Raw genomic sequence first — 144179 nt, forward strand, 5'->3', positions numbered from 1 at the left:
CCTTAAATAGCTCAATTGAGGTGAAAGAGTCACTATCTCTATCTGAAACATTTTCAACTGGTGTAGCTGAGAATTGTAGTCTATACATTAGTAATTTACACATTATATCAGTACTTATATATTGGGTCAAAAATGAGATGTCCTATTTTGGCATCTGCATCAAATTAAATATACAAAAGTAATACATAAAAAGCATGCATAAAAAGAATTGTAAATGCAAGTAAAGTGTCTACTTTAATATTTTTAATATCTTTTGTAAAAATAAATTGTTATAATACCGGTTAAATAATTTTCCATTGTCCATTTTTGCAGCAAAAAAGCAAATGATTATCTAGCATATTGTTTAAAAAAATGAGTTAGGTCTGAACATATTTATTGGATGGAAATCCTGCCCTCAGTTAAACTGAATGTGTCCAATGAGGTTTTTATTTTATTTTATTTTTGTATTTATTTTATTTCCTTTTCTGTGTATAACAAAGATTGGTACAAATTTAAATTAATTAGTATTTTGGGGCTGCATTGTGATCCTTAAATTGAGTCTTTTGCATTGTCCCAAATATGCCAGACAAGACTTTTTTGGTATATAAAATATTGTTACACTGAATGAAATTTTTGGGAATGTCTTCTGTAAATCATGGTAAATGTATATCTATATATACAGTTGAGGTCAAAAGTTTACATACACTTTGCAGAATCTGCAAAATGCATGTCCTTTTTTATTTAGTTCTGACCTGAATAAGATATTTCTGATAAAACATGTTTACATATAGTCCACAAGAGAAAATAATAGTTGAATTTATAAAAATGACCCCGTTCAAAATTTACATACACTTGATTCTTAATACTGTGTTGTTACCTGAATGATCCACAGCTGGGTTTTATTGTTTAGTGATAGTTGTTCACGAGTCCCTTGTTTGTCCTGAACAGTTAAACTGCCTGCTGTTTTTCAGAAAATTCTTTGGTTTTTCAGCATTTTTGTGTAATTAAACCCTTTCCAACAATGACTGTATGATTCTGAGATCCATCTTTTCATACTGAGGACAACTGAGGGATTCATATGCAACTATTACAGAAGGTTTAAAAGCTCTCTGATGCTTCAGAAAGAAAGGGTGAAAACTTTTGAAATTTGAAGATCAGGGTAAATTGAACTTATTTTGTCTTCTGGGGAACATTCAAGTACCTTCTGTAGCTTTTGAAGGGCAGTACGAAATGAAAAAAACATGATATTTAGGCAAAATTAGAAAAATTCTGTTCAAGAGTTTACACCCCTGGCTCTTAATGCACAGTTTTTCCTTCTGAAGCATAACTGAGCACTTAAACCTTCTGTAATAGTTGCATATGAGTCCCTCAGTTGTCCTCAGTGTGAAAAGATGGATCTCAAAATCATACAGTCATTGTTGAAAAGGGTTCAAATACACAAAAATGCTAAAAAAAAAAAAAACAAAGAATTTGTTGGACGGAAGGAAGGATTTTTCTGAAGAACAGCTGGCAGTTTAACTGTTCAGGACAAACAAGGGACTCATGAACAACTATCACTAAAAAAAAAGAAAAGAAAATTCAACTATTATTTTCTCTTGTGGAATATATGTAAACGTCTTTTAGGTGAAACATCTTATTCAGATCAGTACTACTTTTTTTGGAGAAAAGGATTAATTCTTAATGTTTTGTTGTTTTGATGCTTGAAATCCCTTTTCGTCTTTGGCCCTATTACATAAACAGATCACATATCTGCTGTAACACTTGTTCTGTTTTTGTATTGCCAACTATTTGCCTCTTCAAAGAAAATGCTCCCAGACATACAAACATACATACATTCTTGCATACTCAAGCTGCATCTATCTAGGCCTGTTGTCGTTATACGGGTGTTTGTTGTGAAGGATTCGAGTGGCTCAACATTTGCCGTTATGGCTATTAAAACTTAAGTTTAACTGACACAGATGACAAAAAATGTTACATATACACGCACATTCCCTGTGGTGCTGTATAATATCCATGCATCTGCCTGCTCCGATAGATTGCTCTCTCTTGATTTTCTGTGAGACAGTTGTGCGCGGCCTAAGGCCTGATTGGCAATGGCTTAAGATGAGAGAACGGTCCCCAAGGGGCACAGATTGGCTACAATGGTCAGAAAGCTTGGTGTCAGCTAAAATGCCATTTAGAAAGACTTATTGATCTCAAAAGCAGTCGATGATCAAAACTAGACCCAAACCAACACGATCACTGCAATCCAGAACAAAGCAAACAAGACTTACTAAAACTGACACAATTAAACTGAGGAAGGATATAGACTACACAACACATGTGACAGGTGATTCAAAGGATTCAAAGGATATCCTGACCCTGTGCACGTTTTAGAGGTCGAGAGAAGATGTGAAATGAATCAAAACAAGTGTGTACATTCGTGCGCTGTAATACATCTGTGTTTCTTTCATTGCTTTGGGAAACACAGATAAGGCGTTTTTTCAACGCCGTCCTCCATCTCAGTTCTTCCTGGAGAAGTAATAAATTATGTATTCAACAAAATGTTTGTACAAAAGCCCATCACAGACTCCCTCCCATCTCAAACGAGCTCTGTTTCAGAGCGGGAGGGAAAGCTTTGATAACAACCAGAAACTGAATTAACATTCATTGATGCAGTTCTACGGAATGAATTCCGATAAACCCGAGACAGTTGATTCAATTCCGAAACACACAAAAAACGTTATTTAATTCAGCATAAAGATATGACAGAGGTTTGTAACAGCAAGAACATACGCACACATGCATTGACGCACTCACACACTTAAAGTAAGAGATTAGGCTTGTCTAGTAATCCAGTTCAACACTACGGAGGTATGCGGCCTGCCTTTTTACGTCAAATAATCTCTAGGGTACATGTACCACACACACACACACACACACACACACACACACACACACACACACACACTAACATACACACACACACTAACATACACGTAAATAACACTATCACAGGGAAACGTCTTGGTATTTACCGCTAACTAAGCTCATTTTCATACTTAGACATTTAGCCAGCACTTCTCTCTTGGATTCCTCGCAAGCCTACGTTCTCAAACACACACCTCGCACACGCTCCGGTCTCTAAGGTATATCTGTCATAGCTGTGCGAGCGCGCTTCCATTAAGCAGTGTTTATGAACTACTGCCTCTGAGCTGTAACCTTTACTGAAGTCCTCTCTCCTCATAATGACGCTTAAACAACAGCCAGCAGCGCTTTGCTCTGATTGCAACTGAGGCACAGATGCTAAAATCAAGATTGCTGGTATTAAAGCAGATTTTTAGGGGAATCATTTTGTTTATTGTGAATGTCTTGATGGATTGGGTGTGCTTAGACACGTTACACGAGTAAAATCAAGGTAGTTAGACATGACTGTCTTACTTTCCTTTTTGTACACAAAACTAAATTTTTGTGTACAAAAAGGAAATGCATATGAAATGACAGAATATGAAAAATATGACAGCTGGTGTCATCTAAATCAGAAGACTTCCCTGTTTAATTTGATGTGCACTACCATCAAAACGTTTAACATCAGACATAATAATGAATAAAATTAATAAAAGGATGTAATAAATTGATCAAAAGTGACAGTAAAAAAAATAAAAACAAATAAATGCTGTTCTTTTAAACTTGTATTCATCAAAAACCCTGACCCTGATTTTGTTTCATTTCTGTGTACAAAAAAAAAAGAAAGTAGAAAAAATGACAGAATATGAAAACTATGACAGAACTGGTGTTATTTAAATTAAAGATGTTTCATTTGATGTGCACTACCATTACAAAGTCTAAAGTCTAGGGCAAAAAAATCTAATACTTTTATTCAGTATGAATAAAAGGATGTAATAAATTGATCAAAAGTGACAGTATAAAAAATTAAATCAAATAAATGCTGTTCTTTTAAACTTATATTCATAAAAAAAATCCTGAAAAAAACTTGACCCTGATTTTGTTAAATTTGTGAGTAAAAAAAAAAAGTTTGTCAAGAAGCAAAAATATGACAGAATATGAAATATATGACAGAACTGGTGTCATCTAAATCAGAAAACTCCCGTTTAATTTGATTTAATTTAATTTTAATTATGACCACCATTAAAACCTTTGAGGTCAGAGAATAAGAAAAAAATCAAATACTTTTATTCAGGATAAATAAAAGTATGTAAAAAATTAATCAAAAGTGACCGTCAAAATATTAAACGCAAACAAATGCTGTTCTTTTAAATTTATATTCATTAAAAAAAAATCCAGATTTTTTATGTGTACAAAAAGGTTCATTAAGAAGCAAAAAGCATTCTGAAGTAGAAAAAAACGTTTAAGGTCAGACATTAACAAAAAAATCTAATATTTTCATTCAGTATGAATAAAAGGATGTAATAAATTGATAAAAGTGACATTAAAAAAAATAAAAGCAAATAAATGCTGTTCTTTTTAAACTTGTATTCATTAAAAATAAAACCTGACCCTGATTTTGTTTAATTTCTGTGGACAAAAAGGTTTGTTAAGAAGCAAAAATAATTTTGAAATAGAAAAAATGAAAGAATATGAAAAAATATGACAGAAATGTTGTCATCTGAATCAAAATGACAGAATATGAAAAATATGACAGAACTGGTGTCTTCTAAATCTGACAACTCCCCTGTTTAACTTGATAAAATTTCATTTTAATTATGACCACCATTGAAACATTCAAGGTCAGAGATTTAATTAAAAATCTAATACTTTTATTCAGGATAAAAATTAAAAGCAAATAAATGCTGTTCTTTTAGAATTACATTCATCAAAATAAATCCTGAAAAAAACCTGACCCTGATATTGTTAATTATTTCTGTATACAAAAAGTTTTATCAAGAAGCAAAAATTTTGAAATAGAAAAAAATGACAGAATATAAAAAATATGACAGAACTGGTGTCATAAAAAAATAATGATTTCATTTAGTATTAATAAATGTAATAAATTGATCAAGTGAGAAATAAAAAAATAAAAGCAAATAAATGCTGTTCTTTTAAATTTAGATTTCATCAAAAAAAACTGACCCTGATATTGTTATATTGTATATATATACTGTACATATAATACTTTCATTCAGGATGAATAAAAGGATGTAATATATTGAATACTGTGACTGTAATTGACAGTAAAAAAAAATGACAGCAAATAAATAAATTTAAATTTATATTCATCGAAAAATTCCTAAAAAAATGCACCATTTATTTTTACCAAAAAAAAAGTAAAAAAAAAAAAAGATGTGTAACTTTACAACATTTATAATAATAGGAAATGTTACACCACGAAATCAGCATATTAAAATATTTCTGATGGAAATTATCAGAAAAATAAACTACATTTTAAAATATTCTAGAATAAAAAAAAAAGTTACTTTAAACTGTAAAAATTTCACAATATTGCTATATTTACTGTATTTTTGATCAAATAAATGCAGCATTGATGAGCGTAAGAGACTTGTCAAAACATTTTTTTAAATCTTACCTTGTTTCAGTGCATTTATTCAATTACTTTTTCACTTTTTTATTTATATACTCAAAATTAAATAGAAAATGAACATTTGAAACAAATCTGATTAACGAATAAAAAAACGATTGTACAAACTCTAAGAAGTTGTCTGTGTATTATAATGATGTCACAATCCAAATGTACTTGCAAATGTATTTACACCGTTGTAGATTTCAAAGCAGCTTTAAATTATAACAGATGAATGCGTGTAAAAATCAAAGTCTGAGATGCGTTTAAAATCCAAAAAGCGTTCTTTCCTATCAGGAAATCATGCATTACGTAAAAACACACTGCCACTAGCATATACACACAGAGACATATGTTCACACAAGCATATGACACATACATACATGCACAAACACAACACACAGCCCTAAACATATGCAAATCCATATGGGCCCACAAACTGAACTTACATACCCACACTTATACAAACACACAGAATGTGTGAGATTGTACGTGGAAAGTTTTTTGTCTAGCAGATGCAGAGGAAAAGCAGCGCTACCTACTGTAAATATGCCAAACACTGTAGATGTTATGAATGGCTGCGATCATAACATCTGTATCAGAGCATGCACACTCTGACAGACACCAACACACTGCTGAGCAGGTTTTCGGGTGAGAGATCACTTCCTCCCCTGAGGGCTTGGTGATGGCCTGCTTCTGTTTTGACCAATCACACGCGAGCATTGGCTCACCCCCCCTGCCCATTGGTCATGGGTAATTAATTACCAAGCTGTTCCTTGTTTAGGCCAAATGAATATCAGCACATGGTTACCATGAAACAATGAGCCCCATCCCAAATCACTCAATCGTCCAATCCTCAGTGCTTTGTAGTGTAGTGTTCGCTAATGGACATCGAAGGGAGGTGGAAGCAGATTGAGATCCGAACCTGACCTGCGATGTGATGTGCATCCTTTACTAGGGCACAGATTGCGTTTTAAACACTCATAAAATCATGGATTCGTGGATTCCAACTACTGGTATGAGCAGGTCGCTTAGTCAAAAACAGCACTTTAAACGTCAAAAACATTAAGGCTACAGATGGTCGTTTAATTTTCAGTGTCATTAATAGTTTGGTCTGCCCTTTGAGCTGATATATAAATCTAAAATGATTCCTGTGCCCGATTTGAAGGCCTACAATTATAATCCTACAAAATCATTTTAGCTAACTTTGTTATTATGACCATTGAAGTCTTTATGATAGACATTACACATTTTGGTCATAAGAGATCGTTCAACAATAAAAATATTTGACGACTTTTTAGTGATGACAATGTTGACTAATTGAAACTAGGGCTATAACAATGTCGCTAGGGCCTAAAATTAACACTCACCAAGCGCCAAATGCAAGTAAAAATCAGCGTTGGCGAGTATATGTAACAGTGTTAGTCGCCAGTTGGTGGGTAAAAAACTTTTCCGAAATATAACAATGCAATGTATTAAAACTAACAGCCAGAACGGGCTGATAAGGTCAGAGTAGTGTGAAGATTAACTTTTCCCTTCTTTATTCTTAATAACCCGAGAATGTGGCGACATACTTAGGGTTACGCCGGCAAAACGATGAAGTATAGTTTAAAAGGTTGCACGTTCGGCTGTATGCATACGCTGAGCCGCTTGAGACAGCGCACAAGTAGCTCTTCTACGGACACACACAATTATGTCAAAATGCACGGTTTTGGCGAGTTACCTTGTGAACATGGTCTTAAATGAGTTATAAAGTCTTAAATGAGTGTAAAGAGTTGGGAGAAAATCAGATGTATCAGATCCGCGTCATGTGCATGAGGTTTTAAAGAGACCGCGCTGCTTTTAAAAGTGAAACCTGCTGAAGTCATTCAAATCAAAAAAACAAAAGAAAAAGAGAAATCATCACTCGACTGGCTCTAGTCACTTATTGACTTTTGTAGCTTGACTAAAGATGAATCTGTATAGTTTATGCATATACAATTTATAGTTTAGGTGAAAACTGTTTTAAAATCACTTAAATTAAGTCTTGTTATATATTTTAGAGCCTAGAAATAAGAAATAATAGCTTTCATTTATACTGTAATGTTAATTGGCTATAATTAATAGGTAAAACTGAGGAAAAATGCATTTAATAAAGACACCAGTAGCAGGACAAAGTAAAAAACATTGTAAGTATGTTTAGTCATTGCAGTAGTAATAACTGCCTGTTTTTGCAAAAAAAAGAGTTTCATGGCCACTAAAAAACATTTGGCCGGTAAATTTTATCACGCCACCGGCTATTGGCAAGTGTGGCAATAAGTTAGTTTTAGGCCCTGGATTCCTCGATTCTATTCGAGTATTCGGTTTTAAAAAATCCTCCATTGCATTTTGCCTGTGTTGAGTAATTGGCAAAATACCGGAAGTGGCACATTCAACATGTTAAACCCATTTAAAAATCATAATCAAGCATAAGCTATTATTAATTCACAAAAGCTACGATTTAAATAAATATATGCGATGCAGGTTTAATGCATGTGCTTTGATTAATTACAAGTATGTAGGTTACGTACGTGGATCTCTGTTGTGTTCACAGTAAATGCAGTTTCACGCAAAATGTTATCATTAACATGTGGAGCATCTCAAACTCTATCTCTGCACGTTGTTGTGCGTTTGTTTTTATTATAACGTTTGCCTGACGTGCACTGGTTCATCAGATTTGTAAGGTAAATACGCTAACACAAAATAATACTTTGTTATATTTCTCAATTATGCTAACTGTTTGTCGCGATTTTCGAACTAAAAGTTTAAACCCTCACACGTTTAAACCTTTACACGTTTTGATGTCCACATATTCAAAAAATGACAGTGGCTGTAGCTTTACTATCATAAAGAAATGGACAAATAGTAAACATTAAGTGGACATTTGAATTAAATGTTGTTGAGTCAATCGTCAGGTCTATTGTTATGACTGCAAAAAAATGTATTATTATTATCCAATTACGTGATTAATCATAAGAATAATCAACAGATTACTCAATTACCAAAATAATCGTTAGTGACAGCCCTAGTGGAAACGAAAGATTCTTTGTATGTTTTTTAGTAAGCTCATGCTCTGCGAATTCGAATTCATACAAATTAGCCATCTCATAAAATATGTACCAATTGCCGTAAGATCGGGATGGGCCACTAGTTAAAACTACTTACTTATCTATAATAAAATATATAACACTGTTCTAGTGGTTTTTGGATATTTTAATAAAAAAAAAGATCATACATATAGTGCCTTTAAGAGGCCATATTTGCCCCCTGGAATTGATTTTTAGTGGGGATTTTTTCCTTTGTGGAAAAGCAATTAATAGACTGCTTTAAATAAATGTTTGTTTGTTTTTTAATATCAAGAAAAGGCATTGTTACACCTCAAAATTGAAACAGAAGATGCATCTAACATGGCATTTATGTTTATTTCAAATGGACTGCTCATGTACATGAATTTATAATGTTAATAAACTATAAATTTTAAAAAGTTGAAATATTATGACAAAATCATTATTGTTGATTGTTGTTCTCGATATTGCAATGATTATAAATGTCGATGAGGGAACTATAAAATTGCCCCTACAAAAGGAATCAATGCACCAGGAAATTCATTTAGTTCACTTCCAGAATACATTTTTTATGATAATTTTCTCACTCTCATGTCATGGCTTTTGTGGTTAAAAATTATTTTAAAAAATGTATTTTTTTTTGTAGAAAATGACTGATTTTTTCACTAGACAAGACTTTTATTCCTCAGCTGGGATCAAGTTAAGCCTTTTGAAGCTCCACTGAAACTCCAATTTGGACCTTCAACCCGTTGGTCGACATTGAAGTACACTATATGGAGAAAAATCCTGGAATGTTTTCCTCAAAAACCTTAATTTCTTTTCAGCTGAAGAAAGAAAGACCTGCACATCTTGAATGACATGGGGGTGAGTAAATTATCATGAAATTTTAATTCTGAAGTGAACTAATCCTTTAATTTCTGACCCTGATATGAAATTTTATAATACAGACATATATACATGTGCATAAAAATGTCAAATCTAGCAGAAAAATTAAGTCAATTCAGTAGGAAACAGCACGTCACATTCTGGCTAGCTACAGGCAACACAAGCTAAGTACATAAATGGAAGCGCCTAAATTTGTTAATTGATTTTTAAGGATTAGAAAATCACAACTTCAGATTAGTTATTTTAGGAGCATGAAAAATAAAATGCTTCTTCAAATAATAAATTATGCGAATAAATTATATGTTAAATAAAGACAGCAAACAAAGAACACTGAAGTGGTTTTGCAAAAAATACTGTTATAATGACTGAAGCTGTCTACACTGCAAAATCAATCTCTTACTCACATCTTTTCAGCTCTTTGTTGTTTATGATGAGAAAATTCATAAATGCAGACTGAGAATTCAGTCAGTTAGCATGCACTCTGAACAACAGCATTCTCTGCAGTGTCGAATCAAAGCGTCTCTGATTGGATACTGCATTCATAAGCTTAACGGAAAGTGTGGGACTGGATATAATACTAAACGCTGCAAACTGTGCACAAAAAGAAAGCTGAGGCAAAGATGACACTTCACTGTAATTGTGATTACATATTACATCTAGCTTAATTGTGCAAGGGTATTTTTTTCCCTCTTATCTTGATTTTGGGGGGCATTTCTGTTGTTTTGGTGGCATTTTTGCCCTAAGGCTTTGTCAGGGTTTCTGCAGGATTTTTAAGCTCAAATTGAGAACTTTTTAAAACCTTTTTTACGGCCTGCACAAATAAAATTAATACCATATGAGCGGGGCAGGAGAATGTCTATAGTAACATATTAAACTGTAAAATGGCTGTAAAATGCATGACTTATGGTTTAGATACAGGTTTTTACAAAAAAATAAGTTTAATAAAATGATAAACTTCACATTTTGGCCTTCAAAACATTTTTAAGAAAATGAATGAGTCGAAAGTATTAATTATTATATTAATTTAAACAATTATTATCACTAAATTATTACAGTAATTAAATAACCTTTATTGAATCTGATTGCCTGATGAACGTTCTAAGGTGTGCATTATTTTTTAGGAAAAACTTAATTTTCAACTGCATTAGTCTGCTATCAACGGCTCAAGCGTCATTATCAGGTTTAAAATGATGTTTTGGAATTAGCAATGGAGGTATTAACTGCAGTATAAGCGGAATAATTTACTTCTGTCCGTTTAATTCTTCAAAAATAATGCACATGCTCGAGGTGTAACGGCATTATTTTCTACGAATTCAACAGTCCGTCATCAATTATTCCTTACATAATTACATTTTACTGTTTAGATTTTTATAATGCATTAGCTTCTTATTGGTCTACCAGTTCCCACTTACAGCTCTGCGTGTTTGCAGGGTAAAAACATGGGTTGATTTTTGCATTGGTCTGAACAAAAACAGGCTTAGTGAAAATGCACATTCATTCTCCACCAGCGGGTGGCAGATTTGGAACAGCAGAAATACAGCGTTTTCCCAGGTAACAGCAATACACAAAGCAGCACAGCACCTGATTTTGAAACGTGCAGTGCTCATATTCACTAAAATCATAGCCTTTTGAAGTTTAATCATCACATTAAGCCATTTCGCAACTCTGGTCTTTCCGTCCCCAAATTTAAAGGGATAGTTCACCCAAAAATGAAAATTGGATGTTTATCTGCTTACCCCCTGGACATTCAAGATGTAGGTGACTTTGTTCTTCAGTAGAACACAAACTAGTGTTGGGCGATATGCACAATTTTCATATTGTCCTATCGTCAGCCTGAGAGATTGCGATACACGATACTATTGTGCTAATTTATTTAATTATCTATGTACTAAATTCCTTATTCCTTTTGTAAGGGTATTCTTGTAATTGGGCATGTGCCTTAGTTGTGCGTGTACAGAGCGCTGACAGAGAGGTTCAAGTTTACTTTCGGTTTCATTCTCTGCTATCCGCTATCTTCAGTGAGTGGTAAATGTGCGTTATATATGTGCCATTATATGACTGACAGACTGCAACAGTTTGAGTTAAAAATCTTTGTTTGTGTTCTACTGAAGAAACAAAGTCACCTACATCTTGGATGCCCTGGGGATAAGCAGATAAACATCCAATTTTTATTTTTGGGTGAACTATCCCTTTAAGACCTATCCCATAATTAAGACTTTTTTTAACAATTTAAGACTTTTTATGACCTTAAATTTGAATCAACTAAATTTAAGGAAACCCTGCTCTGTTCACTTTGGACCCTGATATATACAAAAACATATAAAAATACTTATTACATTTATATAACATGAGTCGTTACACAATCTTTCCAGATCTTTTCTCTTTCCTAAGTGACTATTCTAAGATGTGACATGAATTGCAGAAGACAGGGAAAAATTGAAGTACATTTAAAACTTTTAAGAGTTCTCTTCTTGCAAAAGCATTTACTAACATGTAATAAAATGCAATTTTTATGAGGCTTATGTCCTAAGATTATGGTATCTACCAGTAGGGGTTATCTAGGCCATACTAACCAGTCAAATCTTGACGTTTTGGCATAAAGACCTTTGCTATCTATTACTATGTGTTTGATTAGAGTTTTATATTAAACGTTAGAGCATGGTAAATCTCCAGAAATAGGATTGAGCACCCCTGCAGTACAGGCAGACAGCTGGAAAATGCAGACCAAACGTTTTTCAGGTGACAGCTAATCTGATATATCCAGTATTTCACACTTCACAAAAAATAACAGCAAAGCAAAATATGGTATTGAACTGCAGTGTTTGGTGTAATGATATTTTGACTGTTATCTGCAGCACAGATCCGCTTACTGGCAACTTTCTCATCCATGCCCTCCATTCGGAAAGAGCAGAATGTAATTAAGTGACATAATGAAAGACATAATGAAATTACACCATTAAATATGCACATCACTCATCTTAGAGACTTACGACACTGTGCATGACTGGACAAGAGCTCATTAAGTCACTGTAACTCTATCCGTAATGAAGTCATGCGCTGCGATTAAGGCTAAGCTTCAACCATCTTAGCGAACGAGGGACGAGAGCCAAAATCACTCCTATGGTGATGGAGGTGTGAATTACAACAGGTGCACATTGATAAACTGGTAAATCTTCGCCACGGGGGGGGAAATTAAAACACACACAGACGTAACAGGCCTGGTTGCAAACCGACCTGTGCTATTTGATATTACCTTTGACCCCATTACACAGGTGAGCTCTGTTAAATGTGCCCGCAAATACACACGCTGGAACCAAATCCCCTTAATTTGTTAGTCAATACTGTTAAAGCCGATGAGAAAAGACCAGTGCAGGATAATGACCTCCATGTCATGTCAATCCATCTCTCTCGCCGCCACAAACACTTTCAAAGAGACGCGTTTGCGCACTTCAGCAGACAACAGTTTGAACTCTGCAACCTGCTTTCATTTTTCAGTTGTATGTGACAATATGCTGCTGTACCCAAGTAAAAAAACTAGAAAAATCTAAATACACTTTCAATTTTATTCAGTTTAGCTGAGTTAAGAGCTCTTTTTCTTTAGAAGTCAGTTGTTTCTCAGTGTCATAGGTTTTTGCCACTGAATAAAAAATTTATCTCACAATTCAAGACTTTTTTTGCAATTCTGATTTATTTCTCAGAACTGAGTGATACAAACTTGCAATTGTGAGTTATAAAGTTAGAATTGCAGGATATAAACTCAAAACTGCGAAAAATAAAATCAGAATTGAGAGATATAAACTCTTAATTCAGTGGCGGAAACGGGATTCCATAATTATCTTTAAAAAATGTAAAATAAAAATACTTTTTATAAATAATAAAGTGAAATTAGACTGTCCTATTGGTAAGTATATTGGCCTATTAAGATATTGATATTAAAATATTAAGATATATCCTAGGAACTATTGATTTTACAATTTTACATTATAAAATACATGTAATTAATAATAATGATTATTATTCCATTATTAATACATTTCAATATTATTATTATTGCTTCTTTGAAAAATACATTATAAAATGAGTAAATTATTATTACTAATAAAAAAATCTTCTTAATATTTTATTATTATGTTATTAATAATAATGGTAATTATTGCATTATTAATACATTTAATTAATATTATTATTGCTTATATGAAAAATACATAAGAGTATATTATTATTAAATATTTTTTTATTAAAATTATTGCTTCTCTAAAAAATACATAATAAAACGAGTACATTATTATTAATTTTAAATATATACTTTTAATATTTCATTACATTATTAATGCATGTTATTAATAATGATTATTATTGCATTAATACATTTCATTACTATTATTATTTTTTTATTATTATTGCTTCTATGTGAAATACATAATTAAAGAGTGAAATTTTATTAAATATTATTAATATTTTATTACTTTATTAATACATTTTATTAGTAATAATGATTATTATTGCATTAACACATTTTATTATTATTATTTATGATTATTATTATTTCTATGAAAATACAAAATAAAATGAGTAAATTATTATTATTATTAAATATTCTTCCTATTAATATTTTATTACATTATTAATACATTTTATTAATAATAATGATTATTAGTGCATTAACATTTTATTATTTATATTATTATTTATTCTATGAAAAATATATAATAAAATGAGTAAATTATTATTATTATTCAATATTTTGTATTAATATTGTATTACATTATTAATGAATGTTATTAATAATAATGATTATAACTGCATTAATACATTTCATTTCACTACTATTATTATTATTGCTTCTATGAAAATAGATGAGTAAATTGTTATTAATATTATTTGTATTAGTATTTTATTACATTAACAATACATGTTATTAATAATAATTATTATTTCATTATTAATGCATTTTATTATTATTATTGCTTTTATAAAATATACATAATTTATAAAAAAATACATAATAAAATGTGTAAATTGTTGTTGTTATTAAATATTATTTGTATTAGTATTTTACTACATTATTAATGTTAAAAATAAAAATTATTATTTCATTAATAATACATTTCATTATTATTATTTATATTATTATTATTGCTTTTATGAAAAATAATAAAATTAGTAATTATTAATAGTATTATTATTAAATGTTTGTATTCATATTTTATTACATTAATAATAATAATAATAATTATTACTGCATTAATACATTTCATTATTATCATTATTATTATTATTATTACTACTGCTTCTATGAAAAATACATAATAAAATGCGTAAATTGTTATTATTCAATATTATATGAATTAATATTTTATTGCATTATTAATATGCCATTAATAAAAATTATTATTATTTAATTTTTATTATTATTAAAACCTTTTATAATAACAACTATAATAAGTGGACCTTTACTGAAATGTACACAACATTCTAGCCCTCTATATTCACTCCTATTGTGTCTCCACTCAAAAACTCCAACACTACACATCTACCATGTTTCATCATCCATCCCTGCATCCCTGAGAGCCTTTTATTGACTATTATCCTTGTTGTTCGAAAACTAACATTTATACAAGTCAAATTTCCCCAGTTTTCAGGGTGATAGATTAGGGCTCGTTGTTTGCTCATTCAGTACACACACTTAGCGCGATGTGGAGCGGTACATTGTCAGACAATTTGTGTACACGAGCAAGGTGTCTACAGCGTAAGCATCATTATTTATGAAACAACGGCTGACACGAAATCAGATCGCACCATCTCTGTGTAGCAGTTATATCACTGAAAGTCTAGAATGCCCTCGTGTCCCTATGTTCCGTTGCCATGCCAACAGAGGCTCCGTTACCACACCAACAGAATCTCTGAGTGATGCTTCACTCTGAAAGACATTCCACACTGTCCTCATCCCTCTGGTCCCCGTCAATCAACGTCAAGCTTGATTGACAGCTGCTTCGACCCCACTGACGTGGGTAAAAAACGCTGTCACCTCACGTTAATCAGAAGCGGCGCATCTTAAGAGCGCGATACGAGGGGGAAGCGTCATCAGATATTTTCAGATCCGCTAACTACTTTCGTGTTTTCCCAGGAAGAGTCTAACAGCTATCAGGGGCGTCTCGGGAGCAGCTCGAGAAAAGAGAGCAGGAGAGTGAAAGGCAGCTCGACCTCTCCATCAGCTTCTCACCCTATTTTCTTACCCCCTCTCCTTCTCAGTATTTATCGCTCCTACTCTCTCTTTCATTAACCCACTTAGCTACAATGTCTGACCCAGACCACAGGCACATTACTCAAACTGGATAGAAGGCAGCACGACCAAGAGCAATTTGGGCGAGCGCCTGCACGAAAATAAGACAATGGCGCACTGAGTATCACAAACACACACATTCATTGAGACAACAGAAAATTACAGCCCTGGAAGAAAAAACAGACTTGTCGTTAAGGCCTACGAGCAAGTGACAGAAGATAAAATGGCGATGAGAGAGAGAGAGAAAGAAAGAACGTGCAGGCTTAAAAGTGCACATCAAAGATTGAAAATGCAAGCAATATTCAGAATATTACTACCATTACTACTTTTAATATTGTTGCAGAACATAGTATGTATTCTATGCAAATTTTATGTGTACACTGACTGATCTACTACATTTACCAAAATGGGCAGTGTGCTCAACTTCCATTTCCACTCTGATAAATGAACAAAAAATTAGATATGATTTTATCTCTTTCATGTCTCATCATTTGATTGAACTGCCAATTTTGGTCAAAATTTTTGCACCATATTGATTTTAAAAAAGCAATTTACCAAGATATTAAATTGATGCCAGTTGATAAATTAAACCAAGCAGTTTGGCCGGATTAGCACGGTCCGTTTAGGACCATTATTACTGTGAGCAAAAAGCATCTTTCTCTATTGATGGCCATTTAATGGAACTGAAAGCTACATTTATTTAATTAAAAATACAGTAAAAACACACTTAAAAAAATGGTATTTTTTTTTTAGAATTAGTTCATTCCTGAATAAAAATGTCCTTAGAATTTACTCACCCCTATGTCATCCAGGATGTTAATGTCTTACTTTCTTCAGTCGAAAAGAAATAAAGGTTTTTGAGGAAACCATTCCAGGATTTTTCTCCATATAGTGGACTTCAATGGAAGCCAACAAACTGAAGGTCCAAATTGCAGTTTCAATGCATCTTCAAAGAGCTCTACACGATCCCAGCCGAGGAATAAGGGTGGTATCTAGTGAAACAATCTGCCATTTTCTAAATAAATAAGAATATATATATATTTTAACCACAAATGCTTGTCACGTGTAGTGTAGGCGGAAGTACCAACCCAGTGTTTAGAAAGCAAACATACAAAGAAAGTCAAGAACACTTTACATAAAAAGATAAAACAACGATTTCAAACGATTTAAAGTATTGCAAGTTGGAGTAGAAAATGAAATGGAGTTTTTCGCCCTACTCTACCTTTTTGAACCTAAGTACACAGATGAGCTAACCATCCGTGACCTTTGCAACATGATTGCATAATGCTAAAGTCGTTCACGCTAGGGGTGTGCGATATATATCATCTGCGGTTATATCGTAATTGTTGTTTTAACGATGTGCGATTTGACATTATCGAGTATATTGCAAAAAAACAAACAAAACACTTACAGAGTGCACGCATAAGGTTACATTACCTGATGAAGTCTAGTAACTACGCATTTAGGGTGCGTTCTTTCATTCTATGATTCAATCTATTAAAATGCAACACAAAATTCAAGATATGGGGGCAGAAAATGTATATATTTATATAATTTCATATAGTTAACCAACATCACATGAAGAGTGCCGTTTTATCCTTCAAAATCAGCATGGTAACAAATGTGATATTGATTTTATACAAGTTCAATAAACAAGATGTTAATATTAAAAGACTTAGGTTTTAGCCAGCATATTTCCTGTTTTTGCTCAATTTCGCCAACAAAATTCATTCCAATCACAGTCACAGTACTGTTTTGCGTCTCTGAGCAACATGGCGGTGTTTTGTTTCTGAATGAATTAACCGTTTAAAATGATTCGGTTCAATCGCAATGACTCACTTATTAACAGGGACTTGATGCCACCTACTGGCGGATCTTTTCACTTTTTAAAAATAATTTCAAATATAGCTGCATTAACATGTGTAAATAGATCTAAATGCAACTTCATATGCAACTTCTGCAAAGATGAATTTTGTTTATAGTGATTTAATTTGTTTGGTAACCGCCTAAATGTATTATTATTATAACTGACTGATTAAATGTAAGAATTTGACTAAAAACATGATGCATGCACACTGCCAGAAAAAAAAGTGGCTTTATAAAGGTAAAAATGCCCATAAAAGGTAAAAATCAATTTAAATTTATTGGAAGAGAATCACTTCTATCACTGCTATGAACTGACCACACAGAATATGAAGAATATCAAAAACTTCAGGAGTCAGCACAGTAGCCCACACACAGCAAAATATTGTCTAATTATCATTATCGATAAAATCCCAGAAAATACTGAGATATTATTTTTGTCAATATCGCACACCCCTAGTAGACGTGCATCGCAGAGCTAGTGCAAGGTTTGTGGTTAAAAAGTATGTCAATTAAAACATTTTTTAGAAAATGACCTATCGTTTCGCTAGATAAGACCTTCTTCCTCGCATGAGATCGTGTAGAGGTCTTTGAAGCTGTGTTGAAACTGCAATTTGGACTTCCAACCCACTGGCTCAAAATTGAGGTCCACTTTATGGAGAAAAATCCTGGAATGTTTTTCTCAAAAGCCTTTTTTTTTTTTCGACTGAGGACAGAGAGACATGAACATCTTGGATGTAAATGTAAATTATCAGGAAATTTTTATTCTGGAAGTGAACTTGTCCTTTAACTTAACAGACATTTCCATTAACCCTAAAACGCAATGCAATGAAGCACAAACTTTTAAACAGAGGTAAAACACCTGTAAAAATCAATATGGACAATTCCTTAAAATGAATACAGTGCATTGTGCTCTGTTTTACATGTTTTTATGCTGTGAAGTAATACTGTGAAATATTATTACAATTTTAAATAATCTTTAAAGTGTAGTTTATTCCTGTGATGGCAAAGCTGAATTTTCAGCTGCAGTCCTCAGTGTCAGAATGATGGCTGATTTGGTGCTCAAGAAAACATTTCTCATTATTACCTATGTTGAAAACAATTGTGCTGCTTAATATTTTTGTGGAACCATGATACATATTTTTTCCTTCCAAAAAAAGAAAAGAATCTTCCAGATCCCAACTTTTGAATGATAGTGTACATTATTAATGAAGTACTAAGCAAACATAACCAGGGCTATAGGATAAAAACAACAGAGGAAAGGAAAACAAAGTTGATTCCTTACCTTGAACATTGCCAGCCCAACTCCCATTCTCTCTCCTCAACTCCTGCATGTTGATGTGAGCTGGTTTTTGTCTCTTCCTCTCATAGCCCTGGATGGAGGAGCGACTGACCGTTGAAGTAGTTTGAGGGATTGATGAGAAAAAGCAGTACTGGTGTAGAGACCGTGGATGAAAGTGTTGGTCCCTACTATAAATCCAGGCTGGATGACTGAGCACAGGTATAGTCTATTGAATCAAAACTATTAAGAAAAGTCACTCAAGAAAAGTAAGAAAGTCTCTGGCTCGCAAATGAAGACAAAATAAAAGACAAGTAAGAATGTTTGAGAAAAGTTAAAAGTCTTATATCAAATCTAAGAAATGCATTTAAAATTGAAAATGAACCAGGACAAAGTCTAGGACAAAGCCTACATTGGCTACAAAATGTGATATAAAGAGAAAAAAAGGTGAAAAGAAGAAGATGTTTCTTGAGTAGTCTAAAAGTCCATTTTCATCTATGGAAGTCCACAAATTTTGGAGCTGCTCGATGCCCAGTGATGAAAGAGCTGAGGAAATGACGTCTGGTCTCAAATTGTCATTGGTTCAGGTATCCATGTACATCCTTTGCTGGGTCCTTCTCATGACACTGTTGGGAAAAAAAGAAGAGAACAATATCTTCAGCACATGTTTTCTAGCAAACGATGTTGAAATAAATCAAATTTGACGATGGCTTTGAGAAACTGAGTGGGATTTCCGTTTTTTCCACTCTTTTTTCCATCAAACCTTTATTTGATATGTAAAAGATTAAGTTTTGTCTGTTTAGAGCCATAGAAGAGACAAGCATGTTTCACAAACACACAGTAACACACTTACAAATGCATACAAATACATTTATGTCTGATATTTGTATTGTGTTACTCACCAGTCTAACTGTCCTGTGGCATTTCATCATTAATATTTGGATAATGTTTACAAAAATGTGAAACACAAGACAGAGGGCGAGTGCAAGCATTCAAAAACATAAGACAAGATGGTCGCCTTCCTTTGATATGTCCATTTCGCCCAATAACAGTCAAGTGAGATGCTCTTTTTCCTTGTTTTCGATAAAGTCCATATATAAGAAAAAATTGTGATGGAGATGATGAGTTCGGGATGTCTAAAGAAAATTGTATTTTAAAAAACTGCTAAAAATGCCACCAAGAGGGAACCATAAACACATATACTAAATGCAATGCATAGAAAATAAAATATCAGTATGAATGGAAAAAGATGTTCAGGTTTTCTTCCATCTTGAGTTACGACACAACGTCACTTCTAGGATCACCATCCCTTTCTTAGATTGATTGCATTGAAAACCAAGGAAAAACCTGTTTGACTTGTTAATATTCAGAGGTAAACATACACTATATTGTACAAAATCAAAGTACTAATAGAGAATATCAAATCAAAGGTCATTCTGGATGTATAAAATGAAGTCCAAAAGTATAAGCAAGAAGGATAAATTAGTGGATATAAATAACTTACAGTGGGGAGTGAAAAGTTTTCATTCTGTAATGACCTGACGGTCATACAGTGGTCATGCACGACATCTGAAAACAGGGACCCTCAATGAGTACAAAGAAAATCAAAAGGTTTTGATAAGAAGAGAAGATGACAGCCTGTCTGAAAGGTGTCAGATGGATGGATAATATGAAAGAAAAAGCTGGCGAGCGCCAGGAGAAAATTAAACACTCAATAAAACGAAGGAGTGACCATAACAGCTCAAATGGACTCGAGCTCGCAAGCAGGTGAGACGAGAGAGGGAGGGAAAAAACGACTGATGCACTGAATCCTAATCAATATCTTGAGCAAATACCAATCGGTTATTCACGATTCAGGTTTCATCCTTCACCAGCTCTAAGGAAGCTGCCAACAACACAAATCACAAGTTCAAAATGTGTCCAAGAACCGCAAAGAAGCAGTCACGCCAACCTCACCCATCTCAGTCAAAGAACGGAAGCAGAGCCTCATCTGAAACGGGTCTGCAATGATTTCTCAAACAAAATATGACACTGATGCTTGCACTGGACACTGGAGATGAATGGAGGATATTTCAGACTGGGCAGTTCAAGACCAGATGTGTGCATGTGTTACAAAAGAAACAATGAATCAAGAAAGGAATCAAATGTCTTGCTGTTCATAAGTCAAAATGGAAGATGGACAGAGTTGGAGAAGGGTAAAAATGGGCATGGAGAAATCATATGTGATTCTTGACACCTGGCTGTCCATTAGTTTAATGCATGTGTGTGTGTGTGTGTGTGTATGTGTGTGTCGATGTGTGTTTTATGTACATGTAAAAAAAGGAACACACAAGTACACACACACAGACAAACAGAACGGACAGACACTAAACGAGCCGTTAAACCTACCTAGAAGAATATTAAAGCATCCAGGGAAAAAAAGAGTGATACGTGAGGGTAGATGGTGGAGGACTAAAAGAACTGTTTAAAAAAAAAAGAGAGAAAGAAAAGGAATTAAAAACGGATAAGGAGGAGTGGAGATGGTTTTTGAGTCTCTTTCACAATTCTAAGCAACTTTCATTCAGGGAGCATCAGACTTTTGGGATGAGGGGAGGGATGGGAGGAAGAGGGGATGATCAGAGGAGAGTGATGGGAAGGAGGGACAGGTGAAGGAATGAAGGGGGTCATAAATAGTAAAAATTGAGCGAAAGAGTACAAATCAAAAACCAAAACTTGCCCCTTCTTTCTCTTCTCTCCTGTCTCGTCATAAATAGACAAAATTATACACCATATAGATGGAGAAATAGATCAGGAGGCAAATGATGGAGAGAGCGAACAACTGAAAAGATGATGTGCCTCCCAGCACCACGATGAGAAAGAAGAAAAAAACAAAACGAAAGAAAAAAACAAATACTCCAGTGCCTTCCGTCTTTCTTCTTTTCTTTTAAACAGGGAGGGCAGTCAGTTTGATTCCTGCTGTCCAGTTGTTGCTTTAGTTCTTCTCTTTCTTTTTCTCTCTCGCTCTTTTTTCCTGTCTTTCTCTTTGCTTCTGTTGAAGGCGTCCTCCGTTTGCAATAAGTAATAGCCCTTTTCCACAGACAGTGACTGAGGCAGAACAGTAGGAAGAGGTGTAATGGTTGCAATGTCTGCCTAAGAATTCCACACATCGAGACTGTGCTCGCTCTCTCTCTCTCTCTCTCTCTCTCTCTCTCTCGCTCTGGCTTGTTCTCTCTCACCCCTCCCTTACCAAGCGCTGTGGAGTAGGAGTGAGGCAGAGAAAGGAGAATGAGAGGGGGCCCTCTACAGGATCACTGCACAACTGAGAAAGAGAGGAAAAAGTAAGAGTGAGAATAAGAGGAAGAGCTGAAAATGTCTTCTCAGTTCCCGTTTAATCAAACTAAATATGAATGAGGCAACAAACAGGACGTAAAGTTGTATTTAAATGTTTTAGAATGTATAGCTGTACCTCTCTTTTAAATTTCACATAACTTATACATGTAGTTTTGTAGTAATGCACTACTATACAAAATGTTATATTTAACCAAATAAAATTTATAGACTAGATGATATAAATAATGAAAGTTTGAAATATATTTACTCAAATTCACTCATCAGTCATTAAGATTTTAAATGTGTTTTAAAGAAGTCTCTTTTGCTCACCAAATTTGATCCAATGCACAGCAAAAACAGTCAAATTTTTAACTATATCTACTATTTAAAATAATTGTTTTCTATTTGAATATATTTTAAAATGTAATTTATTCCTCTGGTCAAAACAACATGTTTAGCATCATTACTCTAGTTTTCAGTGTCACATGATCCTTCAAGAATCATTCTAATATGCTGATATGCTGTTTAAGAAATTTTTTTATTATGATTATAAATATTTAAAACAGTTGAGTAAATTTTTTAGGATTCTTTGATGAATAGAAAGATTCAACGATCAACATTTATCTGAAATAAAAGGCATTATACACTATATACCAATCAAACGCTTGGAGTCAGTATAGATGTTTTATAAAGTATAAAGAAATTATAGAAATTAATTCTTTTATTTAGCAAGGATGCTTTAAATTGATCAAAAGTGATTATAAAGACATTTATAATGTTACAAAACATTACTATTTCAGATAACTAAATGCTGTTCTTCTGAACTTTCTATTCATCAAAAAAAACTGAAAATTCTATTCAGCAGTTTTTAAAATAATAAAAAAAGTTTTTTGAGCAGTAAATCAGAATATTAGTATGATTTCTAAAGGATCATGTGACTGGAGTAATGATGCTAAAAATTCAGCTTAGAAATCACAGGAATAAATTACATTTTAAAATATATTCAAATAAGAAACAGTTTTTAAATAGTAAATATATTTAGTTAATTTAATACTTCATTAAATTGTACCGTTTTTACCATTTTTGCTGTACTTTGGATCAAATAAATGCAGGCTTGGTGAACAGAAGAGACTTCTGAAAAAAAAACATTAAAAATCTTACTGTTCAAAAACCTTTGACTAGTAGTGTATGTAGATTTTATACAATTTTTAATAAAATATGTATTTTAAAAATTCACAAAATACACATTGTCTATCTATATAGATGTTTGTTTTGTTCGTTTTTTTGAAAAAAGTCTATTATGCTTGACAAGGCAGCATTTTTTTAAATAAAAAAACGGTAATATTGTTAAATATTATTTCAATTTAAATAACTCTTTTCTATTTTAAAATTGCACTTATTCCCGCAACTACAAATCTGAATGTTCAGCATTCATTAATTTAGTCTTTAGTACCATGTGATTAGAAATGATTTTAATATGCTGATGCTCAAGAAATATTTCTTATTATAATCAAAAACAGTTGTCTAACATTTTTGTTAAAACCATGATAAATTTGTCTCATTAAGCTAAATTAGTATAACATTTTACCACTAATATTTATTAAACTACATAATTATGCTAAATATACTATTTAGGATCCAAATTATTTAAATTATATAACTGTTTGTTTTGTTCAAAATGGAAATTAAATCTCTTTAAAGTCTGTGTAAAGCAACATTAAATATGTCACACCAAAGGAAAATGTGCTAATAACAACCCAGCCAAAATAAAAAATGCCAAGTAAATAAGAAAAGTTGTTAAAATCTTGAAAAAATAAAAAGTATTCTATCCTCTAAAAATGCTGGGGGCATGTCCGCGTCTGCGCTGAAGCCACGCCCACTCACAGGAAAGCCGCCACCTCTCTCAACTGTCAAATACAGCTACAACCTGAATAGCTGACTGTGCTATTTCGTAAATTATCGCAACTAGGTAATATGCATTTGTGTGACGAAGGCATAGCTAGCTAGCAAACTGATGACTGTAGTAATTAAAGATTGAGCTCAGTGGCTCCAGTGTCAGAGACTTGATTTCAGCCCTGCCCAAAAAATCCTGAACACAAAAATGGTGAAAGACTACAGTACAGTCCAAACTTTTGGTCTGTACTGTATATTTTTCTGTTTATTAAAGTTTTTTGCTCTACATTTGTGCAGTTTTCAGTGGGTTAGTGATATTTTTTAAATATATATAAATTAATAAATAAATATTTTTTAAATGGGTTTTTATACAAAAACTGCTTTTTTATGTAAAATTCACTTTATAAAAGACCCACATTTCTAACTTTAATTCATGGGGATAACATGAATAATTTCACATGGTTTAGTGTAAGATTTTTGCCCATCTTTTGGATAATTTTGGACACAGAGAAGGTGTTTCCAAACTTTTGGTCTGTACCGTACATAACAGTCTAACTCCACAAATCATTACTACATAGTTCACAGTCTTTGTAACATGTTTTCAGCAATATGTTTCTAACAATTATAATGTGAACTGCCTGTACACAAATTTTAACATCCTGTGGTTTGTGTGCAACTCAATTAAAATTCCAACTCATTAATTGAAATCGAGCCAGTTCTTAATTCCGAATATTGCCCAGCCCTGCTCAGATACAGATTTTGTACCTGTGCACCAGCACCCCATCTGTCAACAGTCTGAGTTTTCTGTGTAGATGTGAATGTCTGGTTCTCAGATGTCTGCTCTCTCAAGGGCTCACTCTCTCTTTCTCTGGATTCTTGGCTTGAGCTACTGATCACTTGTGCTTTTGATCCTCCGTTTCTTGGCACCTGTCTTCCACTCCTTTTTTAAAACTCACACAGTCTGTCTGCCTGTTGCTGTCTGTTGATCATTTCGAAATAGACAAAAATAAAAGGAGAGTTACAGAAGGATTATGGAAATGGTGCAATTCGTGTCTAAAGATTTTAGGATTGTTTGTCATTTCAATTGAAAAGGTTAAGAAATACATTTTACCACCTCAGCTTTAAAGTACCAGGGTCATAACTATAAACAGACATTTGAGGACTATATTAGAGGGTTGCGCATCATTGACAGATTCCTAAATTATCCTATAAATACAAACCAATGGTCGTAAACACTAAGCCTAAAGCACTATAAAAAGCTAAATTAACCCTGTTTGGAATTCATGTAGCCTACTTACAATTTGAAACTAACTGAATCAATACTGGCAGCATCATCGGCATTACATTACATTGGGGATGGCAAGGACATGTCCCCACCACTTTTTGTCATGGGTAATTTCATCCACACTGTTTGCAGCAGCAATAACAGTGATAAATTAAGCCAATCTGGTATCACTATTTACCCCTATATTTCAACACACAAAACCTCACAGACTTACTGTATAAACCAAATTGATTTATTGTATCTTCTGAACAAATATAAAACTGTCAATTACATTGCAAATTAACAAAGATAAATAAATACTGGAAAAATGGATCATTGTTAATTCATGTTAACCAGGGTCGGAAATAAACAAGGCCTTGTGGCAAAAATGAACAAAAATGGCCCATAAATTCAAAACGAAGAAGCAAAAAATGCCCCTCCACAGTTAAACAATGTATTATGGCTGTCACAATTGAAATGAAAGGTGAAAATAAAATATTAAATTCACGTACACTGTATAATATTGCTTTTATGCACTGTTTTCTGCCGTGTTGAGGCTTATAAATAATCAAACGTGTTTCTGTTGAACTTAGGAATGCATTGGACAATCAGAGATGCTTAGATTAATCAGCATTGAAAACAGGCCAATCAGAGGCACTCAGATTAGTCAACGCTGAAAATGGGCCAATCAGAGGCACTTAGATTAGTCAACACTGAAAATGGGCCAATCAGAGACGCTTAGATTAGTGAGCACTGAAAACCGTCCAATAAGAGACGCTTATATTAGTCAGTGCTGAAAACTGCATCATATTTCTTTTACATGCTGTTTTGTGTAGCATTGAATCTTTTAAATAATCAAACATGTTTCTGTTGAATTTAGGAATGCATTGGCCAATCAGAGGATCTTAGATTACTCAGTGCTGAAAACGGACCAAACAGAGGTGCTTAGATTAGTCAGTGCTGAAAACGGGCCAATCAGAGGTGCTTAGATTACTCAGTGCTGAATACGGGCCAATCAGAGGTGCTTAGATTACTCAGTGCTGAAAACGGACCAAACAGAGGTGCTTAGATTACTCAGTGCTGAAAACGGGCCAATCAGAGGTGCTTAGATTACTCTGTGCTGAAAACGGGCCAAACAGAGGTGCTTAGATTACTCAGTGCTGAAAACGGGCCAATCAGAGGTGCTTAGATTACTCAGTGCTGAAAACGGGCCAATCAGAGGTGCTTAGATTACTCAGTGCTGAAAACGGACCAAACAGAGGTGCTTAGATTACTCAGTGCTGAAAACGGACCAAACAGAGGTGCTTAGATTACTCAGTGCTGAAAACGAACCAAACAGAGGTGCTTAGATTACTCAGTGCTGAAAACGGACCAAACAGAGGTGCTTAGATTACTCAGTGCTGAAAACGAACCAAACAGAGGTGCTTAGATTACTCAGTGCTGAAAACGGACCAAACAGAGGTGCTTAGATTAGTCAGTGCTGAAAACGGACCAAACAGAGGTGCTTAGATTACTCAGTGCTGAAAACGAACCAAACAGAGGTGCTTAGATTACTCAGTGCTGAAAACGGGCCAATCAGAGGATCTTAGATTACTCAGTGCTGAAAACGGGCCAATCAGAGGATCTTAGATTACTCAGTGCTGAAAACGGACCAAACAGAGGTGCTTAGATTACTCAGTGCTGAAAACGGACCAAACAGAGGTGCTTAGATTACTCAGTGCTGAAAAGGACCAAACAGAGGTGCTTAGATTAGTCAGTGCTGAAAACGGGCCAATCAGAGGATCTTAGATTACTCAGTGCTGAAAACGGACCAAACAGAGGTGCTTAGATTACTCAGTGCTGAAAACGGGCCAATCAGAGGATCTTAGATTACTCAGTGCTGAAAACGGGCCAATCAGAGGATCTTAGATTACTCAGTGCTGAAAACGGACCAAACAGAGGTGCTTAGATTAGTCAATGCTGAAAACGGGCCAATCAGAGGAGCTTAGATTAGCCAGTGCTGAAAACGGGCCAATCAGAGGATCTTAGATTACTCAGTGCTGAAAACGGACCAAACAGAGGTTCTAAGATTACTCAGTGCTGAAAACGGACCAAACAGAGGTGCTTAGATTACTCAGTGCTGAAAACGAACCAAACAGAGGTGCTTAGATTACTCAGTGCTGAAAACGGACCAAACAGAGGTGCTTAGATTAGTCAGTGCTGAAAACGGACCAAACAGAGGTGCTTAGATTACTCAGTGCTAAAAACGAACCAAACAGAGGTGCTTAGATTACTCAGTGCTGAAAACGGGCCAATCAGAGGATCTTAGATTACTCAGTGCTGAAAACGGGCCAATCAGAGGATCTTAGATTACTCAGTGCTGAAAACGGACCAAACAGAGGTGCTTAGATTACTCAGTGCTGAAAACGGACCAAACAGAGGTGCTTAGATTACTCAGTGCTGAAAAGGACCAAACAGAGGTGCTTAGATTAGTCAGTGCTGAAAACGGGCCAATCAGAGGATCTTAGATTACTCAGTGCTGAAAACGGACCAAACAGAGGTGCTTAGATTACTCAGTGCTGAAAACGGGCCAATCAGAGGATCTTAGATTACTCAGTGCTGAAAACGGGCCAATCAGAGGATCTTAGATTACTCAGTGCTGAAAACGGACCAAACAGAGGTGCTTAGATTAGTCAATGCTGAAAACGGGCCAATCAGAGGAGCTTAGATTAGCCAGTGCTGAAAACGGGCCAATCAGAGGATCTTAGATTACTCAGTGCTGAAAACGGACCAAACAGAGGTTCTTAGATTACTCAGTGCTGAAAACGGACCAAACAGAGGTGCTTAGATTACTCAGTGCTGAAAACGGGCCAATCAGAGGATCTTAGATTACTCAGTGCTGAAAACGGGCCAATCAGAGGATCTTAGATTACTCAGTGCTGAAAACGGACCAAACAGAGGTGCTTAGATTAGTCAATGCTGAAAACGGACCAAACTGTGCTGAAACGGCTAATCTAAGCACCTCTGAACCAAACAGAGGTGCTTAGATTACTCAGTGCTGAAAACGGACCAAACAGAGGTGCTTAGATTACTCAGTGCTGAAAACGGGCCAATCAGAGGTGCTTAGATTACTCAGTGCTGAAAACGGACCAAACAGAGGTGCTTAGATTACTCAGTGCTGAAAACGGACCAAACAGAGGATCTTAGATTACTCAGTGCTGAAAACGGGCCAATCAGAGGATCTTAGATTACTCAGTGCTGAAAACGGACCAAACAGAGGTTCTTAGATTACTCAGTGCTGAAAACGGACCAAACAGAGGTGCTTAGATTACTCAGTGCTGAAAACGGGCCAATCAGAGGATCTTAGATTACTCAGTGCTGAAAACGGGCCAATCAGAGGATCTTAGATTACTCAGTGCTGAAAACGGACCAAACAGTGGTGCTTAGATTAGTCAATGCTGAAAACGGACCAAACTGTGCTGAAACGGCTAATCTAAGCACCTCTGAACCAAACAGAGGTGCTTAGATTACTCAGTGCTGAAAACGGACCAAACAGAGGTGCTTAGATTACTCAGTGCTGAAAACGGGCCAATCAGAGGTGCTTAGATTACTCAGTGCTGAAAACGGACCAAACAGAGGTGCTTAGATTACTCAGTGCTGAAAACGAACCAAACAGAGGTGCTTAGATTACTCAGTGCTGAAAACGGACCAAACAGAGGTGCTTAGATTACTCAGTGCTGAAAACGAACCAAACAGAGGTGCTTAGATTACTCTGTGCTGAAAACGGGCCAATCAGAGGATCTTAGATTACTCAGTGCTGAAAACGGACCAAACAGAGGTGCTTAGATTACTCAGTGCTGAAAACGAACCAAACAGAGGTGCTTAGATTACTCTGTGCTGAAAACGGGCCAATCAGAGGATCTTAGATTACTCAGTGCTGAAAACGGACCAAACAGAGGTGCTTAGATTAGTCAGTGCTGAAAACGGGCCAATCAGAGGATCTTAGATTACTCAGTGCTGAAAACGGACCAAACAGAGGTGCTTAGATTAGTCAGTGCTGAAAACGGGCCAATCAGAGGATCTTAGATTACTCAGTGCTGAAAACGGACCAAACAGAGGTGCTTAGATTACTCAGTGCTGAAAACGGACCAAACAGAGGTGCTTAGATTACTCAGTGCTGAAAAGGACCAAACAGAGGTGCTTAGATTAGTCAGTGCTGAAAACGGGCCAATCAGAGGTGCTTAGATTACTCAGTGCTGAAAACGGACCAAACAGAGGTGCTTAGATTACTCAGTGCTGAAAACGAACCAAACAGAGGTGCTTAGATTACTCAGTGCTGAAAACGGACCAAACAGAGGTGCTTAGATTACTCAGTGCTGAAAACGAACCAAACAGAGGTGCTTAGATTACTCTGTGCTGAAAACGGGCCAATCAGAGGATCTTAGATTACTCAGTGCTGAAAACGGACCAAACAGAGGTGCTTAGATTACTCAGTGCTGAAAACGAACCAAACAGAGGTGCTTAGATTACTCTGTGCTGAAAACGGGCCAATCAGAGGATCTTAGATTACTCAGTGCTGAAAACGGACCAAACAGAGGTGCTTAGATTACTCAGTGCTAAAAAACGAACCAAACAGAGGTGCTTAGATTACTCTGTGCTGAAAACGGGCCAATCAGAGGATCTTAGATTACTCAGTGCTGAAAACGGACCAAACAGAGGTGCTTAGATTAGTCAGTGCTGAAAACGGGCCAATCAGAGGATCTTAGATTACTCAGTGCTGAAAACGGACCAAACAGAGGTGCTTAGATTAGTCAGTGCTGAAAACGGGCCAATCAGAGGATCTTAGATTACTCAGTGCTGAAAACGGACCAAACAGAGGTGCTTAGATTACTCAGTGCTGAAAACGGACCAAACAGAGGTGCTTAGATTACTCAGTGCTGAAAAGGACCAAACAGAGGTGCTTAGATTAGTCAGTGCTGAAAACGGACCAAACAGAGGTGCTTAGATTACTCAGTGCTGAAAACGGGCCAATCAGAGGATCTTAGATTACTCAGTGCTGAAAACGGGCCAATCAGAGGATCTTAGATTCCTCAGTGCTGAAAACGGGCCAATCAGAGGATCTTAGATTACTCAGTGCTGAAAACGGACCAAACAGAGGTGCTTAGATTAGTCAGCGCTAAAAATGGGCCAATCAGAGATGCTTATGCATAATATTGCAGCCCTATGAGCTTCTGTTTTTTACATGTATAATTTAGATACAATTTGAAACAGTCTATTGTTATTAACAACAGTTTTAAATATTGATTAAAGTAAATGGGTAAATTTAGGTATTTTACATTAAATACAGCATAGTATGATGATTATAATAAGGTGATTCTAAAAATTGCCCTCACAAATGTAAAAAAATGCCTCTGGAAATCAATTCAAGGGGGCAAATATTGCATTACAAAATATTTTTGACACCCTACCACTGTACTGTTTTGACTAGGTAGGCTTTGTGAGATCAGCCAAGTTAGCAGCTGTATTCTCTATGAGTTAGACAGCGATTTTGGCACATATAGTCATAATGTTGCCAAACAGATGGAGAACAGAGAGATATGAGCATTAATTGAATGTTTTATTTGACGGTGAGTGATGGGAAATAGATGGCTGTTGCTTACCAATGGGACTTGTGCAATTCCCATGAGAGGAAAGGTAATGTGAGAGAACAAGATCACCAGCCATAGAGCAGACTGTGAATAATGTGCTGTGCTAGTCATTTTGGTATCTCCTCTCCCATGACCAGTTTAAATGCTAGAAGCACAAAACATAATGGGGAGATTTGCTATAAGCAACAATATCAGAGAAAATTTAGCCTTATATTTGTTCAACATAAACTTGAACAGCCATAAATAATTGATGTACGGTGAATGTACTACTGAATACATTGTTCTGCTAATTTATGCTGTCTAATCCATGGGGGAAAAAAAATGTGTGGAAGCTGCTAAATCATATAAAGGACTTAGTAACCAGGAAAGGGCAATATTTTGACAAACTAAAGTTAATATATGGTAAAGATACATCTGAGCAGTATTAATTAAGATATTAGCCTAACACTTCACCTACCTGACTGAAAATGATAAGAACAAACACGTCTGTTGTCAAGATTCTTGCCCTGGAAATCCTGGCTCAGTTTGGCCAACCACAAATGCCTTTTGTTCCTCGGTTTTTTGGCACTCTTCTCCTTGATTTGTTATAGCTTCTGGCAGTCTATAGTAGTCAGCATTTGAAGTGGATCAAAAAAAGTCATCAAAGTACGGGTATTGCTTTGGTTTTAACTTGAAAAGGTTTTGATCCGTCGTGAAAACACTTTATAGTCTCAGACATTTTTACTCCTCTGAATATCTGTGGTTTGAAATTATTTAATAACAGCAACTACTGTCAAAGTGACTAAATACTTGCAATTACATGAATAATGTGCATAAATATCCTAATTTGGAGAAGCTGTTATATATGTTAAATATGTTCAGTTAAACGATAGTTTATGCTTGAGGTAGCTGCCTGGTACACTCTTAAAAATAAAGGTGCTTGAAAAGGTTCTTCAAGTAATGCCATAGAAAAAAAAAACATTTTTGGTTCCACAAAAAACCATTCACTCAAAGGTTCTTTAAAGAAGCACAAAGAACCTTTTTGCCACAAAGAACCTTTTGTGAAACAGAAAGGTTCTTCAGACGTTAAATGTTCTTTATGGAACCATTTAGACAAAAATGTTCCTCCATGGCATCGTGAAGCACCTTTATTTTTAAGAGTGTAGATGACATATGGCCAGAAAAAAACTTATATAAATATTACATACACGGTCACCCCCGGTTTCACAGACATGGCCTAAGCTTAGTCTCAGACTAAAATGTAAGTCTGAGCTGTTTCAACTGAAAGAAACTTGCACTGACTGATCTTAAAATATATCAGTGCCTTGTTTTGTCTCAAGACGCACACCATGTTTTTTCTAAGGCACATTTATAAAAAATGACTTAAATGTCTTAATTGAACTATGACCTAATCCTTTTTAGGCTAAGCCCTGTCTATTAAACCAGGCCATGAAGTTATATTATAAACATACTCCGTTTGTATATGACAGCGGTTCAAGAAGGAATTGACACTTACCGTGGTTTTGTGCAGAAAATGCTCTCAACGTCATTTCCAACTCACCTTTTGAAAGCTGTGGCAGCCATTTGATGAAATTATTCATTCCTTCTCATGAATAATGTGGAATTGTGCCCAAAAGCTTATAACGTATTTCTGTTCTTCGCGGTTCTTTCTGCCAATCACAATTCAGACTTGAATTTAACGTCAATACGTCATCTTCTCTGACGCTGCTTCAACTTTAATTTAGAACGAAAATAAAGTTTGTTTAGAACTAAACAAAACTTTAAGTTTTAGAAAGAGAAAACTAGAGACTTTGAAATTCAAAACAAACATTCAAATGCTACAACTTTTACTACAACTACTATCATTACATAAAATGATACCATTGTTTCAAGACTGACCCATGCTTATGCATTAACATTGCAAAAAATATTTTTCAGGTCTAATTTCTAACTGATAAGACTCTTAGCAAAATTGGACCATCTATTTATATCGTCTCTAAAACGCTTGTCAGATATCAAATTAAGAATGTAATTTTGATGAGATGTATCAAATACAGACCTGCTACAATTTTGAGAATGTGACTGAAAGAATCTAAAGTCTCCGCTGCATTTTGTACAGAAATGACTCGTCTTTGTCTGCCCTCTTGTGGACAGTCTAGGAAGAACATGTACAATGACATTGATGTCCACACAAACTTCACGGGGGCTGTTCTGCTTATTCTCGTTGTATAGCTATTGCATAATTGTTTAATTTAAGTTTTATTCATTTTAATTCCACTTTTTTAGAATGCATATTGTTCTAAGGGACATTTACACAGAGCCTTAGACAACAACAACAGCCTTTTCTGGTTGGAATAATTTAATATTGATAAATTAACATTATGGTAAATAAAAAGCACTGATGAATTATTTAGAAAAGCAGTTAATCTTATTACTATTATTATTATTATTATTATTATTATTATTATTATTAGCCCTGGTTGAACTAAACAATCTGTAATGTGTTACTGAACATTAACAGTTATGAACTAACATTCCTGCATCATGAATAGAGAATATTCTGCAGTCTTTCTTAGCCTCCAATGTTTCTGTTGTGGATACCAGAAATGTAGTCTTGAATATCCAGACTTTTGGCTAATGGCATGAAGTCTGGTCCACACTGAATCTCTCAGACAGGAACAGACCATCAAACATACAAAAAGTTCCTCTCTGTATCAGTAAATGATTTGAAGCTTCTCCTGGATGTCATGACAAGGAGCTGACTGAGCTGATTGCGCATTTCCAAGTTTCTTTCTAATGTTTTGTATTTGTGTGTGAGAGAGAGATAGAGAGAGAGGGGATTCCTTGAGGGCTGTGTTGCCAAGTCCGCGGTTTCCACGCGAAATTGTGATACTTTTATACTGTTACCGCGGGATGTTTTTCATGTCCGCGGCTTGAAGCGACCCCAATGCTGTAATATTTAGCCACTATGCTAATTTACCAACAACCCCACCACAAAACGTGTATTTTACGCGATTGGGCTACTTGTTAGGCTAGTTTTGAGTAGCAATTGGGCGGGTTTTGTTGTGAAAACCCGGCAACCCTGCTTGAGGGCCACTGACCTGCAAAGTTTAGCTCCAACCCTAATCAAGCACACCTGCCTCTAGTTTTCTAATGGTTTTAAAGACGGTTTCCGAAATCCCCCTATATCCTCATTCACAGTTCCCTAGTATACTAATTTCCACTTAAAGGAGTGAATGAAAACGAGTGAGTAAATTCGGACACTGAGCACAAGCGATCGACTGCCGCGTTTGCATTTGTGCTGTTTAATAATCCTTTTAAACTGGCAACTCCAGTAGTGAGATTAAAGGATTGATCTTGAACTCTCGTGGAAATTACGTATAAACCCTAGTTAAACAATTTCATAATTAATTCACAATGAATCCAACCTGTGCTGTATTATGCTTGCACACCGTGGACGAGCGCGTTGTAAATATGAATGGACAGATAATCCAGCTGCGGGCGCCATCTTGTGGCGAGACGCGGGAATTCATTCGTTGAGTGTACATCTGGTGTACACTCGTTTTTGTGATGCATTGTGGAATTGAAAGAGTGCACTCGACAACGTCCACTATGGTTTCAGGCACAACTGCAAATGGCTGTACCCTCAAACAGTGCCCTATTTAAGGATAGGGAGGCGATTTCAGATAAAGCCTTTGATTAGCTTGCTTGTATGTGATTGATTAGGGTTGAAGCTAACCTCTCCAGGACTAAAGTTGCCCAGCCCTGTACTACACAATAATAGTAGGCTACATATCGAGTTTCATCAGATTTTGTTTTCTTGTTAACAAGTCATAGCACCAAACAAAGACCTCTAATTAATCTGTTTGTTTGTTCTTACTGGGTTTGCTAAGGTATGCTGACTTTGCAACCTTTAAGATGTGATTAAGCTTTTTTCTCCATTCCAGGCAGCTCTCCTGACCTATTCATCATCAAAATGTACCGATTTAAATACTGAGAAAAAAAATCTTATATACAAAATCAGCATATTAGAATGATTTCTGAAGGATCATGTGACACTGAAGACTGGAGTAATGATGCTGATAATTTTGAGATAAATTACATTTTAAAATATATTCAAATTGAACAGTTATTTTAAATAGTAAAAATAATTCATAATATTACTGCTTTTGCTGTATTTTGAATCAAATAAATGCAGGCTTGGCGAGCGGAAGAGACTTCTTTTAAAAAAAGTGGGGGAAAAAAAACTATTTTTTCTGTATGTTGCCTTCCACATCACATCTCAGGACAGTCGCTAATAAAGGTCTTGGGACTGTCACATTGTTGTGGTACTAACAGCTTTCTAAATTTTTCTAACCAGCTTACCATTCTGTTATTGCACTTTGACTATACATTACATTAATGCATAAACATAAATATTTCAATAGGGTCTTCTATAGGTCATTCAATAAAAATAAAAAAACAGATCTTCTTAAATATATCAATACTTTTATTGAGTGTCATTTTGGAGTGTCTGGGTACCAGACAAAAAACATTACAAAACCCTTTAACACCTCAGCTTTCCTGTCCTGTAGCTAATGACCGGGACCTATATTGGAACAACTGTGCAATGTATTGAATATCGTTTTATTAAAAAAAAAAATAAAAAAAGAAAGAAAGAAATTCAAAAACAATACTTAACTCTGAACATTCTGCACAAGGAAAATACAATTTCAAGCACAATGTAAGTCCGATAGTTCCCTCCTTATTGTAAAATAAAGTTGAAACAAATAGTGTATGTGTCTGTATGCACTGATGATTATTTGTATTTCCATTTGCATTAGACAACCTATTTGAATACCCTACAATTCCTAACACAAAGGGCAAGACTAAACCAGTGGTCTGCGCACAGTTAACAATTTTGTAACAATTACAAATCTCCCGTTTTACTTCCGTCGGCCACATCCTTGTGTACCATCCCACCCTCATTTGGAATCATCTTAGGATTGCGCAGGGGATGCTGGGTTAATGACATCAGTGCACTGCGGTTCACAGAAAGGACCGAAGCGGCCGTACACATCTTTGGCCCTGACGGCAAAATAATATGTCGACCCTGACACAAACTGGGTCAAGGTGCACGCCATGGGCAGCGGCAGTGCCTTCACCTCTCCGATCTTCTTCCACAGAGACTGAGCCGAGGCACCGGTGCCCGATGCTGCCCCCTGGTGGTCCTGGTGATAGGCGTAAAGGTGATAGGTATCTACAGCAGCGCAGTTGCGGTCCGTTTCTGCAACGCACCAGGACAGGACGATCCCGTTTTGGCTCTGGACACGGGCCAGTTTAAGCTGGGGCTGCTGCGGAGGAGACGTGTGGGCGGCTTCGGGCGGGAGACGTGCCGGTGGCGATGGCGCCAGTGGTAATGGTGGAAGAGTGGTGGAGGAAGAAGAGCTTGGACGGGATAGAGATGGAGAATCCTGCGAGAACAAAAGAGCGCAGGTAAGAACGATTATACGAGGGACTGTGTGCTCAAATTTAAATTATAGCCTTTGTATCTTTTGTAATTTTATTTGAAAGGCAACACACTCACCACAGAGGAGCGTTGTGCTGATCGAGCTCCTGAACCGGGAAAATATAAAATAGTATGTCAGTATACAGCTTTGAATTTTATAAATTCATGCAAGAAGTAGTAGGGCTGTCATGATTCCTCGATTTAATTCGTGTGTTAAGAAACCGGCAGAATACAGAAAATGTAGATTCCACAGACGAAAATCCATTAAACGCATTATTAGACCGCTTTCTAAGGCTGCATGATATATTAAACGCATGTTTAAAAAAAAAAAAAAAAAGCAAAGCGTAATGTTACTGTGAATTCACAAATAATACTATTCAATGAAATAAATGAATTATGATTTGATTAATCATCAGAATAATCAACAGACTACTCGATTAATAAAATAATTGTTAGTGCCATAATAGAATAAAAGGAGAGGATTAGGTTTATTTTTATTCCCACTCAAGAATAACTATGATTCGATTACTCAATTAATTGCCAGAATAATCAACAGATTACTTGATTACCAAAATAATCATTAATGACCGCTGTAAAAAGTAGAATAAAATTAGCGAGGATTAGGTCTATTTTTATTACCACAAAAATGTATAATGATTTGATTACTCAATTAATCATCAGAATAATCGACAGATTACTCAATTACCAAAATAATAGTGACAGCCGTAAAAAGCAGAATAAAACGAAAGACGATTGTCTATTTTTATTGCTACAAAAAAAATTATTCGATTAATCTTCAGAATACAATCAACCGATTACTCGATTACCGAAATAATCGTTAGTGACAGCCCTAAAAAGTAAAATAAAAGGAGAGAGGCTCAGTTGTATTTTTATTACCATTATTAAAAAAAGAGGGGAAAAAAAAAGTCTACTTTTCACTCACCAGCATTAGTGGTAGAACTGACTAAAGGAGGTGGCCCAGATGCACGCTGGGTAGACATGGGTGGCACGGTGGCTTTCTGGACTCCTGTCACTGGATAGCAACCACAAACAGAGAAAAGCATGAGGAAACAGAACTAACCAGTAGATTTAAAAACAGGTGAGAAAATTCATTATTTAGCCAATTTGACGAAAATCTAGTCAATTTTAATTCTATAAGTGTGAGCGTGAAAACATTCAATATTCAAGCTCACCAACAAAAAGCTGCTTGGCTTTAAAATGAGCTGTGCTTCTTCATACAATGCTACACTAATAAATAACAGGACATGGCCTCTTTTTTTAACCCATGAAATTTCAGAGTAACTGGCTTATAAAGATGGAATTATAAAGAGCAGTTGTGTTTTACCTTGAACATCATCATCATCTTCAGTCAGATCGATCACAGAACCTTTAGGACGCCCAGTCTGTACAGAAAAACAAAAACAAAACAATTGTATAAAACTGCACTTTTTTTAACAAGTGGTAATTGCAATGACATTTTAAACATCACATTGTTAAAAATGAGACACTGTTTACCTGAGAGGGTATTTTCGGTGTTGAGGCCTGATTATCTGTTAAAAATGAGAGATTAATGAGATTACATTACATTAAACTGTCAATGTTATATTTGGTTATAAAAAGTGGCTGGATGATTGACGTTCTCTCATACCCGTTTTTGAGGCCAACGCAGAAGCCGATGGTGGACCAGCTGCAGCTGCCGCTGATCCTGTCGCCGCAGGTCCCGTGGTTCCCGGAGAAGAGGCCGCTGTGGACACTCCCACAACAGCAGCACACTGAGTAGGTGTTCGGGCTGTTGTCACAGATATCCCCGTGCTGGGTGAACTAACAGTCCCTGTGCCACCCGGATACACGGCTCTCGCTAGCGACACGGCCGGAGCTGCCGATGTCGAGGAAGACGAAACAACGCTGCATGCTGTCTTTTGAAGGATGAAGGTGGTAGCAGGTGTAGTCGTCTTTGCCTTATTGTTGCTGCTAACCGTAGATAATGACGACACCGGTATTAAACCGACACCACTGGCAGTATTAACCAATGCCCCACTCTGCCCATTTGCCATCGCTAAAGGCAGCTGAATCAAAAGAGGCTGAATAGCCATTGACTGACCCCCGGAAGTTGCTGGGGTGTTAGTCATGACCCCTGTACTAGGTCCAGTCTTTAGTAGTAGGGTGCCTGTCTGAGACTGGCCAGGCAAAGAAGTGGATGAGGGAGTAGAGCTTGTAGTTGTGGAGATGATCTGCAGAATGGGTGCAGGAGAAGCTAGTGCAGAGGAAGTTGGCGTAGTTGGGGTGGACAAAGGTTTGGGTTGGGCTGGGATTGCTGAGGGGCGAAGAAAGAAAGTGTTACTTCAAGAGTTAGAACAAGAACTACAATAATATAAATTAAAAACAAAACAATGAATAGCTCACCAGTTGAATTGGAACCAGTGGCTGGACTGGTCAGTTTGGGATCCATTGTTTTAACAGTACTGTAAAAGAACACAAATGGTACATAAGCATTAAAATTATGGCAGTAACTAAGCATTTCAAATATTATTTACTAAAGATTTTTACTAACATGTGCAGTTTTTCCAAATTAGCTTGTGAGTGTGTCTAGAAAATTTGTGTGGCTAGCTAGCTAGCTCTTTGTTCAACCAACGTGGAAAAAGAATGGTAAACCATCTAGATGTTGACAAGTTTTAAGTGCCATTCTCACACAATGCATTTTTGCATTCAATTATGTTGCTTTTCTATTGTTTTTCTATGTAAACTTACACTATAGGCACATCTTTGCCCACTGAATTTGCATCTTTTTCAACACCTTGCGGACAAAACGTTTTTCCCCCATCCACTGGCTGCTTTTTCAATTTGGAAAAAAAGTGGAAGACTTAGACCCGTAACAGCATTATAAGCCAGATTTACACTAGCTGTCAAAGGTTTGTGAGATTTTTAATGTTTTGTAAAGAAGACACTTCTGCTCACCAAGCCTCCATTTATTTGATCCAAAGTACAGCAAAAACTAATTCTAAAATCTTTTTACTTAAAATAACTTTTTCTGATTTGCTGCTCAAAAAAACATTATGTTGAAAACAGCTGAGAATTTTTTTTTTTAGGTTTCTTTGATAAATAGAAAGTTCAGAAGAACAGCATTTGTCTGAAACAGAAATCTTTTGTAACATTATAAATGCTACGGTTCAAAAACTTTTGACTGGTAGTGTAATTAAGAAAAACAACACACGATTATCTTAAATATCTTAGAATGGTGGAAGGGGAGTATGATCTTGTGAAGATGAATAGAGGTTGATGTTATATGTTTACCGTTGCGGTGTATTCATGTTGGATGCATTGTTGGCCTGAGCAGCAGCGGCGGCAGCATGAGCCTGATTTACACGAAACAAAAGACATTTTACCTTAGAAGTGAACTAAACATTCAAAAGCACATTTTACTTGAATCCATCAATCCATGAATCTATAACTTCTGTTTTTCACCAAACTACTTTGACCAAATCACACAAAAACTCTTCAGACTTTTACCTCTTGAGTTCTCTTTGAGTTCTCCGAGGCCTGATTAGCAGCACCAAACTTTTTGGCCAACCGGGAAATCTTGGCCTAAAAATGTAAACAGTTTTATTGATATTTATTGTCAGGTTTCACAGTCCCAGGTTTCCCATTTGGTGTATAATAGCAGTAATTCTTGTATTTTTCTGACAAACATTGATGCTTTCTTTTTGAAGGTGAAAACTTCCAAACTCACCTGTAGTGTGTTAATATGCTGCATTGTATTCTGTTGTTTGGTTGCATTGTCGATCTTATCCACTCTCTCTTTCAGCTCTTTTATGCTTTGGTCAAATATAGTCAACTGCAGCACCCGTAACCGTTCCTCGACTAACTGCTGTACCATCTAATTGAAAGAAAGGCAGGAAATGAATAAATCTGATAGCTTGGAAAGTTCAGGAAATTTTACAACATTTTCTCTTTTCTCATAGAAGACTTTTGGGGGTTTATCATGGATGTTATCAACTGATATCCAGAAAATACAGACAATTTAGAAAGAATTTCCAAAATTTTCCCCAAAACTCAAGGGTTAGTTTACCCAAAAATGAAAATTCGACAATTGAGAAACAATGTCTTCTCGCATGAAACGAGTACAGTTGAGTTTTTGCTTATGATATTTCATGGACTGTATATACACCAGATTTCTATTAAAATTACTAGACTTTTGTAAAAAAAATTGTTAAACAATGACTTGAGCGTCGATTTCAATCCCGTATTCCAGTCTCACTACTAAATTTTCTCATCCTAATTATAAGATTTTTGATCTTTTTACGCTACTGGAAAAACACCATTTTCATTTATGTTTCAAAGATAAACATTCTTCAGAATATATTCTTCTACGTTTCACAGAAAGAAAGAATGCCATGCAGGTTCGGAACTATCCCTTTAAGATTAATTTACTCTGAACATACAACTCTGTATCCCATTCAATTTCAACGAAAATGAGCTGTTGAATTTGGTAAGCGACTAAATGCCATACATAGATATGAGGATTCAGTCAAATAAACAAATAAATAAACAAACCTTCTCTAGTTTATGCCGGTTCCCGCCATTGGCTGTGATTTTCAGCTCTAGCTGAGCCTCCAGCTCCTCACCCTCCAGCCTTGCTCGTTTTCCATCTCTCTCCTCCTTGATTTCTTTCTCATCTTCATCTTTCTCCTCAGACAGTGATCTCTTTGTACCAGAAGGGGGACTGTTGTCCACTGTTGAGTACAAGCAGAGGAAGGGTTTAGGCATTAAGGCAGGGCTACCAGCGTAACGAACATTAGCTCAAATGCTAAAATTCATGTCAATACCAGTGAGCCTATAACAAATCTCAAAGCAATGGAAGTTATATCCGCATAGTTAAACCTTCAAAAAAACTAAATGTCAATTACTCCTCCACATTGTTCCAAAACAGTTTGACTTTTCTACAGTAAAACACAAAAGATATTGAAAAATGTTGCAGCTTTGACATTCATTGTGCAAAACAAATTTAAATGAATAAATAATAATAATAATAATAATAATAATAATAATAATAATAATAATAACGAAATGTTCCTCAAACTTTGTGTTCCACCCAGGGGCGCCGCTCGCAATTTTGGGCCCTATGACAAAATATGAGGTTGGGGCCCCCCCCACCACACAAAAGCAGATCTCTGGGGGGCCCTAAATGGCGTGGGCCCTTAGAATTGTCCTAACTTTCCCCCCCTTAGCGGCGCCCCTGGTTCCACCTAAGAAAGCAAGTCATATAGGTCTGGAACAACATGTGGCAATTTCATTTTTGGGTAAACTATTCTTCTACTTGAGGGATAGTTCACCCAAAAATGGAAAATGTGTCATTAATTTCTCGCCCTCATGTCGTTCCAAACCTGTAAGACCTTCGTTCATCTTCGGAACACAAATTAAGATATTTTTACAGAAATCTGAGAGCTCTCTGACCCTCCATAGTCAGTAAGGGTCCTACAACGTTCAAGGTCCACAAAGGTACCAAGAACATCGACAAAATTGTTCATGTGGTTCAGTGGTTCAACCTTGGATTATCAAAAATACCTTCATTTGTGCTAAGAAGAAGAATGAAGATCTTACGAGTTTGGAATGAAATGTTCCTTTTTTGGGTAAACGACCACAAAATAATAATTCCGAATTCGCTCAAAATCACTAGCTCATCTCTTTAAGCATTTTTACAGTCTCCGCAAACAAACTGTAGAGAAATGCAAAAATGACATTTAATATCTGAACTTCCGAAAATTCGAGATTAAGCAGTAGTTTGCAGGCAGGTTGAGTTTCTATACTTCCTCACCTCCTGCATTCTCAGAAGTGCCTTTTTCATCTTTTTGGTCCACTTTCTCATCATCCACATTCATCTTCTCCTCACTACTGTCTTTCTTTTCGTCTTTGTCTGCTTGGCTTTCATCCTCTTCGCTCAAGCACAGAAATCCTTCTTTAACCTCTGGATCACAGTTCAACCCGGAGGGGGAAGCAGCAAGAGAAGAGGAGGAACTTTTATTGCTGGTCTCCTTTTTCTCTTCTGCAGCCACAAGGGGGTCGTCAATATCCATAGAAGGTGAGGTAGTCTGCGTGTTGGGTGGAGAGGGAGATCGAGAGAGGGTGAAAGATGGAGAAGGGGAACCTTGAGCCGAATCAGGGACAGGTGACATCAAGTCGGCCTCTTTATGATTCACGTCTTTCTCCTTGACTTTCTCTTTCTCTTTTTCCTTTTCGGTGTGGGCGCCATTGACCAGGGGTGTTGGAGGTCGTGGGGAGGACGATGAGTAAGAGGCAGGGCTGGAAGAGGTGGTGGTGGTGGTGGTGCTCAAGGTGTTGTGCAGAGCTTCCAGTTGCTGCCGATCGCTCATCTTCATCGTTTTCCGTGCACGAAAGATTTTCTTCTGAGGTTCCTCTGGTACAGCTACTTCCATTTTCACCTGCGGGAAAACGGTGGGAGGATATGGTCAAACAAATGTTTTGATTCATCCAGTACTCAACACATCTGATTAATCTGACCAAGTACAAGTGAATTTACTGAAGTGACCACAAGGTGTCACTGTCACTCATCTAAAAGCCATTTCCTGCTGTTCTAGAATTTTCTCTTGGCCTCGATCACAAAACCTCTCTTTAACTGTAACAAAACCGTAACCACAACCCTGGACTAAGGCTTTGGCTAAACTTATCTAAAAAAAATGGTCAAAGTACTAAACTGTTCAGATCTGTTTTTCCCACACTATCAGTCTGACCTGAAGCACCTCTCTGATCAACCAGTCCACAAACCACCTGGCATCTGTAGTGAAAGTAGTTGAACTTAACGAAAATCAATAACCTTGCTTTGTTTAACTGACATAACTAGCGAGTTGGTAAGGCCGTAAGAGTCAGCAGTGCATGTGATTTCAGAATACTGAGAGGGAGAGCAGTCTTTGTGTCCTCCCCCTCAAGCTGATTGGTGCAATTCTCAGCCAATAAAAGCAGTACTCTGCAGAATCTGCTAGCGACAAGAGGAGTTCATTATATAATGCAGATTTTCAAAGCTACTATCGTACTTAAACTAAACTAGTACTTCGGTCTCAGTGTTAATCACAGAAAGACATTAGTTTGTCTCACCAGGCTTCTGTGATGTCTCGTACTTCCCTGTTCATGGATTTGGCAGCCAGTTGCTTGAGGATCCTAAAAAAACAAAAATGAATTATTAGCTTTGAAAAGCAATTAAAAATGGTTTTGCATGACCTAGATGCATTTAACTATTAATTTTTCAACTCAAAACCTGATCCAAACAACCCTCAGTTCCTTTTGAGTACAGCACCCTCGTGTTTTAATTAATAAGTTGCTCTCAAAATGTTAATATGTTATGTAATCATAATCCAGTAGTTTTATCGTAACACATGAGCCCAGGCATATTCTTGATTATATAGTTATCTAGTCGACATACTTTCTTAGTTCTATGTATATGGCTTACAATCCATGCTGAATCTGTAGCCAAATGTTATGATAAAGAAGGGATCTGAATAAAAATAACATTTTATATAATCCACAGACTGAACTTGAACAAACAGCTAAAGAATCCTGTAAATACAAGTAGATAACACTTATTTCAGAAACAAATCAGTACATCACACAATGTGTGGTACAGAAGTACACTGCGATTTGTGATTTTGATAAGTGAAGGGAATATTAAAAACGATTTGCAATCTAAAAAGGAGGAAAGGTATTTAAAAATAAATTACGGTACGGTCACGGTGGTGTTCTCTTTCAGGCTCATTAAGAGACTCTCAAAGCTAAAATAGTACACAAAGAATAGCCATCTGGCATAGTTATTAATTACAAACTCATGATGTGACACACGGAAAATATAGTTAAGTCTGAAAATAGTGGTACTTTAGGATCAAACACTTAAGCTAAAACTGTTCTGAAAATGACACCTCACAGCCAAGACCTAACAGAGATAAATTACAGTAAAGCTCAACTCAATTTCCTGTATTCCTCAACATTCCCATAAATAAGATTTGAGCAAGTTGCCAGCATTGAAATGAACTTGCTATTAGCAAAGCACCTTCCTGGATCCAAACAACCGATCTTGATTTGATTCTAACGCCTCACATTAACGTTAGTTACCCTCATCTCAGCTTCTTTGTTTTACTACACATCCCATAAAGATATCTTGCATAGAGCTGCAAGCATAAATCCACAGGACGCCGCATTGCTGCACTGCTACATTAACAATCATCCTGGCAGGTGTGAATGACGTGGCTTCTATATATACACCAAAATCTCGTCCTCATGGACCATTCGCAACACCTTTAATTTCTGTCAACAGCTATTCCTCTGAATTCTGATATCGAAACAACCACTAAAAGACGACTTTATGTATTTAAATTGGAGGGTTTTATAGCTTATTAGACTCATTTTCCATCTTAAACACCACAAACTGCTGAGTCAGGAGCAAGACAGGTGACTAGACTATACAAGACACTAATAAAGGTGTCAAGTTAGTTAAGGAAAGATATAAAACTGAGGTAACATTTTTAGATTTAAACCCGCCATCAATCTGAAAAGAACAGAGAAGTGTGACAAAACCTAAACAGTAATAAAATGCATCTCTGTATTCCTCCATCCCCTCAGTTGAGTGTCCATAAAAAAGACATTCATTTTATAAAAATGGCTGCTAGCTTCTAAAAAGCTGATGTTGATCAGCGCACACAGCCTCACTGTGGCCCTCCCCCACCCTGACTGTAAACATAGACGCTGAGGTTGCCGCTCGTTTGCAAAATGGTCGCCAGAGCTGCGGTGTAAAGCCAGGCTCAGTTCTACAATACTCCTCTTCTCCTCCTGAGACTCAAAAGCCACAGAATCTGTGGTCACCTTCAACCAAAGATGACTTCAGAAACAACCTCTTGCGGATTGCTAGGAAAGAACTGTTCGCAAACCAACAAAAGCTATACTTCGTCTTGAAAACAAGGTAACCTGTCTGATACCCGAAATAATTTATATGGTAAGCTAACAAATGTTTAAATCTAAAATAAACAACGGTTGAATCTAAAATAAGTAAAGCACAAACGTTCCCTAAATGCAAAAAGATTGCAAAGAAACGTACTCGTTTACGGATTACACACGGTTAAAACCACCGGCGAAAACCAAAAGCGTTAATCAAATTTCCTAGTCGAATGTATAAACAATGATCCCAAACATGTCCGAATTGAAAAATTCTCACTAACAGCGAAAACTAAAGCAACACATACCAAAAAAAAAAAAAAAATAATAATAATAATAATAGTAAAAAGTCAAGATCCACGATAAAACGAAAACGTAAAAAATCGTTTAAAATTCATGTAAAAAAAAAATAAGATATCCACCAAAAGGTCCATTAATCTTGAGTAAACACCACTAAATATGAATGTAAATTTTTAAAAATTAAGTCTTCAAGAACCAAAACTGCTCGAAAACAACCTTGAGGTGTAGTCTTCAGGAGTAGGCCTTGATTAGTAGTGAGCGCGAAAACAGGAGCATGCCTAGTTCCCAACTAGCTCAAAGTGCACTCAACACAGAAAAGAGGAACAGAGAGAGACAGAGAGAACAGGAGGGGGAAGGGATCTCGTGTGGAGAGGCGGAGCACATTCTTTGTAAGGTGTTGGCTGTAACCAGAATAAAAAAAAACACTGTAGCTACACACAATTGTAGCGTTACAATCAACAAAACAGCGCTATGTGAAACAAAAGGTCACTTTTTGACTCATGCTGAGACTGTGAGATGATTCATCACCTCAGAGAAGCTCACTGATCGATCAGCGGTACTCTAAAACCTGTAAATGAAGAAAGTGTGAAGACATTCAACCAAAAAACCCATTAGAAATAAGAGTAAATTGAAGAATGAACACCACAGCAGCAAGAAAGAAAAACTGCCATGTGCTGTAAAGCAAAAACTACCCCTCCCCCACTGCTGCAGGCACAGAGAAAACAGGGTGGAAAATTACTGCGATGTGGATCGTACCATTATAACTGAAGAGGGGTGTCTTAAATGCACCGCTACGTGTCAACACAAGAGGGAGTAGAGCGAATCTGAATCTGCTCTGCATTTTAAAAACACAGCAAGTGATAATTGGCCTATATGCTGTTTTTCAAAGTCCATATTTTTCAATGAATAACTCAGTAGCTTGGATCTCTATACAGAGCAAACATCTTTTGGCAGTAGCTAGTGCACAGAATAGGATTATAATGAGGTGAAAGGTCAAAATGCTGTCACATACAACAACTTTTGACAAAATGAGCTAAGATCAGCATTTCAAATGTACAATGCCAGACAATTAAGCATGTTTAGCATATCACTTCGGACTACTCCTTTTTACAAAAACAGGTGAGTCACATTGAATCAGTCTCAGCTCATGAACGTCACACCGCTGTCACATGAAAACGCAAATTTATTTTGCTTAATTGTTTAATTTTCTTGTGAGTTACTCCCAAAGCAAGATTCAAAGGAAAACAAATCCCTAAATGTTCAATTCACTGGTTTTCCTAGTAAAGGGTCACCCCCTTTTTATTAGCTACATTTTATTAGACGTAGCGATTAGTAGTGTTCATGCGGCAGATGTGAGTTCTAACCTGGCCCATCTTTTCCTGTCATCTCTCTACTGTGCCTATAAATAAATGACAAGGGCATAAGATGCCTACAATCAGTCAATGAGAACAAAGCAGAGGACGTTCCTTATCTAAACAAATCAGTTCTAGTTCGAATGGCTGAGGTCTAATTTTCAATCTCAAATTAAAAAAGAAAAATATTAGCACAATTTTTACAGATCTGGTTAAACCTGCATGACATTTCTGTTGCAACTGACTGAGTTCCTAACAGACAGTAAATACTAATGAGTTTCCACATACTCAGAGGTCTGACACGGTTTCCCAACCAGACGCGATACGACCGAAACGCTCTTCCACATTAATCTGCGCTTCTGTGCTAGTCATGACAAGTGACAATGCGTTTCGCCAGCCTTTTGGTTTCCATTTTTATGCATAGGGTAGCTCCACCCATTTTCACAAACATCCAATGTGACAAATCCCTCAAAATCCACAAGGATATTAAGAAATATTAAGCTGTCAGGAAAAGCATCATGAACGTCTTGGAAACACAAGGTTCAGCAGCACTGTGCACACCAAGAAAACCACATACTAATCTGATTAAATGCAATTTTGTTGGATCGCAACATTTTTACTTCTAGTATGGACATAAAAGATTGTCTGGCATTGAAATGGAGTTGTTTGGTGTCTTCTGCATGAAGCTTGTCTATGTGCCTTTTGTGCTAACACACCTGGCGCCATCCACAATCAATAAAAGCGCATTAATATGATACACACACAATGAACCTAATACTTCTCAGGTTCATCGTGTGATCGTGAGAGAAAGCAAGCATGTCTGGCCATCTCACCTCAAGTGTGAATGGAAGGGAAAGAGTTGCTCGAAATCTACCATGCATGCAAACATGTGGACATCTACAGCAGAAAACAGTGTCCTTCTGTTTTTAAACTTTGGAGGATCACTACAAACACATTCCAAGAAACTATGGAGAGAAATCAAACACACACACAGTATAAAATGGGAAAGGGAAAGTTCTACTTAAACTTTACCGGGGGTTAAACTCAAGCAGTGAGAACACTCACTCTCCCCTACTGCTGAAGAATGTGCAGTCACAACGGTAAAAAAAGACAGACGTGGATCGTACGATAAATAAAGGGGTGTGGAAATGTAGACTTTTGAATAGAAGGAAGTCTGTGACCGCTTGAAATCATTCAAATCAATTCATAAATGCATGTAATTTCACTCCGATATTCCTAATGTCTGATGAAGGCCTTGAATGCGGCTGAGCGCCAAGAAAATTTGAAGCTGTACATTTTCATATGGAGGAAGTGTGGATCCTTTTCATGTTCACATGGGAATTTAAAAAATGAGCTTAATACTGCAGCCATGATGAGAACAATAAAGAAACTGTATGCTATCAGGGTGTGAAATGAGATTCACTCTCTATTATTTTCATTGGTCTCTATGCTACATTTTACACTGCTATAACTATTCTGGTGTTTGAATGTCTTATTTCAGCCCTGCTAATATTCCTAGGTACGTATGACTATTGGCTTGTGTTTTATTCTAATTAAATAGGATATTTTTAAATTACATTTTGATTGCAGTTAAAATATTTCGTTCACATTGTTAATTCATTCGGATTGATAAAGCTTTGAGAAACATGTTTTAATCAGGAAACCAAACTACATTTCATAAAGCATTAGGCACACACCTACAAAATAAAGGTGCTTCAAAAGGTTCTTCACAGCGATGCCATAGAAGAACCATTTTTGGTTCCACAAAGAACCATCTTTTTTTTTTAACTTTGTAGAATCTAAAGAACTTTCTTTCACCATAAAGCACCTTTTGTGAAACAGAAAGGTTCTTCAGATGTTAACGGTTCTTTATGGAACCATTTAGACAAAAAATACACTCTTAAAAATAAAGGTTCTATATATTGGCATGATGGTTCAGTGAAGAACCTTGAACATCCATGGAAACTTTTAATTGAAGAAAAGGTTCTTTATTGTCGAAAGGTTCTTTAGGTTTTTAAAATGTTCTTCAAAATGGGTCTTTTAAGAACTGTTCACAGAAAGGTTCTTTGGGGAACCAAAAAAGGTTCTTCTATGGCATCACTACAAAATCACCTTTTTGGAATCTTCATTTTTAAGAGTGTATAGCATCGTAAAGCACCTTTGTTTTTTTAAGAGTGTAATGTTCATCCTTTGCTCTTTATTATACTATATGTGACCCTGGACCACAAAACCAATCATAAGTAGCCCTGGTATATTTGTAGCAATAGCCAACAATACATCGTATGGGTCAAAATTATCTGGGTTTATTTTTTTCATGCCAAAAATCATTAGGATATTAAGTCAGGAATATGTTCCATGACTATATTTTGTAAATTTAAAAGATACATTGCTAATAAGTTTTCCTAATATATAGATTTTTTTTTTTGCACCATCAGATTTCAGATTTTCAAATAGTTGAATCTCTGCCAGATGCTGCCCTATCCTAACAAACCACACATCTATGAAAAACTTTTTTTGGTTTTGTGGTCCAAGGTCACATAATAGCAATAAATAAACTCTCTTCACTAGTGAAAATGGGATTTTGTTCTAAACAATATCCTTTAAAACTACATTTAAATGCGTAACAGCATTTTCCCAAGTAGGTTCGCAAGTTCCAAAAAGAACGTAGCGCAAATACAAGTGCATACAACCAGCAAAGTAATATTTACACAAGTGAGTGCCACTGCTAAAACAACAGCATTGAAATAACCCGAATTCATCCGGAAACCCTCAATCACAACAACTGTTTGTACAAAAACAGCTTCCTCTAGCAACTACTGTATGCACAGCCAGCTAATATAACAGACATGACCAGAAGCAACAGGCTGAAACCAGTTGAGACGAGTTTACACCTCACGGATCTCTCTTTCTCATGTGTCTAAAAACACTCTGAGGTTTCTGGTAAAGCAATTAAACTCTAATCAGCAGATCAAGATGTCAATTTTAATTTTTACAAGCATTTTCAAAACCTTACAAAAATTGTCATTCATGTGCGTGAAATGGAAAACATTTCAGGCAATGGAGCTCAAACTCCTGTAGAATGACAGGAACCAAACGCGGCGCTCAGCAGGAAAGCGTGCACACACTGCAGCTACGACTCAGAGCCAGACTTACAGCGAGATTGCTTTAAGAGCCCCTCCTCCGCTCTGCCATTTTACACTCGCAGCTCTACATTGCAGTAACACAAAATGGCCACCAGCTCAGTATCTGGCAAGCTAAACAACAGCAGTGGCGCGATCCGTGTGACTTTAAATAGCCGATAAAATTTAAATGAGCGTTTGACTCTCTTTGGTTTCTAACACTGAAGTTGCTTTTAGCAGCAGATTCTTTTCTTTTTCTCAATCCGGCTTTCAATCCATCTTTATGAAGGTTGCGAAATTTCATCAGGGCATCTTCTATGAACCAACCAAGGCTCCCACACAACCTGATGTGATAACACAGAGGTGGCCTTGACTTCTTCTGTCTTCTGGGCAGTGCAAGGGTTTTTCAATTGCCACAGGTGGATGTTGCTCCTTTGAACTATAATATCAGTCGTCTGGTTATGCTTCATTCTGGCGCACAGGTACTCTTCAATCCACATGTTCCTTGTCTTCGACACCTTGACGAGTCAGTTTTAGAACAGCAGCAGCAACATCTCTAGACACTAACTATGCATGGATTGGCTAATCTATTTATTTTAGTTAACTACATGCACAAAGTTATACTTCAGAAGAGTTAGATTATAAAAACAAGGATATTGTTAATAGAAAAGGCCTAAGTATGTTAGCTCTACCACAAGGGTGCTCAATCCTACTATAGATTTACCTCTGTGCAGATTTGGTTTTGAAGATTCTGATTGGTTCCAAAAAATGACCTGAACCAGCTAATCATGCTCCTCAGGATCACCTGTAAATTACCACAGGTGGGTTAAAAGAAGGACCTAAATTGAGATGAAAGGGAAATCTCAGGACTGAGTACCCCTGAACCACATTGTATCTACTCAAACTGGTTAACAGTCAACATGCACGTTTAGGAAATATGTTAGACCATGTTATGTAGTCAAAAACATGCTAGCCCGTTTTCGCTAGTGAAAACAAGCGCAAACACTCTTCTCATTTAGTGCAATGTAATAAAATAAAGCACACATTCACAGAAAGAAACTAATGAAAAGAAACAAAAGGACAGGAAGACAGAGAGCTGTGAGCTTACACTGCTATCCTCAAGTGCAGGCCACCTTCTGCTTGGAGGAGAAATCTGCAAGCGTGACTAGCCTCCGTGCGATCAAGAGCCTAGCAGTAAAACTGAGCAGAGGTGGGGGAGGGGCAGAGCTAGGGCTGTACCATGGATTTTACAGGGGTGCTACTTTTATTTATGCTAATAAATATTAAATGCACTACTATACGGATTTTAGACACTGACAAATGAGCTGCACTATGTATACACACACACACACACACACACACACACACACACACACACATGCACACACGACTCTAAAGGAGAGAAGTATGATTGTCCTCTTAGCAATTGCTTTTTTTAAATTCAGGGGTTGCTCTCAGATTTTCTTACTAAAACACATGTTTTGAAACTGATAATTCAAACATATATTAGGCCTCAACATATCAAACTAGCTGAAATTAGTTCTAGAGCACAGTCACACTGCAATGTAGCTCCACCCTCTTGCTGCAAAGTAACACGGCAGAGCAGACAATGGAAAATTACTGGAGAGTACGGGTCATACCATTGTACGAACCGAGAGGGGGAGACACTGCTAACTTGGACGTTAAAACTGTCCAAGTTCCAAATAGACATTAACTACAGGTTATTTCCATCTGAGGTCTAACTAATCAGAGGGCTTTTATATCTGCCAAACAGCAGGCATATTTAGAGCTTTAACTTGGAGCGCAAAAAAAATAGACAGTACATTTTTCAGTTTGAATCTAAAAATGCAAAGTAGTTGAAAAATGAACCTGTAACGCAGTGGTTCTCAAGCGCAGCCCATGATTAGTCGTGACTCAAGCACGTCTAGGCACCTTACCTCAAGGAGCACACAAAGAGTACATGGGAGGGGGAGGGGAGCACTGGTTGGACTCTACCATGTTTGTGCTTGTCATATCTTCTACGCTAGAAAAACAATATTATTTAATTTACTAAACCGTAACTAGTATATCTTTCAGAAACAACACTGAGTGTTATATCCTCTCCTCAGTGATTAGAACGGTCTATGATTAAACAAGCAAAGACAAACAAGCAGGCTTTTTATTAAATTCCGCATTGCAAAAAAGGCACTAAAAAAATGATGTATAGAATTAAAAAAGCTGTCAAATTTTAATGGGGATAAAATCATGGAAGTGAGAGAGAGCGCTCTACCCTCCTCACTGCTGCATAACATGCAGTCAAAATCTGTAGAAAGTACTGGTAATAGACAAGGAATGTACCATTTCTAAAAAGAGGGGTGTGGAAATGTATGGCCTTTTGTATACAAAGAACAATACAAGTTACAACTTTCTAAATTTACATACAATCAAAGTTTAATTATAGTGTACTGCTGCATTCACAGATCATAGCTCACATCTGAATGGAAATGTGGCAATTTCTGTGTAGCACTAAGAATCGCAATAGTTTCAATAATCAGAATCTAGCTTTGAAGCAAGTTCTAAGCCTATATAGGTATTTCAGCCGTACAAATTCAGAAATGGCAGTACATTTTTGCCTAAATGCTAATTCATATCTGCATTTTGTTCTTCATACAAGTTGAGGACACAGTGTATCCCAATGGCTTGGTGTTTTTTGCCTTCTCTGGATGAAGCCCCACATGCTTATTTTACCCTGCATAAGTAGCCACAGATTTTTCTGCACCGCTAATCAGAGGCAGCGACACGCTGCTGAATCTACAGCACAGCAGCAGGGAAAATTATAGTTGAGCTGATTTGAGCTCACAATCTGAGGTGGATGTGATGGGAAAGACCAAGAACTGCAAAATACAAATAGTATAAAGACATCTGTGAACGAATGACTATGCCTTTGAAATGAATCAAACATTTGTTTTAAACCTGAGTTATTGGGTTGAATCAGTCTAATGACTCACTCGCTGAATTAACATCTGACTTGCTTAGTGACTCGCTGTCATTTTAGTCACGTCCAACTCAGAATTAACAGGGAACTAAGACTTCACATGCCATGCAATAACAGGTTCTGCGTTGGCATCTTAGTACTAGTAAATGTTAATGGAGCAGATGCCAGGCTCATTCACTAGTACTGTGCATTAGCCAGCTGATTATGGTTTTCAAAGTCAAAACATAAATATTAAAATTGCTTCCTTTGATAAGAGTGGCCAGTGGAATTTTGTTTTTAAAGGATATTCATCATTATTGCTGTTGGGATCGTTTTTGTCCTAAGAAACCACAGTGTATGTGCTACAAAGTAACCATGAATAATTCAAACTCTGCTGATCAAGCTACACCAAAACATTACTGATTAAATTAAAAAATAAAATAAAGAAAACAACAGTAGTACACAGTCTAATCTCTCTACTTTAACTACAAGAAGCAATTCAGGTCAGTCATATTGTTAGCAATTCAAACTGTATTTTCTTATGGGTCACTTGGAAATAACATAACACAGATATAATATAATAAAGCAATAAGCAGCCTGAAAATGTATATCATCAGGGTGTAAAATGAAAATATCTCTTTTTTTTAAAGATCTAAAGCCGCTGCTAAACTTTGAGGGGGTAAAAAAGAGTGCCAGAACTACAGCGTGTTTGTAAAGTTTTGGATAATATTGGTATATTATTTATTGGTTTCTTGTTTTGCATTACTAAATACTTAAGTTTATTTTATTTATTCTTGAAATTCGGTATTGTGGGACTGCTGATGTTCTTGGTGGCTTCTTAAGCTTTTGTGTTTCAATTATTTATAACTGTGAGTTGCTTTTAATAAAAACATTCAAATGAATAAATGGTATTCGCAAATGTGCATTAAAAATATATAACAGAAATTCTTAAATGCATTTTAACCAGTATTCACAACAGATTCCCAAAAATGTCAGCCGAGACACCGCTAAATCTGAAATTATTTGCTCCCAACATGAAACACAAGATTTGCCAAAGTCCTTCCCCAATTCTGACTGAGACGGAAGACATCTAAGCAAAAACCTACCAAATGGACTATACCATTTCTAAATGACAGAGCAGGACAAACATTAGGAGAAGCTAATCCATGCCAAAAATAAAAAAAGCAAAGTACTATTAGAGAGGGTTGCTTGTGAAATGGGTACAAACCTAAGAACAAAAATTCAATAACTTTCTTTAAGAAAAGGAAAAAAAACAGCTTCCCTCTTGTAATGCTACTGTATGCACAGCCAGCTGTTCACAGACGCGACCTGCACAAACTAGCTGAAACCAGTTCTGACTGGCTTAGCACTGGGTTGTATGTCATAGATCTCTCTCGTTTGTTAATCTAAACTAGGTAACATACGCAAACTTACTCAAGGATCAAGCTACCAGATTTACTTTTATAATAAACTAATAGAGAATTTCCTTGTTGTGTGATGAATTACTTCATAACTATATTCTAAAACAGAATTAGTCAGAATTATCACACAAGTGCGTGAAATGAGAAGTAACGAAACATTTCATGGATTCAAGCCTAAAACCCTCCTACAGTGACTAAACCAAACACGGCACAGCAACAGTAAAACGTGCACACTGCAGCCCGCACTCTCAGAGCCAGGTCTCTTTAAGAGCCCTTCCCCCACGCTGCCATTTTACACTCGCAGCTCTGCACTGCAATAACACAACATGGCCACCAGCTCAGCTGCTGTCAAGCTAAACAACTGAAGTCGCACAAATCTTAAGAAGAAATGACTGAATTAAATAAAGCGGCTTAGTTTCAGGACTGCTTGGTGTGGTGTTTATCTTGCATGTAGCATGTTTCTTCACATCTGACTTTTCTGGTTCTTCCCGTCAAGATATGTCCAGTGGTTCATCCACACAGCAGGGGAATTTCTTGCTTTTTAAAATTAAATTGAAATCTGATTGTAACGGTTGTACAGCGCTTGTGTTAAAACACACAAGTGTTTTCAGTCATCAAGCCTTGTCATTCCACCAAGTGACGCCACATGACAGAGGTGGTCTTTTGTCTTCTGAATGACAAAGATGGTTTCCATTGACGCGTCAGGTGTGGGCTGACTTCCGTCTTCTGGTTTGCTTCATCCTTCCACATTGGATCACTTTTAAAGGGTTGTCTCTTCCATCCACACAGGCGTTTTACACCTTCAACACTGTGCTCAGAGAGTGACAGTTATGGAGTAGCAGCAATAGCCGCTTTGTTGGTTATGCAGCATCAAAAATACTGCTAACCGAAAAAGCCAAAAGCACATTCTACATCGGTTACAAATGGCACGTTGCATCTAAACCTAACCACTTTCAATATAACCAACAAAGCTGTCCACATTGGAAGCACCTGAAGCCTTTAGCTAATGAACACCTGATTTTTATGTACACCAAGCTACACAGCTATTCTAGTCACTTGTTCCTCTGTCCGTCTTATATAAAATTATTTTATTTATTAATATGAATTGTATTTTACTATTTAAATAACTTCTGAACCTTGCTGGGTTGAATTTTCTAGTTGTTTCTTACTGTATGCATCCACGTTTTCTTCAACATGGAAGCCTATTAAGCGTTTTCAGGGCGCTTCGTCAATCTGCCATATTGACGGCACTGAACATAAACAATGCCACTGAACCGAATGAAACTTGCATATTTTGCTGATGATTGCTGCTGAAAATGGTCAAATATTGTCATGTTTTGGCCTGTACTAATCGGCCGTACTGGAAAAAACATTTGGAGTACTATAGACTGTCAAAAGTCTGAGAAACAAAAGGCGTTTGTGGTTGGCCAAACTGAACCAGGATTTCTAGGGCAAGAATGTTGAGAACATTTGTTTGTTCTTTTCATTTCCAGTCAGGTAGGTGAAATATTAGGTTAATATCTTAATTAATACTGCTAGTACATATCTTTACCACCTATAAACATTAGTTTGCCAAAACATTGCACTCTTTCCTTCTCTATATGATTTAACAGCTTCCACCTGGTTTTTTTCCATGGTTTAGACTGCATAAATCAGCAGGACGTATTCAGTAGTACACTAACCATGGAAACCATGGTGTCGTTTACAATTGAGTAATGCCGACATGCCCGCGCACCCGGGTAACTGACCAAACCGTGACGTAAGTGCAAACCCTCTATGGGAGAGACTTCTGGTTCAATAGCCGCTATAGAGAAATAACGAGAAGAATAACGAAATGCAGTAAACAGTAAAACTGCACTACAAACCAGTGCATTCATAATTAAGATAATACATTAACATGTTATGGTAAGACACACCAATCTGCAATATCAAGCAGCAAAACAAGCCATTTTGTACAATCAACTATAGCTGGATGTGGATGAGACCGGAAACCAGAACCATAAAATTTACAAATGGCCATGCCCACACTTACGAGAAGAAAAAGGTTCCCCCCCCCCCCCCATCTTTTAAAAGAAGTCAAATTTTGTATCACAAGAGCCGCTTTTCCACTATCGGGCCGAACCGTTCTCAATGCTTAACCGTTCTGTTCCGTGCCGATCCGGGCCAGTCAGCACAGATACGGTTTGATTTTCCACTGTGGTGCATATAACAGAACTCTTTGGAATGTAAATACAAATGCGTCAAGTCGTTGCCTTGGGAACGCAAGAGTAGACAGCCCCACTTCTACTGTTATTGTCCTTTTGGATGTGATATGTATGTTTGAGTTTTTTTATTTTTTCCCGGCACTGTTTTGAACTTTTCTTAATGCCCTACTCTGCAAGACACTGCGCTATAATTTTAAAAACTTTTCGTTTCTCTTTGCACCCTCCAGCTGTTTTTGAATTTTTCTTTCTGTCCAAATATCAATATTAGCGCAAATGTTTCATCCACAGACCAAAGTGTCTCAGCCATTTATATTTATATTTACCGTATCTGCTTACTGCGCATCCGCTTAGCCATAGAGAAACTGGTAGCCAGGCAACAGCGTGGCGACGTCATGCACACGCATTTTACCAGCCCGGTTCAGCACGGTTGTCTAACCGTGCCGAGAATTCCGGGCCGAGAACGGTTTGTAATCGTTCCGTGCCGTACCAGGCTCAGGTGGAAACACAACTGGAACTGTACCCGACCGTTCTAAGAACGGTTCGGCCCGATAGTGGAAAAGTGGCTTAGGTGTGTTTCCATTACAGATTTGCACAAAACTTTCCATTAACATAACATAATTTTTCCTCTCAATAAGTCATGCCAATGGATGTTTGTAGGTTTACGTATGTCGAAGCCACCGCACTAGCCATTAATTTGAATTGTAGGAGATGTAGGCATCTGTCTTTTTGCTCCTGGGACAGCGAGTGTAAAAACTTTGTTGCGATATTAGGGAGTTTTTGCGAAATTGACGTGTTTCCATTAGGTGTATTTTTAATTTGTGCAATTTGAAGTGTAATGGAAACACAACTAATAATTATCATTGTTTTAGTTTATGGTTACTTTACTAAAAAGTAGTTCAGAATTTACAGCCCGTAACACACAGGCCCTAAATTCCACCCAATCCTTTGTGTGGAGCAGAGTTTATCCCAGCCTCTAAACAAGCACACAAGGCAGCTAATCAGGGTCCTAAGGATTTTGAAAATTGCCAGCAGGTGTGCTAAGGGGGGCTGGGCCCAACCGCTGCTGAAAGGAAAATCTCCAAAAGCAAGATTAAGTACACCTGAAACACATCTGCCAAAATCAACTTTCAGTACAAGCTAGCAAAGTCGTAACACAGCAAACCATGCATCATTGGCTAACACTTTCACGTTAATTGTAAGTAAATCGCAAGCACCTCAATCACATTAATATTACTTTTAGTTAATTAAATATATTTCATACAGTAACATAAAACACTTTCACAAAAAGTGAAAGAATAATGAAGAGACAAACAAATAAACATGGACAGGAAGACAGAGAGCTGGGAGCTTACACTGCTATCCTCAAATGCAGGCCACCTTCTGCTTGGAGGAGAAATCTGCAAGCGTGACTAGCCTCCGTGCGATCAAGAGCCTAGCAGTAAAACTAAGCAGAAGTGGGGGAGGGGCAGAGCTAGGGCTGTACCATGGATTTTAAAGGGGTTCCACTATTTAATTCTACTCAGTTATCTTAATAAATGCAATAACATACTTTGCTCTAAAAATGAGTGGTGCTGTGTTGCACACACACACATAACTGCAAGAGATTAAAAAACAACAACAAGTGTTACAAAGAAAAACTTTAATTTGTTAATTTATTCAGGTTTGACTTTTTTCCATTACTAATATAAACTTTACAGTAGACATGCTGTGAAACAGAATTGAAATAGAACGGTTCCAATATAAATCAGGTCTCAAAATACCAAACCAGCTCAAATTAGTTCTAGAGCACAGTCACACTGCAGTGTAGCTCCACCCTCTTGCTGCTAAGTAACTCAGCAGAGCAGACAACGGAAAATTACTGGGAGAGTTTGGAACATACCATTATAAAAAGGGGGAGACACTGCTAACTTGGACGTTACTACTCCCTGAGTTCCAAACAGGCGCCAACTACTTGTCATGTCCATCTGGGGTCCGCTTACTCAGAGGTCTGACATATTCACCAATTAGCATTGAAATGATCAGCAACTCCTTTAATGAGCGCCCCTCAATTTTAACGAACGTGCACAATAATGATTTGTTAATCTAAAAATACAATTAATTGTAAAAAATGAATCGGTAACGCGTACAAGTGTAGCTCGTGATTAGTCGTGAGAGAACTCAAGCACATCTACCTTGAGGAGCACATGAAAGGGGGAGGGAAAAACAGCTTGGACTCTACCACGTTTGCTGAGGCGTCTTTAAAACATGTTGCCCTCTACACCAATAAACAATATCCTTGGGAACCCTACTGTATCCTGCAAAACCAGATTGAGACAATAAACCTCAACCTCTGGTCCTCAGTGACCAGAATAGCCTGCAGGACCTTGACATGACTGAACAAACGTGTGCGTTTCCAAATGCGAAAACACACACTAAGTATAAGATGAGAAACATAAGTACTTAAATATTAGTGGGGGTAAAACTCATGGAAGTGAGAACAGAAGACTCACCCCTCCCCCACTGCTGCAGAATGAGCACAGCGAAAACAGTAGGAAGGGCAGACACGGATCGTACTATTATTTAAAAAGGGGTGTGGTGACAAAAACTTCCTTTTAATGAAAGAATACAACAGCTATTTCAAATCTCCGCCATTAGCAATCAGGGTGTTGGAATGCTACAAAATCATACTGTGAATATAAACACATTCTCTTCACTCTGACAAAGAGGGTTCATATGCAATTTTGAATCAAGCTCTTATACATTACCAATGCCATTTTCCATGCAACATTCAGCGTTTTTTGGATGCCTCTCTGGATGAATGCACACATGCATGTTTTACCCTGCACAAACAGGTAGCCACGGTGTTTCCTGCACTGCTAATTAGCTGCACCGATGCACCTCTGCTGAATATACAGCGAAGGAAAAAAATTTTTTTTCTTTTTTGCTTAGCTATGAGCTTGCAGGCCAAATTGAATGAGATGACAGGAAAAAAATATGCAGAGGCACTCCTCATTTTACACAGATTGCTGATTAAATAAATGTGACCCAGGACCACAAAACCAGTCATAAGGGTAATTTTTTTTTTTTTTTTTTAGATTTATAAAAAATATTGAGAAAATCGCCTTTAAAGTTGTCCAAACAAAGTTCTTAGCAATGCAATTACTAATCAAAAATTAAGTTTGGATATATTTATGGTAGTAAGTTTCTTCATGGAATATGATCTTTACTTAATATCCTAATGATTTTTGGCATAAAATTCAATGATTTTGACCCAAACTATGTATTGTCGGCTATTGCAACAAATACACCCGTGCTACTTAAGACTGGTTTTGTGGTCCAGTGTCACAAATATCAAAAAGGTGTTATTCTATCATTTCTATATTTAAGGTTAACTAACAGCAGCTATTACTTTAAGTCGGCTGTTACGAATGCCTTTGTCACTTGAATAAAACATGCAGTCATTATACCGCAGTTATGATGAGCAACAATTAATAAAAGGTTGAATATCATCAGGGTGTAAAATGAAATTACATTCACTTTAGAAGATTAAAGCTGCTTCTAAATTAGGAAACAACTGTGTAACTGTACAATATTTATTGCTCTCTATTCCCCATGCACTAGCTTTAGCTTCATACATTTAATACTGCCGTAACTTTATCATATTCTTATCTTTTTTATTCTTATTGGTAAGATGCTTTCAATAAAAGTACCTGCTAAATAAATAAATATAAATGTGCTTTATATTTGCATTTGCATTAAAAAAATAACTGGGATTTTGTTCACAAGAGTCTTAAAAGCTTAAGATTACTATACAGATTTATAAAACTGCATATAATAAAAATTGCCAAGAGACATAGCTGTAAAAAAAAAAAAATCTGCTGCTAACATTTCCAAACCCCCACCCTAGTCCTGACTGAGACAGAAACATGTCTGGAAGTGGAATATACCATTTTCTAAATTTCAGGGGAGCAGAAGCATTTGGAGCTAATCCATGAGAAAAATAAAATCTAAGATATATTAAAACAGAAATTCGTTGGTTAGATATTTTACAGTCTAAAAAAAAGCATCAACTGCAACAACAATGCACAAGAAAACAGCATTTTTCAATGCTACTGTATGCTCAGCCAGCTGCTCACAGGCATGACTGGCAGAAACTGGCTGAAACCAGTTTAGACTAGTTCAGTCATTAGCTGTCATAGAGCACTCGTGTATCGGAGATAATTTGAAAGTTTCTAGTAAAAGATACATAAACTAACTATCTGATCAACCACATTCAAATTAAATTATAAAAATGTTACAATTTTAGAATAAACAATCATTCTCATTTTCTGAGCATTAAACCGTAATCACTTTGAAAATTCACACAATTTTGAAACAGGTGCATGAAATGGAACATATATAATGAACTAGAGCTTAAAATGCCTATGGAATGACTAGAACCAAACACGGCACAACGGCACTGAAGCATGCACACTGCAGCTACCACTGAGAGCCACACTTCAGCAAAGTCTCTTTAAGAGCCCCTCCCCCATTCTGCCATTTCATACTTTGCACTGCAATAACACAAAATGGCCACCAGCTCGGCTGCTAGCAAAGCCAACACTAGCAACTGCAGTATTTCTGTGAATTTACTGTGAAGAAACAAACCATACCAAGTGTCTTTATCTCAAAGACTGTCTAGATTAGACTACAGACTGACTTAATCTAGCACTAGCATTTCTTTATCTTCAGCTCAAGGTCATCTGTGGCCTTACTGTTTCTTTTTAAAATTCGTATTTTGTAATACTGTTCCACCATCAAGGATCTCACAACTTCAAGACAGGGCACAGTGTTTTCTAGCTGGTTCATCCTACAACCTTCATCCTCTAAAGAACTACTGACTGTTGTTGCTGAAAACTTGCTCACTAATTAGGAATGAAAACAGCTTGACAGATTCAACTACCTCTCCTTTTCCATCATGTATCACAAAGCCGCATTCTCATAGCAATTGTGAAGCTTACCTAAATAAAGACAACAGTACAGAGCAGATATAATCATAAGTCTAAAATGAGATGCAGCATTTCGGCATTGTGTCGCAGACTAAAAAAGCTGTCGTGCAAGTAAGTGTTGCATTCTCAGTGTTGCCACAAGGAGGGCTGAAGCAGACATTAGGGTAAACTAGGGCTGCAACCAATGGTTATTTTGATATTCAGGTAATCTAACGATTATTAAAACAATTAATCGACTAATCGACGATTATTTCACTTAAGTAGAATTTGATCTATTATTCAGCTTTTGCAATTCGTTTAAATATTCCATATATATTCATATAGAGCTACTTTAAAACTTTCATTGGGTTTATTTTGTCATTGACAGGAAAGCGTGCAGTACATATTAGGGGTGCAACGATAAATCATTTTGATTCGATTTTCGATCGCAACTCTCTCTGGAATCAATTCTAAGCTTAGTTTTAAACAGCAGATGGCGCTCTAGGTTAGTTTTTAACCGCACACTTAAATGCTCACAAAGAGTAATGCAAGTGGTTAAATGAACTTGCACCTCTGCTTTTATGATACTGCCCACTGTGAACACTCTTGTAATTCGATTCAAGCTTTCCGAACTTTCGGTGTGTTCACACTTGTCATGTTTGGTTTGATTAAAACGAACTCTGGTGCGATTGCTTTGTTAGTGCAATTCATTTGAGTAAGTGTGAGCGCTGCCATTCAAACCCTGGTGCACACCAAACAAGCGGACTGAGACACTTCCAAACAAACTCTGGTGCAGTTCGAATTAAATATGAACCAAAAAGGACCAAAAACTTCTACACGAAACAAAAATAGGAAGTAAATCACAAGATGTGATGCTATGCGACATGATTTCACAAAAGGGAACAAGCGGTGTTTCCAAAACAAAATGAGCAGAGGGCAAACGTGGAGCAACAAGGAGGTAAAGTGCCCTTAATGAGCTCTTTGTGAGTTTGCAAGTGGTGCAAATAAAGACATACACATAACGTACTTAGTGGCGCTTCAAGTCAAACACACATATTTTTTTTGTTTGGAGTTTCGGTAAGTTCCGTCATGAACTATACCCCATTCAACCCGACCAGTTGTAAACGTATCACTATGCCTTTAGGTTTGGTATCTTTAGGTTCGCTTTCAAAAATGCCAGTGTAAACGCTAAGCAGACCAGAACCAAATGTATCACACCTTTTTGGTCCAGACCAAATGAACTGAATTACAAGTGTGAACACACCCTTTGTGAATGATTAGTTTAGGTTCAAGTGGTGTGTGTAAGGAACTGGAGGGAAGCAGAGTACCGCTGTTTCTAACACAGTAGGCGTTTCTCAATGTCAAGGAAGGATCCTCGGAAGCCAGAATTTCGAGGATGCTACGTCATCGTCATCCGTCGAAGGACTGTTCCAATGTCGAGGATCCTCGGAATTTCAACCAAGGACTGTGTCCTTCATTCGAAAAATATCCCATACACAGGAAAGGATGCATAAGTGTAGCCTTCGCGCTCTTCGCGCTCTAAAATCACCCACAATCCTATGCGCGCAGCTTTGCTATCTTGTTCAAAAATACAAATGTCGGACGTTAGCTGAGTCATGAAGGGAATGAAGGGATCATTCTGCTCAATAGGGTAAAAATGGTGTAGTTGGGGAAATTAAAAATAAACTTGTTTGTGAGATAGGATAAGTCTTTAACAAATAGTTGTTAAATTATAAATATTTTTAAATATCAAATATTATTACAATGGCTTGGTTGAATTCCGGTGTGTTATTTATAGATAACAGACAACCGCGAAGTAAACGGCACACGGTTGCCATGAAAAACAGAGGGTTGCTATGGACGCAGTTTTGTTCACTCAGGCAATATAATCGTTTTTAAATCAATAAACTCCTTTTTAATCATATTGATTTTTTGACTGTCAAGTGTGTTTAAACAGTGCAGGGTCAATTTGACGAAATGGATGTAATTATTTTTAAATGAATGATAAGAGCGGACCTTTCACTGAGGTAATGACGCAATAACGTGCACTTGCTAGCCTGTTCCATTTATGTGTTCTCCGAATGCTTAAGAGGAGCCTCGCCTAGCCTCTGAAGGAAGTGACTTGGAAGGACCAGTCCTGCCAAGGACGTATCCTTGACATTGAGAAACACCTAGTGTCTACACTGGACACGAGTGGAGCGACAAAATACTATAGAACCTATTAGAATCAGTGACGCTGTCTACACTGGATTTGGTGCGGCATGACAAGACAAATCCCCAACACTAAACCAATGCCTCTTTCCATTTATGACGTATTCACACAAAGTTCAAATTATTTGCAATGGTCGCTTTCAGTGTAGATAGACTTTAGCTGTTGTGGCGTGACGCGACAATTGTCATCCAGCGTAGACACGGTGTAAATCACGCATTGCCATCTGCTGGTAAAAACGAAGCTCAGAATCGTTTTCAAAAAAGAACTGCGATGCATTCACGCAAATCGCAGAATTGTTCCATGAATCATCACACCCCTAGTACATACATTACCGTTAGGACGATTGCTAATGGTAAAGTACTGCTTGCTTATATCGAACTTATTACGCTCAAACAAAAAAAAATTAACAAGGCTTTACCATGAGTATCTGGGCCTTAACATGGCAGCATTTTTTGTTTGTAGTTTTGTCAAACTTTTCCACACTCTACTGATCTGGCTTTGTTTGCACCTCTCTTAAGTATGTCTTCTTTTATTGAACTGCAGCCAGGATCTCTTGCACTACAGCGCCACACTGGTCAAAACACATTACTGCAAGCCCTTACAGTAACTATTCAACAAGAAAATATGTCAATGATTTTTTATTGTCCGCGTTGTTGATAATGTTGACTAATCATTTCAGCCCTGGTGTAAACATCTTCTAGCATTTTTTTTTCTACGAGGTTAATTCCTGTCACGATAAGTGTGAAAAACACCTTGCTGTGCAAGTAACTTAAAGTTGACTTGTTAATAGCCAACTAAATACATATCTAAAAATAGATCCAGTCAATGGCACAGTCATTTGAAGGTAGCTAACTCTCACCGCCTTTATTACTGAGCTCTGATAACATTACAACAACGCAAGAATCGCATGCATTCACATGTGAATTTACGTGTACAGTATGTTTTTGGCCTTAAGGCATTTTCTTCAACCCACACAGGCAGTCTACACAATCGACACCTTGTGCTTGATGAGTGACAGCTGAGTAATATCTGTAGACAATAACTGAGTACTGCACCTCATTTGATTCAGGCAGGATCAGATTATGAAAGTAGAGATATCGTTTACCAAAAAACCCAAAGGATGTCCACAAGTACGCAAACTTTTTAAAACTTGATACGGAATTAATTTGGAACAGAGTCTGCAAAAGATAATAGTGATAGCCTCACTGCAGGACTATGCCCCCCCCCCAAAAAAAATTTAATTGTAATGTTTAATAATCAGCTGTTGTTGAACATGTCAAAACTAACAGTCAAATATTAATCTTTTCGGATTCGCAAAATTCTAAGATAGCCAAATTATAAGCAAAGTCGTACAGTATGCACCGGGCTTAACACTATCTACAATTGCGAAGTTTTTATAAATCTGACTCCAGGTAACAATTTATCCATTTATACAAGAAGAACATGAGTATTACACATAATCCATGCTTAGCGTTACATTGTGCCTTTCTTAAACAAACGCTAACAAATTAAAACATTAGAAGGAAATTATTTACTTACCTGCATCACAGAGGAACCTGTGAATCAATAGTAAAATGTGCCGAACAAACAAACAACCCCACATTCGCGCAAATAGGCAAAATGTTACCAATAAAATCTCAGCCACCTATTCCTAACACTGGGATCCTTTAGAAAGGCATGCAGAGATGTAGTTTTTCTACAACCAAGAACAAATGGTTTAGGGACCTTCCCTGACATCTTAACAAAATACAGTAACAATAGTAACCCTTTCAGCGAAGGAGTATCTTATCTGCTCTCTCTAACTCAATTCGGGTGGGGACATTCAAATGAACCCCACATCTTCTTGACATCACAACGTGGCCTTTTTCAAAATGAGTCATTACCGCAGTGTGAAATACTTTGCTATTTGGACAGCAAGGAACATTTGATTTCTGTAATTTCACTGTTTATAGTAAAATTACACCTCATGTCAAATTATCAAAAAAAAACTTGTTTCCTCAAGACAACCTGTTATAGGACATAATGACCTAAATGTTTCTTGAAGCAAATTCTCCAAGAGCATGACTGAGCACACCCGAACCACAACATTTCTGCCTAAATAAACTGATTAAAAACCAATAAATCAATCTTACGCCTAAGGAAATACACGTTTGTTTGTTTTTCGAAATGCTAGTACCTTCCGCTACTGCTAACAAATTGCAAACAAGCCACTCATAGCAAATAGCAATGGAAATGAACCATGCATTCTCTCAAAGATTCTAATGATAACACACACATGAAATTTCACAAAAGGACAGAAAGACAGAGAACTGAAGCTTACACTGCTATCATCAAATGCAGGCCACCTTCTGCTTGGAGCCTTCTCTGGCCTTAAATCCAAAAGTCTAGCACTAAACTGAGCAGGTTGGGGGAGGGGTGGGGGAGGGGCCTGGTTAGGATTGTACCATTAATTTTGCAGGGGTGTTACTATTAACAAAGATGCTTATATAGAGCTGGGCGGTATGACCAAAATTTTATATCAGTATATTGGCTTACATTGACCGGACTAGTATTAACCCAGGTTTGATTGGTCTCACAAAATGCTGCTGTTCACAAAGAAGTGACAGTGGCACTCATAATTGTAATGAGGTGAAGATATCAGAATTCATGACTTGCAGTCAAAATACACAACACTTTATTGTGCATTCTTCATATTCCAGGACATGTTTGTGGCAGAGGTGGTGAAGCAAATTGCTTGTGTTGCCTCCTGCGGCTACAACTTTAGCCTGACCACATTTACATATGATGTAGTGATGCACCAAAATGAAAATTCTTGGCCGAAACCGAAAACCAAAAAAGAATTATGCCAATTATTAGTACCATTGCATTTATGGCTATGACTGTGTACTAAATCTTACTAGAATCAAGGCACTGCAATTACACAAATTAATATTAAAGTTTCAAAGAATAAATCAATTATATCAATTTAAACAATTATTATCAATCAAGTATTATATTACTTAAATAACATATATTTTACTGCCTTTGTTTAAATTGTTTAAATTTTTATAACACATTATCTTGTGGATCCATGAGTTCACATTTACAACTCTATGCGTTTCTCTTCCAGCAGGAGGCGCTGTCAGAATGGTAGTATACAAAGCAGCGCAACAAATGATTTTGAAACGTGCAGCGCTCATATTTATTCCATGGATAGCCTTTTGAAGTTTCATCACAATTCTTGTCTTTCAGTCCCCACATTTAAGACCACCTGAAATCATAATTATGACTTTCATAACCTCCTAATAACACTGCAGTCATCAATGAAAATTAAGAGCTTTATTTAAGACGTTTCTTTTTATTTTTTTTTCCCACCATGTTCGGGGCACAAGAAAAATATTAAGGCACTAAATTAATATCAGCATATGAAGTATAATTGTCTCTCATTGTCTCTGAAAGAATGCACATCAGATGCTGAAAGTCAGTTTTTACTTTCACTTTAACATATTGCGCAGTTTTCACGTTACTTGTGTGATATCCATTGGCTCACCTCCATGGTTTAAAACATAAATATTTATAAAAATACAGTATATAGAAAAGACATATCTTTAAAATATTGCGACGTAACTGAAAGCTACATCTGTCTGCGCAATGCGCCGATCTCAGCTCTCATCACCCCCTCTTGAATTTTCGGCATTACAAGTTTTGCAAATCGCTAACCCTGGATCTTTCTCAGATATACTGAAATACGTCCACACCGCAGATGTGTTGCTTCAGACAAGCACATGCAAGCTGCAGTTTCTGTTTGCGTCAACATACGTGTTCCCGACGCTTTGTATGCACACATATTGTATTGGGGTATATGAAAAATTAATATCATTTTTTTTAAAACACCGGTATTCTGTATGAAAAGGTATACTGCCCAGCCCTACGCTTAAATACTTAAAAATGGGAAAAATAGCAGTACTTGTGTATATAAATACACATGGCAAACATAGCAATTTTTTTTTCTTATTTGAATTGGCCTAATTAAAAATGTTTTCTTTTCTCATAGCATAAACCTAAATGTGGACATGCTTTGAAAAAGCGCTGAAATACAAAACTGTTAGAAAATGATGTAGTTGGACTACACAAAATATCAAACTAGCTGAAATTAGTTGTGGAGCAGAGTCCCACTGCAGTGTAGCTCCACCCTCTTGCTGCCAAATAGCTCAGCAGAGCAGACAACGGAAAATTACTGGGAGAGTTCGGAGCGTACCATTATAAGGACTAAGAGGGGGACACAATCTTACTTGTATCGGCAGAGGAAGCCAGGCGCAGGAAACAGCATTAAACAGCCTACTGCAGTTTTCATTGATTGGGAAGTGTAAAAACAGTATCTACTCTCTTACCTTCTTCTGTAGTTCCAGCAGAATGGACAACTATTAGCCAAGAAATAATATGACTAAGAAGAGAGTTTGTATGCAATATCTGTGTTTAGTGCTTCTGTAATGCGTAACTTAATGTTGTTTAATAACACATGAAGTGAAAAAAGCTATTCCTGAGGAATGTGCTCCTGTTGTAATAAGGTACAGTCAGGTGATCATTGTCGTAAAATATCGATCAAGTCCTGGGTTTAATAAAGAAATGAGCATGAGAAATGAAGAGATTAGTTGTTTTAAACTAGGATGTAGCATGAAGACAAAAGGTAGGCAAAGAAACAGAAATCTGATATCTTTGTTCTCAGAGGACATAAAGTGAGAGGTAAAGAAGCCTCGCTACTCAAGTATGACAAGCACTAATTCCCTCACACTAGTCCAAGTTTCTTGAAACCCTCATTTTGATTGTTAAAAAACTATAAAGAAATCAGTAACGTTTTTTATTGTACGCTGCTGGTTTCCAGAGCAAGCTATTAAGCCTGTAAGGTACCATTAAACATTAGAAACTGAATCTTAAATTGGTTGTTAGCGCACAGCCTGGTTGGATAAACAGATGGCCAGAATCAAACCATTTGTTCCACCAAACAAATATAAAGATGTACATGTGACACTGCTACATAGCTCCTGTAGCATAACTAGCATAGCACAGTGCTAAACTGCAAAGGTCACATGCATGCAAATACGCAGAAGAGCTTCGGAAAGCAGCTAAGGACCGAGACATCAAGTATGATTAAATATGTTAATATCAAACCAGGGCTTAATTGGGTCAGCAACAATAAAAAAATATGAACAAATAAAATCGGACACAATAGATAAAACCCCATTGTAAAGGAAAATAAAATTGTTTCCACTCAAATCCTTCAGGTACTAATAATTAGCAAAAAGCTCATTGGTTGTTAAATACATGAATAGTGAACAACACCCCTTGTGAGGAAAAAGAGAAAAGTGCAAAAACTAAAAGAAAGGACGGACTATACCATTATGCAGTTGTGCATAGGGGAGTGTCCACACCACATGGATAATGAGAACAAAAAGCTCCAGCATTTTGAACCAATTTCATCTAAATCCTATTGAAATTTTTAAATACTATTGATTTCTATGCAATACTACCGATGTATATGTATATGCCATTTTATGCCAGGAGAAGTCAATCATGAGCCACTACATTATATATAAGCGTGGGGGAGGGGTGGGACCATGTGCTTTGCAGAAGATTTTAGGTGTTGTCTAACAGCTGGTAATGTCAGTAATTTTTGCCGCTTTTGTTAGCGTGATAAGACTTTCTCGCTTGAAATTGTCACTCTTAAATTATGCTTCCATTACAGCTTTTTGTAAACACAATGGCCAGTATGTTACAAAGGCCATATCAGATTACATGCACATTCTTGCGACAGGTGTTAAGCATGTCTGAGGGAAAAGGGGCACGGTTTAAATAAGAAAAATATGCGTTGTGTCCTATTATTAATAGTTGTGTCCATCCATGTGAGCATTGTTACATAAGCTTTCCATTGAGGTATGGTTTGTTTGGATAAGACAATATTTGGCTGAGATACAACTATTTGAAAATCTGGAATCTGAGGGTGCAAAAAAAATCTAAATATTGAGAAAATCACCTTTAAAGTTGTGCAAATGTAGGTCTTAGCAATGCATATTACTAATCGAAAATTAAGTTTTAAAATAGGACATTTACAAAATATATTCACGGAACATGATCTTTACTTAATATCCTAATGATTTTCGCAATAAAAACAAAATCGATAAGTTTGACCCATACAATGTATTGTTGGCTATTGCTACAAATACTACTAAAGATAGCTACTTATGACTGGTTTTGTTGTCCACATGATAGACACTATCCCCCGGTTTCACAGACAAGGCTTAAGCCTAGTCCTAGACTAAAATGTAAATCTGGGCTGTTTCAACTGAAATAAAATTGCACTGATTGATTTTAAAATATATCAGTGCCTTTGTTTTGTCTCAAGATGCACACCAGTAATGTTTTTTTCTAAGCATGTTTATAAAAATTACTTAAATGTCCTAATTGAACTATGGCCTGATCCTGGCTTAGTCTAAGCCCTGTCTGTGAAACCGGGCCTATGTGTATTTGAATTATTAGTTTAGGAAACATTCCTGTTACATTACATGCAAATCTATCATGCATATTCCATGGCCTACCTATTGTCTGTTTGTATCTAGGTATTGATTTATATTGAGATACCAGTGGCTGGTTATCAAACTGAAGCCAATATTTGGTGTTGAGCCAACTACTATTAGCAGTACTATTGTATCAGCAGACCATGATGCTTCATGTGTTTTTTTCTTATCATGTGGAAATAAAGAAATAATGTAGTCCACCCAGAAAGGAAACAGTTGTCATCAATTTACTCACCCTCTTATGTGGGTGTGATACTATTTAGGAATGAGTTGGCCTAAATGATGACAAAATTTTCATTTGTGTCTCTAATATATGGCCACTGTAAATTCACCCATTTTTTTTAATTAAGATTGTCTAAAAGCTGAATAGATAAGCTTTCCATTAAAGTATGGTTTTAGGAAACAGCAAAATATTTGGCTGAGATACAAATATTTGAAAATTAAGTTTTGATATATTTACGGTAGGAAATTTACCAAATATCTTAATGGAACAAGTTCTTTTCTAAATACCCTAATGATTTTTGGCATAAAAGAAAAAATCGATTATTTTGACCCATACAATGTATTTTGGCTATTGCTACAAATATACCTGTGCTGCGTAAGTCCAGGGTCAAATACAAATTTGATCACATAAAACAAACATCATATCATCAGTGTCTATTAAGATAAGAATAGTATGCTTTCTTGATATGAGACCAAGACACTTACAGTATACTGTAAAACAATTCACCTTCTTCAGCTAACCTGAGACCTTTTAGAAGGTAGGCTTCAGGTGGAAAAATTCAATTTGCAATTTTTTTACTAATTTAAAATGAAAACATTGCTTACATTAAACAACATAGCATTAAGAATCGTAAAATCACCTTAACACAAAATAGTTGTATTGTTAAAAATTTGTAGAATTAATAATAACACATCCATACGGCACAAATAGCTAGTGACCTGAAACCTTTGTTGTTCACAGTGCCGCTGTGCATTCAGGAAGTAAAGCTGTGCTCCCACAACCGGTTTCAGCCAGTTCTGTCCTATTCTCTACTACACTCAGAATATGAGAAGCTCTCCTTCCATCTCCTTCCATCCCTTTTTCTATTGTTTTGCTAAGCATTAATTACGATGCGAAAAGATTCACATTTGGTGGAGAGTAAAGACCCATCTTTAAACTAAAACCTTTTTGAGCTATTAAGAGTCAACAACAGCATTAGCAATTGTGAAATCCTAAATTCAAGTAACCGCTTAGCGCACAAAATAGTTCGTACGGTTTGACCCTTTTAGAAACAGTAAGAACAGAAGTTTATGTCCCACTGATAGCTAGCGACACAGCTGTTGTTCACAAAGCCACTGTGTTATCAGGAAGTAAACCGGTTTCAGCCAGTTCTGTCCTAGTTTCTTCACTCAGGATATGATAAGCTCTCTTACTCCTTCCTTTCATTTTTGCATTTTTGAATTTTCATATGAATGTTAGAAGTAGCGCATTTTCCTTTGAGATTAAAGTTTGTCCTTTCAAGTCATTCCATTATGTTATAAAACTTCTGGATGTGAAAAAACACATTAAAATTTTTTTTGATATATTCCGTTTTTGTGGCCGATAAATTACAGGACAGCCAGGACCTGTGATAAAACAGTACCCATTAACAGTGCTCAAAAGGGAAGACAGGACTAAACCATGTACTCATGGAACCACAAACACGTCGTACTTGCCACAACAGCTTGCATCAGTAATTGATTTTAATCAAGTTTACTCAGACCTGATGTCTGTGAACAAATACATATGACTGTCACACAGCGTAAAAGTGAAATCATACTAGGATATATATACACAACAGCACAGCTACCCTGCGACTCAGGACTAGCACAGACATTCCCTTCCCCCCACAGTGAATGTCAACGGGTGAGTGGAAAAGTACTGACAGAAAGGGCTGTACCATTTAAGAGATCTGTAGGGGTGGAACTAAAAAAAAACGTACGCAACTTAATAACGTATTATAAGAACCGACTTTTTCCCTAGTCTAGTGAAAAATAATATATTGCTATATTATTAAAAAAACAAAAGCAGCTATTAAAGCTGTGGAGTAAGTAGACAGGCAAGAGAAGTAGGACAGTTCAGCTTGGTAGCATGTTTACTTGATGCGCAAAACATGTTATAGATATTAAAGATCGAGTATTTCCACTAGTTGTCCATAACTCAGTCGTACTCTCTGTTGGTGGTTAAACACCTCATCTTAACTGTTCAACTATATCTCGATGTTGCTCCGCACCTTCTAGGCCTGGACTATTTGAGGACAGCTGATGGACATCAGCAGTTGTTGATGGTTAGCAAAGATTTTTCTATGATCTTTTATAATGGATCTGCTCCAGTCCAACAAGACGGATTTACTGCCGTCTACTCTAATCCCTGATAACATGATTCAGCAGACCATTCTACTTGTCTTTATATGTCGATGTTTACTAGTCCACAGAATGTTTCCAGCCAAGTGATGTAATGTTAATTAATAGTTGGACAAAGTCCAAATCCCAATGTCTAATACTAAGGTGATCAACCTCAAGGAAATTTTGGACAATGGTGCACCATGTTCTTGAGCAATGCAGAAGCCAAAACCAGCCGCTGCATGGCATTTTTCTGTAGAGGAGTCAGGTCTTTGAGAAATGTGCGAACAAAAGCATTTTCATCCCTGTCTGCCCAATTTCTCTCCAAAAGTTATAAGTAAGCCCCTCATCATTTTTTTTTTCTGCCTGAAAAACAATGACTTGGGGCAGTGTTGCCACTTTGTGGACAAACTAATTAACACAAAAAAAAAATCAAGGTTCTGTGCATACGGTATGCAAAAATCATCTTTTCAAGTACAGTATGCACATACCACAAATCAAATCTTCTATAAAGGTTTCAACAGAAACTCAAAGAGCAATTATGGGTGTTTAAAACAAAGAAGGAACACCATTTGTTGACCATATTTAATAAGTTTGCTTTGTACAGAAAGGGTCATTTGTGTGATATGATTTTGTTTATTTTTTTTGGCCAATATTGTTTGATTAACACAATTCCCTAAGTACCATTTAAGACATCTGGCCTAATTCTCCCAATCTAATGGCCTCTGACCTAATTTGGTAAACACTTTAACTCAAAGTGACCTGCATTCAGGGTATCTGTTTTTTTATCAGTTCATGAATTCCCTGGTCATTGGACCAGTGATCTTGGCATTGGTAGCAACTCTGTTTGAGCTTTTCTATAGTGATATGGAACGCGCAACTTGCTATTAATATTATATTTTGGCTTAATGACTGCAAGCAAAATAAAATATTTATGAAGTGCAGTACTTGGTAAACTGCCAGACCTATTCCTCACAATAACTACTTGTAGTAGATCCTAATTCAGTCCTTGTACGGGGCATGATTGATCAAGTGTTTCATTTTTGCACCACAAACAGAAACAAATGGAATTGCAAAAATAATGTTAATTTCCAAACTGTTTAGACAAAAAAGTAATCCTGCTCCAACCATATCGTGATTTTTTGAAAGAACACTGAAAAATTTGTTTTGGTTTCTTATAGGTGGCTCTACAAAAAGGACTGGTTACTTAAACACTCAAACACCCTCAAGGCACTACAAAAAATGCCCTGTTTTGAGAATACCAACCAGCCTGACATAGCAACACTGGCTTAACCAATAGCATTAGTGTGGGGTGGGGCTATCTGTTTACTGACCAATGGCAGTCATGAGGGAGTGCTGAGGGAAACCTGTTTGAAAATATTTTTTTAATCTTTTTTTTTCTTCTTTTTATATAAGTACTAGTGGTAAAAAAAATTATATAATTTTTTATAATTTTTTTAGGGGCATTTTCACAGGAAATTTAAAGTTTTTCTCAGTCTCAGTAAGTTTTCCCCCTTTAAAAATTTTAAGCATAAAGAATGGGATATTACATTATATAAATTAGAGATGCACCGATTGCAATTTCCTTGGTCAAATCCGATTTTTTATTGTAAGTGTGACCTGCCGATACCGATTTTTTGACAATTCCGATTTTCTTTCTAAGAACTATAATTGACAGCATATACAAACAAAATGCTATACTTTTTTCCAATGCAAATAAATAAATAAATATTTACATAATAAAAATGTATTAAACATTACAATTTTACAGATTTGTAAATTAATTTTATATGATTAATGTTTTAAAAAAAATTTAAACATACAAATAAGAAATGCAATGATACTTTTAAATATATAACCAAACCACCAGTAGGTGGCGGCAAATGACTGAGTCATTTAGTCATTCATTTAACCGATTCGTTCTTTTATGAATGGGTTTCTGAATCATTGACTCACTTGATTCGTTCAAAAATGTGGATTCATTTAGTAACAAAACACCACTGTGCTGCTTGAAGACACACAACAATTCTGCTGTGGCTTTGATTAAAACTATTTCCAACAACAAAATTGAGCAAAAACAGTCAATATTGTTTCTAAAATGTAAGTCACTTAATTTTAACTTTTTGTTTATTGAACTACAATTGTATGAAATCGGGATGAAATATGATATTCGGGGAAATGTTGTGCAATGTTGCTTAACTATATTATAAATATCTTTTTTTTTCTACTGCACTTTGACTTCCTATGAGTGCTGTTGTGCTCATTTGTTTTGATTTCTGCACGAGTATCTCTCACATACTCACTCAGGCTGCACAAGCCTCATCTGGCCCAGCACAAATACATTATCGGTCGGCATAAGTGTGACTACAAAATGGACCGGCATCAGCGGAGTGACACCGGTCAGGGCCAATCATGCGAAAAACCGGCCGGTCGATCAGTGCATCTCTAATATAGATATACGTTTATGTATTTACACATAACTTAAATGATGACTTTGAAAAAAAAAGTTTCTATAGACTAATTGCTGTATTAGGCCTAGTTTAAGTGAAACTGGTCCCCCAGGGGGGGCCAACATCTTGCGATCACATGGTCATAGAAATAATACTTAATTTTCTCAGTAATGTCATTGGACACTTCCGTTAATGGAGTTAATAAATCATGGCTGACAAAATTAGTACATTTCAGTGACAAAACTTTTGCAAACAATTCTACATTCACACAAACATCAGCCAGCCAACATAAAAATCTATAATATTTTATAAATCTACATGTGCAGACTATTTATTTTTGTAAATGTGTAAATATAAATGATTTTCCCATGTTTGATAGAAATTACATTGTAGTTATCACTTTGGAAAACCAAACCCAAAAATAAATAAAGCATACTCAAGTTAAATTTCACCTTATATAAATTCAACATAAACCACATAGACAGTCTAATTCATTTCTATATGTAAAGTTTGCAAATGAGTTTGCACCTGATGTGCAATTATGTGACAGGTAAATCACGTTGTATTTTAAATATAAACAGTCCAAACTCAGCATAACAAAATGTATATAAACAACACTTATTCATTACAATAAAATGTATATTAAAGTTACAAATATTCTTTAGACAAACCATTGTTTTTCCCGAAGCAAGTGTGAAAACTCACCCAATGTTTTGATCAGTCGGTGGGTCTTATAACGTTACCGGTATCTCCAATATTCGTTACTACGACGGTCTCTGTTTCGTATTGTATAAGTTTAAATAAAAACAGCACATCAGCAAACGCGGATTCTGTTGGTAACGTCTTTATCGTCACGCAACGGAATCGCATACAGTCATACAGACAACTGCACAAGGTGACTGACTGTAGGCTACAGTGAGAGCGACAGCAACTCTACAGTGTAGTTTGCTCGGTGATTCGCGCTCTCTTCCCTCCAACGGTACAACAACAGGGGGAGGAGACTTGCGTTTCGCGGGACAGCAGTAGAATTGAAAATTAAGCACCTCCTACCAGTAAGAACGGTTTCAGAAAAGCGTGTTCAGTGTTGAATCAAAATGTCCGTTAATGAATTTGACGTCCTTTCTAAAATCCATCAGCAGTGATTACAGTCAGACTCAGTTAACCACCGGTTCAACCGTGTTCTCATTCTTCAGGTGAATATTTATTTGGGTTTAACATAGTGTGTCAATAATCAGCAATACACTATTTAGCTGATTTTTATGTATTTATTTAGTATATGTGCCTACCATTACAGAGCCTTTCAACAACCAGACCTTGTTCACAGACCTTGACATTCATGCCCTCAGTTTTAAATCCTTTCTAAATATAAATGACTTGCCACGATAATGCGCTTCATAAGCGTTGTCATATGAACAGCAAGTAACGTTATACTGATTTAGTCTTGAGTGTGCTAATAAGTAGTTTTAGGTTAATTTCGAATCAGTTACCTCAGTCTGACTGATCCATACGTGTTTTTGATTCAGAACCGGTTCACGAGAATCATTCGTTCGCCAATCGGACTACCTTCGTTGTTTAGAATAATTGATTTGCTTCTAAAAAAGGAACCGACTCTGAACCGAGTACTGATCATGCTGTATGTTCCGCACTCTGCATCAGTGACAGCTGAAGAGTAAAATAGGAAATACTAGTCCTTGTTTGGGAACGTTGAATCATCATTCATGCTTAAATTGCTCTAATGTTTTTACTTATGCTCTTTATTTTGTCTAACAGCTCCTAAATATTAACAGGGATGAATACCGTGACGGAGGGGGAGGGAGATTATAAGGGGGGGATGGGGGCTTTGACCTGTGGGAGGATTTTTGTCTGCCCATATGCAGGCTTATATTGTTTTTCAGACATTTTTGTTTTTATAATAAACATAAGTAAGGTTAAGAAAAAAATTAACCCATGATTTTTAAATTCACACACGTGCACAACACACCCAATACACTTTATAAGTTGACAAAATGAATAATGTATTATAAATTGATTCACATGTAAACACTTTTTTTCTGGATAGCGAACAAATCCATTGCAGATTGCGATCACTATATATTGAGAGGCTTTGTTCTCGTGAAGGTCAGCCATTTTGTTGTCATGACTTGCAGCATGTGGGTTTCTCTGTTTGAAATGTCTACTATCTGCAGTACCGCCTGCGAACTGTTGGGGAGCTCACAAAGATTAGAGCGTTTTATGTAACCAGAATAGGATAAACTTCACTTAATAAGGTCTAAATTTGCGTACACAGCTTTACCTTAATTAAACATTATAAAAGTAGTACATTATTAAATGAATTCCATCTAAACCTAATTAAGAAAGCAGTTCTCCCTCCACCTAAAGCTCTAAACAGTTTCAGTCAGATTCCACTGGAATTTAGATTCAAGTTAAATAGAGTAAAAATGTGGTCTGAACATACACTAGATTAGTAGGCTACACTACACTACTAGACTAACCTAACCGACACTCACTAACAGAAGTACTTCACTCAGATAACAGAGAAGGGAGCGCATTTGGCTCCGCCTCCTTTTCCAAGACAGCCACACAAAGACCCTGAAACGACACGCGGAGAGACAAAGACGACGACGGTATTACTGTATCGTCTAAAAAACCCACGATAAATAGCGTTGTCTAAGTGGGAATCAGCTTAAAATCAATTACCTCAGTGGCAGAGATAGTTAAAATGTCACGGTGAGGCGCGTTTTACACAGAACACACTCAAAGACAAATAGCTCTGGGAGAAGGTGAGAAATGAGGGTGAGTTTAAAGGATTCAGGCAGTGAATACGTTTCTAAAAGGGTTTTCGTCAAGTCAAAGCCAAGTTCCAACGTTTGAAACACGATGGCAGGCATCAGACATTTGACATAGGAGAATCCGGATGGACTAGTAAAATGCGGTGTGAACCAAGTAGAGTGGACGAATGTGTTGACGATTCAGAATCGCTCCTCTCCCTGGACTCTGTGAATACTAGCCCGATTTAGTCTTTAGTCGTACAGCTCCCTCTACAGGCAAAATGTGGGAAATGCAGAGATGATAGTTTCTGTTTCTGTAAAACTGAAACTAGTAACTGAGCTGTTAGGAAAGACGTCTGGTCAGCCCTGTTGTGTTTGGACCTGAAAAAAAAGTCAAGGCAATTATGGCAAACATGTTTATTAAATTAAACCATAAGTATATCATAATAAATAAAACATAAATACAATATAAATAATGTTTCATAATTATTGTTCAGAGGTGTTTTATTATTCCACACCAGCATTAATTAAATGTGATATGAAAAAACATGAATGATTGGTGAACTGATTTAGGATCAGTATGTACACTCTACCAGTCAAAAGTTTTTGAACTTTTGATTATTATTTTTTTAAGTCTCTTCTGCTCATCAAGCCTGCATTTATTTGATCCAAAATACAGCAAAATCAGTAATATTGTGAAATAGTTTTACTATTTTAAAAATGCTCACATGATCCTTCAGAAATCATTTTAATATACTGATTTGCTGTTCAAGAATTTTTTCTATTATTGTTGTTGTTATCAATATTTAAAACAGTAAACAGCTAAAATTTTTCAGGATTCTTTGATTGAATAGAAAGATCCAAAGATTTGCATTTATCTTAAATAAAAAGCTTTTCTAATATTATACGCTATACCATTCAAAAGCTTGAAATGATAGAAATTAATACTTTTATTTAGCAAGGATGCTTTAAATTGATTGAAAGTGATGTTAAAGACATTTATAATGTTACAAAAGATTTCTATTTTTAGATAACTTTACAATTATCAAAGAATCCTGAAAGAATTTTACTCAGCGGTTTTCAACAATAATAATAATAAAAGTTTTTGAGCAGCAAATCAAAATATTAGAATGATTTCTGAAGGATAATGTGACTGGAGTAATAATGCTAAAAATTCAGCTTTGAAATCACAGGAATAAATTACATTTTAAAATATATTCTAATAGAAAACAGTTATTTTAGATACTAAAATATTTCAAAATTTTCCAGTTTTTGCTGTACTTACTGTCAAATAAATGCAGGCTTGATGAGCAGAGGAGACTTTTCATTAAAAATCTTACTGTTCAAAAACTTGGTTGGTAGTGTATCTGTAGACTTCCTACATACATGATGTATCAATCTGTAAAGTGATATTGTGAGATGTAATGTCGAAGTAATTACACATATACAAACAATTGGAAATATTGGCACACGTGGGAAATGAAAATAAAACTTTCCATCACATAAAAAGACAGAAATCACCATTACCATATGCAAAATATTGAGAAAGCTGTCAATTTTATACTCATTCACACAAACATGGGGTGTCCATACAAAATGTGCTGAAGAAAAACCTCAAAACTCTTGATTTGTTAAAGGCTCTGATCATTTGAATCAGTGTTCTTTCAGCTTCTTCCTGACATTTAATTGGCTGCTGGAAAGCTATTTAAACACATTAGCCACTTTAAATCCTGACTTGCGTTAAAACTGTTTGGAATGATCTGTAGGAATATACTTCAGTGGTCACTTTAGAGTCTTGTTTTGGCAGAGTTACACAGCAAAGGTAAAAAGTTAGTGCTTAGAGAAACACTGCTGCACCCGTAAAAGGCCAAAGAGATGAAATACTTATTAAAACACTTGCATTTAGTAGTCGTACTCATAACTTGAGAATGTTAAATGGGCATAGGTACTAAAAGTGTGCTAAATGTTTTAATAAATAAGGCCCACTGAGCTGCAGAAAGCAGTGGCAGTGCAATCTCTCGTCTTACAATAGAAAACTGCTCGAATGTGACCCTGGACCACTAAGCCAGTCATAAGGATCCATTTTTTGAAATTGAGATTTATAGGATAGAGCAATATTTGGCTGAGATACAACTCATGAAAATCTAAATATTGAGAAAATCGTCTAAATTTGTCCAAATGAAGTTCTAAGCAATGCATATTACTAATCAAAAATTAAGTTTTGATATATTTATAGTAGTGATTTCACAAAATACCTTAATGGAACATGATTTTTACGTAATATCCTTTTGACATAAAAAATAGGTAATTTTGACCCATACAATGTATTGTTGGCTATTGCTACAAATATACCCGTGCTACTTACGACTGGTTTTGTGGTCCAGGGTTACAAATGTGTCTAACAGAGGTTCCATGTGATATGCCAACACTGGGCAATTTCCATTTACAAATTCTTGTGCACAAGGCTATTCGCCATCATATTAGACCTGAACAAGATTATCACGAGCAAACTCGCTCACTAAAGTCAGCGGCGTGAGCAACTGGGGAAGGCTTTTTCTAATTTTCAAAGGTTGTGACAAGTAGATGACAAGTTCCACAAAGGGTTAAAAGGAGTATAAAGACAAAACCTCCACAGCGATGAAATCTTCTGAGCATGCACAGCTGAATTATTACAAGATGAACCTTCGTCTCCTCCCGCATCCTTACTATGCTGCGCATTTGTTTCCTCACAGGTTGCTTTCTTGTGTGTCTTGGCCAGAGGAGGAGATGGGATGTAAACCTCCATTATCGTTGAGCCTTTTGGCACGGTACGTCTCGTAGTGGATGTTATGAGTGACCTCCTTTAGGTCCTGGAGATGAGACCTGAGTATATGATTACATTATTATTTGTGTCACTGGTGTAGAGGTCTAGATCACCCAAAAATGAAAATGTTGTCATTGATTACTCAACCTCATGTCGTTCCAAAACTGGTGAGACCTTTGTTTATCTTCAGAACACAAATTAAGATATTTTTTTGACGAAATCCGAAAGCTTTCTGACACAACTACCACGTTTAAGGCCCAGAAAGTGTTGTGTTGGAAGTTTGTTTTCCGAAGATAAACTAAGGTCTTACCAGTTTGGAATGGCATGAGAGTGAGTAATTAATGACAGAATTTTCATTTTTGGGTGAACTGTCCCTTTAAGAGAGTAATAAACATTGATACATATAAATACAGTGCCCTCCACTAATATTGGCACCCTTGGTAAATATGAACAAAGGTGGATGTAAAAATAAATCTGCATAATTTATCCTTTTGATCTTTCATTAAAAAAATTAATAAAATTCTAAACTGTCATTGAAGTAAAACAATAGGCCTTTGTGTTCCTCATATTTATAATCCTGTGGAACAGAATGTCATGGCTGGACAGTTTTATACTCCTAGCCACCCTGGTCTGCTAAAAAAATTGTAATATTAATGGGAATATACTTCAGAGATATTTTACTTAGACAAATTTCTAGGGGTGCCAATAATAGTGGCCAACGTGAACTAGAGAAAAACATTTATTTTCATAATAAGATCCCCCCCCCCCCCCAGTTTTCATCGTTTTGCTTCAAAGAAAGGTTAGAATTTTGTGAATTTTTCGAATGAAAGATCTAAAGGATAAACGATGCAGATTTATTTTCACAGTCACCTTTGCTTATATTTACAAAGGGTGCCAATATTAGTGGAGGGCACTGTATAAACAAATGGATTAATAAATATATTTATTTAGACTACTGTTCAAACATTTGAGGACAGTAAGATTTCTAAATGTTTTTGAAAGAAGTGTCTTATACTCATCAAGTGTGCATTTATTTGTTAAAATACACAGTATAAACAGTAATATTGTGGATTGATATTTTTTTATTATAGATTTTAAAATTACATTTATTCTTGTGATACAAAGCTGAATTTTCTGCATTACTTTAGTCTTCAGTGTCACATGATGCTGAAAACAGTTATGTTGCTTAATATTGTTTGTTGAAGACATGTTTTCAGTATAAATAGAAACGACAGCATTTGTTTGAAATAGAAATATTTTGTAACATTATAATTTCTTTACTGTCATTTTCCTTGCTGAATAAAACTACTCTTTGAAAACAATCTTACTGACTCCAAACTTTTAAACAGTTGTGAATACAATAATATCAAGATTAGTATATCAAATAAAGTTTTATACATCACCTAATCATGAAATCACGGAGTAAGGAGAATTCGCAGTGATTTGGGTTTTCAACTACAGGGATTAAAGAAAGTTTTTGTCAGAAAATGTGTGACAACACAATATACCATCCACAAGTACGAATACACAAGGTTTATTGTAAAGTAGGGCATTCTTTATACACAGTACCTCAAAGATACTCTGAAATTGACATTAGTTCCTTTCACACATATAGTCTTTACTGGTAAATTACCGTTAAGATATCATGTGGGAAAAGGACCTTTTCAAAAATACCAGTAAATTCATTCTGGCAATTTACCGGTATGAGAAGCTGCAACATTACCAATAAATTGCGGTAATGTGCTCTGAGTGAATACAGAAAAATGTATATCAATGTGAGCACGTACAAGTTCAGAACGTACTGATATAAGATGTCTACTCTGGGCCAATCATAATATTCTGACGCAGATGATGCATTTACTCCACACTGTGTAATTTGGTTTGTAGTCGTCTAATACAGTGTCTCTGGACCAAAAGCAGCTGCATGAATGTCAATGTTTGACACAAAAATGAAAACATCAACAAAAACAATGCACCTCCATGTTAACAAATGATGTCACAGATTTACCGGTATTTTGAAACTGACGTGTGAATGGTGCTTTACCGGTAAAACGGAACATCGTTGTGTAAACAGTGCGTTTTTGTACAATTTACTGGTATTACTGTGTTATTACAAGGGATTATTGTCCAAGTTGGTCCAGTTAAATTGTTAAAGCTGCCCTAAGTACATACTAACAGGGTGGGAAACATACAGAAAACATGTTTGTTTTTATAACATTTTAAGATTTAATTTATTATAAAATGTCAGAAGGTGACAAATAGCACCTGAGAAAACTGGAGAACTTGTCATCAGTTTGATAAAGTAATTCAAATGTCTTAGGTTCACATATTTGTATTATTTTGTGCAAACATGCATAAACCCAAGAGCATAATCCTCTTGGAAGCAATTTCAGTCCATGTTTTAAATGCAACATAAGATGATTTTCTGCAAGGACAGAAAATGCACTGAATATAGGAAATGACCCAAATATTATAGGCTTGTTAGCCATCTGCAGAAAGTTCTTATTAATTAGTTCAGGATTTGCCTGGGAAATTAGTTTCAATAACTCCACTTATCTATATTTTCTATTCTACAACCACCTAAAAGTACATATTTGTGACCCTGGACTACAAAACCAGTCATATAAGGGTCAATTTCTTTGAAATTTAGATGTTTACATCATCTGAAAGTTGAATAAATAAGCTTCCTATTGATGTATGGTTTGTTAGAATATCTGGCTATTGGACAATCTGGAATTTAAGGGTACAAATAAAGTAAATAGTGAGAAAATCGTCTTTAAAGTTGTCCAAATGAAGTTCTTAGGAATGCATATTACTAATCAAAAATTTATTTTTGATAAATTTCTGGTAGGAAATTTACAAATTATCTTCACGGAACACGTTCTTTACTTAATATCCTAATGATTTTTGGCATAAAAGAAAAATTGATAATTTAGACCCATACAATTTGTTTTTGGCTATTGCTACATATATACCCATGCTACTTAAGACTGGTTTTGTGGTCCAGAGTCACATAAATATTTTACCCACGTTTGGCACAGTGAAACAAACTGATTTTTTATCCCAGAAATCTGCATAAAAATGTAAAATAACAGAGCAAACACTTCTGCCCACTCACCCTCCACCACTCCCCAGGGTGTCTTCCTGCCCAAAACTCGTTTGCTGTTGACCTGGTACTCTTTATCACTTCCTACCACGGCAAAGGGCATTGCCTCCTGTAATGAACAGATTAAATGGGACAAACAATATGAAAACACATAGGATGAAAGATAAGATAAGAGAGATGGGAAGAAAAAGAACAGCATGCAAGATGTGAGAAGTGAGAAGTTCCCCTTACCCTGATCTTATCATTATCACTCTTATCCTCCATGTCTTCATCAAACTCCTTCTGTGGATAACACTCAATCCCACACGCTTCCAGCTCCTTCCTCACCTGCAGCGAAGTATGGTGAACTGTAATTAATTGGCATGAGAAAACTGATTTGATTTTGAATCACCATGTGAGTCTGTCTTTCATTCTTACCCTCTGTTTAAATTCGATTTTCTCTTCAAGAGTGAGTGTGTCTGACTTGGCAATGACAGGAATGATGTTGACCACACGACTCAGATGTTTCATGAACTCAATATCCAACTGGCGAAGCCTGAGAAAGGGGAAAGAGAAATAACTAATAGACCGATTTTATTACAGACACACTGGCCTTTCCCAGGTTCACAGTTTGCAGCTCAGTCAAGCATTGCAGACTGAATGAGGAGCACTCATGCACACAGTCTTAAATCAACACAGTGGCTTGTTTTAAGGCTGGAATACACTACACAACTTTTGCCCAGATTTTCAGTTTGGACAACTTTAATGCATACTGACAGAATTTGGTAAAATATTACTATATAATTCAAACTCACGAGTGTCCAGTTGGAGATATGAAGTACATGCAGCAGTGTACTCTAGTATCGGGGATGCGTTTCTTGCGAGCAATGTTAACTTCTTCCTTCAAAAATTTCTCGTATTGTTCATTGATGTATTTGGATATGGGCTCCCAGCTAGCAACACAAAGAGAAAAAATCAACATGTTGAGAGCTATGTTAGAGTGCATGACACTTTATATGAAAACTTAGACTAGACCAAACAGTTTGTTTGTACACTACCAGCCAAAAGTTTTTGAACAGTAAGTTTTTTATGTTTTTTAAAGAAGTCTCTTCTGCTCACCAAGCCTGCATTTATTTGATCCAAAGTAATATTTGAAAATCTGAATTTTTTTACTATTTTAATAATAGTGTTTTCTATTTGAATATATTTTAAAATGTAATTTATTCCAGTGATTTCAATAGAACAGAAAGTTCCGAAAAACAGCATTTATCTGAAATAAAAATCTTTTGTAACATTATAAATGTCTTTATCATCACTTCTGATCAATTTCAAGCATCCTTCCTAAATAAAAGTATTAATTGTGACAATTTCTTTCCCAAAAAATTATACTGACTCCAAACTTATAAATGGTATAGTGTTTAATGTTACAAAAGGTTTTTATTTCAGATAAATGCAGCTCTTTGGATCTTTCTATTCATCAAAGAAGTCAACTGTTTTAAATAATAATAAATGTTTCTTGAACAGCAAATCAACATATTAGAATGTTTCCTGAAGGATCATGTGACTGAAGTAATGATGCTAAAAATTCAGCTTCAGCTAAAATATATTCAAATAGAAAGCAGTTCTTTCAAAAAGTACAAATATTTCGCAATATTACTGCTTTTGGTGTATTTTGGATCAAATAAATGCAGGCTTGGCGAGCAGAAAAGACTTCTTTAAAAAAAACAAAAAAAATCTTTATGTTCAAAAACTTTTGACTGGTAGTGTAGTTCATTCAGAGTTTGAAGCGAGCACTACATGAATAAACATGACAAGACTTGACTAGAGTCCCAAACTGCAGAGCAATTGCAAACATATCCACATCACTATGATCAGATCAACTTCTGTTTTCTCAATGTTGTCCTTTTTGTTGTGTGTTTATTTTGCAATTGAAAGGAAAGCACCCAGCACAACTTGACATATTCATCTAATTGCCTCTCTCAGCAGCAAAAAAGAAATGTAGCTTTGCTTCTGTATGAATAAAAAGCAGCATAAAAGGCAACATCAGCACCCAACAGTCATTGCAGCACTGTTTTCCCTAAGGCATTTGAATGACAAAGAAAAACACTGCGTCCCTTTAACTGAGATCCTTGGATGTGATCACTGAAGGCGAGCTGCCAAACCACACTCACATTTGGCATCCCTACCAGCAATCTGATTCTTGTCTGTGCAAATTAAGTGCAAATCTGGAAGTCAAAACACTGCCCCTCACACGGTTTTGATGCCAGTTAATAGCAGCCGAAATTAAGTACCTAACTGACCCCATTTATTTCAGCTGACACAAATGCATGTCCTCAGTTTCCCTCAGTGATGCAGTGGCATTTTGGATAATTTGCAAAAACTAATTTGGTTAAAAATAGCAGTCAGCCCTCTGGCTTTAAAAGAGAAATCACACAGTACTCACCAATTGTCATTGTTGATTTGGTCTCCAAAACCTGGTGTGTCAACGACTGTTAACTTCATCTTCACCCCTCCTTCCTCAATCACTGCAAAATCAATATTTATCACAGCTATAAATGCAGCATTTTAGATAACAGTGATTGTTTCTGTGCCAGGATACAGTGGTTCATTGTTGTATAAACCATACGTTTTTGGTTAATCTTCTAACACAAATTAAGATATTTTTAATGAAACCTGAGAGGTTCAACTGAAAGTCCGAATAGCCAAAGCTTAGAAGATTCAAAAAGGTCATAAAATGAATCCATATGAATCAAGAAGTTTAATCCAAGTCTTACATGTTTGCGTTTTGGTGACCTGGATTTTCAGCGAAAGGACAATATAAATATCTTTAAACAAGCAAAGCAAATATTCACATTACATTACTGCGAAATGTTTTTTGTGTCACTCACATAAATAAAAATATTGTTCATGCTTTCCTCCATTTTCTGATACAACCAGACTAGGGTTGTCACTAACGATTATTTTGGTAATCGAGTAATCTGATGATTATTCTGACGATTAATCGAGTAACTGGATAATTATAATTAATTTGTTTGAGGTAATAAAAATAGACCTAAGCAAACAATAGCCTTTAAAATGACTTAAAATACATATATAATAATAATTAGTTCAAATAAAATATCAAAAGCAAGTAATCATTTGGTTTTAATAAATGAAAATACATAATGTATTATAAACAATAGAGCTAATGTACATTACGCATCATAACAAATAACTGCAGAGGACTGTTTTTACGATTGTTTAATATTGACTCAACAACATTTAATTCAAATGTCCACTTAATCTTTAATATTATAATATCTATCTTTACGACAAAAATGATTCAGCCACTGTATATTTTTTTGACATCAAAACATGTAAACTTAGAGCGAGGGTTTGAGCTTTTATTTTTTAAATCTCGATAAACAGTGAGCATATTGAGAAAGATATTGATGTATTCTCCTGTGTTTGCCTATGTTTATAAATGATTTATCTTACAAATCTGACTAAATTGTGCATGTTGCGTTCCCAGATGAACATTATAGTAAACCCAAACTTACAACAACATGCAGAGATGGAGTTTGAGACGCTCCACGCATGTAAATGATAACAGTTTGTGTGGAGCAGCATTTACTGTGAACGGAGCTCTGACACGCACATACGTAACCTATACGCATGTAAATAATTAAGGCGCATATATTCATTTAATTGCATCAAAATGTTAATAAAATTACAATGAAAGAAGCTGTAGGTGGTTCGCGTAATTGGTTTCTACGCACCTGGACTTACAAATAGCTTTCGTCTGAGCGCAACAATACTTCCTTGCTTAATGAAATTACAATAAAATTATGCTTTATTATGATTTTTAAATTTCATGGATTCTCGTCCATTGAATGCGCCACTTTTTGCTGGTTAATCGATACAGACAAAATGCAAAACCAAAAGTGTCAAACCAGACGTGTCAATAAGCTCTTTGCTGATTGGCTTGTGCGACAATATGTCATACAACTTGCGCAGAAGACACGATTGAGGCGAATACCGTGCATTTGCACCAATTGTGTCAGCAAATTTATATCATTTGTGTTGCCTGGAGCAAATTTGTCTTTCCATTGAATTAAATAAATTATGTCAGAATTTTAATTTTGGGGTGAACTGTTTTTTAAGAATATCTTATTCTGTGTTTCAGAGAAAAGAAAGTCATACAGGTTTGGAACGACATGAAGATGAGTAAATGATGACATGGCTGCCTTTAAGTCTGACATGGTTATCCTGACACAACATCATGACGATTTCAAATATTTCTTTCTGATTCTTATTTCACACCTACATTTGAAACGCCATTAGAACAAAGTCAACAAGAAATAAATATCCAGCCTTTTTCTGAAAACCATTTGGATACATATGATATCATTTAGTTGGCCAGCTGTTCACTTACCTATAGGGGATTCACCATCAACTGGCCTCCTAACTTGCCCTGAGCACAACACATGCCAGTCTAGACACATATTACTAACAAGCACATATGCCACTGTGCTACAGGCCCTGGTGTATTGATTACATCAGCCGACACTAAATGAGGCTTTCCTAATTAGCCCATGATGTCTATTTATGTCCAGTAAAAGGTCTGTCCTTTAGCAACCAGTGCTTAAAAGCTTTGCTTGAACGAGCAATGGATGCTGTTTTGAATCCTAAATGTTTAGAAGTCACATGATCAATATGCTCTTACCATGAGACACAGATTTAATCTCAACGGTCTTTGGGATCTTCTCATCACGACTCCAGCCTGTGCTCCTCCTGCTCACCTGTGACTTAAAGAGAGTGTTCACTAAAGTAGACTTCCCAAGACCACTCTGACCTGGAGACAGAAAAAGAGAAAGAGAGGAAAAAATAGTAAGAAATTTAAAAAAGCAAAATGCAAATGTCAACAAATTGCTCTCCCACTCACCAACAACCATGATGTTAAAGTCAAAGCCTGTCTTCATGGTCTTCTTCCGCATCTGCTCGATGATGGTGTCTATTCCGATGTATCCAAGCAATGCAGATCCTCGACCTGACCCTTGACCATCACCCCCTGTTCCTTGGGGTGAAGGCACAAAGGGAACACCGGAAGGTGGCACCACATGAGAGGGCTTAGCTGGGACGGCAGGTTTAGGTCTCACTTCAGGGGGCACAATTTCTGACATGTCTGTTTGGAAGAGGAAATGATAAACAATCGATACATTACATCAATGTTATTTGATAAATAACGCACTGCAAAGCCCTTAAATCTAGTAAACTGTGCACAGTTTGCCGTGATTATATATTTAAGGTGCTACACTTGAGAAAAATGTTTTTTTTTTTTTTATTGTTATTATGATGACAACTTACATATTTTTTCTTTGAGTTTTATTTTGTGTTGTGAATCAGCTTAACTATGACTTTGTTACATATATGCAACCCTGGACCACAAACCAGTCTTAAGTAGCAGGGGTATATTTGTAGCAATAGCCAAAAATACATTGCATGGGTCAAAATAATAGATTTTTCTTTTATGCAAAAAATCATTAGGATATTAAGTAAAGATCATGTTCCATGAAGATATTTTGTCATTTTTCTACTGTAAATATATCAAAACTTAATTTTTGATTACTTATGTGCATTGCTAAGAACTTAATTTGGACAACTTTAAAGGCGTTTTTCAATATTTTGATTTTTTTGCACCCTTAGATTTTAGATTTTCAAATAGTTGTATCTCTCCCAAGCATTGTCCTATCCTAACAAGCCATATCAATGAAAAGCTTATTTATTCAGCGCACTAATAAAATGGCTATAGCTGCCATCAACTGTTTGTTTACCAACATTCTTCGAAATATCTTCTTTTGTATTCAACACAAGAAAGAATCTCATACAGGTTTGGAAGTGGATGGTAAGTACATGCTGAGCAAATTTTTATTTGTAGGTAAACAATTTCTTCATTTCACATTTCTTTTTGCCTAGAGGACCACATAAGTAAACAGTGGCACAGCTTGTACACTATGTTGTTGTTTAGAAACAGCAGGATTAGTTGAGGGAAAACTATGAAGATTAGACATGAGTGAATAATTTATCTTACAAATGTATGCTATTATGATCTAGTGCTCCTATTTCCCAGCCTAGTTCACTTTAAATGCTCCACTGAGTTCTCGGCCTATATTACCACCATATGCCACCCAAAATAAGCAACAAATAATGAATTATTACAGAAGCCATTCAACAAATCTCTTTATCGGATTAATCACCCACGGCTGGACCTTTCCCACGCACCAAGACGCCTTTTACACAGCAAAACATAACATGAGAGGTTTCCTTCACAAGCGACAATGATGTGCGTCTTTCATTTAACGTTAGAGAATAATATTAGTATTAACGTTACTAGCTGTTTTAAAGGGCGGGAAGCCAAACATAAGCATATATTGCTGAATACAAACATTACCTTCCGTTTTGTTCTATTGATGTGTGTTTTACCTCCGAAGGATTCATATTATAAACACTCTTCCCACTTACCGATTCGTGTTTTTGTAGCGGTCGCAGAATATGTTTTATTTGTCGTCCTTTTTCTGCCTCTCGCTGTTTTACAGTCTGTTGAAGTATAAGTAGGCTAAGGCAGTAGTTGAACAGACGTTAGGGAATGATCATGTGCTCAGGTACCTCTCTCCTCGCTCCCTCTTTCTTTCACCCCGTCTATCGCCTTTCTATTCGCAGCTCGGTGCACCTCATTCCTTCCTCCACCCTTTTTTCGTTACCAAGGAAACTAACGGGAGACTGGGTGATGCAGCGCGCATGCGCAGTGCACGGACGAGCTGAAATTAGGGATTCGGGTCGCTAGATGATTTTGTCACTATTTAAGTCTGTTTTGATAGGCTACATTTGTGCGGATATTTATATTAAACCTTGCTATACATGTTGTATCAAGCAGGTGCTGTTTGATTAGTTACAGCGTAAAACAACGCAACATTTTTTCGATTCCAAAATAATATATCATTTCTCAAATACAATTTTTACAGAGCAAGTAATTTAGAAAGAAACAATAACTATCAACTGACATCTGTCCCGTTCTGTTGACGTCATCAAGTGCTCTTATTTTCCAACCACCTTCCATCTGACATTTTGTCCTCATTGAATATCCTGAAATACATCGTGTTATGCAAATAAAGTCGGTTAAATTTAACTTAAACTTATAATACAACATACAAAACAAAAGATTAATTTCCCATTTCCCATTGCACATTTTATGTCATATCCAAACTACTCACACTTCACGGCTTTGTAGTCCCGCGCTTGCTTGTTTCATGCTCACTGTTCACATGTGAAGTTTTTTTGGCGTTTACAGTAGCCACTGAAGTGCCGTTGAGCCTCAGTGAGTCTTTTACCCCACAACCGGGTTATCTCACTGTGTTTAGACAGGCCTGTGCTCGATGATAAGGCGGAGTCCCTATTTTGCACGCTATACCATTTTCACTTTGTCTAATATATATAGTGGCTTATATTCACCAAACACTCTGTATGCATATTAATCATATTAGGGTTTCTAGGGCTCAGATCTCTGGATAGGCCTATATATTGAGTGCTTTAAAACACTGAACTACCACAAGCCATTTTTACTTAGTTGTTATAACTTTTTCCTTGAAATTCGATGTAACTGACAATTAGAAATCATTAATGTTGATCATTAGGGTTCATATTAGACATTCAGGCTAGTAGGAGATTCTCTTCAAGAGTTTCCAATGAAAATGGAAGTGGCGCTGACAAAATTATTTCATGTTTTTTTGTGCACATTGCTATGCACATGCTAATATGTTGAAAGTGTTTTTAGCATATTGTGTTGTAGTTACTAAAAGGGCCCTGAGTGCATTTTAGGATGTTGCTAACATTTGCTAAAGTACTGTGTTATTTTTAGCACATTGCTGTGTGGATATTAGGCATTCTAAGTGATTTGTAGCACATTGCTATGTAGTTGCTAAAGTGATATTTAGCATGTTGCTAAAGTGTTTGGTGTCATTTTAGGGTTCCTAAAATGTTTTACCATGTTTCTCTGTGCTTATGCATGAATTTTAGCACATTATGCAGTTTCTAGTGTGTTCTGAGTGGTTTTAGCTTGTTTAGTGGTTGCTAAGGTGTCTGAGTGATGTTAAACACGTTGCTAGGTAGCTGCTAAGTGATTTTTGGAAACTTTTATGTAGTTGCTAACATTTTCTGAAGTGCTCAGTTACTTTTAGTACATTGCTGTGTAATTTTTAAGGTGATTTTTACCATGTTGCTCTGTGCTTATTAAAGTATTCTGCATTATTTTTTAGCAGATGCAGTTTCTCAGTGTGTTCTGAGTGATTTTAGCATGTTATTATGTGATTATTATGATGTTTTGATTCATTTTAGCTTGTGAAGTGGTTGCTAAAGTGTCCTAAGTGCATTTAGCATGTTGCTAAAGTGTTTCATTTGTGTCATTTTTAAGTTCCTAAGGTGACATTTAGCATGTTGCTTTGTTGTTTGTAGCAGGTTATGCAGTTTCTAGGGTGTTCTGAGTGATTTTAGCATGTTGTCATATGGTTACTATCGTGTTTTGATTCATTTTAGCGTGTTATGTGATTGCTTAAGTGTTCTGAGTTCTGAGTTTCTCTCTGTTTCTCTGTTGTTTTAGCACTTTATGCATTTCTACTGTGTTCTGAGTGATTTTAGTATGTTGTAATGTGTTTACTATGATGTTTTGATTCATTTTAGCATGTTAAGTGATTGCTAATGTGTTCTGAGTGATATTGCTTCTATAAATGTCTAACCCTAGCCCTCAGTTTCACAGACAAGGCTTAGGTCTAGTCCCAGACTAAAATTCATGTCTGGACTATTTTAACTGAAAGAAAATTGCACTGACTGATCTTAAAATATGTCAGTCCCATTGTTTTGTCTCAAGATGCACACCAGTAGTGTTTTTATTTAAGGTATGTTTATAAAAACTAAATGTCCTAACTGAACTATGGTCTAATCCTGGCTTAATTTAAATTCTGTCTATGAATCCAGGCCTAGAAGTACTAACTATGATTCTCGCCCAAACATTAACCACTAATGACAAGTTAAAGTCTTATTGATACTAGATACTTTACATTCTTGTTTATACACTAAATTTAAATGTTGCCACTATGTTTATACAGTGCATACTATTTAGGATGTCTCATGTCTTTAAGCAGCTTTATATACAGTCTTTTTAATGCAATTCCAGTCATTAATCTTTGCACCCACCTGTAGACACAGATTCTTCAGGACAGTACTCTACGTCAGCTCCGCTCCTCATGTCTGCGACTACAGATGGCTGTAATGGTGGGGGGTCTTCTTGCTCTGTCAACCGCGAGGAGTCTATGTCTTGAAATCTGTCACAATCTGTAGTATGAAGTGTGTGTTTGGACTCTTGTTGTTGAGGGAATGGACACTGCGGCATCAATCCAGCCATGGAACATTTTACTATTTCAAAATTTGTGTGCATGTTTGAGCTGTCCGAGAGGTTTGGGTGAACAGCTGAATCGTGTTTCTCTTCAACATATTTAGTTGGACAGCTAACAGTACATGTTTTGTATAACCGCAAGCCTCTGTGTCTTCTTGCGAATCTGTAATCTTCATGCAAGGGTGCTTCGCTTGAAGAGGATTTAGAAGAATCTGAATCTGAAAGGCTGCATCTATTTTGAGATGAATTGCTGACATCCCTTCTTGTGTTCCCTGTTTGGTTTGAGGAAGATCTTCTCCATGCCTGAGGAGTTTTGAAGTATGTCGGTCTACTGTCAGATGTTCTTTTGATCACAGGTCTACAGATTCGGCTCAGCTGACCGCATTCAGTGGATGATCTATGACTCTTCAAAGGAAACTGGAAGCAGCTCATCCGGCTGCACTGATCTGATGTGTTACTGTAGCGGGATGTGATGACAGCAGTGTCTGTCTCGGAAGCTGCAGACTGAGGCCTGATCTTTGGTTTAGACTTTTTGTCGTCATTGGCACTGGTTTGATTCTGTTGGGAAGTGCACGAAGAGTTACAGTCCGCAAAAACTCTGTTTTGAAGCTCTGAGTCGGATGAAACCAGTTGACTGTATTCCTTTGGAGAACTTACATTGTCCAGTTCTTGAAAAATGTCCTTGTGGTTTCTGGTACTTTTAGGTGCTGAGATTGGATTTCTAAGTGGTGAGTGTGTGGAGAACTGTCTTGTTTCTTCAGCTGAAGCTTGTGAGTGGTTTTGAGGTTTCCCACAGCTCCTCTCACACATTATCTGCTTGGCTGCCCCTAAGATTACCTTTGAATGAATAGGCTGTTGTAACTTCTCAGGATGTCCATCGCTCTGAATTTTTGAGTTGTTCTCTTCACAGCTTTCCTTCATCTTCTCCAGATTAGAAAACTGGGCACCAGAGTTTATAATCCTGCCTGTTTTAACCAATCCAAGCCGGATTCGAACTAGAGTAGGGTCCTGAGATTGGCGCTTCTTTTGATAGCTAGCTAAATTTTGTGGTCTGTATGGACTTTTTTCAACATGTCTGAGGTTTTTAGGGCTTAAGCTTTCAAATGTTGAAGGCTTGGTAGTTCCCCTGCAATAGATGCTTGAATTTTGCTTTAGTTTATCCTGCTGTTGAAGTCTGGATGGATCTTGTTGTATGTCAGTTTGCTTTTTTTGAGCCCTCCTGTTGGATATGGGGATTGATCTTACACTTCTCTCAGTGGATAAAATGGGCATGAATCTAGATCTTTTGCTTTCTGCTGGCCATGTTTTACCACGCATATCAGCAGAATGTACTCTATTTGTCTCTAATTGAGGAATGGTCTTGACTGGCTTCAGTTGTGGTGAATTTAGGGATGTATCCACTGTATTGATGATGCTGTAGAACAAAGAACAATAAAAATGGACGAGGTAGTATTAAGCGAGATTAATAAACTAATATTTTCAATAGCTGAATTTTCAGAAGTGTAAAATATTGTAAAATTAAAGACAGCTATATGTAATATTAGGTAATTACACATGATGTGACAAGAGTTTCTCAAACTGGCATCTAGGGACCACCAGGGGGCGCAAGAGGGGCTCTATACAATTTTTAAATGTATTTTTAGGGACCTATCTGAAGGTCCTTGGCATCAAAAAGCTTAAAAACATCTCTACTCAGAGGAACGTACCTTTGTGGAGAACTATCAATCAGGTTCTCTTGTTCCAAGCTTTGCCCAGTCTGACTGAAGGAGGAAATATGGATGGGCTTCTTCAAGACAACAGATGGGGAAAGAGGCACAGGACAGGGAGACACTCTGGTAGGTGAGGTAGATGGATCACATGTGGGACATGGAGACAGACGAACAGGAGAGTAAGATGAAATAAAGTGAGAAGATGGACTTAGACGAGAGGGAGACGTGGATGAAGGTGAGAGACGGGATGGAGAAGAGCCTGAGGTTACAGGGCATGGTGAAAGACGAGAAGGAGAAGGAGGGATAAGACATGGAGAGAGTCTTGTTGAGGAGAGAGAAGGTGAGTTGAGGGGAGATCCAATAGGTAATGCGTTTCCAGTTAGATCTAGCTCCCTTGAGTTCATTGCCCACCTAGATTTCATAAAAAAAGTTTGAGCATGCAACACAAAATATATCCACCTTTTTCTTCAATGCAGAAGTAAGCCTATGGGCGAGACTTCTGGTTCATTATCCACTATAGAGAAATAACGAGAAGAATACCAACGTGCAGTAATTGGTAAAACTGTTTGAATTACAAACCAGTGTGTTCATAAGATAATACATACATTAAAATAACATGCACTCTTAAAAATAAAGGTTCTTCACAATGCCATAGAAGAAACTTTTTTGTCTAAATGGTTCCATAAAGAACCTTAGACCTCTGAAGAACGTTTCACAAAAGGTTCTTTGTAGCAAAAGAAGGTTCTTCAGATTATAAAAAGGTAAGAAAGAGATCTTTAAAGAACCTTTGAATGGTTCTTTGTGGAACCAAAAATGGTTCTTCTATGGCACTGCCTGAAGAACCTTTTAAAGCACCTTTATTTTTAAGAGTGTGGTAAGACAGCAATTTGCAATGTCAAATAGCAAAACGAGTAATTTTGTACAGCTAAAAATAGCTGGGCACGGATGAGACTGGAAGCCAGACCCATAAAATCTACAAATGGTCATGCCCGCTCTTACAGGACGAAAAAGGTGAATAGTGAATTTTTAAATTCTGAAAATGATATGCAATACGACTGACCTGTGATCTTGCGGTCTGTTTACTGGAAGAGAGAAGCGAGAGAATGAAGGGGGAAGAGTGCGTCAGGAAATGGTGGGAACTAGACTTACATTCCCTCCATTCTTCTCATCTGAAGCTCCACTGTCTCATTCACCCACTCTCTTCACATCACACTCGCTAAATGGCAGAATTTGTGAAACTCCAAAATCAAGTGAAAACATGCAAAAGTGAAGCATTTTTTGTCCAGTTTGTGTTTAATATAATATAGCTTCCAAATATTTCCAAGAGGGAATAACATGCTACAGTTGATGATACAATTATCCACTTTCTTACGAATGCCATTATTATATTATTATGATTGTCCAGAGTATGATCATAAGAACAGCTTAACACCGTTTTAACCCACATTTAAAGGGACAGCTGCATTTTGTTAATGAAAACTGTGTGTATCTAGAAATTACAGACCAAGTGACACAAATATTGGCACATGAAAATAACTACTAAAACTAATAAACTACTAATAATAAGGACATTGCAAAAGTTAAAACATCTACAACAGATGATACAACTAAAATCTAGCTGGTCTTGAAGATATGGCACTTTTTACCATTATTTGATGACTAATGACAAATTGCATGCTGAGTAGATTGCATTCCACACTTTACTCTTACTGTATTTATCTCAGGATGTGGGTTTTCCAGATTTTTCAGGCATGTTCTAAAATGTGACGAGGAACATGACCGTCATGACCTGGAAACATTCCCTCTTGTTTGTTCATTGTATGTAATGTGTTTTCACACAATACCCCCTTCACATAAAAGTCAAGGTTGTTCCTCCAGTTTGGCCAAATGCCACCAAAATTTACTCTGACGCCGACTTGTGTAGGAGGTTGTGTGGTGGGAAGCATCACTGGATAGCTGTTTACTATAATACTATGATCCCATTAAAGCAGTGCTTCCAGCATTTATGCTATAATTATGACAGTAACTATTTAATCTATTTAATAAACAGAAATTAGAAAACAACCACAAACAATAGTTATTGAGGGGGAAAAAATGAAAAATTATTTCTTGAATGTGAATGTTTGTTTGTTTCAAAGTTTATTTCATGGATAGTTCCAGAACTAAAATTTACAGATGTACTCACCCCCTTGTCATCCAAGATGTTCATGTCTTTCTTTCTTCAGTCGTAAAGAAATTATGTTTCTTGAGGAAAATATTTCAGGATTTCTCTCCATTAGGTGGACTTCTATGGTTTCCTATGCTTCCAAAATGCAGTTTCAGTGCCGCTTCAAAGGACTCTAAAATGATCCCAGCCAAAGAATAAGGGTCTTATCTAGAAAAATTATCCACTATTTAAAAACAAAAATTATATACTTTTATCTAGGGCTGCAAAAATGTGGAAAATTTCAAGTGAATTTCGGTAACATACCAGAAATTTTTCAAACTTTCCAGGAAAAATATTGCACCCCTTTGCAACCCTACTTTTAACCTCAAAAACTTGTCTTGTCTAGCACTGCGTGAACTCTGTATATTCCAGCTCAAGACAGTTATGGTATGTTGAAAACACTCATCTCATTTTCTCCTCCAACTTCAAAATCATCCTTCATTGTTGCAGAAGTACTGACCAGTGTTCACAAAGTGAACATGAAAAGAAGATCAAACACCCTTGACAAAAAAACAAAACAAAAAACAGGTAAAACAGAGATGTAGGACGATTTTAAAGTTGGAGAAGAAAATGAGATGGGAGTTTTTCGACAAACCCTAACTGTCTTGAACTGGAATACAAAAATTTATGGTTAAAAAGTATATAAATTTAAACGTTTTTAGAAAATAACCAATCGTTTTGCTAGATAGAACCCTTCTTCCTAAGCTGGGATCAGTTTAGAGCCCTTTAAAGCTGCATTTAAACTGCATTTTGGAAGTTCAAACTTCCTTGGCAGCATAGAAGTCCATTATATGGAGAGAAATCCTGAAATGTTTTCCTCAAAAAGCCTAATTTCTTTATGATTGAAGAAAGAAAGACATGAACATCTTGGATGACAAGGGGGTGAGCAAATTATCTTTACATTTTTGTTCTGGAAGTAAACATCTCTATTAATCGTTAGTGTTACACTGTATTTCAGGAACTAAAAATATCTATACTTTATTTGATTTATTTTTTGCTAAATTAATACTTTAATTTGAATAATTCAATGGTTTTGGTTAAATTGTATTTTAATGCATCACTGTTAATTGAATTAATTAATTTCATTTCAAGGTCAACTGAAGTGCTTTAAAATATGTAGCGTTATTCCATGTGTCTACGTAATTTCAGGAAGACAGAGCGGAACATATCAAGTAGCCCCGCCCCATTTTTTAAATAGCCAATAGTGTTTTGTTTATATCACAGCTTGGGCCAGAGCCATTGGGCTTGGTATAGCTGCATTTGACAGCGTACGACAGCCACAACCTCATTCATGTTGATATAAAATAGCATTTTGTGTTGAATTTAAATTACGAATACAATGCACCTTGTTCTGTCTTGTCTCTGGACTTCATTTGCCCCCAATGGAAAGCATATTTGCACAGTCTGAGTCATCCCCTATATAGTGCACTATGTGCCATTCACCAAACATAACTAATTCTGTGAACAAGTGACCAAAGCTTCAGCATTGTTTTATAGAATAGGGGGCGGGATGCTTCGGATTCTAGAGAGCATTTGATTGGACAGAAAGCTTGATGAGAAGCTGAGGTGCAGGATGATGTCGTAAAATCGTTGGTCCATATTGGTTTTGAATGCCTTTTTCTTCTAAATGTTAATTTTCTCATTGTTTTGGAGCACACTAGCTCATAGATAAACTTAAGGCTAACATATTCATACTAAAAGTCAAAAAGAGTTTGAGAACCAGTACAGAACCACTACAGTAGAGGCAGTTTTCATGGTTAGTCTTGAAATAATCATTTTCATTCGTTTCGTTGAGTTCTGCAATGTATTATACTCTTTTGCTCTGTAATCTTGAGTGTAGATCTTTGCATATAACTACAGAAACCCTGTGAAAAGACAATGGAATTTGATAAAGTGGCATCAATATATCATTTGGCACAAACGTCTCAAACGTCCCATCATAACAAGGCGTTGCTGTCGTCATCTCTGCAGTGTGTTTGCCTCGTGGGAGCCAGCGGCTGGTGCCTCAGTGACTTGTTGCTCCACTTGTGGGCATCCTGAAGACCCGGCTCCAGAAAATACAGACATGCTCCGAAACCAGCCAGGACCAGGACTGAGACCAGCAGGTAGACAGGGACGAACCAGTCCAGAAACATCCAGGGCATTGTGTTATCTCAAAAGTACAGAAAAAGAGAAACAGAGAGACATTCGTATTATTCTCTAAGGGAGAATGCACCTGTGCAATGCAGTATATGAAATGCTGCATAATCCATATCAAACTATGACTGTACTGTCAGTCATACTTAACCGTGCAGCATTCTATCAGTGTAGTACAATGAAGATGTGGTGCACTGGAAATGAAGTATACTTGTACATCATGCTATAAAACTTCCACACATGCACATATGGATCATGTGTTTCTACATACCTGCAGTCTTTTTTTGATTGTCTGAGAGCTGCTGCTGTAGATTTGGGTTTAAAGTCTCAAATCCTGGCTGAGCGGATAAAACCGTCTGATTAAAATGCAGAATAACAAAGCCCAATAGCAGATGATGAAGCTATGTGGACAATGAAATTTTATTTCATTCAGTGCTCTGGAATGAGGGCTTTTCTCGCACCCTTGCTTTCGTGCTCTCCTTGTCAAAGCTGTACCATCCCATTCCAGTTGGGAGGGGGGGGGGGGGTAACCATGGAAACATCTCTGACGAGGAAAGGGTCAGAGCAGAAGTTACGTAATTTTTTTGTAACCCTTTCTTCTCAGTGTTGCTCTCACATTCATAATCTTTTCATGTTAAACTGAAACATGGCAGATATCATTATAAATTAGAGAGTTTTTTGAAAAATGCTGTGTTGTATAAATGTGACCTTGGACCACAAAACCAGTCTTAAGGGTATTTTTTCTGAAATTGAGATTGAGAAGCATAAAAATAATCTGGAATCTGAGGGAGCAAAAATATCTAAATATTGAGAAAAATGCCTTTAAAGTTGTCCAAATGAAGTAGCCATGCATATTACCAATTAAAAAATTAAGTTTTGATAAATTTACGGAACGGAATTTACAAAATATCTTCATGGAACATGATCTTTATTATCCTAAGGATTTTTGCAATAAAAGAAAAATCAATAATTTTGACCCATACAATGTAAAAAATATGCTCACAAATGTTTTCAATTACCCCAAAAGGTTGAAATAACCCACAGAATCATGCACATTAAGGATAGTTAGCAGTTCTGTCATTATCCCTGTTGAAAAAAACGGCATATGCTGGTTAATGTTGGTCCTTTGCTGGTTTATACTGGTCCTTAGCTGGTTTATGCTGGTCCTTTGCTGGTTTATGCTGGTCCTTTGCTGGTCCTTTGCTGGTTTATGCTGGTCCTTTGCTGGTTTATACTGGTCCTTAGCTGGTTAATGTTGGTCCTTTGCTGGTTTATACTGGTCCTTAGCTGGTTTATGCTGGTCCTTTGCTGGTTTATGCTGGTCCTTTGCTGGTCCTTAGCTGGTTAATGTTGGTCCTTTGCTGGTTTATACTGGTCCTTAGCTGGTTTATGCTGGTCCTTTGCTGGTTTATGCTGGTCCTTAGCTGGTTAATGCTGGTCCTTAGCTGGTTAATGCTGGTCCTTAGCTGGTTTATGCTGGTCCTTTGCTGGTTTATGCTGGTCCTTTGCTGGTTTATGCTGGTCCTTAGCTGGTTAATGCTGGTCCTTAGCTGGTTAATGCTGGTCCTTAGCTGGTTTATGCTGGTCCTTTGCTGGTTTATGCTGGTCCTTTGCTGGTTTATGCTGGTCCTTAGCTGGTTTATGCTGGTCCTTTGCTGGTTTATGCTGGTCCTTTGCTGGTTTATGCTGGTCCTTAGCTGGTTTATGCTGGTCCTTTGCTGGTTTATGCTGGTCCTTTGCTGGTTTATACTGGTCCTTAGCTGCACTCTCAAAAAGGATGTGTTAATTTTTTACACATTGTTTGTGTTATGTCTATTTTAGCACATTTTGTGTTACTTTATGTTAAATGTGTGTTAAAAACGAAAAAGAAAAAAGAAAATATCCAACACAGTGTGTCCAACACAATATGTGTTAAATCAGCCAATCACATTGCTGCTTGCCTCACTTCATGAGCCGTTATTCTACTGAGACAAGCTTATTTCCTGGTGCTGCAAGTTTTCATCGTCAGGACATAACTTCGATGTGTGAAGGTAAGAAATGTTTGTATTTGCCATTATACGTTTTTAAAATGTCTTTTGTGATCGTTTGGAGACGGTCGAGGGGCATTTGGCACATATATACGTGGTAAAATTGCCTCACAAATGCCGATGCGAGCTGCGCCTGCGTCTGCGGCACAACACGACGGTGGGAGCTTGTTTTAACAAGCTTTATAGTTTCTTTTGTCGGATTAATTGTGAACAGAATCGCTTTTAATTCATCATTGACACGTTGTAGTGCTAATGAGAAAATACATTCGTTCGTCGCGTCTTTCTCTTTGAAAATGAACAGCTTCGTTGTGACATGTATTGTGCAAATTGCCCTAAGACGCTAACATAATCTCTAATGCTAAAGCTTTTCTTGCCTTTTTAGCTATCGCTATTTTACAATATCCGCTATGTGTAGCCTATAAATAACAAAAGTATCTTTATTTTACTCTTGCAGCTTTGACTGGAAGACACTCCTGAAGTGCTTGTGGCAGTTACTGACATGACAGAGACAAACGAGAGACTTCATCTCACGACCCTCACCATCACTTGTATGCTGATAAAATATGTAAATAAAACGATTAATGCTTAAGAGGTTGTCAAATACCAATTTTTTTTTTCAAGTACAAACTTTATAAACCATTAACAACTTTTCACTCAAGGAACAATTATATGTTGAAATGACTGAATTGATTGTTTACCTCTCTTTTTTTAACCTTTTTGAGTTTTTATGTAATTGTTAGTAGCAGGTTTAATAAATTGTGTTTAAACTATACATTAGTTTGCAGTGTCTTTATTGCATACAAAAATTTGGTAAAAAATAACATAATTGACACAAATTGTGTATTTATAACACAATAGTGTGTAGAAAAAATCAACACATTTTCTGTGTTAGCTGGAATAACACACTAGTTGAGTTCAAACTAACACAAAATGTGTTGTCCTTAACTAGACACAAAGGTGTGTTAAGAAACAACACAGGCTGTGTTGTTTTTAACACATCCTTTTTAAGAGTGTGGTTTATGCTGGTCCTTAGCTGGTTTATGCTGGTCCTTTGCTGGTTTATGCTGGTCCTTTGCTGGTTTATGCTGGTCCTTTGCTGGTTTATGCTGGTCCTTTGCTGGTTTATGCTGGTCCTTTGCTGGTTTATGCTGGTCCTTTGCTGGTTTATGCTGGTCCTTAGCTGGTTTATGCTGGTCCTTAGCTGGTTTATGCTGGTCCTTAGCTGGTTTATGCTGGTCCTTAGCTGGTTTATGCTGGTCCTTAGCTGGTTTATGCTGGTCCTTAGCTGGTTTATGCTGGTCCTTTGCTGGTTTATGCTGGTCCTTTGCTGGTTTATGCTGGTCCTTTGCTGGTTTATGCTGGTCCTTAGCTGGTTAATGCTGGTCCTTAGCTGGTTTATGCTGGTCCTTAGCTGGTTTATGCTGGTCCTTTGCTGGTTTATGCTGGTCCTTAGCTGATCAAGGGCCAACATAAACCAGCAAAGGAACAACATAAACCAGCTAAGGACCAGCATAAACCAGCTAAAACCAGCATCTCAGCACCAAAACATACCTAACCAGCATATGCTGGTTTTTCAACAGGGATTTACTCACACTTATTTTAAAACTGTATGACTTACTTTCTTACCTGGAACACAAAAGAAGAAATTTAACAATGTTCATGTACTCTTTTGCAAACAATGAATGGTTACCTGGTACATTGAAGCTGTAAAAAGAACAAAAACATGGCTGTATCCATCTGAGGTCAAGGAGGTCCGGACCTCAGTGAATATTTCATGTTAAAAAAATTGTTCTCTGAATGACTAATTTGTTGTTAAAGACTCCTCATATGAGTGTCTACATATACAGTTCGCAAGAATGTTAACACCGTGTCCCAATGTGACTCGATCAAAGGTATCTTTTCCATTTCTACTAAGGGATGCCACATTTCTATTTTAGAGACGGTTTCTATTTCTGCAATGCCGCGGCTGGAACAGCAACATACAATTCTAAACTATGGCAATTAGAATCCTAAATACTGATGTGCTTTATTCAATGTTAAAACTGTCTAATGTGAATTTGAATGTCATACTGCGTGACATTAATAGCCATAGCCTACTGAAATCAACAATAGATAGTTTACCTCAGATCGTAAAAATAAATTAAAGCGAAGATGTTTTCTGTGACAAAGATTATATCAGTCACTCAGTATGTACAGTCGTGGCCAAAAGTTTTGAAAATTACACAAATATTAGTTTTCACAAAGTTTGCTGCTCAACTGCTTTTAGATCTTTGTTTCAGTTGTATCTGTGATGTACTGAAATATAATTACAAGCACTTCATACGTTTCAAAGGCTTTTATCGACAATTACATGACATTTATGCAAAGAGTCAGTATTTGCAGTGTTGGCCCTTCTTTTTCAGGACCTCTGCAATTCGACTGGGCATGCTCTCAATCAACTTCTGGGCCAAATCCTGACTGATAGCAACCCATTCTTTCATAATCACTTCTTGGAGTTTGTCAGAATTAGTGGATTTTGGTTTGTCCACCCGCCTCTTGAGGATTGACCACAAGTTTTAAGATCTGGGGAGTTTCCAGGCCATGGACCCAAAATTTCAATGTTTTGGTCCCCGAGCCACTTAGTTATCACTTTTGCCTTATGGCACAGTGCTCCATCGTGCTGGAAAATGCATTGTTCTTCACCAAACTGTTGTTGGATTGTTGGAAGAAGTTGCTGTTGGAGGGTGTTTTGGTACCATTCTTTATTCATGGCTGTGTTTTTGGGCAAAATTGTGAGTGAGCCCACTCCCTTGGATGAGAAGCAACCCCACACATGAATGGTCTCAGGATGCTTTACTGTTGGCATGACACAGGACTGATGGTAGCGCTCACCTTTTCTTCTCCGGACAAGCCTTTTTCCAGATGCCCCAAACAATCGGAAAGAGGCTTCATCGGAGAATATGACTTTGCCCCAGTCCTCAGCAGTCCATTCGCTATACTTTTTGCAGAAGATCAATCTGTCTCTGATGTTTTTTTTTGGAGAGAAGTGGCTTCTTTGCTGCCCTTCTTGACACCAGGCCATCTTCCAAAAGTCTTGGCCTCACTGTGTGTGCAGATGCGCTCACACCTGCCTGCTGCCATTCCTGAGCAAGCTCTGCACTGGTGGCACTCCGATCCCGCAGCTGAATCCTCTTTAGGAGACGATCCTGACGCTTGCTGGACTTTCTTGGACACCCTGAGCCTTCTTAACAATGCAGTGGAAAGTTTTTTTCAGGATTAAGTTAATTTTCTTGGCAAAGAAGGACTATGCAATTCATCTGATCACTCTTCATAACATTCTGGAGTATATGCAAATTGCTATTATAAAAACTTAAGCAGCAACTTTTCCAATTTCCAATATTTATGTAATTCTCAAAACTTTTGGCCACGACTGTAGTTTTTACTATTTACTATGGCTGTGACTTTGTCTTTTCCACTTAACTGATACATTAGAAAGTTAACAAAGAGGGACATTGCAGTTTAGGATATCTTTATCTTATCTTATTTGCAAACGATTTTAACGAATTTTCAATTTTTCGTTTTTTTATTAGTTTTGACAGCAATATCTGGTAACACTGCATCGCTGGTGCTACAAACAGACAGTAATCAAATAAATTAAAAAAAAACACGGGAAGGTTATTGCTGACAGGGTCCACATTCGGTAAGGCAAATAAAAAACATATTTATTTTTCAGAAACGTTGTTAAAGCTGTCAAAAATAGTGTATATCATGAGTTATTTTTGTCAGGGTTATTATAGCAAAATTCAGACTTGAACAAAATCAATCATAAAAATGGTTTAAATGCTAACATAGCTGTCAAATCTCATTTTACAACATAGAAGAAGATATTTTGAAGAATATTTGTAACTAAAGAGTTTCTATTACCATCGATGTCTAACATATAAACAAAGCAATACTGTGGAAGTCAATAGAGTGTTTTGACAAAGCATCGTCGGTCATATTGGCGGCACTGAATGTAAACAATGCCACTGAACAGAATGAAACAAGCATATTTTGCTGATTATTGCTGCTGAAAATGACGGATATTGTCTTTTTTTAGGCTGCACTAATTGGTTGGATGAAGAAAAATATTTGGAGTACTATCGACTGCCAAAAGTTGTAACAAATCAAAGAGAAGAGTGCAAAAAACTGTCTGAGGAACAAAAGGCATTTGTGGTGGGCCAAACTGAACCAGGATTTCCAGGACAAGAATCTTGACAACATCAATGTTTGTTCTTATCATTTCCAGTCAGGTAGGTGAAATATTAGGCTAATATCTTAATTAATACTGCTTGTATGTATCTTTACCACCTATTAACTTTAGTTTGTCAAAATATTGTGCCCTTTCCTGCTTACTAAGTCCTTCTCTATATAATTGATCAGCTTCCATGTTTTTTTCTTCTGTGGTTTAGACAGCATAAATTTGCAGAACAGCGTATTCAGTAGTACATAAACCATGCAATCCATGCTGTTCTTTACATCAGAGTATTACTAGTGTAACCGTGCATCTGGATAACTGACCAAACCGTTATGTAAGTGCAAAGCCTTTATAGAAACCAAATCTGTGTGGTCAACAAAACCAAATCTGTGTGTTCAGCACAATATTTGGATGCACCATTCCTTTAAATCTCCATTTGTGGAGATGAATGACACTTTATGAATGACACTTCCCAGAATAGTCTTGCACAAACACACACACAAGCAAACTTGGGAGCTGCGGCATGACTCTTACTAGCTTGAGGCGAGCAATGCTTAACTGAATATACATAAAACAGATTTATATACACAAGCACTCACAATCTCATCACAATAGCTCCTATTACACAGTTGTTGGCCTTCAGAGTATCATGCTATTGATAGTCTCAAATGTCAGGCAAAACTGAGCAGCACTGGCCTACATTTAAGCACAAGACAAACGCAAGATATGCAGCTTTCAGCAAAGCCTGAAGGAAATCAAACACGCAGACACATATTAACAGCAATCTGCATATTCACAGCTGATCAATAGATTATTATTATTTTATAACTGTGATTACAAAAACAAAAATTCTTACTGGCCATATATGTTTAAATACTAGTGTAATTCAACAACATTAATTCATTGACCATGTTTAACTGTCTCAGTGCTTTTTAAGTCATTGTAGATTTGGAATTTATAGTGGCAGATCTATTACTTGTCCCAATAAATCAGATTATTCCACATTAAATTATACACTTTTAATCTATAGTTTTGTTTCATCACAACAAAAGTAAAAACAAACAGATGTTTAAGTTAATATTTATTAACAATAATAGCTTTGTTACTTTTCTTTGACTATTTATTTTGTGTTTTGTGACTCTAACACGGTCCACATCTCGAAAAGCACAATACTATGCTGTGAGGGAGATTTCCACCAGCAGCGACTGAACGTCTTGTTAAAAATGGAAGACAAACGGATAGTGCAAAATGCTGGTTTTGTAATAAAACATATTTTGTAAATTTAAAAAAATTATACATTTTAGGTTTTAGATGCTTAAAGTGTTACAGTATCATGAATTTGTATGCATACAAAATTACAAGAATTGATTAATGGTATGAACTGATTCTGAATCAGTATGCTTCATTATTTGAAACATAATGTGTGTGTTATAATTTGGAAGAATGGTTTTTGTTAGATTCACTCTCTGTTTTGTCAAGACTGTGAGACTGAAGAAAATCAGTGATTATGGAGGCCACAGACTCAGGTTTGTTGAGGTGAACATGATGATCCCCTTCTACATTAACAATGGTGGCCTGCAGAGGAGAGAGAAAGATATTTCTGCTTAATACCAGACAGACATTTTGCACTTATGTTTTTGTGTATATATGCACAGCTCACGTTTTGATCATTCCAGCTCTTCCGAATCATGTCACCATATCCATTAGGCAGAGTAAACATTTTATACAGACCATCTTTTGCCCTGAAGAAAGACACATTATTCAGTTTGAAACAAAGTGGCGACTTATGTCACAAGACATGAATGCAAGACACAAATGCATTCTGATAGTGTATGTAACTTTTCTTTAACTGTAGTTAAAAGGATAGTTCACCCAAAAATGAAAATTCTGTCATTAATTACTCACCCTCATGTCATTCCAAACCCATAAGACTTTTGTTCTTCAAAACACAAATTAAGATATTTTTGATCAAATCTGAGTTTTCTAACCCTGCATAGACAGCAATGCAACTACCACATTCAAGGCCCAGAAAGGTGGTAGGAAAGACACGCATATGTCATGATACTCTCATGAATGTTCGGCAAAGACTGATAAGGAAAAGAAGAATCCATTATTTATTTATTTATTTTTTTGCACACAAAAAGTACATTATGGTTGAACCACTGATATCACATTGACTATTTTAACAACATCCTTACTACCTTTCTGGGCCTTGAACATGTCAGTTGCGTTTCTGTCTATGCAGGATCAGAAAGCTCTTGGATTTCATCAAAAATGTCTTAATTTGTGATGAAGATGAACAAAGTTCTTACGAGTTTGGAATGACATGAGGGTGAGTAATTATTAATGAATTGAAATTTTTGGGTGAACTAAGCCTTTAAAATGTACTTAAGCCACACTAAGAGCACATTTATGCATTAAATGTTCACAGATGCCACTTCGCTTTATATCTTTTGTCCAATACAATGACATTCAGGCATTTCAAATTTCAAAGACACTGCATTTCAAAGACACTGCAGGTGAAAAGGGTTAAAAAAAATTAACTAATAGTTATCACCTTACTTACACAGTTGATTGATTACATTGATAATTACAAACATTTTTTGTATTACAAGTTTTCTAAAATGTTTGGTTTAAATATGCGAATGAGACATTAGATTTTACATTAAAATATGCACTCATTTGCATACATTTCTAGTACTGGATCAAGTCAGTTTCAAAATTCTTGTTTTTTTTGTTTTGTTTTTGACATATTAGAATCAAATGTTTTTACAGAGGGGATTTTGGTTATCTCATTTTGTCACTCCTTAATTCAGAAAAACAGACAGAACAGACAGAAAACAATGTATTTTTTACCATTTTGGGGAGAATAAAATGTTCTATAAGATCAAGCAAATTATATTTGAACAAGTCCCTCTGTAAAAAGCTTCAGGATATAGACAGGAATAAATAGATTTATGGCTCAGTGAAGGAGAAATAAGCTTTTAAAAATATGTATTGTAATTGAAATCTATTGACACAAAGAGATCAAGTGCTATAAAAGAAACACGTAACAGTGTCTTTTGGTTGTTTTCTTTCCACCAGTCTGAAAAAAAAAAACATTTTATGCAAACACCAAAAAGCCCAAAATCTCTTGACAGGTGCATGACAAAAAACAGTTTTTGCCTGCAGTGTCTCACCTTAATAGTTTTTGGGGCCAGTATATTTCGAATAGTAAAATATTTTTCATACGGTACATTATAATGTTGTGATGCCTAAACTGACTTTTATCATTTAAAATGACTGATTTTGTTTTTTAATGTTTTAGTTTGGAATTATTTAGACATAATAGTAGAGAATTGAATATCTGCCAATAATTGGTTTCTGCTCATGACATAAAAAATATTTCTCTTTTTATCAGTACTAGAGAGAATTTTAATAATGGTGCATCTGTTGTTTCTATTTCCTCATTTATAAATGTAAAGCTCTAATTTTGACCATTGTGCTTAAACTTGCATAGTGTTTCTCTTGAGGACTATGAAAACTCTCTGTGTGTGTGTGTGTGTGTGTGTGTGTGTGTGTGTGTGTGTGTGTGTGTGTGTGTGTGTGTGTGTGTGTGTGTGTGTGTGTGTTTGAACTCACAGCAGTAGCATCACTCTGGCTTTAACTTGTGACAACATGTGGAGGCACTGATCCATATTACTATTCACAATGTTTCTCTGAAACAAATTTTTTTTTATATTATTTGTGTAGCTGAAAACATGAGTAATAAATAAGCTTACATATATAATATTATGAGTTCTGGGAAAATCTGTCACATAAATGTGACCCTGGACCACAAAACCAATCTTAAGTAGCACAAGTATATTTGTAGCAATAGCCAACAATACAGTCATGGCCAAAAGTTTTGAGAATTACATAAATATTGGAAACTGGAAAAGTTGCGGCTTAAGTTTTTATACTAGCAATTTGCATATACTCCAGAATGTTATGAAGAGTGATCAGATGAATTGCATAGTCCTACTTTGCCATGAAAATTAACTTAATTCTGGAAAAAAAGAAACTTTCCACTGCATTTCATTGCTGTCATTAAAGGACCTGCTGAGATCATTTCAGCAATCGTCTTGTTAACTCAGGTGAGAATGTTGACGAGCACAAGGCTGGAGATCATTATGTCAGGCTGATTGGGTTAGAATGGCAGACTCGACATGTTAAAAGGAGGGTGAAGCTTGAAATCATTGTTCTTCCATTGTTAACCATGGTGACCTGCAAAGAAACGCGTGCAGCCATCATTGCATTGCATAAAAATGGCTTCACAGGCAAGGAGATTGTGGCTACTAAGATTGCACCTAAATCAACAATTTATAGGATCATCAAGAACTTCAAGGAAAGAGGTTCAATTCTTGTTAAGAAGGCTTCAGGGCATCCAAGAAAGTCCAGCAAGCGCCAGGATGGTCTCCTAAAGAGGATTCAGCTGCGGGATCGGAGTGCCACCAGTGCAGAGCTTGCTCAGGAATGGCAGCAGGCAGGTGTGAGCGCATCTGCACACACAGTGAGGCCAAGACTTTTGGAAGATGGCCTGGTGTCAAGAAAGGCAGCAAAGAAGCCACTTCTCTCCAAAAAAAAAAAAACATCAGGGACAGATTGATCTTCTGCAAAAAGTATAGCGAATGGACTGCTGAGGACTGGGGCAAAGTCATATTCTCCGATGAAGCCTCTTTCCGATTGTTTGGGGCATCTGGAAAAAGGCTTGTCCGGAGAAGAAAAGGTGAGCGCTACCATCAGTCCTGTGTCATGCCAACAGTAAAGCATCCTGAGACCATTCATGTGTGGGGTTGCTTCTCATCCAATGGAGTGGGCTCACTCACAATTTTGCCCAAAAACACAGCCATGAATAAAGAATGGTACCAAAACACCCTCCAACAGCAACTTCTTCCAACAATCCAACAACAGTTTGGTGAAGAACAATGCATTTTTCAGCATGATGGAGCACCGTGCCATAAGGCAAAAGTGATAACTAAGTGGCTCGGGGACCAAAACGTTGACATTTTGGGTCCATGGCCTGGAAACTCCCCAGATCTTAAAACTTGTGGTCAATCCTCAAGAGGCGGGTGGACAAACAAAAACCCAATAAAAGCCTTTGAAACGTATGAAGTGCTTGTAATTATATTTCAGTACATCACAGAAACAACTGAAACAAAGATCTAAAAGCAGTTTAGCAGCAAACTTTGTGAAAACTAATATTTGTGTCATTCAAAACTTTTGGCCACGACTGTACATTGTTTGGGTCAAAATGATAAATTATTTAATGCCAAAAATCATTAGGATATTAAGTAAAGATCATGTTCCATGAAGATATTTTGTAAAATTCTTACCGTAAATATATCAAAATTTGAATTTTTGATTAGTAATATGCATTGGTAAGATTTTCATTTGGACAACTTTAAAGGCAATTTTCTCAGATTCTAGATTTTAAATAATTATAAAATCTATAATAGTTAAAAGTAGTTGTATCTCGGCCATATATTGTCCTATTCTAACAAACCATACATCAATGGAAAGCTTATTTATATAAATCCCTTTTACCAGACAATTATGACTGGGTTTGTGGTCCATGGTCACAAATATGGGTCAAGAGTCAAACTAAACCTGAAATCTTGTTATCAGGAGTAAACAAACAACTAAAATGTAAAAGAATGGATAAATGTATTAAAATGGCTCACCAGGTTGATCCTGAAATCTCTGGTGAACACAAATCCTTTAAGAGATAAGAAGAAATTTAGAGAATTTTTTTTTTTCCGAAAATCTAGGTGTGAAGAATGAAAATACAGTTGCTGTATGTCTTACCTCCCTCAACTTCTCTGACCGCTCGCTCTAACAGAATGTCTGCAGATTGATCAGAAAGGGATGGGTTTGCAGCCTTCAACCTGAAAAAAGATAATGATAATAATAAAAATAATAGTATGTTGTTCTTTTGACATTTTTATTCATCACAAAACCCTAAAAAAAAGTATCACGGGTTCCTCAAAAATATAAAGCAGCACAACAGTTTTTAACATTAATAACAACAAGAAATTTTGCAAATCAACATATTCTTATGGTTTCTGAAGAATCTTGTGACACTGACTGCTGAAAATGTAATGTGAGGTGGACAAATGATAAATCGAAACTTAAAAATGGCAAATATTTTGTTAAAGGAATAATTTGAAAACAAAACAAAATCGACATGGAAGTTATGATTACCTTTACTCCTATGTTGTGACGTACAGTGAGGGAAAAAATGATTTGATCCCCGGCTGATTTTGTACGAAGAAATGATCAGCCTATATTTTTAATGGTAGGTTTATTTTAACAGTGAGAGACAGAATAAACAAAAAAAATCCAGAAAAATGCATTTCAAAGAAGTTATAAATTGATATGCATTTTAATGAGTGAAATAAGTATTTGATACCCTATCAATCAGCAAGATTTCTGGCTCCCAGGTGTCTTTTATACAGGTTGTCCTTTTCTTTAAGGGATTGCTCCTAATCTCAGTTTGTTTCCTGTGTAAAAGACACCTGGGAGCCAGAAATCAATCAATCCATCAATCAGATTCCAAACTCTCCATCATGGCCAAGACCAAAGAGCTGTCCAAAGGGATGTCAGGGACAAGATTGTAGACCTACACAAGGCTGGAATGGGCTACAATTTACCGTTCGCCACCATCTTGAATTTAGTCACGATAAGTCAAGTGACGAGCAGGAAGGAACTTGGAACTTATCAGGTTATCAACTTATCAGGTTGTAGTTTTCTTCCTGCTGGTCACTTGACTTATCGTGACTAAATTCAAGATGGCGACGAACGGTAAATTTCCCAAAGGTAATGTCTGTATAAATCTTCTTGTAAATAAACTACCAGTGCTTATTCAAAGTTCTCAATGTCTCGTTTTAAATGTCAGGGCCCTTGGAAGTCTACCAATGAAGTGTGGAGCTACTTTGTGCCTCGTAAATGGTGTAAAACAGTGATTTATTTACATGGCTACTCCGATGCCCTATTCACCCTCATCAACAACCTGTTGTTAGCATCGGCTAACTAATGCCAGATTTCGGAGTGCACAGGACAAGTCGAGATGAGCTATGGAAGGTAAGATTACACTCAGTATCATGATTCATTACACTTTAGGTCAATATCACACCGGACTTCTCCTTTAATCAGTAAGAAAACAATTGGTTACACACTACACCGTGAAGGACTGAAATCCTGCAGCACCCACAAGGCCCCCCTGCTCAAGAAAGCATGTACAGGCCAGTCTGAAGTTTGCCAATGAGCATCTGAATGATTCAGAGGAGACCTGGTTGAAAGTGTGACCAAAATCAAGCTCTTTGGCATCAACTCAACTCACCATGTTTGGAGGAGGAATGCTGCCTATAACCCCAAGAACACCATCCTAACCGTCAAGCATGGAGGTGGAAACATTATGCTTTGGGGGTGTTTTTCTGCTAAGGGGACAGGACAACTGCACCGCATTAAAGGGATGATGGACGTGGCCATGAGCCATCAAATCTTGGGTAAGAACCTCCTTCCCTCAGCCAGGGAATTGAATGGGTCGTGGATGGGTATTCCAGCATGGCAATGACCCAAAACACATGGCCAAGGCAACAAAAGAGTGGCTCAAGAAGAAGCACATTAAGGTCCTGGAGTGGTCTAGCCAGTCTCCAGACTTTAATCCAAAAGAAATATCTGTGGAGGGAGCTGAAGGTTTGAGATGTCAAATGTCAGCCTTAAAACGTTAATGCCTTGGTGAGGATCTGCAAAAAGCGAATGGGGCAAAATCCCTCTTGAGACATGTGTAAACCTGGTGGCCAACAATAAGAAACATCTGACCTCTGTGATTGCCAAAAAGGGTTTTGCCACCATTGCACTCATTAGAATGCTAATGTTTTTTTCTGAATTTTTTTGTTGTTATTCTTTCACTGGTCAAATAAACATTTTTAAGATATGACAAATTGTGGGAATGTGTAGAATGTGGCTAAAACTCAACGAAATCAGGAACATTCATGTGTTATACATGTTGGTCTGTAACCAAAAATGAAGCATTCTTCACCTTTCTTTGGCTTTTTCATATGTGTACACTCTCTCTTTCCTCTCATCCGTCCTGTTGTCATACTGGATTTGATCATTTATCCCTTTCCTCATGTTTTTAAACATGTCAGTCTAAGGAATGACAAACACGTACAGCATGTTATAATCATTGCGGTATGCACATTGAATAAGAAGTCTTCTTTATGATTTACAGACAACTCTAACATGCTCCATTTATTCGTACCACTTCTGTTGGGAGGAATCCATAAGTATCCAAGAGAACTACGCTGTCAACCATCTCTGGATACAAGGCACTAAACTAGAAAACCAGAAGGAACTGTTATCACACACTACATTTACACATCACAGTTACTATATTTACTAAAACATCAGTTCTCAGCTGTGGCAAAAAACAAAAAATGTGTCCATTCAAGGACAGCAGATAAAAACAATGCTAGCCAGTCTTATACTCATGCATACCAAGATAGCATAAAGTTATTAATTTTGCAAACTGGTGGACCTTTACAGCTCACCGTAATATTAAATAATTTAAAGACATTTTTGTTTACATTGCATCATTTTAGTCAAATGTCAAATCATGGTCATGAAGTAAAACCAGCTGAGAAACACTATACTAAACAACTATAACATTTATATAAATAGAAAAAAATTATGATGGATACTTACTATTCCTGCCACATTCCCACCTGTTAAAAAAAACATAACATTTTGGTAAATGGACAAATAATTAACCCAGCTCAAAAACTGTTTCTACTTACATGAATATGTTTTCACTTATTTGTGATATTTATTGTGTTTTTTTATCATTTGTGACCCTGGACCAAAGAAATAGTCCTAAGGGTGAATTATTTGAAATTGAGATTTATACGATTTTATATGAAAGCTGAATAGATAACCTTATATAATTATATGTAACTATTTGAAAATCTGTAATCAGGGTAAAACAAACAAAAATATTAAGAAAATAACCTTTCAAGTTGTCCAAATTAGGTTCTTAGCAATGCATATTACTAATCAAAAAATAACTGTTGATATATTTACGGTATGAAATTGACAAAATATATTCATGGAACACGATCTTTACTTAATATCCTAATGATTTTTAGGCATAAAAGAAAAATCTATCATTTTGACCCATACAATGTTTTGTTGGCAATTTCTACAAATATACCCATGCTATTTACGACTAATATAATTTATTATATTTAATTATTAACAATAATTTTAATCATTTTGTTTATAGATTTATGTAAGGTAATGTTAATGAGTTGTTCACCTTTGTTTCTATTCAAAACACACACACACACGCACACACTTGCTTTTCTAGTGTTGAATCTTAAAATCTTCAATCTTAAAATACATTCTAAATAATTTAGACTCAAATCCTGCAAAATAATACTGCAGGTGCTCAAAATGGATCATCATCTGACGTGAATAATGGTGACATTTGGTGGTGATGCTATAAATAGCAGAGGAACACAAAGTCAAGTTTGTGGCATTCATCCACAATGCCATCCTTCTAATGTCCTCATACTGATCTACTAACACATATTTAAGTCATTGAAGTAAAGTCACAAATTATAAAGGCTTTACAAATATGCGCTACAATATGCAGCTTCACAATAATGATTTATCATCAGTTAATGTAGAGTTTACATAGATCCTCTGACCTTTCACACACAAAAGAGAACTTTGACCTCTGTTAGTGAATGAAGACAGCAGTAACAGAGCTGACTCACCCATACTATGTCCAATGATAGAGAATCGCTTCCACTCAAGAGCTGCAAACAAATAGAGAAAGATACAAGTATATGTTTTAAATTCATTTTTGCCTGGTTTTCAAAAGCAACACTGCATAACTCTAAAGTCTTGTTTTCATAGATTGTATCTTGAATATATAATGGTTTATTTTGTCTTACTGTAATAGCAGATTTTTTCCACTTGCTTATGTATTAAACAAGTACAATGAATTGTCAGAATCCAGATTTTTAACATCGCTGCTTATCAAGCACATTAATATCATTCCAACGATTATTTGTTTGTAGTCAAGATAATTAATTAGTGGTTTGTAACCTTCTACAACTCGCCGGACATCTGCCACATACAAAGGGAAGGTGTAAAAGCATCCATCAGGCCTGTGAGATGAGAGACCATGTCCTGGAAAATCAATGGCTACCAATCTCCAGTCTGGAAGAGATGTGGAAAAAAACGGAGAAAATGAGAACCAATGTTTGTAGACATGTGCATGTTCATAATGTTAATAAATTCTCTGAAATCAAGCACTACACCTTTAGGAAGCAGTGGAATCAGGGTATTGAACGTCCCACTGTTGTCAGCCCAACCGTGCAAGCACAGCACAGGACGACCATGAGAAGGACCCCAAACTTGACCTCTCATTTCTCCCCATGGGACAGTCATTCGGAACTCAGATGCTTTGTTTAAGTACAAAAGCGTCAGAACATTCATAACATATTTATTAGGGCTGGGACACGATTAATCGCGATTAATCGCATCCAAAATAAAAGTTTATGTTAACATACTAAATGTGTGTTTACTGTGTATATTTATTATGTATATATAAATACACACACAAACATGTATATCAAAGAAAACTGAAAATAAAAATTAAATTAAAATAAATAAAATATTTATAATTCTATATATAATCTAAATTAAATACAAATATAACTATCCACACATATAAGTATTTTTTAAAGGCTATACATGTATGTGTGTGTATTTATATATACATAATAAATATACACAGTAAAAACACATTTAGTATGTTAACATAAACTTTTATTTTGGATGCGATTAATCGCGATTAATCGTGTCCCAGCCCTAATATTTATAGACGGTTTCAACGGCAACAACATAAACAAACGTTACTGCGCATGAGCGCTTTTGTGGCCCAAACTTAACTTCCGGTAGACATCCAAATAGAATCAATAACAACAGCTAAATCCTTCTAGAGTAGATTATTTTTTTAATAACAAGCGAAATATGTTGGCTGCGTAAATTAGACTGATTTATTAAAAATGCAAACTCATTACTTCCCAGTAGGAGGTGCTTTAAGCACGAGAAACGAGGTTTCCCCGGTAATGGCTATAGACAAAGACTGCGGTCAAGCCAGCCGCGCTTCAAAAATACACGGTCAAACCAGCCGCACTTTTTTTTTTTATTGCGCGTGTAATCGTGCACTTACGGTACGGGTACTGAGAGCAGGCAAAATGCATGTGAAGAAGCTGTCAAACCGGCGTTTCCTATATACTTTATATTCGTATGTTTATAAATACTTTACATTAGTCCATAAACGTTTGCATTGTATATTAATTATTCTTAATTATTTATTAATGTAAAAAAAATAATACTATTAATGTGTTTTATTCCGTTTTTTTATTTTGATGTTTGTGTGTGTGTGTGTGTGTGTGTGTGGGCTCTCTCTCTCTCACTGACTATATAGAAGAAGAAAACTGTATAAACGTGTATAAATCCTTTTATGTATAAACGTTTGTATTTGTACATTATTAAAAATAATTTATTAATGTTAATATAAATGTTTTTTTATTTTTTTTTATTTTAATGTTTGTGTGTGTGTGTGTGTGTGTGTGTGTGTGTGTGTGTGTGTGTGTGTGTGTGTGTGTGTGTGTGTGTGTGTGTGTGTGTGTGTGTACAAATATATAATGTTTGTAAATACTTTTACTTTGATCCTGGCTATCAATGTTTTAATTTCAAGTCATTTTACTGTACAGTTTCAGTGAAAATTAAAAGCAAAATCATCCCAAACATACTTGCACTTGTATAATTTCCTTATATAGGTTAGCTCATACAAAACAACATGTGTCCTAGCACTTGGATTATTTCCATATATTTAAATACTCAAAAAATATTCCTTTATAGGTTAGCTCATTCTTTCAATTGATCTGTATTCAGAGTGACCCTGACTATCAGTGTAGTTATTTTCAAGACATTTTACTGTATAGTTTTGGAGAAAATTAGAAACAAAATCACCCTAAACTACAAAATGAGTCCTATAGCACTTGTACTGTATCCCATTTTCCAACACTCATAAAAAATATTCCTTTATAGGTTAGCTCATTCTTTCAATTGATCTGTATTCGGAGTGACCCTGACTATCACTGTAGTTATTTTCAAGACATTTTACTGTATAGTTTTGGAGAAAATTAGAATCAAAATCACCCTAAACTACAAAATGAGTCCTATAGCACTTGCACTGTATCCCAATTTCCAACAATCATAAAAAATATTCCTTTATAGGTTAGCTCATTCTTTCACTCCATCTGTATTCAGGGTGACTCTGACTATCAGTGTAGTTATTTTCAAGACATATTACTGTATAGTTTTGGAGAAAAACAATAACAAAATCACCCTAAACAACAAAATTTTCAAGACATTTTACTGTAAAGTTTTGCAGAAAAACAATAACAAAATCACCCTAAACAACAAAATAAGTCTTATAGCACTTGCACTGTATACCAATGTCCAACACTTGTCCAAATTTTTCCTCTATAGGTGAGCTTATTCTTTCACTCCATCTGTATTCAGAATTGTATAAACAGATTTTAAGAAATGCTACATTAGATGGAACACCAAGAGAGTGCAATAAAAAGAAAGCTTTATTATTATTATTATTATTATTATTATTTTATGTTAATTTAATTGTAAGTTATTTGAATATTTCATTGAAACAACACTGCTGTATTTGAAACTTGCATTTATTCCTATTTGTGTGTGTGTGTGTGTGTGTGTGTTTTATTAAAAAAAGTTAATTGTGTAAATATTAGTACAGTGTCAAATCCAAATGTAATTTTTTTTTTCTACCAAAAAAAAAAAAAAATTTGCTTTTTTATTAATAAATACAGTTAGAATGCACCTTTTGTGGTGAGTGTGCCTTTAATTGTGTAATCAGTACTGAATACAATTATAGTAAGGGTCACTCTCTACAAATACAAATCGAAAGAATGAGCTAATAAAGGAACACTTTTCATGAGTGTTGGAAAATGGGATACAGTGCAAGTGCTATGGGACTCATTTTGTAGTTTAGGGTGATTTTGTTTCAAATTTCCTCAAAAACTATACAGTAAAATGTCTTGAAAATAACTACAGTGATAGTCAGGGTCACTCTGAATACAGACCAATTGAAAGAATGAGCTAACCTATAGAGGAACATTTTTTATGAGTGTTGGAAAATGGGAAACAGTGCAAATAACAGGATGCATTTTGTTGTTTAGGGTGATTTTGTTATTGTTTTTCTCCAAAACTATACAGTAATATGTCTTGAAAATAACTACACTGATAGTCAGAGTCACCCTGAATACAGATGGAGTGAAAGAATGAGCTAACCTATAGAGGAACATTTTTTATGAGTGTTGGAAAATGGGATACAGTGCAAATAACAGGATGCATTTTGTTGTTTAGGGTGATTTTGTTATTGTTTTTCTCCAAAACTATACAGTAAAATGTCTTGAAAATAACTACAGTGATAGTCAGGGTCACTCTGAGTACAGATGGAGTGAAAGAATGAGCTAACCTATAGGGGAATATTTTTTATGAGTGTTGGAAAATGGGATACAGTGCAAATAACAGGATGCATTTTGTTGTTTAGGGTGATTTTGTTATTGTTTTTCTCCAAAACTATACAGTAAAATGTCTTGAAAATAATTACAGTGATAGTCAGGGTCACTCTGAATACAGATCAATTGAAAGAATGAGCTAACCTATAAAGGAATATTTTTTATGAGTGTTGGAAAATGGGATACAGTGCAAGTGCTATAGGACTTATTTTGTAGTTTAGGGTGATTTTGTTTCAAATTATCTCCAAAACTGTACAGTAAAATGTCTTGAAAATAATTACAGTGATAGTCAGGGTCACTCTGAATACAGATCAATTGAAAGAATGAGCTAACCTATAAAGGAATATTTTTTATGAGTGTTGGAAAATGGGATACAGTGCAAGTGCTATAGGACTTATTTTGTAGTTTAGGGTGATTTTGTTTCAAATTATCTCCAAAACTGTACAGTAAAATGTCTTGAAAATAATTACAGTGATAGTCAGGGTCACTCTGAATACAGATCAATTGAAAGAATGAGCTAACCTATAGAGGAACATTTTTTATGAGTGTTGGAAAATGGGATACAGTGCAAGTGCTATAGGACTCATTTTGTTGTTTAGGGTGATTTTGTTATTGTTTTTCTCCAAAACTATACAGTAAAATGTCTTGAAAATAATTACAGTGATAGTCAGGGTCACTCTGAATACAGATCAATTGAAAGAATGAGCTAACCTATAGAGGAACATTTTTTATGAGTGTTGGAAAATGGGATACAGTGCAAGTGCTATAGGACTTATTTTGTAGTTTAGGGTGATTTTGTTTCAAATTATCTCCAAAACTGTACAGTAAAATGTCTTGAAAATAATTACACTGATAGTCAGGGTCACTCTTAATACAGATGGAGTGAAAGAATGAGCTAACCTATAGAGGAACATTTTTTATGAGTGTTGGAAAACGGGATACAGGGCAAATAACAGGATGCATTTTGTTGTTTAGGGTGATTTTGTTATTGTTTTTCTCCAAAACTATACAGTAAAATGTCTTGAAAATAATGACAGTGATAGTCAGGGTCACTCTGAATACAGATCAATTGAAAGAATGAGCTAACCTATAGAGGAATACTTTTTATGAGTGTTGGAAAATGGGATACAATGCAAGTGCTATAGGGCTCATTTTGTAGTTTAAAGTGATTTTGTTTCTAATTTTCTCCAAAACTATACAGTAAAATGTCTTGAAAATAACTACACTGATAGTCAGGGTCACTCTGAGTACAGATGGAGTGAAAGAATGAGCTAACCTATAGAGGAACATTTTTTATGAGTGTTGGAAAATGGGATACAGTGCAAGTGCTATAGGACTCATTTTGTAGTTTAGGGTGATTTTGTTTCAAATGTTCTCCAAAACTGTACAGTAAAATGTCTTGAAAATAATTACAGTGATAGTCAGGGTCACTGTGAATACAGATGGAGTGAAAGAATGAGCTAACCTATAGAGGAACATTTTTTATGAGTGTTGGAAAATGGGATACAGTGCAAGTGCTATAGGACTCATTTTGTAGTTTAGGGTGATTTTGTTTCAAATGTTCTCCAAAACTGTACAGTAAAATGTCTTGAAAATAACTACAGTGATAGTCAGGGTCACTCTGAGTACAGATGGAGTGAAAGAATGAGCTAACCTATAGAGGGATATTTTTTATGAGTGTTGGAAAACGGGATACAGTGCAAATAACAGGATGCATTTTGTTGTTTAGGGTGATTTTGTTTCTAATTTTCTCCAAAACTATACAGTAATATGTCTTGAAAATAATTACAGTGATAGTCAGGGTCACTCTGAATACAGATGGAGTGAAAGAATGAGCTAACCTATAGAGGGATATTTTTTATGAGTGTTGGAAAACGGGATACAGTGCAAATAACAGGATGCATTTTGTTGTTTAGGGTGATTTTGTTATTGTTTTTCTCCAAAACTATACAGTAAAATGTCTTGAAAATAATTACAGTGATAGTCAGGGTCACTCTGAATACAGATCAATTGAAAGAATGAGCTAACCTATGGAGGAACATTTTTTATGAGTGTTGGAAAATGGGATACAGTGCTAGGAGCTATTTTGTTGTTTAGGGTGACTTTCTTCTAGTTTTGTATTGTATATGTATATGTATATATATATATATATATATACACACACACACACACACACACACACACACATACATACATACAAACATTAAAATAAAAGATTAAATAAAACACTTTTATATTAACATTTATTAACATTAATAAATTATTTTAATAATGTACAAATACAAACGTTTATGCACAAAATTACATAAACTAAAAGGAAACGCCGGTGTGACGGCTTTTTCTTCTTCTATATATAGTCAGTGAGAGAGAGAGAGCCTACACGCACACAAATATCAAAATAAAAAAACGGAATAAAACACATTAATATTATTAATTTTTTACATTATCAAATTATTTAGAATAATTAGATACAATATAATTGTTTATGGACTAATGTAATGTATTTATAAACATACGAATAAAAAGTATATAGGAAACGCCGGTTTGACAGCTTCTTTACATGCATTTGACCTGCTCTCAGTACCCGTACCGTAAGTGCACGATTACACGCGCAAGTTAAAAAAAAAGTGCGGCTGGCTTGACCGTGTATTTTAAGGCGCGGCTGGCTTGACCGCAGTATGCAGACGACATGACCACGAGAACACAAACTTGAAAATAAAACACAAAAGATGCAGTTAACCGCGGTGTTCAGTTTTACCTCAGTGTCTCATGTTAGCGCGCTGTTTATGTCACGTCTGTCACTGAAGGGACCGTCTATAAAGTTACATACGACATTCATACACACATTTCTTACTTAAACATCATTTGAAGAGAATTACCTTGCTAGCTATAAAGAGGCAGCGTTTAAAAGATATTATGCTGCTCTGTGACTAACGTTAAGTTTGTCAACTTCGGCTTACTGACATTATTAACTTACCAGTTCATGTTATCGTCGATACTATGGCAGTCATTCACAAAAGAAGATCCAAAATACACCTCCGCGCTCCGACGTTACAGACGACATCCAGACCAGAAACTTGAAAATAACAAACAAAAGAAGGGCTTGAAAATACAGTTTAAAATCTCCACAGAAACAGTGGTGTTGCTTAACGCACTTTACCTCAGTATTTCACCTCAGTTTGCTGTTAAGCTTGAGTAAGTGCTCGTCAGACGAACTAACTTGCATTAAAGGGCAGCCGAATATACAAACGTGTTTCTCAGTTTAAATAAAGTTTATTTCGACTAATATAGGTCACCTTAATTTACTCACCAGTCCATGTTTTCATCGTTATGGCGGCGTCCCGGCCGTCAGTCAGAAAAAAAAGGCTACCGACATGAAAAACACGATGAATATTGTTAGTTTGCTGTTAACAAGTGAAAACAATTTAAAATTGTTCAGTTTTTCATAAAACAGAAATAATATACTAACCTTTTTGTCGAGTTATTGATGCAACATTTCTCTTTTGTCCTTTTTACCGCCACTTCCTCTCAACAGGAGAAAAAAAAAATCTCCCTTGCCATTGGTCAATTTTTCGCGGGCAAGTTCACTACTGTAAACGGATTTACAGTAGTGGAGAATTACAGTAGTGATCATATATTTTCCCATAATCCTTTGCAGTTTACAGTAAAATACTGTATATACATTTTACAGTATCTTACTGTAGATATTACAGTAAAATACTGTTCAAATTACAAAAATCGGTTACAGTGTAATTTACTCACCCCCTTGTTGTTTACATCTTTCTTTCTTCACTCGTAAAGAAATGTTGTTTTTTGAGGAAAACATTTAAGTTTCTCTTTATATAATGGACTTCTATGGTGCCCCTGAGTTTGAACTTCTAAAATGCAGTTTAAATGCAGCTTCAAAGGGCTCTAAATGAGAAGTGTCTTATCTAACACAACGATTGTCCTAAATCACTCTACATCTCTGTTTTACCTTTTATTTTGTAAAGATCGCTTGATTTCTTTGCACGTTCGCTTTGTAAATATTGGTTTGGTACTTCTGCAGTGATGTAGGATGATTTTGAAGTTGGAGGAGAAAATGAGGTGAGAGTTTTTCAACATACCATAACAGCAGGGTTTGAAATTAACACCCGCCAACCCGCCAAATGCGGGTTAAAAATCATTTTGGCGGGTATTGATAAAAACTTACCAGCCAGTTTGGCTGGTGATGCTTGAGCCAATCATGCAAATCATGTCAGAGACGCTATGGGTCGTTTGTCCCCTGGACAAACCATTATTGTTCAGTGCGAGTGCCGCATGCTGGAATATGAGCAGTCATTTATTCCGTCATCTCCCGGCTGCTGATAGCGCTCGTGTGCAGGTGATACCTGAACAGCACACATTGCTATCTGGATTTAAACTAGTCTCATTTAAGCTTTGCCAGTTTCAACATTTAAGAGCCATAAGAAGCAAACCCGCGCGCGCAGTGAGAAGTGAGAAGATCTGTGTGTGCGCTCATCCGAAGCGCGCAAACCCGCGCCTCAGAACGCGCGCAAATATTACTCCCGCAGAAATGTTATTTCGTCCTGCTCCCGCCCGCGACATTTATGTTTTGCCCCACTCCCGCCCGCAAAAACCTGCATAAAAGTAACCTATACCCCCGCGGGAAAACAGGTCTCGACTCTACTTCATCTCTTGGCTGCATGAAACAAACCCTCGATCGCGCTAATGTAAAGGTTCGATCAGAGTAATAGTACTAACGAACTCGCGCGTAATGTATGACACTCTTGTATATCGGAGTCTAGGCACTCATAAGTCCGCTATTGATTAACAAACTATTCATGCTTTCGGGGCTCTGATCCATAGTATTTTTGCGTGAAATTTTAAAGTATTTTCGTAGTTGTCAAAATGATTGTCCTGTGAGTGTTTTATGAATGCTTAAATGCTTAAGAAAATACTCTGAAGATGTAAAGAATCTCTGAATTAAAGAATTCAGGAGATTTAAATCTGTATATATGTTAAAAAGTTAGAACTGAGCAGAGGGGTTTCTTTTTAATTCAAAAGTATAGTTTTAATTTTAAGTTTGTTTGTTTTTTATAACATGCATTAGAAGAATAAAAAGGCAAAACAAATGTTTTGGTTATTAAAAAAGGTTTAAAAATAAACACCTTTAGAGGAAATGTCAGGCATAGGGGGGCCTTGCAAAATTGACCCGAGAAGGAGGTGGGCCCCGGCATAGTTTCTGTACCTAAAAACTAATGTTAGACCTACTTAAAAAAAAAACGAAAAATCAGTTTATTTTATTGTATCTTTACTCTATTGTATTTATTTGTGCTGTTGCTTCTAGTTAGATAGATTATTCGTATTTCTTTACTTTAAAATTTTTTTCCCTAAACATAGCACATGTTATAAACCGTGAGTAGGTTGAACCGTTGCACCCCTAATTTTTACCACGTAAAAATTTGTCTGATGGAAATTCTGATTCACTTTGGCTGGTGATCAAAAAAGTTAATTTCGAACCCTGCATAACAGTCTTGAACCGGAAAACACAGAGTTGATGCAGAGCTAGACAAGACGAGCATTTGAGGTTAAAAGGTATATAAATTGTCAATATTTTTTTTTAAATAACCAATTGTTTCACTAGATAATAGCCCTTTGAAGCTGCATTTAAACTGCATTTTGGAAGTTCAAACTCAGGGGCACCATTGAAGTCCACTATAAGGAGAGAAATCTTAAAATGTTTTCCTCAAAAAACATAATGTCTTTACGACTGAAGAAAGAAAGACATGAACATCTTGGATGACAAGAGGGTAAGTAAGTTATCAGTGAATTTTTGTTCTGGAAGTGAACTTCTTTAACTGCAGGTTTTTTTATGTTTTCTAACTAAAATTTATTGATAATTTACTCATCTCCATGTCATCCAAGATGTTCATGTTTTTCTTTCTTCAGTTAAAAAGAAATTAAGTTTTTTTTAGAAAATCATTGCAGGATTTTTCTCCATATAGTGGACTTCAATGGGAGCCAATGGGTTGACGGTCCAAATAGCAGTTTCATTGCAGCTTCAATGAACTCTACACAATCCCAGCTGAGGAACAAAGGTCTTATCTAGTGAAACAATTTATAAAAAATGTATATATTTTTTGACCACAAATGCTCGTCTTGCAAAAGCTGTGCGATGTGCGTCTATGACTTTGCATTACGTAATCACATTGGAAAGGTCAATCGTGGTTAGTTCTTCGTCTGCGTACCTCAGCTCTAAAAAGTATAGGGCAAAAACCTCAAACTCAAAAATCTAATTTTCTCCACCAAATTCAAAATCGTTTGACATTGTTGATTTACCTTTTTGTAAAGAACGTTTGACTTTCTTTGCAAACTTCTTTGTAAACACTGTAAAATGACAGATTGATTTGCTAGACCCTTAATTCCTCTTCTGGGATCATGTAGAGCCCTTTGAATCTGCATTGAAACTGCAGTTAGGACCTTCAACCCTCTAATCCCAATTAAAGTCCACTATATAGAGACATGTCCTTGAATGTTTTCCTCAAAAACCTTAATGTCTTTTCGACTGAAGAAAGACATGGACATCCTGGATGACATAGGGGTTGAGTAAATTATCAGGATTTTTTTGTTCTCGAAGTGAACTAATCCTTTAAGAATATTTCATAGTCCCAAATGTTCGAAAGCCAAGGCCACCAGTAACATTCATCCAGAGCAAGGAACACCCACTGCAACTAACAATACACTAAAGCAGACTCAGAAAATAATATTGCTGTATGTTTTGTGAATAGACATTTGTTGCCAACCAGTGAGGGAGGGTGAAACTACTTTTCTTAAGTTTAAATATTTATTATTTTTTAGTGTTACAATGTGTGTGGTAAGGCCTGCGTGTCTACTCGAGTTGACAAGTTGTTTAGAAAAGTAGTTGACTAGTCAGCGAGTCAGTGTTTACCTTATGTAAATGACATGCCGCGCAGCATCAGCAGTCTGACGGCCAGCTGGAGAGTGTGTGTGTGTGTGCAGCTGAAGCTCCAGAATCTTGCCTCTTGTGTTGTCATGAATAGTAAAAAACAGACACGTCCCACATGCTTAGAGTTTCTGACAGCCGATGTTCAGTTATTTTCAGGGGTCTCAGAGCAGTTCACAAGAATTTTGTCTTGTATGTGAACACTCCAGATGAACTCAGACCATATCTAATGTCTGTGGTTTACATGCTCCAGTTTCAATTTACTTGACTGTTACTTGATACTATGCAAAACAAACAGCATGGCTGCAGTTTGCAGACAGATTTTTGCTCAATGTCACTCTATAGGAAATGCATTGGTAGTACAGCATAAGGTCTGGTCCAGATTTCAGCTTTTTCTCACCATCAACTTAGACAGGAAGAGATTGTCTGATTGACATGTAAAGAGACCAGTCACTTTGTGCTTGAAAAAAGACTGCTTGAAAAAAAATCATTGAAATGCTATGACATTCTTTGCGAATGCTTGTGAAAAATATGCATAGATAATGTGATCAGAATTTCTGATCACGTTTGAGAGAAGAGATGTCAAAGTAGGAGGAGAAGAACAGCTGTGAGGAAGTCATGTGTGAGCATTCTGAGAGGAGAGGAAGCAATCAGCACTTTCTCTCTTCCTTCCAGTGTTGAGGAATAGCTTACAAAAGCAACCTAGACTCACTGGAAGTCATTCCTCTACTACATTTCTTGCCTCATTGTACCTATACATACAATTCACTGCAGTTTTTCAGCTGCAATGAAATTAAAAGGCAGTAAACATCAACAATATTTATTTGTTTTCACGCAAATTACGATTACGGGGACATATTATCAATTAATAAAGACTTGTTTCTGCACTGTTCCTTACACAATACTACTGTACGTTTTAACCTTTAAGTTTTTACCATATATAATTTGTGAACTAATAATTTTCAGCTTTTCACATAAAGAGCTCCAAATGTACTATATACAGTGGCAAAATACAAAATTATTAGAACACTAGTATTTTCACCAGCTAAAAAATGGGTTTAAGTCAGTTATTTCTATTTTGTGTTGTAGTGTGTCAATTGGAAATATCAGTTTACATTTCCAAACATTTATTTAGCCATTAATGGTAATAATCCACTGAGATTTGGTTTGCACAAAAGGAGTCTGACAACAGCCAGTGCTCCACACAGAGATCTGATCTCATCATTATCCAGTCTGTCTGGAATGATATGAACGAACAGAACAAACTGAGACAGACTAAATCCAATACAACTGTGGCAATGTCTCCAAGATGCTTCAAGAAACCTACCTTCAAAGCTACAGAACTGGTAAAAAATGTAGGCACGTGTGTAAAAATGCTGTAAAAGGAGGATGCTGTCAAAAATAATCCCATAAATAAAAATTTTTAATCAATTAATTTCTGTTACCTAAATTAAATTAACATTTGGTGTGACCATCTTTTGTGTTTAAAGCAGATTTGGCCTTTTGGATTTTGGTCTCTTGAAGCATCGGAGACATTGCCACAGTTCATCTGGTTTTAGTCTGTCTCAGTTTGTTCTGTTTCTTCTTGTCATTCCAGACAGATTGGATGATGGTGAGATCAGATCTCTGTGTGGAGCACTAGCTGTTGTCAGCCTCCTTGTGCAAACAAAAACCTCACTGGATTATTAGAATTATGAATGTTTGGAAATCTAAACTGACATTTCCTACTGACACACTACAGCAAAATATAGAAATAACTGACTTAAAACCATTTTTAGCTGGTGAAAATACTACAGTTCTAATACTTTTGGCCACCACTGTGTAACATCCACATAAAGGCTTTTCTCACATAGTAAACTTGCTCAGGAGCTCCCCTGGTACAGCATTGAACTTGCGATGCAAAACACTTCGGTATGAGTCCAGTGAAATGCAAGAAATTATAAAATGGCTCAAAGATTGTACAAGCAAAACTGACATTGTTTTCATGTTTGCTTTTGTTAACATTGTTTCTTAGGTGTAGTGTAGTTCTAAGTTATTTTTAAATGCGATAAAGCATTAACCGTGTCACTAGACATTTAAAGCAGCTGTACTAGAATAGGTTTTCATGCTTGGTTGTTCCAAAGACACATTATTTTTCACAAATGTTACATTATTGCAGCTCTTCCCCACCCAGTTTGTCTCAAATGCCATTTTTGTGATGAAACCCGAAGTGTGCTGTGATTGGTTAGCTGGCCTAGTGCATTGTGATTGGCGAACTACATCTGATGCATATGGCACACAAAATTGGAAACACTTCAGGAATTTCAAAGTCAGATCGGATAGGTTGAATTCTACATTATTTCTGGGAGATGTGCATGTCGCGTTCTTTAGCGTTCCGCCTGGAAACAAAAATCCAATGACGCCAAACCCCATCATGGAAGAAGAAAGCTGTCAACTGTGACAATGAGCATTTATCGCGATTAACTAAATGCTGGATTTTTAAAAGTATGTGAAATTTGTAAAGTTTTGAGCATAAATGCTTTAGAATATGTTATTTTACACTCAATATGACGCAAAATAAAACAAAACGAGATTGGTTGCTTTACCCGTCAGTCATATGGCCTCTTGGGCGGGCCTTGGCTATTTAAAGCAGCCAAGGTTCTCAGACCTTCTGCCATCAGTCTGAAGGTCTGACTACGTGAGACATTACACCCTATCCAAAATAAAAAAAAGTAAAATGCATAATCGGACCCCTTTAATTTCAATTCCACAATACGTAGCAGTCTAGATAAAATGTTGACAGATTCACGGTCATCTGTTTTGAACTCAAAGCACTTGTAGTACAACACACTAGAAATTTCACTTTGAAAGTGATGCAAACCGTGCAAGAACCAATGATAGTTACACATTTATACACATATTTTGCCCTTAAATTGTTTCAAAGTAGTATAAAACTACTGTTTTTAAAAGAGAAGCTTGATAGTTTTTTAATTACTATAGTATTTACTCTAGTTTTTGAGTAGCTTTCCCACAATGGCTTCCTTCAGATGAGATCCACAGGGCTCTGCATACATGCCAGTCTGCACCCGTCCCAGAAGCTCCGCCGTCTATTTTAATGTTGTGATGGTTTTGTGTATTGTACCAGTTTCCAGCAGCCAAAACATAAATTTGCCCTAACACTTGCCCCTGTGAAAACTATCATGAGATGAGATGTCATCCGTGACCACTTAGGGCCAATCGTGACATTCCAGAAAAGAACAGAGTAATCTGTTACTGCATGCCCACTCACCTGATTTTTTTTTCTCTCTCTCTGAAATTTGGCTACACTAGCTTGCTAAGTAAGTATTTGCACGCAAACTAGTGATATTTGATCCACCTCAGTGTCAAGTGCTTCCATAACTTTAAAAATTAAATAGGAGGAAACTCTCCAGTGGCTTTCAGCTGGCAGTTTGATTCAGATTTTATTATCCGCAATGGTTCTATAATAAGCGGGAACTGTCCTTTTGCATTAGCCATGCTTGGCGGCACTGCATGTTAACCCCCCCCCCCCCCCCCAAACACACTCTTAGCTGGAGGAAATGGAAGCTCCCACTGCCAGACTTTCTCCTGGTGAGGCAGAGGTGCATGAAGTGGAGCAGCCAGACAGACTCTGTCGTGATGTCCCAGAATGCACTGGAGGGAACGTGCGCGATAGCAGCAGCACAAGATCAGGTGACCATATGGCACTTGCTATCTGAGCATCACATGACCACTCAAGCAACACCAAACCTGCAGTAAATATACATTAACACGAGGAACGATTGCTCTTTTAGCACACTGCATTGCGGTGTTTTGAATGAAGATGTTTGGTGGTTTTCAAATGCCGCGTGCTGACAAATACAAGCAAGCAGACTTGACCTAATTTCTTAATCAGAAGCTGTCAGGGAAAGCACCAGTGATGAGGCTGCTGTTTTTAGTCTTGAAGCTTAACTGATGTCTGTTCTGTGTTTTTCTCTTTTCAAGGTATGATCTGATCCTTAGGGAGTCTGTACCTGGCTAATACTGTGCACATGGTACGACATCCAAGAATCCAAACGTCACAACAAAAATTCTTTTTCTTACCAAGGCTACATTTGTTGGATCTAAAATACAATAAAAACATAATATTGTGAGATATTATTACAATTTAAAATAACTGTTTTCTATTTGAATATATTTTAAAATGTAATTTATTTCTGTGATGTAAAGCTGAATTTTCAGCATCATTACTCCAGTCTTCAGTGTCACATGATCCTTCAGAAATCATTCTAATATGCTGATTTTCTGCTTGAGAAGCATTTCTTATTATTATCAGTTTTGATAACAGTTGTTCTGCTTAAATAGTTTTTTTTTTTCTTTCCTTGTTTTTTATTTTTTATTTTGTGGAACCGATGATACATTCTTCACAGAAATGCATTTATTTGAAACTTTTTTTTTGTTACATTATAAATATATTTTCTGTCCGTTTTGCCTAATTGAATGCGTCCTTAATGAATATATACTTTCTTTTCAGTAAAAAATATTTTGAAATGGCGTTGTACCTTTCAGTAGCTTGATCACATTATAATATGTAAAAAAATTAAAATAATTCCTTTAAATAAAATTAAGATTAATTGAAATATAAAACACTTAATTTGCTGCTTATTCATAGTGAGTAAGGTAGTTGTTAAATTTAGGTATTGAGGTTAGGGATGTATAGAATAAGGTAATGTTTAGTTTAAATTAGTACTAATAAATGGCTAATTGTCACAAGGAGGGTCAGAGATGTGCGGATCCATTTGCAGCATTTATTGAGAATAGTCAACAGGCAGGAATAATCACCAGGAAAACAGGAACAACGTAGGAAATCCAGGAAACAGTTCGATACCCAGGCAATGGTCGCAATGGCAGGTAGCAGGAATCGTCAACGGGGTACACAGTCCAGAGTCATACACAGGGAAACCAACACAGAGATAAACGCTTAGAATTACGACCATAGGAACAATAAGACTTCGCAAGGTGGCTGTGTGTGTGAGAAGCTTAAATGCTGTCCGTGTGATGAGCTGCAGCTGTGAGCGGTAATCAGTAAAGTGAGAGCAGGTGAATGCAGTGATTAGTGCAGTGGCTTGTGGGGAATGAAGTCCATGAAGTGTGGTGCAAGAGTTCATGATGACAGGATAGACCAGATACGTGACAGAGCCCCTCCCCAAGGAGCGGCTTCCAGACGCTCTAACCACCTAATACAACCTGGAGGGTTGTGGAGCGGAGGCGGAACAGGGGGAGGGATGGAGGGCCAGGTCCATGTAGGGGTACTGCAACCACGAACTGAGGCGGAGCTGACGGAGGGAGAAGCCATGGTGGAGGAAGGGTTGGCTCCTGCATGGGGCCGACCGACGGAGGTGGAGCCGGTGGAGCCCGAGGGAGAACCGGAGAGTCGACGGTCCTAGGTGACACCGAGGATCCGGAGGGCCAAGGCGGAACCCAAGGCTCTGGCGACCCCGGCGGAGATGGAGGTCCGGAGGTACGCAGCGGAGCCGGAGTGACAGAGGATCGAGGCTGTGCCCACGGGAGGGAGGAGGTCCACAGAGCCGGCAGGACGGAGTGACGAGGCGCAGCCGGAGGAGTAGAGTCCAGAGGCGAAGGTGGGGCGACGACTGACCGGGGCGGAGCCGGAGAGACGATGGAGCCCGGAGGAGCTGGTGGGCCGGCGGCCGACAACGGAGACGAGGGAGCACAGAGCCGGGGTGGAGCCGCAGGGTCGGAGGGCCGAGGTGGAGTCCAGGACTCTGAGACAGGAGGTGATGGTGAGGGATCCCTCAGTCTGGACACTGAAGGAGACTGGCAGTCCCACGGCAAGTCCTCTGCACCGAAGGTGGGATGTGGGTGAGCAGAGGGACTGTCAGGAGACAGAGGTGGCGGGACTGGAGCAGCAGGGAGGGTGGGTGGGAACAGTCCATGCATGAGCTCCGTGACCAGAACCGGGCAGACAGGAATCTCAGGACGACTGGATGGAACCAGGGGAGTCTCTGGAAGGCTGGGCGGAACCAGCGGAGGCTCTGGAAGGCTGGGCTGAACCAGCGGAGGCTCTGGAAGGCTGGGCTGAACCAGCGGAGGCTCTGGAAGGCTGGGCTGAACCAGCGGAGGCTCTGGAAGGCTGGGCTGAACCAGCGGAGGCTCTGGAAGGCTGTCTTGAGGAGCGGGCTCTGGACGACGCTCTTGTGAAGCGGGCTCTGGACGACACTCTTGTGAAGCGGGCTCTGGACGACGCTCTTGTGGAGCGGGCTCTGGACGACGCTCTTGAGGAGCGGGCTCTGGACAACTGGACGACCCCAGCGGAGATTCAGGAGGGCTGGGCGTCTCCAGCGGAGACTCTGGAAGAGCAGGCTCTGAGCGAGCGGTCACTGAAGGGCGCTCTGGCGGCACAGTCACTGGAGGGCGCTCTGGCGGCGCAGTCACTGGAGGGCGCTCTGGCGGCACAGTCACTGGTTTGACGGTAGCCATCTTAGGTGCAGACTCAGGTTTGGCGGCCATCTTGGCCGGGGACTCAGGTGTGGCAGCCATCTTGCTTGCAAACTCTGGCGTGGCAGCCATCTTGCTTGCAGACTCTGGAGGGGCAGCCATTTTGCGAACAGGCTCTGGACTAGCAGACATCTTAGGCTGTGGCTCTGAGCTGGAACTTACTGTGGGAAGATGGTCCTCCTCCACAATTCCCACAGTAAAAGGAGAGCCACACAACGAAAGAGCAAGATCCATATAAGATTGCAACGTCCAGCCCGGTTCAAACATTGGCATGAGGGAAGCCAATGGCTCTAAGAGTCCTCCACAGAAGAAAATCATCAGGCACTGCTCATCCATCGTAGACCGATTAGCCAATTCAATGAAGGCCATAGCATAATCCTCAATTGTCCGCTCACCCTGCTTGAGAAGCATGATCTGTACCGTGGAGTTCGTGCTGGAACCGGATGACATCATACTCGCTGCTGGATCCTTGTAATGGCGAAGTCTTCTGTCACAAGGAGGGTCAGAGACGTGCGGATCCATTTGCAGCATTTATTGAGAATAGTCAACAGGCAGGAATAATCACCAGGAAAACAGGAACAACGTAGGAAATCCAGGAAACAGTTCGATACCCAGGCAATGGTCGCAATGGCAGGTAGCAGGAATCGTCAACGGGGTACACAGTCCAGAGTCATACACAGGGAAACCAACACAGAGATAAACGCTTAGAATTACGACCATAGGAACAATAAGACTTCGCAAGGTGGCTGTGTGTGTGAGAAGCTTAAATGCTGTCCGTGTGATGAGCTGCAGCTGTGAGCGGTAATCAGTAAAGTGAGAGCAGGTGAATGCAGTGATTAGTGCAGTGGCTTGTGGGGAATGAAGTCCATGAAGTGTGGTGCAAGAGTTCATGATGACAGGATAGACCAGATACGTGACACTAATATTCTAGTAATATGCATGCTAATAATTTAAGACACTAAAATAAAGTGTTACCAAAATACTTTGAGAGTAAAGTTGAAATACTTTGAGAGTAAAGTTGAAATACTTTGAGAGTAAAGTTGAAATACTTCGAGACTAAAGTTGAAATACTTTGAGAGTAAAGTTGAAATACTTTGAGAGTAAAGTTGAAATACTTCGAGACTAAAGTTGAAATACTTTGGGAGTAAAGTTGAAATACTTTGAGAGTAAAGTTGAAATACTTTGAGAGTAAAGTTGAAATACTTTGAGAGTAAAGTTGAAATACTTTGAGAGTAAAGTTGAAATACTTCGAGACTAAAGTTGAAATACTTTGGGAGTAAAGTTGAAATACTTTGAGAGTAAAGTCGGAATACTTTGAGAATAAAGTTGAAATACTTTGAGATTAAAGTTGAAATACTTCGAGAGTAAAGTTGAAATACTTCGGGAGTAAAGTTGAAATACTTTGAGAGTAAAGTTGAAATACTTTGAGAGTAAAGTTGAAATACTTTGAGAGTAAAGTTGAAATACTTTGGGAGTAAAGTTGAAATACTTCGAGAGTAAAGTTGAAATACTTTGAGAGTAAAGTCGGAATACTTTGAGAATAAAGTTGAAATACTTTGAGATTAAAGTTGAAATACTTCGAGAGTAAAGTTGAAATACTTCGGGAGTAAAGTTGAAATACTTTGAGAGTAAAGTTGAAATACTTTGAGAGTAAAGTTGAAATACTTTGAGAGTAAAGTTGAAATACTTTGAGAGTAAAGTTGAAATACTTCGAGAGTAAAGTTGAAATACTTTGAGAGTAAAGTTGAAATACTTTGAGAGTAAAGTTGAAATACTTCGAGAGTAAAGTTGAAATACTTTGAGAATAAAGTTGAAATACTTTGAGATTAAAGTTGAAATACTTCGAGAGTAAAGTTGAAATACTTTGGGAGTAAAGTTGAAATACTTTGAGAGTAAAGTTGAAATACTTTGAGAGTAAAGTTGAAATACTTTGAGAGTAAAGTTGAAATACTTTGAGAGTAAAGTTGAAATACTTTGAGAGTAAAGTTGAAATACTTTGAGAGTAAAGTTGAAATACTTTGAGAATAAAGTTGAAATACTTTGAGATTAAAGTTGAAATACTTCGAGAGTAAAGTTGAAATACTTTGAGAGTAAAGTTGAAATACTTTGAGAGTGAAGTTGAAATACTTTGAGAGTAAAGTTGAAATACTTCGAGAGTACAGTTGAAATACTTCGAGAGTACAGTTGAAATACTTTGGGAGTAAAGTTGAAATACTTCGAGAGTAAAGTTGAAATACTTTGAGAATAAAGTTGAAATACTTTGAGATTAAAGTTGAAATACTTCGAGAGTAAAGTTGAAATACTTTGGGAGTAAAGTTGAAATACTTTGAGAGTACAGTTGAAATACTTTGAGAATAAAGTTGAAATACTTTGAGAGTAAAGTTGAAATACTTTGAGAGTAAAGTTGAAATACTTTGAGAGTACAGTTGAAATACTTTGGGAGTAAAGTTGAAATACTTTGGGAGTAAAGTTGAAATACTTTGAGAGTAAAGTTGAAATACTTTGAGAGTAAAGTTGAAATACTTTGAGAGTAAAGTTGAAATACTTTGAGAGTAAAGTTGAAATACTTTGAGAGTAAAGTTGAAATACTTTGAGAGTAAAGTTGAAATACTTTGAGAGTAAAGTTGAAATACTTCGAGAGTAAAGTTGAAATACTTCGAGAGTACAGTTGAAATACTTTGGGAGTAAAGTTGAAATACTTCGGGAGTAAAGTTGAAATACTTTGAGAGTGAAGTCGTAATAATTTGGGAGTAAAGTCGAAATAATTCAGGAGTATTGTCGAAATAATCCGGGAGTAAAGTCGAAATAATTCGGGAGTAAAATCGAAATACTTCGGGAGTAAAGTCGAAATTACAAGAATTAAAATATTACAACTTTAATCTCGTAATCGTAGAATTTTTTTTTTCTTTTTTACGTGGCACTAAAACACCATTGCACAATAGACAGTTTGTTATCTTAAGAAATATTTACTCAAAAATGAATATTCTGTCATTATCATGTTACTCTGATGCTATTCCAATCTTGTATGGCTTATGTTCTCCTGCGAAACACCAAAGGAAATCAGGGCTTAAAAACGAAAAAAAAAAATCCATTCGGTTCACTCCGAGCAGAATCGATATTATAACGTTTCTGTTCTTGCGTTCCTCATTAAACAATACGTTCCGAGAACGGTTTTCTAGAAAAAATACCGGTTAATAACGTTATTTTATTACACGGCGCGATAGATAGATAGATAGATAGATAGATAGATAGATAGATAGATAGATAGATATTATAACGTTTCTGTTCTTGCGTTCCTCATTAAACAATACGTTCCGAGAACGGTTTTCTAGAAAAAATACCGGTTAATAACATTATTTTATTACACGGCGCGATAGATAGATAGATAGATAGATAGATAGATAGATAGATAGATAGATAGATAGATAGATAGTGTTACGTGCCTGTGCTGTTTTATGTGTTCCCCGCTCTCTCTCTCGCTCTCTCACTTTCACTTTTCCAGTTACCTGGTCATTGGTCCTGTCACCTGTCAATCATCATTACCGCTGACGTCATCACGCTGCAGTTCTCCAATCCGAAAAGCCCCTCCCGCTTAAAAGACCACGTCAGACCACTCGCAAGCCCCGATGTTGTTGCTGTTTTGTGCTAGTCATTTTTGTTGCAATCCGTTTTGATATTGTACCCCACTTTTGGCTGTGTTGTTGTTCCCGTTGTGTGCGCTCTGCATTTGTAACATACTTTTGTTCCCTCTCCCCCTCACTGTACATATTACTTTGAGAGCGTTATATGTTACGAGGCCGGGAAGAAGTGGACAGGTAAGAACGTCACGTGATATACACTACAACACGTAGGGGCTGACTCTGTCTAGCACACTAGGTTAGGGGCGAGTGCCACCTCATGTACTTTTGGTTTTCTGTTAGAGAGGGCAGCATAAGTAGAGCGTCTTGGACGCCGAAGACTTTTCATTTTCACCTTTTTATTTTCGTAGGCAGGGTTAGAGGATACGGGTAAGTTAGAGGGTTTTAGTTTTGTTATTTTCTTTGATTTACCGCCGCCCACGTCCCTTCTTCCCGTACCCCTCATGTCTTTTCGTTCATCTGTAAATACTGTAAATACTGTACATATTCTATTTTTTTCTTTGTTTATACATATCCACCTGTATACTTTGCTCAGCACTTACTTTAATAAACCACTTTCATTGCACGATTGTCTGCACTTTGCTTGTGTGTACGTTTTGATGTCTATCTTTTAAATGTTCGACCCCAGTATCCCCTAGACCACTTCGGGGTCGTAACAGATAGATAGATAGATAGATAGATAGATAGATAGATAGATAGATAGATAGATAGATAGATAGTGTGTGCCCTTTAATAACATGTTTGGCATTATGTTTACAAATGATTCAACCAAATTCCGAGTTCGTGTCATCTGAACTTCTTGTCTTTAAAACCGAAAGTAAACGAGTTCACCTGAAGGCCGTAACTAGGGTTTGAAAATTAGTGAGGTCCGAAGTAAGGTTGAGAAACACCGCTTTAATTAATGTTTTTTTGATGACTTAACGTTGACTAAAGAGCATGAGACGTCTTCCTGCTGGGCAGTAACGGTAACGTTATTTGTCATAGTAGCCTATTTCATTCTGTAACAAACAGATTTGTATTATGCTATTGTTTTTGATAGTGTTATACATTTCTTTCAGATATTAACGATGATCGCTGCGTTTGTCTTACCGATTGTGTTATCTTCCTGTCAGCAATTAAGTTACAGATTGTCTAAAAGATTTTTTTTATGAATGTACAATGTTGCCGGATATTGCTACGAAAAACAAGCAATTACAAAAATAAAGAAAAAGATATCCGAAATAAGTTCAAAGCTTGTGTTTTGTAAATAAGATTAATATATCAGTAACACTAACGTTCAACTTTCCACTTTATAAACGTCCCAAAGTGTCACAATAAATTGGAAAAATGAGTCAAAATACACGTATAATAGGTGGATCTGGCAACAAACGGAGGCTGCACACGCGCTCTCACTCAACGCGCTCTCAAGCCTCGTTCACTGCGCTAGCTTCTCGCATCAACATGAATTGCAAACACTGGTGGTTTAAACGGCTAAATAATCATTCAGAGAGCTTGGCATTTTATTTTTGAATATACAAAAATGACCGAGGTCCGGACCTCGGTGACCTCATAGCTGGCTACGGCATATTCCTTACCTAATATAGCCAATTAGGCTATTTTCACTCAAACAAAACAGAACTCCAGATAGTTATGCTTTTACATTTAATGCATAAAAGCAAAAGAAAACGTAATGCATAATTTTTAACTACAAGTTTTAATTAGGCTACAATAACTTAAACCTAAACATACCTTTGCACATGAAACAGCCAGGTGCTTGGTAACCTTAAGCTCGACGCAATCAGAAAGGGCTCTGCTTATGTCTGCTTCGCGGGCATTTCACGGTGTATGCGTCACCGTCGCATTTGCGCACACAATTTGAATTCATGTTTTTGGTCTGCCAAATTGATATAATAAAGAGAACGATAAAAATACCGTTATTAACCGGTTAATTTGGAATTTCTGTTTCCGTTTCTGTTCAGAACGATTAAAATTGATTTTGTTTTCGTTTTTGTTTTTGTTCCTGTTCAATGTCATTTGTTTTCGTTTTTCGTTTTCGTTCCTTGAACCGGTTCAGAGCCCTGAAGGAAATTGTCCTTTTGTTGTTTTTCATAAAATGAAAGTGATAAGAAATGGTTCTATCATGCTTAAAAACAAGACAAAAACATTCAAATATCACAAACATAGTCCAAGTGACACTCTATCCATTGTCTTCTGAAGCCATCCGATAGCTTTGAGTGTGCAACATACTGAAAATTCAAGTCTTTGACAGCTCACCATTCACCTTCATATCATGGAGAAGAGTAGCGTGAACGTTATAAATAACTTTTCCGCATTCCACAGAAGAAAGAAAGACCGAGAAAATGACAGAATTCTCATGTTTGGGTGAACCTTCAAAGATTTGCTTCAAAGAAAGTGGGTTTTAATAGCTTGAGTGTTATTAATAGCTGAACTGAATTCATACAAGCATGAAGAAACGTCTACCTGCACAGTGGAGTAGCCTGAGGCTGATGGATAAAATCTGCAATGTGGAGGAAATGCGGCGCTGGCAGTCAGCAACTGCAGTCAGCTGGGGAAACACAAGGTCAGTGCTCCTTAAACCCAACAGAAATCTCCAACCAATAGAGGTGGAGTTTCAAAACAGCACAGTTTATCATGCCCTGCATGAGGATTAGGTGAAAGAAAGTTGCTAGTATTGACCCATGCGACTGATTGGCTCAGATTCATGGGTAATGGACACCGGACGTTGACATCTTATCACTCCAATTTGATAAGATTGCTGCCCGAAAGCCTCAATATATTAGGAATCCGTAGTTTGGTGGCCTCTTGTTGACCCCGTCCTCCTCCATGATGGATTGGAGACATTTTTTTATCATTCCGGCACAACGGTTTAGAATCCGCAATGCCATACGTTCCGGAGATTTAGAAGCTTTCCCTTTGGAGAGAGTGCCAAATCCACCTACAGCTGCTTTAACAGTGGATGAGTCACTCTTCAGGCCGGGTTATATCATCATAGCTCTCTCTTCATGTGACAATCCGGGCTGTGCCCTGATGATATTTCAGAGTGTCACAAATACATCAACGTGATCCGCCTTGCTTGTTATAAATACACTGGCTTTGTTGCATGGTGGTGCCTGGTTATGAAATACATTTTCTTTGAGAACCTCAGGCGGGGGTTTAAGCTTCTTATGACTACGTAACACATTTGACACTTTACTGTTTGCCTTGTTAACTTGATTTTGGGTTTTTCGGTTTTAAAACGAGGCAACAGGGAATGGTCTCAGAATGTTCATGCAAGGTTATCTCAAAGTTATGAACAAACATTTTTTAAGTAACTTTAGTAGAACATTTGTCCATAGTTATCTGGTCTTTAATATGTGGTGTCCCAAATAATACACTATACACTTATCCTATGCACTATGTACTCATCTGTCTAGTATATTATTTTTAGGGTTGTCCTCGACTAAAGATTTTTCTATTCGACTAGTAGTCAGTCATTTTAAGTAGTAGTCGACTATTAGTCGCATGTTTAATAATAAACCATAATAATGAGTCTTTAATTGCCTACATAGCCTAATAAGTTAATATATATACTAATAAGCTCAAGCGCACGCAAAAAAGCTTGCCGCAGTGCACCGGCAGATATAATAATTATGAATGCGTCAGGGAAAAGCAACAAGGAGTTTGATAAACTAGTGCCTTCTTTATTTTCAACTTAAGAGATGAAGTCGGCGACACTGAGTCATCATCTCCGCAGTAGTGGATGCACCTGTATATGTTTCATAAAGATTACATAATCTGAGAATATTTGACGTTTCACTCTCTTTTCATGTCTGTAAGGCAAGTTTACGCTGAGTTTCGAAGTTTCACAGAGTTCACAGAGACAGAGATGGCAGAAAGCGCATACTGTTTGCTTTAATTATTTTACAAAAGCGCAACATTTCGTTGTTATCATGAGTGCACACAAATAAATGTGCTGTTTAGCTTTCACATTCCACACAAATACTTGAATAGTGCACATTTTTGTAGGTTAACACTAGATTGAAAGGCCATGTAAATTTGCTACTATGGAGGTCGATGAATGATAGGTGAGTGTTTGGATGTACTGTATTTCCACATAGTCCAGCCGTTAACGATCTGTCTGTCACAGACTGCATGGCTTGGCCACTTCCTGTGATTTTTTTTTTTCTGCGACTAAGCGACTAATAAAATTTTGGTCGACCAAGCCTCTTCTCGTCGACTAACGGTTAGTCAACTATTGGGGGGGGGCAGCCCTAGTAAGGTCTAAAAGCAAAATTATGTTTTCCTCTGATTTCTTGGCTCCTGTTGAGTTGAATGCATACCAAAATTTGAATTTCAGTGAGTCAAGACTTTTTGCAATTTTGAATTTTGCTAGAAAACTACTTTTTCGAACTCATCCTAGACAATTTTTACCAAAATAGGCTCAAATCATTTTCAGACAATGCTGGGAAAAAGTTATCAAAAGTAGTTCAATAGACCAAACTGTTCTCGTGTAAAGCGAATTTGACGAACTTACACAAAAATGGACATGAGGCTACAACTTCGCAATACTTTAGCTGATTCTGACCAGACTTGGTATGTGTTATACCAAAGACTTTATATGTAGGAAGACTGTGCTCCTATTACTTATGAATAGGAGAAAGTGCAACGCCCAACATGGCGAATAAGCCCTGCCTTTTAAATAAAAGAGCCAGTCACTGATTAGTAAAGTTGCTGCAGCTGCTGCTACACTGCAAAAAATGCTTTTCTTATTTAGATTTTTTTTGTCTTGTTTCCAGCCAAAATAAATTGTCATCTCCGCAGTAGTGATGCGCCTGTATGCATGTTTCATACGGATTACATAATCTGGGAATGTTTGTTTTCTATTTGAATTGGTTCATTTAAAAGTAGACATTTCACTCTCTATAGGTTAGATATATTTTCATGTCTGTAAGGCAAGTATACACAGAGTTTCGAAGTTTTGCACTCAAGTGCACAGAGACTGAGACGACAGAAAGCGCATCTTGTTTGCTTTCAGTATTTTACAAAAGCTCAATGTTTCATTTTTATTCTGAGTGCACTCATATAAGATTAGAGTCTTTACAGATTCTAAAGATGTATTACTTTTATCTTTATGACCAAAATTTGAGTATTTTAAGAGCAAGTGACCGCTTCGGCACCTCTATCTGTCATGCAGTGAGCGCGCTACTGTTCAGCTTCCAAACTCCACAAAAACACTTTAATAGCGCACATTTTCTAGGTTAACATTAGATTGAGCTGCCATGTAAAGTTGTTACTACATATAAGCGGTTAGTCGAAGAATAGGGGGCACTCCTAATTATTTTGATTATTTTGTCATCCAGTGTTGGAGACTGATGAAATGTCAAGCATTCCACACCTGATTTTCAGTGTGAAACAGGGCCGTAAATATACACTGAGGGGAACAATAATTAGAAATGGTCAAAAGTCTCATTTTCAGCCTGGTCTGCCTCAGCAGTCTAACAGCGCTCGTCAATGTCAAAATAATTGTGATGGCCAATCAAATCAAAGTAGGCGAGTTTACTGTTCACTGAAGCGGTTTCATCCTGAAGCGACGGTTTAAAGTAGAAGTTCACTTCTAGAATAAAAATGTAATTTTCTCACCCCTATGTGATCCAAGATGTTCATGTCTTTCTTCAATCGCAAAGAAATTAAGGTTTTTGAGGAAAACATTTCAGGATTTTTCTCCATATAGTGGACTTTAATGGAGATCAGCAGGTTGAAGGTGCAGATTGCAGTTTCAGCTTTCAGTGTAGCTCTACATAATTTCAGACAAGAAATAAGGGTCTTATTAAGTGAAATGAACAGTCATTTAAAAAACTAAAAATAAAATGTATATACTTTATAACCACAAATGCACATTAACCACAAATTTTGAGAGAGAGAGAGTTATGTGTTAAACAACATATTCTTTGTTTTTTCAGCATTTTTGTGTATTTGAACCCTTTCCAACAATGACTGTATGATTTTGAGATCAATCTTTTCACACTGAGGACAACTGAGGGACTCATATGCCACTATTACAGAAAGTTCAAACACTTACTGATGCTTCAGAAGGAAAAATTATGCATTAGGAGCTGGGGTGTAAACTTTTGAACTGAATGTTTTCTAAATGTTTCCTATTTTGCCTAAATATCATATATATATATATATATATATTTTATTTAGTACTGTCCTTCAGAAGATACAGAATATACTTACATGTTTCCCAGGAGACAAAATAAGTTAAATTTGCCCTGAACTTCAAATTCAAAAAGTTTTCAACCCCCTGCTCTTAATGCATTGTTTTTTCTTCTGAAGCATCAGTGAGCATTTGAACCTTTTGTAATAAATTCATATGAGTCCCTCAGGTGCCCTCAGTGTGAAAAGATGCATCTCAAAATCATATAGTCAACACACACAAATGCTGAAAAACCAAAGAATTTGTGGGACCTAAAGGCCTTTTCTGAAGTACAGCGGGCAGCTTAACTGGTCAGGACTAACAAGGGACTCATAAACAACTATTCCAAAAAAGTCATTCAGGTAACAACGCAGTATGCAGTATATTTTCTGTAGAATAAAAAAATCACTCAGAAATTGCTGGTAAATTCCACAAACAGTTACAAAAAACTCACAAGTAACACATTAATTTAAATGTGAAATTTAGAGGTATTAAACTTTAATTGTGTGATTTTTAAAATGTACTTCAATAACTGCTGTTTTACTTACAATTTTTATTATTATAATAAATGTTTTTACTGTGTAATTTTCTCAAAACATTAACACACACAAACGCCTTTTATACACTGTCCATAGAGTTTAATTTATCAAACATTTTAGTTGGATGATCATCTAACATTTCTAAATGTTACTACTATTTTTCTAATATTTAGGGAACAAGTACCAGTGTTGCAAATTTTTTATAGAATAATTCATAAGTATGTGAAGAACAAATGTTCTCAAGTGTAATGTTTTTAAAACATTAGCACACACAAAAATAAATAAATACATTAACCAATAAATACACATACATTAGTGTTTTTATACACCGTCGATGGAACATTTTGAGTTTATTAAACATTTTAGTTGGATGTTCATCTAACATTTTTTAAATGTTAGTACTTTCTTTTTCTTAGAATGTTCTTTTTTTGTTCAGAACATTAAAAAATAACAATGTTTGAAAAATATTAAAACGGAATGTTTCCTTAATGCTCACGTAACCAATAAATAAATAAATACATATAAAACAAATGAATACATATAAAACTAGAACAACAACAAATATTTCCATAACTTAAACATATTTTGTTAGCTTGGAAGATATATGATTTTAAATTATATTCTCATTATAAAATGGTGTTAATGGAATGTTTATTTTTAAAAAGTTTTAGTGGGATGTTCATCAAACATTTTATAAATGTTTCCTTTAATAAATAAATAAACTGGACGTTTGGAATGTTGATTGAACATTTATAAACTTTTTCATATCTTAATGGGAACATATTTACAACATATTTTGTTAGCTGGCAGGATACATGCTTTTTAAATGATATTCTCATTATGAAATGGTTCCTTTTGCACAGAACTGTGAAACAGGGCTATATATTTCCTCTGAAGTCCCGCAGCTCTTGAGCCTCCAAGGTATTCATTTCAAACGGCACGAAATGACCATTTTGAAAAGCTGAAGGTCAGGCTTGGCTGAGGCAGGCACATCATTTTTAAAACAGTGTGCATTTGACTCCAAACTACCTCAACTCCACTGCATTATTGAATGAAGCATACATTATTTAGAGCATATTTTGCAACAAATATTTTGCAACATGCACC

General features: G+C 36.5%; 3 protein-coding genes across 7 annotated transcripts; all 3 read right to left on the bottom strand.

Moving 5' to 3' along the window:
• Positions 1–35463: 35463 nt before the first annotated feature.
• Positions 35464–76208, bottom strand: atf7ip (activating transcription factor 7 interacting protein). Of its 5 annotated transcripts, none has more exons than XM_073845553.1 (14): positions 75956–76208; positions 43555–43617; positions 42260–42884; positions 40999–41177; positions 40175–40321; positions 39955–40029; positions 39739–39800; positions 38851–38909; positions 38096–38761; positions 37963–37997; positions 37793–37850; positions 37391–37480; positions 36526–36554; positions 35464–36412 (listed from the first exon to the last, which is right to left on the bottom strand). In XM_073845553.1, exons 3-14 carry the CDS (start codon positions 42876–42878, stop codon positions 35939–35941), a joined length of 2493 nt encoding a protein of 830 aa, XP_073701654.1. In that variant the 5' UTR covers positions 42879–42884; positions 43555–43617; positions 75956–76208; the 3' UTR covers positions 35464–35938. The 5 variants fall into 5 exon arrangements, with proteins under 5 accessions (XP_073701654.1, XP_073701658.1, XP_073701656.1 ...); XM_073845557.1 differs by lacking the exon at positions 75956–76208 and adding an exon at positions 58080–58152; XM_073845555.1 differs by lacking the exon at positions 75956–76208 and adding an exon at positions 51258–51314.
• Positions 76209–78420: 2212 nt separating this feature from the next.
• Positions 78421–90622, bottom strand: septin3 (septin 3). The gene is made up of 10 exons (XM_073845624.1): positions 90408–90622; positions 88831–89070; positions 88612–88740; positions 86350–86431; positions 84722–84859; positions 84345–84462; positions 84159–84254; positions 83940–84036; positions 82225–82276; positions 78421–80880 (listed from the first exon to the last, which is right to left on the bottom strand). The coding sequence occupies exons 2-10, from the start codon at positions 89066–89068 to the stop codon at positions 80745–80747; spliced, it is 1086 nt and encodes a 361-aa protein (XP_073701725.1). The 5' UTR covers positions 89069–89070; positions 90408–90622; the 3' UTR covers positions 78421–80744.
• A 12408-nt stretch (positions 90623–103030) lies between these two features.
• Positions 103031–116113, bottom strand: serhl (serine hydrolase like). The gene is made up of 10 exons (XM_073845016.1): positions 115974–116113; positions 115759–115872; positions 115425–115466; positions 114352–114371; positions 113909–113983; positions 113687–113796; positions 111451–111530; positions 111327–111361; positions 109246–109322; positions 103031–103034 (listed from the first exon to the last, which is right to left on the bottom strand). Exons 1-10 carry the CDS (start codon positions 116101–116103, stop codon positions 103031–103033), a joined length of 687 nt encoding a protein of 228 aa, XP_073701117.1. The 5' UTR covers positions 116104–116113.
• Between the last annotated feature and the right edge of the window lie 28066 nt (positions 116114–144179).

Source organism: Garra rufa, chromosome 8 (genome assembly GCF_049309525.1).
Source record: "Garra rufa chromosome 8, GarRuf1.0, whole genome shotgun sequence".
Lineage (NCBI taxonomy): Eukaryota > Metazoa > Chordata > Actinopteri > Cypriniformes > Cyprinidae > Garra > Garra rufa.

What these genes read in the sequence shown, in the direction of transcription:
- septin3 (XM_073845624.1), bottom strand. Translation starts at nt 89,068, where the DNA reads ATGTCAGAAATTGTGCCCCCTGAAGTGAGACCTAAACCTGCCGTCCCA. An exon ending in CAAATCAACAATGACAATTG is followed by an intron (nt 84,860 to 86,349) that starts GTGAGTACTGTG and finishes TTGTGTTGCTAG; the next exon opens with CTGGGAGCCCATATCCAAAT. An exon ending in ATATCTCCAACTGGACACTC is followed by an intron (nt 84,463 to 84,721) that starts GTGAGTTTGAAT and finishes CCCCTTTCTCAG; the next exon opens with GCTTCGCCAGTTGGATATTG.
- atf7ip (XM_073845553.1), bottom strand. Translation starts at nt 42,878, where the DNA reads ATGGAAGTAGCTGTACCAGAGGAACCTCAGAAGAAAATCTTTCGTGCA. An exon ending in AACATGAATACACCGCAACG is followed by an intron (nt 38,910 to 39,738) that starts GTAAACATATAA and finishes GTTCTTTTACAG; the next exon opens with TACTGTTAAAACAATGGATC. An exon ending in CACTGGTTCCAATTCAACTG is followed by an intron (nt 38,762 to 38,850) that starts GTGAGCTATTCA and finishes TTCGCCCCTCAG; the next exon opens with CAATCCCAGCCCAACCCAAA.
- serhl (XM_073845016.1), bottom strand. Translation starts at nt 116,103, where the DNA reads ATGACTGTCCCATGGGGAGAAATGAGAGGTCAAGTTTGGGGTCCTTCT. An exon ending in TGTCCGGCGAGTTGTAGAAG is followed by an intron (nt 115,467 to 115,758) that starts GTTACAAACCAC and finishes ATTTGTTTGCAG; the next exon opens with CTCTTGAGTGGAAGCGATTC. An exon ending in TATGAAAAAGCCAAAGAAAG is followed by an intron (nt 111,531 to 113,686) that starts GTGAAGAATGCT and finishes ATCTTTTTTCAG; the next exon opens with GTTGAAGGCTGCAAACCCAT.